The 144,179-nt window shown below is 47.2% G+C and overlaps 1 protein-coding gene across 4 annotated transcripts; it reads right to left on the bottom strand.

The window, feature by feature from the left end:
- Nucleotides 1–68,720: 68,720 nt before the first annotated feature.
- LOC119953405 (polypyrimidine tract-binding protein 1-like) lies at nucleotides 68,721–122,563 on the bottom strand. Of its 4 annotated transcripts, none has more exons than XM_038777658.1 (16): nucleotides 122,458–122,563; nucleotides 120,433–120,463; nucleotides 98,894–98,978; nucleotides 98,443–98,618; nucleotides 97,798–97,944; nucleotides 92,955–93,122; nucleotides 92,075–92,185; nucleotides 89,635–89,830; nucleotides 87,930–88,004; nucleotides 87,486–87,512; nucleotides 86,719–86,867; nucleotides 83,584–83,617; nucleotides 83,062–83,154; nucleotides 72,741–72,957; nucleotides 72,316–72,393; nucleotides 68,721–72,202 (listed from the first exon to the last, which is right to left on the bottom strand). In XM_038777658.1, exons 1-16 carry the CDS (start codon nucleotides 122,463–122,465, stop codon nucleotides 72,070–72,072), a joined length of 1,728 nt encoding a protein of 575 aa, XP_038633586.1. In that variant the 5' UTR covers nucleotides 122,466–122,563; the 3' UTR covers nucleotides 68,721–72,069. The 4 variants fall into 4 exon arrangements, with proteins under 4 accessions (XP_038633586.1, XP_038633587.1, XP_038633588.1 ...); XM_038777659.1 differs by having other exon boundaries at nucleotides 89,656–89,830; XM_038777660.1 differs by lacking the exon at nucleotides 87,486–87,512.
- Nucleotides 122,564–144,179: the final 21,616 nt, after the last annotated feature.

The following is a 144,179-nucleotide window of genomic DNA, read 5'->3' as shown; positions in this document are numbered from 1 at the left end:
TATGTTTGGAGTTTGGTAAGTGGGGGAGTTCAGTGAAGAGAGTGAGGGGAGGAGGTGTTTGTTTCCCTTTGTGTTTTCTACCTTTCTCACGCTTTGGGATTGGTTCTTACTCTGTGATAGGAACAGGAGAGAGTCTGGGTAAATGGGTAAGTTCTACTCCATCCTCAAGGTGTAAAATAGTGCTCAACTTGGTGGTGAAGTTAATAAAATTTTAAAAAGCACCATAGATAAGTAAATAATTTAACTAAGTAATTATTTAAAACACATTAAGGGTGGCAGGACAGGTGACATGGCTGCAGCATGTGGGAGCTCATGGATAATGTTGTGATCCAGCGTAAACATGTCTACTGTGAAGTGTTTGTGGCTCGAGAATCTTCAGCTCAGAATCATTGAGCTGGAGGCTGAGCTGCAGACACTGCGATACAGCAGGGGGGAAGGAGAGAGTTACCTGGATGCTTTGTACAGGAGGCAGTCACACCTCTTAGGATAAGGTCTTCTGATTTGGTCAAGCAAAGGAGGGCGTGACTATGAGCGAGGCAGGTAAGGGAGACCCAAAGGTCAGCCTCTGCAATTGTCCAATAGGTTTGAGGTTCTCTCAGCTTGTTTGGATGAGAGTGAGGGCTGCAGGGTGAATGGACAAACTGACCATGGCACCGTGGTACAGGAAGTCATTCAAGTGTGAGGAGAACATAAGAATGTAGAGATAGTGGGAGTCAGTATAATGAGGGAGATAGACACTGTTCTCTGTCACAAGTAGTGAGAGACCAGACGGCTGTGTTGTCTGCCCAGTGCCGGGGTTTGTGACATCTACTCCGGGATGGAGAAGAACGTGCAGTTAGAGGGGGAGGATCCAGTGGCCGTGGTTCATGTAGGTACCAACAACATAGGCAGGACAAGGAAGGATGTTCTGCATACAGTGTATGAGAAGGGCCCCAAATTAAGAAGCAGAACTTCAAAGGGAACGTAGGGCTGGTTTAGCACACTGGGCTAAATCGCTGGCTTTTAAAGCAGACCACGGCAGGCCAGCAGCACGGTTCAATTCCCAAACCAGCCTCCCCGAACAGGCGCCGGAATGTGGCGACTAGGGGCTTTTCACAGAAACTTCATTGAAGCCTACTCGTGACAATAAGCGATTTTCATTTCATTCATTTTTCATTAGATTGGGACCTGATATTGAGGATTGTGTCATTTAGGAAGGACAGGAACAGGTGGAGGGCAGGCTCCATTAATTAAGCACATCAAAGAGGGATGACTTCAATTCAGGAAACCAGGATGATTTGGGTTGCGATGGGAAATGATAAAGCCAAGAAGTCACTTGTGGGAGTGGTGAATAGGCTCCCTAATTGTAACTACATGGTAGGATAGAATATAAAAGAAGATATAATGGGGTCTTGTCAGAAAGGTACAAAGATAATCATGGGGGATTGGAAAGGTCTGATGTGCAAAGGTAGCGTAGATGAAGAGTTCATTGAATGTTCTTTGGATAGATTCTTAGAACAGCACTTTCTGGAGCCAACCAGAGAACAGGCTACACTAGACCTGGTATTGTGCAATGAGATAGGATTAATCGATAACGTCATAGTGAAGGCACCCCTAGGTATCAGCGATCATAATATGTTTGAATTTGACATTCAGTTTGAGGGAGAGAAGAGTGATAAAGCCAAGACTGGTATTTTAAACTTAAATAATGGTAATTATCAGAACATGAAAGCGGAGCTAGCTAAAGTGAACTGACAAATAAGCTTGATGGCTAGATTAATAGATATTTAGCATCTATCTTGAAATGAAATGAAATGAAATGAAAATCGCTTATTGTCACGAGTAGGCTTCAATGAAGTTACTGTGAAAAGCCCCTAGTCGCCACATTCCGGCGCCTGTCCGGGGAGGCTGGTACGGGAGGCTGGTAGTCTTCACAAGTAACAACCCAGAAATAGCTGTAAATCAGGGAATGGAAGGGAGAGAGGAACTCAGGAAAATTACAATCACCAGGGAATTAAGTGGAATTGAGAAAACTGTTGGGTCTGCAGTTGACAAACCCTGGGGTCCAGATGGACTTCACCCGAAGGTCGTGAAAGATGTGTCTTATGCGATAGTTGATGCATTGGTTTTAATTTTCCAAAATTCCCTAGATTCAGGGAAGGTTCCATTAAATTGGAAAATAACACCATTGCTCAAAAAGGGAAGTAGACAGAAAGCAAGAAACTACAGGCCCGTTAGCCAAACATTTGTCATAGGGAAAGTATTAGAAGCCATTATCAAAGACGTAATCGCAGGGCACTTGGAAAAATTAAAAGCAATCAGGCAGAGTCAACATGGTTTTCTGAAAGGATAATCATGTTCAGCCAATTTACTGGAGTTCTCTGAAGGAGTCACGTGTGCTGTGGATAAAGGGGAACCAGTGAATGTACTGTATTTCGATGTCCAGAAGGCATCTCATAAAGTACCACATCAAAGCCTATTGCAGAAATAAAAGATTATGGTGCAGAGTGTCATGTGAGAGTACCTTTAAGAAATGGATGTTTAAGCAATGTACCTTTAAGAAATAGAGCAGCTCATATTACTGAAGTGATGTCAGAGGGTGGGGTAGCTGAGTTGAGCTCACTTCTGCTTTTAGTTTCAGTTTGAGAGAGCAGCTGAAAAGTGCCTGGCTGGTTTGCTCGGAGCTGCATGAAGAAAAAGAGCTTGGGTGTGTCTGTGTTTGCAGTGAGCTGGATCTGCTGTGATCTCTGCCATGAAAGACTATCTCTGAATCATTTGGGTGATTTAAACTCATAATAGTAATGTCTTTAACTTGATGTGTTTCTGTTTAAAGGTGTTAAGTCTTTTGGAGGTTTGAAGGAACATTTTGAGGGATTATTTAGTGTTGTATTATTTTTGGGGTTATCTTTGAAGTAAGGGGTGTTAAGTGATCCAATGTTTATTTAAAAGGTCAAGTTGAATTCATGGGATAAACATTGTTTTGTGTTTAAAAACCCACATGTCCATAATTGTAATACCACACCTGGGGAACAAGCCGTGTGCTTCAAAAGCAACAATACATTAAAGGGTTGGTTGGTTGAACTCCATGATACATTTTGGGGTTCTGAAAACGCCGCTCCCATAACAAGAGGGTAACATATTGGCATGGATTGAAGATTGATTGGTTGGTAAACAACAGAGTTTGCCTAAATGTGTCTTTTTCTAGTTGGCCGGATGTGATGAGTGGAGTGCCACAGGGAGCAGTGCTGGGATCTCAACTGTTTACAATTTATATAAATGACTTGGATGCAGGGACCGAAGGTGCGGTTGCTAAATTTGCTGATGACACAAAGATAGGTAGGAAAGAAAATAACGAGGCTACAAAGGGACATCAATAGGTTAAGTGAGTGGGTAAAGATCTGGCAAATGGACTATAATGTGGGAAAATGTGAAATTGTCCATTTTGGCAAGAAGAATAAACAATAAGCTTATTATAAAAATGCCGAGAGATTGCAAGTTCTGAGATGCAGAGGGATCTGGGTGCCCCAGCGCATGAATCACACAGATTAGAATGCAAGTACAGCAAATAATTAGTAAATCTAATAGAATGTTATCATTTATTGTCAGGGGAATTGATTACAAAAATAGGGAGGTTATTGTTCAGTTGTACAGAGTATTGGTGAGATCATGGGTGCAATCGAACCAAATGGGAACCAAGTCCCATAGTGAGCGCATTTAGCCCCAGTTTCCTGGCACTGTGAGCATCGAGAAAACAGCGCTATCTATTGTGGCTCCGGTTAGATACAGGGCCTCAGCGGGTAACACATGGCTGAGGCCCCACTTAGTCCCGTTTCCTGCACTGCAGAGCCCCACTTGCCAAATCTCCTCAGTGCAGGGAGAGATCAGGACCAATGGTATTCTGGTCTCTTGAGCCCCCAACATGACCCCCCAAACCACACCCCCAAGAGTGGGCCGTACCGGCGGCGAGGAGTGGCGTGAACCACTCCGACGTTGGGCCGTCTGGAAGGTGCGGAATCCTCCGCACCTTCAGGGGCTAGGCCAGCAGCGGCGGGGTTGGCACCGCGCCAACTGGCACCGAAGGGCCTCTGCCAGCCAGCGCGAGTTGGCGCATGCACAGGAGCGCCTGCATGTGCTGGCGCCAACGCAGCGCATGCGCAGGGGGGGTTCTTCTCCACGTCAGCCATGGCGGACCGTTACAGCGGCCGGCGCAGAGGGAAAGAGTTCCCCCACGGCACAGGCCCGCCGGCAGATCGGTGGGCCCCGATCGCAGGCCTGGCCACTGTGGGGGTGTGCCCCCCCAGGGCCAGATGCCCCCGCACCCCCCTCGATGACTCTGCAGGCTGCCCGCAGAGCCAGGTCCCGCCGGTAAGGACCTTGTTTGATTTACGCCGGCGGGACTGGCTGAAAATGGGCGGCCACTTGGCCCATCGCGGAGCGGAGGATCACCGTGCCAACGGCCCCCGACTGGCGTGACACGATTCCCGTCCCTGCCGAAAAACTGCCGTCGGAAAATCTGGCAGCCGGCGTCGGGGCGGGATTCATGCCAGCACCCGCCGATTCTCCGGCCCGGCGAGGGGTCGGAGAATCTCGCCCCATGTGTCATTGAATAGCGGCGGGAAACTCCCTGAAAAAACCGCCACGATGAATGTAGAAATTTGGGGGGATAATCATGCCCAGAGTTCTTCCGGTTAAATTGCACAGGTTAATCTCAATCTAACTTGGGACAGTTAAATCCAACTCAATATTACTGAATCTTCAAATCAAACTACACAGGAAGAGGCCATTCAGCACAACATGGCAGTGCTAGCTCTCTAAAATCAACACATTAGTCTCACCCTCTACATCTACCAGCCTTTCAGGCTGCACATTCTGATCACAAAAACACACCGTGTTATAAAATACTTATCTGGTATGGAATTTTGCATATAAACTCTTGTACTGGGCAAGTCATATAGAATAGAACTATAGAATTCCTACAGTGCAGAAGGAGGCTATTGAACCCACTGACCCTCTGAAAGAGCACCCTCCCCCCTAACGCATAACCCTACCATACCTGCACTAAGGGACAAGTTAGCATGGCCGATCCACAATAGTTATAAACACTCTTGCTATGATTGACAGCCCCTCACCACATCAAAGTAGCTGAGTGCTTTCTGCTGTTTAAGAAGAGAAATGCAATACAATGAGACACACTGGTACTGGAACCACTTTATTCAAGGCAGCCTGGAACAGCAGACGCACATTAGCCAATTGACCATCGAAGCTAACTCTCACCTGGTCACCACTCATAAAGAAAGACGATTTCCCTCAGTGTGAGAGTGTGGAGGGAAATGATTTCACAGTTTCCACTGAAAGAAGGCAACTTTATAATCTTCCTTTGGAGAATAGTTTTAACCAGTGGAGGATTTGTCAGACTGATTAATGTGACAGGCTGCGACATGCACACTTCCTTCCATGGCTCTAGTCATGGGTAAGATGATGTGAATCATTCACCTGAGGAAGGAGCAGTGCTCCGAAAGCTAGTGTTCGAAACAAACCTGTTGGACTTTAACCTGGTTAAAGTAAGCCTGGTGTTAGAACATAGAACATAGAACAGTACAGCACAGAACAGGCCCTTCGGCCCTCGATGTTGTGCCGAGCCATGATCACCCTGCTCAAACCCACGTATCCACCCTATACCCGTAACCCAACAACCCCCCTCCCTTAACCTTACCTTTTTAGGACACTACGGGCAATTTATCATGGCCAATCCACCTAACCTGCACATCTTTGGACTGTGGGAGGAAGCCGGAGCACCCGGAGGAAACCCACGCACACACGGGGAGGACGTGCAGACTCCGCACAGACAGTGACCCAGCCGGGAATCGAACCTGGGACCTTGGAGCTGTGAAGCATTTATGCTAACCACCATGCTACCGTGTTGTAAGACTTCTCACCATGGGTAAGATGAGCACCGTAACAGTCATGACATTTTCAGTACAAATGGAGAGGGGGGCATCCCTCTGGTGATGGGAACCCCACTGGATTTCAACTCGGTATATGCACAGAATTCCAGCCTCCATTCGCGGATCAGTCTGCAGGGTGGTTTAAACTCGACATGTGCTCACCCAGATCATCCTCAGATGGCCTCCTTTAGTGTGTTGACCACTCGACACTCGTGGACTTCATCAGATGAATTTGACTTGACAATATGCTTTTCTGTTTTCCCACACACCAGCGATACGTGTCACTGCTTGTCTCTGAAGGAACAAGTCTAAGGGATAATTGCGCAAGTGTTCTGGTACTTTTTGCTGCAAAGTTTCCAGTGATTGGTCAGGTCGAATGGCATCTTTGGACAACAGACCTTCTGAAAGGACATCCTCAGTTCAGAGTTCCCAAAGAGTCTATGAAATAAACATGGACCTTCCTCTCGACTCTTCATTAGACCTTCAATGAATTTTTGTTCCATCTAGATAAGAAAAGAAAGTCCCATAAAGATCAATTGTTAAATGTTCTCATTTCAGATTCACAGAGGGTATTTGAAATTCAGAGAGAACACAGATCACTGGCAGGAACTAACACGTCATGATAGGTCCGAGAAACATTTCTTTATCAGAAGACAGCTTGGTACAAATTGTGTTTTTAATTTGATCTTGCTATTTCTCTCTCCTGCATTTTTTGCTGTGGTTAAAGCTGGCTGGAATCTGGCTCCATCCAGTCAGCAGTCTACTCTCAACACCCATCCAGGTGACCAACATTCACACATAGAATTTACAGTGCAGAATGACGCTCCCGCGCATGCGCGGACTCCCGGCGGAGTCCCTTCGGCCCTGGCTGGCGTGGCGCCAAAGGCCTTCCATGCCAGCTGGAAGCTGGGGAGGAGGTCACGCCACTCTATCCCGCCGGGATCCCCCGCCCCGCCGGGTATGGGAGAAACCCGCTTTGAATAAGGGGCCTAAAAGGGGCACATGTGGCTGAGGCTGCACATAGCCCCGTTTTGTACATTGGGGAGCTCCGCTCGCTGGAACTCCCGTCGTAGCAAGAGGTCGGGGTGTCATTTTTAAATCTGTTCCAGTCTTCGAGGACCCAAAAAAAAATTCCCCCCCCCCCCCCCCCCGCCCCCCATCACCCTCACTCCAAGGCAACCCAAAGAACAAAGAAAAGTACAGCACAGGAACAGGTCCTTCAGCCCTCCAAACCTGTCCCGACCATGCTGCCCATCTAAACTAAAACTTTCTGCACTTCCTGGGTCCATATCCCTCTATTCCCATCCTATTCATGTATTTGTCAAGATGTCCCTTAAACGTCACTATCGTCCCTGCTTCCACCACCTCCTCCGGCAGCGAGTTCCAGGCACCCACTACCCTCTGTGTAAAAAACTTGCCTCGTACATCTCCTTAAACCTATGCCCCCTAGTAATTGACCCCTCTACCCTGGGGAAAAGCCTCTGACTATCTACTCTGTCTATGCCCTTCATAATTTTGTAGACCTCTATCAGGTCGCCCCTCAATCTCCGTCGTTCCAGTGAGAACAAACCGAGTTTATTCAACCTCTCCTCATAGCTAATGCCTTCCATACCAGGCAACATCCTGGTAAATCTCTTCTGCACCCTCTCTAAAGTCTCCACATCCATCTGGTAGTATGGCGACCAGAATTGAACACTATACTCCAAGTGTGGCCTAACTAAGGTTCTATACAGCTGCAACATGACTTGCCAATTCTTATACTCAATGCCCCGGCCAATGAAGGCAAGCATGCCGTATGCCTTCTTGACTACCTTCTCCACCTGTGTTGCCCCTTTCAGTGACCTGTGGACCTGTACACCTAGATCTCTCTGACTGTCAATACTGTTTTTTTTTTATAAATGTTTTTATTCAGTTTTCGTATTTTATATTGAACAAATTACAAATTGTTAGGAGAGAGAAACAAAAAAAAAAAACAAAAACAAACACGCAAAAATTAACATACATATTTACAGGTAAGCATCTTCGTAGTAGTGACTGCGCCCCCCCCCCCCCCCCCCCCTCAACATGTTTATTTAGCTTGGTTTTGGGCCTTAGCTAGCCATCGAACCCCCGTAACGAACCTGTAGCCCCCCCCCCCTCCCGCTACCTTCCCCCGACTATTCTTCCTCTTGTACATTGGCCACAAATAGGTCCCGGAACAGTTGCATGAATGGCTCCCACGTTCTGTGGAAGCCGTCGTCCGACCCTCGGATGGCAAATTTGATTTTCTCCATTTGGAGAGATTCCGAGAGGTCGGACAGCCAGTCCGCAGCTCTGGGCGGTGCTGCTGACCGCCAGCCAAACAGGATTCTACGGCGGGCGATCAGGGAGGCAAAGGCAAGGGCGTCCGCCCTCCTCCCCAGGAATAGATCTGGCTGGTCTGAAACCCCGAAGACCGCCACTATCGGGCATGGCTCCACCCTCACCCCCACCACTTTGGACATAGCCTCGAAGAAGGCTGTCCAGTACTCCACAAGTCTGGGGCAAGACCAGAACATGTGGGCGTGGTTGGCCGGGCCTCTTTGGCACCGCTCACATCTGTCTTCCACCTCCGGGAAGAACCTACTCATACGGGTTCTTGTTAGGTGGGCTCTATGTACCACTTTTAGTTGCGTCAGGCTGAGCCTTGCGCACGTGGAGGTGGAGTTGACCCTATGCAGTGCTTCGCTCCAGAGTCCCCACCCTATCTCCATCCCCAGGTCGTCCTCCCATTTCCTCCTTGTTGCGTCCAGTACGGTGTCGTACTGTCAATACTCTTGAGGGTTCTACCATTCACTGTATATTCCATACCTGCATTAGACCTTCCAAAATGCATTATCTCACATTTGTCCAGATTAAACTCCATCTGCCATCGGTCCACCCAAGTCTCTAAACGATCTAAATCCTGCTGTATCCTCTGACAGTCCTCATCGCTATCCGCAATCCTACCAACCTTTGTATCGTCCGAAAACGTACCAATCAGAATAGTTACATTTTCCTCCAAATCATTTATATATACTACAAACAGCAAAGGTCCCAGCACTGATCCCTGCGGAACACCACTAGTCACAGCCCTCCAATCAGAAAAGCACCCTTCCATTGCTACTCTCTGCCTTCTATGACCTAGCCAGTTCTGTATCCACCTTGCCAGCTCACCCCTGATCCCGTGTGACTTCACCTTTTGTACCAGTCTGCCATGAGGGACCTTGTCAAAGGCCTTACTGAAGTCCATATAGACAGCATCCACTGCCCTACCTGCATCAATCATCTTTGTAAACTCCTCGAAAAACTCTCTCAAGTTAGTCAGACATGACCTACCTTTCACAAAACTGTGCTGCCTCTCGCTAATACGTCCATTTGCTTCCAAATGGGAGTAGATCCTGTCTCGAAGAATCCTCTCCAGTAATCTCCCTACCACAGATATAAGGTTCACCGGCCTGTAGTTCCCTGGATTATCCTTGCTACCCTTCTTAAACAGAGGAACAACATTGGCTATTCTCCAGTCCTCCGGGATATCACCCGAAGACAGTGAGGATCCAAAGATTTCTGTCAAGGCCTCAGCAATTTCCTCTCTTGCCTCCATCAGTATTCTGGGGTAGATCCCATCAGGCCCTGGGGATTTAACTGCCTTATTATTTTTCAAGACGGCCAACACCTCGTTTTTTTGGATCTCAATGTGACCCAGGCTATCTTCACACCCTTCTCCAGACTCAACATCCACCAATTCATTCTCTTTGGTGAATACTGATGCAAAATATTCATTTAGTACCTCACCCATTTCCTCCGGCTCCACACATAGATTCTCTTGCCTGTCCTTCAGTGGGCCAACCCTTTCTCCGGCTACCCTCTTGCTTTTTATGTACGTGTAAAAAGCCTTGGGATTTTCCTTAACCCTATTTGCCAATGACTTTTCATGACCCCTTTTAGCCGTCCTGACTCCTTGCTTAAGTTCCTTCCTATTTTCCTTATATTCCACTCAGGCTTTGTCTGTTCCCAGCCTTCTAGCCCTGACAAATGCCTCCTTTTTCTTTTTGACGACGCCTACAATATCTCTCATTATCCAAGGTTCCTGAAATTTGCCGTATTTATCCTTCTTCCTCACAGGAACAATATGACCTCCCTTTCACAAATGTTTCGGACAATGCTCTGCACAACATCGAGGGCCGAAGGGCTTATTCTGTACTGTACTGTTCTATGTTCTATGTCGGTCCTGAATTCCTTTCAACTGACATTTGAAAGCCTCCCACATGTCAGATGTTGTTTTACCCTCAAACATCCGCCCCCAATCTAGGTTCTTCAGTTCCCGCCTAATATTGTTATAATTAGCCTTCCCCCAATTTAGCACATTCAACCTAGGACCACTCTTATCCTTGTCCACCAGCACTTTAAAACTTACTGAATTGTGGTCACTGTTCCCGTAATGCTCCCCTACTGAAACTGGCCGGGCGCATTCCCCAATACCAGGTCCAGTACAGCCCCTTCCCTAGTTGGACTATATACATATTAGAACAGTACAGCACAGAACAGGCCCTACGGCCCTCAATGTTGTGCCGAGCCATGATCACCCTACTCAAACCCACGTATCCACCCTATACCCGTAACCCAACAAGCCTTAACCTTACTTTTATTAGGACACTACGGGCAATTTAGCATGGCCAATCCACCTAACCCGCACATCTTTGGACTGTGGGAGGAAACCGGAGCACCCGGAGGAAACCCACGCACACAGGGGGAGGACGTGCAGACTCCACACAGACAGTGACCCAGCTGGGAATCGAACCTGGGACCCTGGAGCTGTGAAGCATTTATGCTAACCACCATGCTACCCTGCTGCCCCATATTGTTTTGAGAAGCCCTCCTGGATGCTCCTTACAAACTCTGCCCCGTCCAATCCCCTACCACTAAGTGAGTCCCAGTCAATATTGGGGAAATTAAAGTCTCCCATCACAACAACACTGTTGTTTTTACTCCTTTCCAAAATCTGTCTGCCTACCTGCTCCTCTATCTCCCGCTGGCTGTGGGGTGGCCTCGAGTAAACCCCCAACATTGTGACTGCACCCTTCTTATTCCTGATCTCTCCCATATAGCCTCGCTCTCCTCTGAGGTGTCCTCCCGCAGTACAGCTGTGATATTCTCCCTAACCAGTAGCGCAACTCTTCCACCCCTTTTACATCCACCTCTATCCCGCCTGAAACATCTAAATCCTGGAACGTTTAGCTTCCAATCCTGTCCTTCCTTCAACCAGGTCTCTGTAATGGCAACAACATCATAGTTCCAAGTACTAATCCAAGCTCTAAGTTCATCTGCCTTACCTGTTATACTTCTTGCATTAAAACAAATGCACTTCAGGCCATCAGACCCGCTGTTTTCAGCAACATCTCCCTGTCTGCTCTTCCTCAGAGCCATATTGGCCCTATTCCCTAGTTCTCCCTCAATGTTTTCACCTTCTGACCTATTGCTCCGGTACCCACCCCTCTGCCAGACTAGTTTAAACCCTCCCGTGTGACACTAGAAAACCTCGCGGTCAGGATATTTATGTCTCCCGAGTTTCGATGTACCCGTCCTTATACAGGTCACACCTGCCCTGGAAGAGCTCCACAAGGTCCAGATAACGGAAACCCTCCCTCCTACACCAGCTGTTTAGCCATGTGTTTAGTTGCTCTATCTTCCTATTTCTAGCCTCATTGGCACGTGGCACAGGGAGTAATCCCGAGATTACAACCTTAGAGGTTCTGTCTTTTAACTGTCTTCCCAGCTCCCTGAACTCCTGCTACAGGACCTCATCCCCCTTCCTGCCTATGTCAGTAGTACCAATATGTACAACGACCTCTGCCTGTTTGCCCTCCCCCTTCAGGATGCTCGCTATCTGTTCTGAGACATCGTGGACCCTGGCACCAGGGAGGCAACATACCATCCTGGAGTCTCTTTCATGTCCACAGAAGTGCCTATTTGTGCCCCTGACTATAGAGTCCCCTATGACTATTGCACTTCTGTGCTTTCACCCTCCCTGCTGAACATCAGAGCCAGCCGTGATGCCACTGCTCTGGCTGCTGCTGTTTTCCCCAATAGGCTATTCCCTCCCAACAGTATCCAAAATGGTATACCTGTTAGAGAAGGGGACAACCACAGGGGATTCCTGCACAGACTGCCTGCCCTTTCTCGTGGTCACCCATCTCTCTGCCTGCACCTTGGGTGTGACCACATCTCTATAACTCCTATCTATGATGCTTTCCGCTACCTGCATGCTCCTAAGTACACCCAATTGCTGCTCCAACCGAACCACACGGTATGTGAGGAGCTGCCATTGGTTACACTTGCTGCAGATGTAGTCGACCAGAACATTGGAAGCATCACAGATCTGCCACATCTCACAGTTGGAGATGCCCAATCACATGTGCGGAAAAATGTCAGCATGGCCTCTTGGCAGTGCCAGGCTAGCACCCAGGTGGTCGTGTCAGGGCTGCCACTGCCAGGGTACACAGGTCACACCAGCAATGCCAGGGAATCACCCTGCCCAAAGGGCTTGCAGCTGGGTGCCTCCAATCTCCTTGGAGACCCCCACAAGTGCCATTCTGTCTGGACCCCATTTGTGGGGACCAGTCCCAACAGCATTCACCCAAGGGCCCTGAGACAAAGTTTTGAATCCCAGCCTTAGGTATCTTGGGGATCTGCACATCAGAGTGAGGCTTACTGCGTCGCTCTAATATACAATGATCCCGCCCATTGTGGGCAGGATTCCCCTTGCAAAGTCTCATGAGATTGAGTTGACTCTGGCCAGGTGTTGCGAGCCAGGTAGATCCCGGGACCGGGGTCTCCCGGCTTTCACTGGCCATGCTGCGCTGCTTTTCTGGTGCAGCATGGATGGAAGATTGCACCCATAGTGAGAGACAAAGAGCGAGAGTTGGAACGAGAGTTACGGAGAGGGATACGGAGAGAGATAGAGTGAGAGATAAAATGAGAGATGGAGCAAGAGATAGAGTGAGAAATACAAGAGAGATAGAGTGAGAGATACGCGAGTGATAGAGTGAGGGATAGAGTGAGATAGAGCAAGAGATAGAGAGAGAAATAGAGTGAGAGTTAGAGCGAGAGATAGAGCGAGAGATAGGACGAGAGATAGACCGAGAAATGGAGAGAAAGGTGGAGCGAGAGATAGCACGAGTGATTGAGTGAGAGATAGGTGGGAGATACAGAGAAAAATAGAGCTAGTGGAAAAGTGAGAGATAGAGGGAGAAATAGAGGGATAGATCGAGGGAGAGATAGAGAGAGAGAGGGCACAAACTAACGGAAAAGTTTCTAAGTGTCATTCCAGGTGGGTTTTGCTGGAAGTTTATCCCCGGCTCTGTCAGCAGGTTTCCCATGGTTATTAACCACACTGAGTCACTTTTTCAGGCACTGGGGACTTTCCTTCCAGGTTAGCCCACATTTAGAATTATTTTCATCATTGGGGAACTGAACTCACTCTGGCCAGCCTGGCTCCTCAGAGATCGGGCCAACAATTTGAAAAGGTGTCCAAATCTGTAAGTGAGCTTGTGGTCCTCCACATGCCCCATCTTGGGCAAGTGATGACACCCCATTATGGGGTTGCTGAGGGCCCCCCCCAATTTGAGGCCTTCTCATCCCTCCTTGGAATCTCATCCTCCTTAAAAGGGCAGCACAGTGGCACAGTGGTTAGCACTGCTGCCTGATGGCTATGAGTGCCCAGGTTCGATCCCGGCCCCAGGTAGAGTTTGCATACCCTCCCTGTGTCTGTGTGGGTTTCACCCCCACAACCCAAAAAGATGCACAGGGTAGGTGAATTGGCCACGCTCAATTGCCCCTTAATTGGAAAAAAACAAATTGGGTACTCTAAATTTAGTTTTTAAAACTTTTAAAAAGAGTTTGGGGTCTATGCCTCCACCACCAACTCAGGCAGTGAATTCCAGACTCCCATTACCCTCTGCATAAAAAAAGTTCTTCCTCAGGTCCCCTCTATACCTTCTGCTGCTTATCATGAATCTATGTCTCCTGGTTCTAGAATTCTCTACCAAGAGAAATAATTTTATCCTGTCTACTCTATCACTTCCCCCATAATTTTGTATACCTCAATTAAGTCACCCCTCAACCTTCTTTGTTCCAAGTAAAATAACCCCAATCTCTCCTTGTAGCTACACTTTTGTAGCCCTGGCAACATTCTTGTAAACCTCCTCTGCACTCTCTCCAGAGCAATTACATCCTTCCTGTAATGTGGTGACCAGAACTGCACACAATACTCCAGCTGTGGCCTCACCAGCGTTTATACAATTTGAAGAGTAGGTTTTTAAAAATAAGTTTAGAGTACCCAATTATTTTTCCCAATTAAGGGGCAATTTAGCGTGGCCAATCCACCTATCCTGCAGATCTTTTGGGTTGTGGGGGTGAAACCCACGCAGACACGGGGAGAATGTGCAAACTCCACACGGACAGTGACCCAGAGCCGGGATTCGAACCCGGTTCCTCAGCGCCGTAGGCAGCAATGCTAACCACTGTGCCATCGTGCTGCCCTCATTTGAAGAGTAGGTTAGTGATGCCCTGGCAAATATTCGTCCCTCAATCAGTATCATAAAAACAAGTTACTGTGTACATCAAGTTAGTGTCACTGCTGTTGTGGGAGCTCACTGTGCGCAAATTGGCTGCTGAGTTACTTGAAGGAAGCATCAGTAAAACGTGGAAAATAACTGGTGTGAAGTGGTTTTATATACTTCTGAATGGAATTCCAGTTGGGGCCAGTCATTTCCAAGTTTTACCGTTTCTTCTTTTCTGGATTTCCTACAATGCAAAGGGACCACACTTCGCAAAAACCCTTCATTGGCTGTGAAGCCCTTGAGATATTCATTGGCTGGAAAAGCGAATGTGTCTGCCCAGCCCGAGTAACTACTACGCTCATCTGGTGCCCATATCGCCAGCCACCTCCCCCCATGCAGCAAAGAGTTGCCAATCAGCATGGGAGACGCCAATAATGTTGCTCTTTTTAACTGGAGACTGATATGACAGTTATTAATGCTGATATTGCTTTTCAGAGTCGGCAGGTATTAAATGATACCACCACAAAGTTTTACCGGATATCGATCAAAGACTAAACAACCAGTTAGTTAGTTCAAGTTCTATGATAAATTATTTACACACAAGAATTACTTCGACATGCAACATAAAACACTACAAGCTAAATTACACCTAACACTACAACAACCTGTACTTAACTTCAGGCACCCGCTTTATGCAGAGGAACAAGGCCTTTGTTCGGATCTTACGTGGCTGGACCTGGAGAAGTGACTTTGGTTCTGCTGGGCTCATCCGTCTGGCAGCGATCATTGGTCTTGAACTTGCTTCTGGTCAAAATGCTACACTTTGTTTTAGGTGTAGGTCAGGGCCAAGAGAGACGGAGCGCTAGGGCCAAGAGAGACTGGACACATGGCAGTGTCTCTCTTTATCCTTCTGGGGTTTTGCGCTCTTTGGGCGGTCCTTAGCTTTGGACCCAATAATTCGACAGGCTTCGATTACTGCCTTTGATTTTGGCCAATAAAGGGGCGGGTGCCTTGATGGCGGGGGGTGTCTTGAGCGCTCATTGACCTTGGCTGTTTGGGCTTCCTGAGCAAAGGGAGTGGCACCGATGAGTCTGTTTCTGTATCTGTTACCTGAGTACAGGTCTTTTGTTCTGAGGAAATGGGCCATTAGAATGCAAAGTAGTTGGGGGTTTCGATAGCGTCTAGTTGTCTGAGTTGCCAATGTACATAAACTCTGAGCATCTGAGTCCTGGGTTGACCATATTTCCTATGGTCCTTTGTAGGTGGCCATATTCCCAGGATCCTTTGTAAGTGGCCATCCAAGATGGCTACAGTTGGGGGACAGAGGAATGATATGACCCAGGAAGCAGAGCATTGTAAAACATGGGCCAGGTGCCCAGTACTTGGAAATGTCAAAACCCTTTCAAAGTGGTCAGCTCGGACTGGTCCCAGACTACTCGGCAACTTGCTTGGCACTGTGGCTATAAGAATGGCATTTGCAAGCAAGTTCAATGAGATGGCACAGTAGCACAGTGGGTAGCACGGTTGCTTCACAGCGGCAGGGATCCGGGCTCGATTCCCAGCTTGGGTCTGTCTGTGCAGAGTCTGCACATTCTCCCCATGTCTGCGTGGGTTTCCTCCGGGTGCTCCGGTTTCCTCCCAAAAGTCCCAAAAGACGTGCTTGTTAGGTATGTTGGACATTGTGAATTTTCCCTTCATGTACACGAACAGGCGCCGGAGTGTGGCGACTAGGCGATTTTCACAGTAACTTCATTGCAGTGTTAATGTAAGCATACTTGTGACAATAATTATTATTATTATTAGGAGAGAATCAGATTGATGAGACACTCACCTTTGTTCACTAATACCAGCACCGTCCCTGTCGTGATGTTATTCATTTCCAGTGTCTCATTTTCCCCAAGTTTTTGGCCTTTATGGGTGAAATCCATCTTCCAGGATGTGATTCCTTGTCTCACGAGGTAGAGGCGGAGATGTTTGATAGTGTCATTTGGCCTCGCCCTAATTGTGACAATCTGCTGACTGTCAGGGAGCTGGACACTGAGCTCACATCCTATCCACTGAGACAGCAGTTTGTTTACCGCGTGCATTGTTGTTCAGTCAGGTCCTGGTGAACTGACACCTCCTGAGCAGACTGACAGACCGAGGCACTGACAACTGACTCAGTTATAACTCTGATAAACAAGGAGCCACCCTGCCCTCTCATTTTACATCTGACAAGCCCAAGCAAAGGCTAGGATCTGGTTCGCCAACATTCCCCCTCCAACCTACTTAATTTTAGTTAGCAAAACAATTACTGGCAGTACATGCGTTACATACAAACCTACTGGAGCCAGTAATCATCCCAACACAAGGGCTTTCATTAACTTTACTGAGAAACAAAGAATTCCAGCTCTGTGGCCTCCCAATCTTCACATATAAGACCAGTCCCAGAGTTTTGCTAAATGTCCCACTGTCCGCAAGATTTCTCCAAATTGCTCAAAAATCCCCATTTGCAGTTCACCTTAACTTGTCCCTCATATTCCATTTACCGTCATCTAACAGCCCCACCCCAAAACATCACTTCTGAACTTCGAATGTCACCCCTCCCCCACTGAAATGTAACTGCTTGCACAGGAAACTTCCAGGGTGCACAGAAATCCTTAACATCCGGATGGTACGTCCGCTGACATGAAGAGATAGTTGAACAGTGCTCATCAGTAAACCACCAATCAGAGCTGAGGAAAGTGGCAGGCAAGTTTGGTTGAGCTTTTTTTAAACGCATTTTATTCAAACTAGGGCGGGATTCACCCCTCCCCGGCGGGGTGGGGATTCCCGGCGGGCCGGAGTGGCGTGAACCACTCTGGCGTCGGGCCAGCCCAAAGGTGCGGAATCCTGCATTCCTTCAGGGGCTAGGCCCGCCCAAGAGTGGTTGGCGCCACGCCAACCGGCGCCAAAGGGCCTCCGCCGGCCGACGGAAGTCGGCACATGTGCAGGAGCGCCAGCACGTGCTGGCGTCATCCCCGCGCATGCACAGAGGGATACGCTTCCTCACCGGGAATGATGGAGGACCACGGCCTCCGGTGCGGAACAATACAGTGCCCCCACGGCACAGGCCCGCACGCGGAACGGTGGGCCCCGACCGGGGGCCAGGCCACCGTGGGGGCACCTCCTAGGGCCAGATCCCCCCACGCCCCCCCAAGAACCCCGGAGACCGCCTGCGCCGCCAGGTCCCGTCGGTAAGGGACCTACTCCAATTTACACCGGCGGGACAGGCAACAGACAGGTGGGACTTAGACCCATCGCGGCCGAAGATTTCGGGCAGCCCCAACGCCCATTAAGTCGCGCCGGACCCGGCCATTCTCCGAGGCGGGCAGTGCAACTCACGCCGGGCCGGTTTTTGGGGGGGCAGGAGTATTAGGAGGATGGCGGGGGCGGGATTCACGCCGACCTCCGGCGATTCTCCCACCCGGCAGAGGCTCAGAGAACCCCGCCCCTTGTATCAAAGTAGTCACAGCAAATAAACACCCCGGGAAACATTCTTCTCAACAATCAACTATACAGTTTGTAGAGTTTCCTCCTTTTTCACCCCCCTCCCCATCATCCTCCCACTCCCTGTGACGAACAGCTCCTCAAACACGGTCACAAACATCCCCCACCTTTTCTCAAACTCTCCCGCTGAGCCCCTTAACCCATACTTTATCTTCTCTAACCGCAGGAAATCGTACACCAGGTCACCCAACCATACTGTTACCCCCGGTGGCGATGCCGACCGCCACTCCAGCAAAATTCGTCGCCGTGCAATCAGAGAGGCGAAGGCCAAGACATCGGCCTTCCTCCTCTCCATGAGCTCCGGCTTCTCTGAAACCCCAAATATCGCCACCAAAGGGTCCGGGTCCACCTCCTCCTCCACTATCCTGGCTAAGACCGCGAACACTCCCACCCAGAATCGTCCCAATTTTTCACAACCCCAAAACATGTGCGCATGATTTGCTGGCCCCCGCCCACACCTCTCACACTCATCTGCTACCCCCTGAAAGAACCCACTCATTCTCGCCTGTGTCATATGCACCTTGTACACCACCTTAAACTGTATCAGGCTCATCCTTGCACAAGAAGAGGTCCCATTTACCCTTTGCAGTGCCTCACTCCATACTCCAGCCTCCCCGAACAGGTGCTGGAATGTGGCGACTAGGGGCTTTTCACAGTAACTTCATTTGAAGCCTACTTGTGACAATAAGCGATTTTCATTTTTCATTTTCATTATTGTTGCACTGTTTATCTGGTTCTAAATATGGTCGCCTTCCTTAATCCTAATTATGTTTTGCTCTAGAGTCGCCAGGTATCTTTCGATACCGCCACAAGGTTCAAACCCGAATACTGATCAAAGAACCAATGCACCAGTTAGTTAGTTCAAAGGCAATACTATTTATTGACACACACAGTAATATCTATTCATGCACAAATACCATAAACTAAACTATTTCTAACGCTAACGCCTATACTTAACTTCGGGTGTCCACTCAGTCAGAGGAACAATGGCCGTTGTTCGGGTCTGAGGCTGTTGGGTGCGAATGTGTAACAGGAGAATAGCTAAGGTCGTCCGTCTGGTAGTGAGCGTTGACCTTGGACTTACTTGCTTCTGGTGTAGCTGCTGGACGGGTCTCTCTGCTTCGAGAGCCGAGCCCAAGAGAGCGATTCTCTCTCGGGGGCTTCTTCTTATACCCAAAGGGGGCTTCACGCACTTTTGGGTGGGCTTTGAACTTGGCCCCAATTAATTGGACCGCATCTTGATCATCGGTATTGATCTCGACCAATAAAGGGGTGGGTGCCCTGATGGCTGGGCGTGTCTTAGGTGGCCGTTGGCCTTGCTTTGTTTGTGTCTTGCTGCCGCCGGGGTGTCTGCCTTAGTATCGGTTACTTGAATGTTATTCCTTTGTTCCCGGAGATGGGCCATCAATATGCTAATTGACCTACAGTTTCAGTCTCGTCTGGGAGTTGCCTTCTCAATACGCATCCAGGCTCTGTGCCTGCCTGCTTTCTTAGCATTGTCCATGTTTCCCTATAGCCTTTGCAAACATCCATTTTGTAAACCGAAAGTGGCCATCCCAGATGGCTACACTCTCTCCTTCTGATCCTCAATACGAAGCGTGAAGGATCAAATAACTGCATCTTCTTTGTTCTCCTCTGAAGTCGGGCACCCAAAAGTAAGGACAGGGCCTACACTACTCTGTCCTATGAATTGAAACTTTTACCTAAATTACTTTATGCACATACATGATTATAAAATTCTACGGGGCGCTATGACATTCAGGCATACATTACAAAATAAAAAAACTGGAACCTCTAACTATCCTTAACTAAGCTATCCCTACTCAAACAATCAAAAGAATTTACAACATTTTAAACTGTACAAATAGCAGCAACACAGGTCTCTCTGGCTTGGCAGTCAAGCACAGAGTTTTACATTTCTTTTCATTGGAACGAACAAAACACACACAAAAACGGATGGACTTTAATTCACTTCAAGGGGTTAGGGGGTTTGTTGAAGTCCGAAAATGGGGGATCTCAATGTGTATACCGGAGTGCAGGAGCGGGAGGCTTTCCTCCGCCATTTCCTCAGTCTTAGGGTTTGAACGACACTGCAGAGTATCGCAAGTACTAATAGTGATTCCACAACGTAGGATAGGGAATACCATGTGATGAACCGGTCACACCAGATCGGTATACTGGTTACTGTCTCGGGGTACAGTGTATGGCAGGGGTGTGTAACATTCACGGCCTGCGTGGTAGGGGTCAGGGGGGGTAGCGTCCATGCACAACTGGAGGGATCCCGCTAAGATCCAAATGTAGAGCATGATGGCTGTCTTCATCTTTCCTTCTTTCTGTCTTCTTCTTTTCTTCTTCTGAGGTTCCTGAGCTTCCCGAGTTCTATGGACGCAAGTATAATATCTGTTATTATCTTGCTTAAGATCTCGTATGTCAAGGGCAGAACGGTGGCACAGTGGTTAGCATTGTTGCCTACGGCGCTGAGGACCCGGGTTCGAATCCCGGCCCTGGGTCACTGTCTGTGTGGAGTTTGCTCATTCTCCCCGTGTCTGCGTGGGTTTCGCCCCCACAACCCAAAAGATGTGCAGGCTAGGTGGATTGGCCACACTAAATTGGCCCTTAATTGGAAAAAATAATTGGGTACGCTAAATTTATTTTTAAAAACCTACTCTTCAAATTGTATAAACGCTGGTGAGGCCACAATTGGAATTTTTAAAAAGATCTTGTATGTCTGTCTATCTGTCCCCTTATTGTCAATTCCCATTATAATTGGTCACCATCTGTGACTCCCTCATTTTTAAAAAAACAAAATCTTTGGGACAAGACATCCGAGAAACAATGACAAAGTGCGAGTCGTCTCGCAGCCTGTGCGATCTACCATCCCAGTGTTCGAAGATGTAAATAGCATCGGGAAGCAACCTAAGGGTCGCCAGAAACAAACATAAGCATTTGAAAAATGAAATGAAAATCGCTTATTGTCACGAGTAGGCTTCAATGAAGTTACTGTGAAAAGCCCCTAGTCGCCACATTCCGGCGCCTGTCCGGGGAGGCTGGTACGGGAATCGAACCGTGCTGCTGGCCTGCTTGGTTTGCTTTAAAAGCCAGCGATTTAGCCGAGTGAGCTAAACCAGAACTAAAAGTGCCAAAATGGGGAGCGTTTGGGCCGCGGCGGGTAAGAATGGGTGGAATCCCCGGGTAGGACGGTGACCAGTGCCTTATGTGCTCTACCCGAGCGTAGCTGACCAGGGGTCCTCAGGCAGGGCGGGGACCAGTGCCGTTACTCCATTGCCTGAGTGACCGGACCAGAACGGGTAAGAGTGTGGTCTTCGTGGTGGTTGCAGTTATGCATCTCCTGCCTCGAAGCAGAAGAGCAGTTATGAACTGTTGTCTACGGACAAAATTGTTCCTTTAACTGCCAGCGGGTGTCAAAGGAGTGGTGGCGTGGGGCCATGAAAACATTTAGCGAACAAACAACATTCAACATTGACAGTACAAACATTTAAACAACAAACTAACATAACAAAATCGTGCAGGTTCCATCAGAAAGGACACCGTAAATCCCCATCGGTTCCTTTTTACCATCATGTGGACACCTCATTGTTCTGTAGCGAACAGAGTCGCAAAGGGATTCGTTTGGTGGGAGTCAGACTCTAGGTCATCATCTTCTCCCGGTTGCCATACTCTTGACTGGAGTAATCGTGCTAAAGCGGCTTGGGGTGAATCGGGGTCCATCTCATCGTTCCGGATGAGGCTGAACGAAGTGTCTCGGTGCCAGTATTTCGTATCGAGGTTGGAGCTGCTGGGGGTCAATCCATAATCGGCGGGTGGTGGGTCTAGATCAGGGGCTTTAATGTACGTTATCTCGAAGGGGTCGCTAGAATCATGTTCGGAATCGCTGGGAGTGGGGCCTGGTGCAGGGGTGAAATCGTAGCGTGGTGTGCTGGGGCTGTTGCTGTCGCTATCGCTGTCGGTTGGAGGAAGGGGGAAGCGGAACCCTGCCTCTGAGGGTGGAGTCGAAGTTGTGTCTGATGATGGGCTGGACAGGTTGGGGGTGGGTAGGAAAAGGTCGTTCGTGGGCGGGGCGTGCTCATCTGCTGCTGTAAGCGAGATGTGGTGTGAATGGTTGTTCAGCGAGCCATAAGCCTTCAGCTGGTTTATGTGGAACCACGCAGACTTGCCATTGGGATATGTGATCTTGTACACCGAGGCGCTGACTTTGTCAGAGATAGAGTACGGTCCGGCAAATTTGGGGGAGAGGAAGGAACTGGGGTTGTATTGGGCGAGCATGACTTGCTGCTCCACTACAAACTCCGTGGCGTGCACTGTCTTATCAAAGCAAACTTTGCTGTGCTTCTTGCGGATCCCAAGTCTGACAGCTGCTGCGAGCTGGGCTGCCTTTACATTTTCTATAATCTGTTGTACAGCTTTTTCATGCGTGAGGGCGCTGACTGCGGGGCTGGCCAAATTCAGTCCTAATAAATACTCTGTCCCTTTCATGGGGCGTCTGGTCATGAGGGTGTGGGGGGTGTGACATTATGGGGGAGGGGCAATTTGACGATCAAGTCAATTCTCTTTTGCTCAATTTCGCGTTTGCTGTGTGTGATTACTGTTCCCAAGTAAATCACCTTTTCCTGTAAAGTCTGGGCCTTCTTGGGGTTCACTTTACAGCCAATTTGTTGTAGGAGTCCCAATAGTTCTTCAAGAAGCAAAATGTGCTCTTTCTTTGTGTCCGTCTGCAGAAGCAAGTCATCTACATATTGGACCAGACAATAAGGTCGGGAAAATTTCGCTAAACCATTTGCCAGCTGTCGGTGGAAAATGGAGGGGAAGTTGTGGAAGCCTTGTGGAAGGCACGTCCACGTATATTGCTGTCCCTGGAATGTGGAAGCAAATTTGTATTGGAACGCTTTATCCAATGGAATGGACCAAAAGCCGTTGCTAATGTCCTGAACTGAAATTTTTTTTGACTGTAGTCCCTGTTTGAGCATGGTCTCAGGACTCATGGCTACAGTGGGGCTGCTGCTGGGGTTACTTTGTTTAGTGCCCGATAATTAATGGTCAATCGGGTTTCCTGACAGGTCAAATTGGGGCGTTGGAGGCTACTGAAGGGAGTACGCTTTGATCAAGCAGACTCTGTATCACTTTTGAGATTTCTGCCTCTGCTTCTTGGGGAAAACCGTACTGCTTTTGGGGTCTGGGGTCAGGACCTGTAATATTCACTGAGCCAGCGATCTTGCCACAGTCGTGCTTGTGCTGTGCAAATGCTGCTTTGTGTCGCTGCAGGACTCCCAAACTTGTTTGTCCTGACTACTGGCTCAAGGGTCGAACCAGAAGTCTCCTACTGAGCTAATCCTATTTTCATAATCGCCAACTGTGAGCATGGTGGGGGCTCGTGCTTCCTTTGACATTTTCCACACACATCTATTTACGGGGTCGAATGATAGATTGTGGGAGCTCATAAAGTCAATTCCTAAAATGTGTTCGGCTGCCTGGGGTAGGCCGACCAGAACTACGGGTGTTTTGTCTCCCTATCTGTATCGCTACAGGGGCTGTGATGTGTCCCTGCTGTAAGTGCCCTGTCAAACCGCTGAGAGTAATGGTGTCCATGGTGGGCCATGTGTCTCGCTGAAACATTGTGGAGGAATTTATCGTGGTACGGGACCCTCCTGTGTCCCCAGACTATGCCTGCCACTACCGGTCTACCGGACTTGTCCCAAAGGGTGTTGCAGACCCAAGTTGGGGAGTCCGAACACCGTCAATTGGTGCTGTTCATATCTGGGGTGTCTGAATGGGCGCTAACACTGTGAATTGGCTTTGCCCTATTCCTATTTAGGTTGCCTGTCTGCTGGTTTCTCTGCTGCTTCTGGGGCGCATTGCACTCTCGTGTGAAGTGTCCTAATTGGCCACAATAATAACACTCCTGGGATTTGGTCTGCTGTGGGCCGTTCCTGCCTTCATTTACCCATGCGGGGTTCTGGTGCATCCTAACTGGATGCATGTCTGCCTGCTCTTCCTCTGCTTTACCATATGCTGTTTTTCCCTGCATGGACTGTTCCCAAGCGTGGGGCAATCTTTTCAGAACCCATTTCTCGTTGTGGGCCTTGTCTGAGGGGTCGTAATTTGCGCAAGCTCTCTGTCCTGCCTCTGTTGCATGAGAGACAAGGATTCGAGTCCATTTGGCCATATTATCTGGGGACAAATGGGCACGTGCTAAATCTCCGAACACCGCAGTAAAATGTATCCACAAGCGTCCATCAAACGCTGTGGGGTGCTCTGTCTTCTTTTGCCTACACTTGTTTAGGCCTTCTATGGGAGCTCGTTTGTTATTGCCGATCGCGTCCAGGATCGCTGTGTGCATTTCTTGGAGTGTGCCTCCTCCTACATTTTGTGGGTCAGGAAGGGCTGCCACGACTGACAGGTCGAGGCTCAAAACGGTGAGCTTCACTTGCTCCTTCTCGTCCAGGCCGTACATGGTCACCTGCTATTTTACTCTTGCAAAGAACTGGTGGGGGTACGATGTGGGTAGGAACGGTGTAATCTTCTCACACGCGTCCCTTAATTGAGTGATGGTTAATGGGGTGGTGTATAGGAAATCTGGGTCTCCGTCTGTTGTGGCCCTGCGCTGTGTGGTTACAGGGTTCATAGGGGTGTGTTCTGCCTGTGCAGTCGGGGGTTGCCTTTCGCTTCTGGGGTTTTTCCTGTGTACATGTGCCATGTACATATCTATGGGCAGTCTCACTTAACTCCTGCCAGTCGGGGCCATTTTCTTGGTCTAACTGGGGTCCAAACGTGCTCTGGAACCCATTCTGAACAGAAAGCAGGGATTGCAGTTCTGCAATTTGCTTCCGGCACTTTGCGTGGTCTACCGAGCTCTGCCTTTGTTCCGTCGTGGCAGTGTGGAGTGCTCATAGGGCTGCTTTTAAATCGTTACACTGCTTCTGAAACTGTTCAACCTGTTATTTGGTTTCCTCTGTTACCAGGACAGTCAGAGCTCGTGAGCATAGCCAGTGCAAACACCATAAGGGGCTGGTTTAGCTCACACGGCTAAATTGCTGGCTTTTAAAGCAGACCAAGGCAGGCCAGCAGCACGGTTCGATTCCCGTACCAGTCTCCCCGAACAGGCGCCGGAATGTGGCAACTAGGGGCTTTTCACAGTAACTTCATTGAAGCCTACTCGTGACAATAAGCGATTTTCATTTTCATTTCATTTCATTTTTTTCATGTGGTAGTCAGTTAGTCTGGTCAGACTAGCCTGAGGTCTCCAGTCAAGTCAGCATAGTGTCAACCCACAGTTGAACATGTAAAATAGTTTAGATGTTAAATAAAATCGTGTTGCATCTCATCAAGTGTTGGAAGTCTGTCTCTCGCTACACTGCATCAAACGCAGTCCACATAGACCCAGCCTACCCAACACATCAGTGTCTACATCACCACTTTATCACCTCCTGTTCCAAATTCAGTAGAGACCCCAGAGATAGAGAGAAAATGGCAATGAAGGCAATGGAACGCCTTATGAACCCCCAGGAATTGAAGGTCACAGCGATAAGTAGAGTAGGACAGTGTCCCGTATGGGAAGAGGAAATCAGAAAGTACCTCAAAGGGAAAGGATGGCCCCTTTGGAGCGAATTCTGCACGAATGATGAAACAGGTCCCGGAGGTATAGGGCATACTTGGTGGGAGAACCTGTCAGAGATTCACAAGAAGAGCTTAGGGAAAGTTCGCAAGCCGATGGCAATTGTGTCCTGCTTGGCACAATTGCGAGGCACAGAGGAGGTCGTTAGGACGCTCCGTAGAGAGATTGAAGAGAGAGATAAGAATAATGAAGGAAGGGCAGCACGGTGGCCTAGTGGTTAGCACAGCTGCCTCACGGCGCTGAGGTCCCAGGTTCGATCCCGGCTCTGGTTCACTGTCTGTGTGGAGTTTGCACATTCTCCCCGTGTCTGCGTGGGTTTCGCCCCCACAACCCAAAAATGTGCAGAGTAGGTGGATTGGTCACACTAAATTGCCCCTTAATTGGAAAAAATAATTGGGTACTCTAAAATTAAAAAAAAAAGAATAATGAAGGAGATGTGAGTGAATTTGAGAAGGAGAACAGGGAATTGAGAGAGCAGTTAGCAACGAGGGACAAAGAGGTGGCTGATCCCGAGAGAGTGGGAAAACTGGTGCCCTCTGGCTTCATAGTGGTCGTATCCTGTCTGGTGATTGGCTGCTGTGTTCTGTGCGCTTCCTAGTCATCCTGTGTGTCAATCACTGCCTGTCCGCACTCCATTATATACATGGATGTATATTGTGACATCTCCCCCCCCTTTATTTTGTGAAGTTTGTGTTCAGGTAATAAATATTGAGCTGCGTGTGCGTGAAGATGTGTCTATGTACGTGACTATATACAGAATATGCTGAAATGGACTTATATACATAGGAAGGTGTCGCTGGTGCAGATATAGGGCAGATGAAGCAGTTAAAAAAAAGGTATTTACAGGTGTCAAAACGATGAGGTAACAAAGTTATGCAACATTCAGTCTGTAGGTTTAGTCTCTCTGGTTGACCGCCTCAAGGGTGGATCAGGGGCCGCCTGCACTTGGATGGGTGGGACTGCCGCCAATGCGGCAGGCGCAGAGGTTGGCAGGATTGCTGGTAGGTCGGTGGCCTCGTGGCAGGGCGCGTCCGGAGGAAGCAGTGTGTGAGGTGGGACATCACGGTCGGGTAGCGGGCTTGGAAGTCTGCGCAGTGCCCGCCTGTTGCGTCGTAGGAAAGAGCCATCAGGCATGCGAACGAGGAACGATCTCGGGGCCCCTTGCTTGACCACCACAGCTGTGGCAGACCAGCTACCGTCAGGCAGCTGTACACAAACTCGATCGGCAGGGACCAGCGCGGGGAGATCCGTGGCATGAGTGTCGTGCTGATTTATGTTGGGCCCGAGACTGCTGCATCTTCTGTATGACCGGGAAGTTGTCAAGGTCTGGAATGTGGATGGCAGGAACTGTTGTTCGCAGCGTGCGGTTCATGAGAAGCTGGAGACAGCCCAGTGGACAGCGGGGTTGCTCTGTATGCCAACAGCGCCAGGTTGAAATCGGAGCCTGAATCTGCAGCCTTACATAATAATCTTTTGACGATGTGGACCCTTTTTCAGCCTTCCCATTTGACTGTGGGTAGTGGGGGCTGGATCTGATGTGCCGAAAGTTGTATAGCCGGGTAAAATCAGACCACTCCTGGCTGTACAAACAGGGGCCGTTGTCACTCATCACCGTGAGTGGTATCCCATGTCTGGCAAAAGTTTCCTTGCATGCCTTGATCACCGCCGTTGACGTGAGGTCAGACTGTCTGACCACTTCGGGGTAATTGGAAAAGTAGTCGACCAGGAGGACATAATCACACCCCTTGGCATGGAACAGGTCGACACTGACTTTGGACCATGGGGAGGTCACTATCTCATGTTGCTGCAGAGTTTCTTTAGGTTGAGCTGGCTGGAATATCGCCAATACTGTGGGTGTTTCTATTTCTCTCACTGAACCACGAGGCTTTCCTGTTTATCGGTCAAATGACCACACAACCAGTTAGTCAGTTCAAGTTCAAAGATGGTTTATTTACACACAAGGGTTACTTCGACATGCAAGCACAATATACTACAAGTTAAACTACGCCTAATAACTACAATAACCTATACTTAACTTCGGGTGACCGGCACTGTGCTGATCACATGGCTGGTTTGAAGAAGTGGCTCTGTCTCTGTTGGGCTCATCCGTCAGGAAGCGATCATTGGTCTGAACTTGGCTGTCTTGTCGTTATGCTGCAGTTGGGCTGGCACAGGCCGGATTCAGAGGAGGCTGGCACAGGCCGGATTCAGAGGAGGCTGGCACAGGCCGGATTCAGAGGAGGCTGGCACAGGCCAGATTCAGAGGAGGCTGGCACAGGCCGGATTCAGAGGAGGCTGAACACATGGCTGTATCCCTTTTCATCCTTCTGAGTTTTGCGCTCTTTGGGGCGGTCCTTAATCTTGGACCCAATAATTCGACAGGCTTCGATCACTGCCTTTGATTTTGGCCAATAAAGGGGCGGGTGCCTTGGTGGCTGGGCAGATCCTTAGCGGTCATTGACCTTGGTAGTTGGGCTGTCTGAGTAAAGGGAGTGGCGCCGATCAGTCTGTGTCTGTATCGGTTTCTTGAGTGCAGTCCTATTGTTCTGGGGAAATGGGCCATCAAAATGCAAATGAGCAGGGGTTTCGATCAGGTCTAACTCTCTGCATTTCAATACACAGAAGCTCTGTATCTGTATGAGTCCTGGGTTGGCCATAACTCCCATGGTCCTTTGCAGGTGGCCATCTCAGATGGCTACACCTCCCTTTGACAAAGTCTCGATCGGTTTTCCTGATCCTCATCACCAAGAAACAAGGCCCCCTAGATCGGCCCCTGCATCGGACTGGCCCGATTGCTGCCCTGGGCTTGTGGAGTACCGGGCCAGTGAGAACGGCAGGTGCCCCTAAACTTATGCCCCTACACGATGCCGCCTCCATCCGCTCTCACACTCACCCGTCCCCCCACTACCCACTTTCTGATCATTGCTATGTTCATCGCCCAATAGTAGTTCCTCAAATTCAGTCGGGCCAGCTCCCTCATCCCGCTCAGCCCCGCTCCAGCAGCACATTCTTTACCCGCAAGGTTTTACCCGCCCACACAAGGCCTGGAGATCACCGCATTCACCCTCTTAAAAAAATCTTTTGGAATAAAAATAGGCAGGCACTGGAATATGAACAACAATCTGGGGAGAACCGTCACCTTCATCGTCTGCACCCTCCCCGCCAGTGACAGCGGGAGCATATCCCTCCTCCAAAAGTCTCCCTTCTGCTCCACCAACCAAGCCAAATTCAGTTTATGCCGCTGCTCCCACTCCCGCGCCACCTGGATACACAAATACCGGAAACATCCCCCTATCACCCGGAATGGCATCTCCCCCAACCTCCTCTCCTGCCCCCTCGCCTGAATAACAAAGATCTCGCTTTTGCCCATATTCAATTTATATCCCGAAAACCAGTCAAATTCCCCTCGGCTCCTCATAATGTCTCCAATTCCACCCCCCCCCAGCGGGTCAGAAATATACAAGAGCAGGTCGTCCGCGTATAATGAGACCCTGTGCTTCCCCCCCCCCCCCCCCCCCCCCCCCCCCCGCACTACCCCCGGCCTGTCGTTTGACGCTCTTTTGGGTGAAAGAGCCTATTTTCGGGTCTTCATGCCCACCCTTGGGCGCCCGCCATCATTGACCCCGCCCTGTCACCTTTCATCAGTCCCTCCCCTGATTTCTACCCCCCCTCTCCCCCACCCATAACAAAATAACAATCCCAACCCCCATCAACAAACTTATCACCTGCTCGCCCCCCACTGCGCTTCCATGAACTAGCCCACCCAGCTAGCCTGGTGGCCCCCACCCATGCCACCAAGCATCCTACCCCCACCCCCCACTGATTCCCCTCCCCACCGCTCGACAATCTTCTCTATGCAAGCATTACAATCAACAGCAAACACAGAAGAAAAAGCAACCAACCATTCCCCATGGTTCAGTTCAGTGGGCTAGACAGCTGGTTTGTGATGCAGAACAAGGCCAGCTGCGCAGGGTTCAATTCCCATACCAGCTGAGAATTCTGAATTCTTCCTCTGTGTACCCGAACAGGCGCTGGAATGTGGCGACTAGGGGCTTTCCACAGTAACTTCATTGCAGTGTTAATGTGAGCCTACTTGTGACAATAAAGATTATTTATATTTTATTTATTTATTAAGAACAAAACAGACCCCGAAACAGAACAGAGCAACAGCCCCAAACACAGTGCAAACACAGTGCAAACATGGTTCATACAAACCAGAAGTAAATTAAAAGTTTCAAAATATAAACACTCGCTCCAAAGTTCAAAGTCCTCCTTCTCCTGCCAGTCCCTTGTCTCTGATAAAGTTCATCGCCTCTTCTGCCGATCCAAAGTATAGTTCCTGGACCTCATACATTACCCACAGATGCGCTGGGTATAACATGCCGAATTTCACCCCCTTCTTAAAGAGGGTCGACTTCACCTTATTGAGGCTGGCCCTCCTTTTGGCCAGCTCTGCACCCAAGTCCTGATGGACACTCAGCTCGCTGCCTTCTCATTTGCAGTGCCTTGTCTGCCTGGCCCACCTCAGAATCTGTCCCTTATCCAGGAACCGATGCATTCACACCACCATCGACCTCAGCGGCTCGTTCCTCTACGGCTTCCTCATAAGCGCCCTGTCCACCTCTGAGCAAACACTCCTTCACCCAGCAGCTTCTCAAACATTCGTGCCACATATGCACCGGCGTCCCTCTGGCAGGCCGACGATCCTCAAATGCTACCTGCCTGATCTATTCTCCAGGTCCTCCACTTTGTCCTGCAGCCTCTTCTGATGATCTTTCATCAGCCCCATCTCCACTGCCATCGCGGCGAGCTGCTCACTGTGCTCTCCCACTGTCTCCTCCACCTTCTGGATCGCCTGGCCCTGGGCCTCTGAGTTCCATGCGGTCATCCCCGCCTTTATAGGATCCTTCAAGTGCTCCTTCCTCTGCTGGGCAAACCTCTCATGCAGAAAGGTCAATAGTTGATCCGTCAATCACTGGGCCGGCAAACCCAGACCTTGACCCTCCGGTGCCGCAGGCTCCAAGTCAGCTTTCAGCGAACGTACTCTCTTTTTTAGACCACTTCTGGTCCACAAATCCATAAACCGGTGGGATACTCTCTACTTCCACCTCACCAGCACCGTATACCATCACTCAGCTCTGCTGTTAGTCGGGGGAAAGGTCCAAAAAGTCCACCACGAGCGGGAGCCATCAAATATGCGATCACTCACACCATGGTTGCTACTGGACGTGCATCGCGACCAACCTTGATATTTCCTTTTCCATTGTGGCAACCTGCTCACCCTAGTCTGCTGAGGCTTTCTCTAGCTCCATCACGGTGCTCTCCTGGGCTTCCAATCACCTCTCTGCCTTTAGGGCCACCTGCATGTCTACCAGGACCTGGGTGCAGATCTTCCATAACTGTCATCCTGACCTTAGCCTGGATATCGGTTTTCATCTCCTCACTATGTTCTGTCAGTTCCCTTGAGAGAAACATCCTCCACCCACCCCCTGGTGTGTGTGGGGGGGGGGGGGGGGGGGGGGTCCTCTTGCGGCGGGCCATCCGCCTTGTTCTGCTGAGGTCCGCGTTTCATCGCCTCGTGCGGCTGCCGGCTCAGCCATTTGCTTCTGGCTTTTTCCACTTCTTATATCCATGCAGCCTCTGGAGTGGCTGTTGTTCGGCATCTCCCTTCACGTTGCAGATGGTTGAAGTGCGAGGATACTTTTTTCCTTCGTATTAGCAGGCTATTTCAGGTGAAAGAGCCCATTTTCGGGTTCGTAAGAGGAGAGCCACCTGACTTCTCAGCACATCCCTGTCACCAGAACTCCTATTAATGCAATAAATTATTCACCTGAGGAAGGAGCAGTGCTCCAAAAGCTAGTGTTTGAAACAAACATGTTGGACTTTAACCTGGTGTTGTAAGACTTCTTACTGTGCTCACCCCCAGTCCAACGCCGGCGTCTCCACATCATGGCAATAAATGATGGCCAAGCCTTCCTTTTCTATCAGTGAATATCCACATTCCGCATCAGATAACATTCTTGATACATATCCGAGGGGTCTTTCAGACCCGTCTTCCACTACATGGGATAATACAGCCCTAACTCCAAATGCTGACACATCACATGTAAACAATTCTTGGAATGAAAATGTACTAATGAACTTGAAGATTGAAGAGCTTGCTTTATTTGATTGAAAGCTTCTTTTTGTGTATTCTTCCAGTGTCATTTTAGTTGCTTCTTGAAGAACATGGAGCCAGCAGCGTTGCTAGGTGAAGGAGTAACCACTCATCATAGTTCGGCGCAACATCGTGGGCCGAAGGGCCTGTTCTGTGCTGTATTTCTCTATAATCAATGCTTCACAGCTCCAGGGTCCCAGGTTCGATTCCCGGCTGGGTCACTGTCTGTGTGGAGTCTGCACATCCTCCCTGTGTGTGCGTGGGTTTCCTCCGGGTGCTCCGGTTTCCTCCCACAGTCCAAAGATGTGCGGGTTAGGTGGATTGGCCATGCTAAATTGCCCATAGTGTAAGGTTAATGGGGGGACTGTTGGGTTACGGGTATACGGGTTACGTGGGTTTAAAGTAGGGTGATCATTGTTCGGCACAACATCGAGGGCCGAAGGGCCTGTTCTGTGCTGTACTGTTCTATGTTCTATAGTTAACCATTCCCAGAAAAGACTTGCAGCAGGATTCTCTGTTTCTGAGACTAAGTGTTGACGCTGGCGCAGGATTCGTGGACTTCCACAACAACAAAACTGGCACCGCACGTGGTGCAGCGATCATTGAGGGGCTAGCACCGGTGCCATGTGGAACATGATCGATTCCAATGGGAAACGATGCGGGACTCGTCGGGTCCATGATTGACACTCGGGAGGCTGACAAGCTGCAGTCGCATGTATACACTTCACTCCCCAAACCACCATCCCAGCCAATAAGATGGCACTGGTTGCGCTGGAGCAAGTCCATCCCGCTGATGGTCAGCTGGGGCCAGAGGGCACCTAGGCGGGATACCTGGGGGGCACCCATATGACCTGTGGCCCTAAGTTCAGAGTGGGCAGTGAGCAGCATATGCAGCTGCATGGCGGCCTGGCAGACTCTGGCAATAGTGTTCTGTGCCCATCCACGCCACTCCACAGTGAAGTGCCTGGTCCCTGTCTTGTTATGCTCTTGACGTAGCATAAGCTGCTTCCTTGATGTGCACTCTGACAAAGGAAGGTTCAGACTTGGAGATATCTTTAACACATTTATTAAACTGTTAACGATTCTCCTACTTGGATTCGATTCTCCTGTTGATCCTGCTATAGCTACTCAGACTGACGAACCAGTCTGCTACAATCCACATGGTGGGTGTGATGTTCAATCAACCCTGTGTCTATACTCACTGAGTGTCTCCACTGGAAAGAGGAAGATCATGTGTGCTGTGTCCTTTTATATGGGTTGGTGTAATGCCCTCCTGTGGTGGTGTCATCTCTGTGTGTATCGTGAATGCCCATTGGTCATGTCCTATCTAACTGACCTATTGGTTGAATGTCTGTGTGTCATGTCTCTGGTGCTCCCTCTCGTGTCTAGCTAGTCTACGTGTATTTACATTAACCCTTTGTGTATCTACAGTGATGCATATAACCACAGTCCCCCACCCCTCCCCCCCCACCCCAGGCCCTGGCAGAAGATCTCGGCCAGTGACACAACTGTCAGCAAACAATGGCGATGTTGGACACTTTCCGTACCCTCTCTCTCTCCCTCAGCAACCATGCCGCCTGTTTCACGAATTTTAAAAGCACAAGTGTAGAAGGGAATTCAGTGCGGATTAGTTGCCCACTTAAGGGTATTCATTTTATGAGCGGCGCCATTACCGCCCGGCCGGCCGGAGCTCCCTTCACCAGAGAAATGGCACAAAATGGCAGCCGGCAGCTCAGGAACCCCCCCCCCCCCTCCCACCCCGGGCCCGGCCCGTCCTGGCCTCCATCCAGCGGCCCCGCACCCCTCCCCCGCAACCCACACACCCCCCCCCAACCCGCACATCCCCCCTCCTCCCCTCCCCCACACCCTCTCCCCCTCCCCTCCGCAGCCCCTCCCCTTCCTCTCTCCTCCGCAACATGCACCTCCCCCCCGCAATCCGCACATCCCCCTCCCCCCTCCGCTCGCACACACCCTCTCCCCCTCCCCTCCGCAGCCCCTCCCCCTTCCTCTCTCCTCCGCAACATGCACCTCCCCCCCACAATCCGCACATCCCCCTCCCCCTCCGCTCGCACACACCCTCTCCCCCTCCCCTCCGCACCCCCCTCCCCTCTTCCCCCTCCCCTCCGCAACATTCACCTCCCCACCCCCCCGCAACCCGCACCCCCCCACCCCTCCCCTCGCACAGACCCTCTTCCCCTCCCCTCCCCTCCAAACCCCCCTCCCCCTCCCCCCCGCACACCTCCCGTTCCGCAACATGCACCTCCCCCCCCCCCCCCCCCCCCCCCGCAATCCGCACATCCCCTCTCCCCCCCTCCCCAAAATAAAAAAGAGTATTCATTTCACCTAGTTGCTTGGCTATATTATATAAGAATAGGCACTTGGCAACACATGACGGGATATTTCGCCATATTTTACTTTATTCTGTATAAACTTTTTGGAAAGTCATATAATGTAAACAATGTGCAGCTGTGCAGCTGTTTTGCTGACAGTATGTTTTAAATTTTGTTTTAGATAAGAGACAGAGAACATACCAAGATGTGTTTTGCAAAACATGGCCGCGGCAGCTTGTTTTTTTGTCCTTGAGGTTGTTTACTTCATGGTATAAATATGTGCTCTTAATACTGTAATACAGGGAATTTTGCAATGGCCTTTTAACCATCTCAACCCCTCCACAATTCGTGTCCAAAATAAATGACCTTTGGTGAAACTCAAAGTATCTGGCTTGTTATTTCCACAACAAGTGAACCTTGCCGTCAGGAATTCTCCACAGTTGGGGGAGAGAATCATGGAGGCCCCAGATAATAAGGCCCGCAAATGATATGCCAATAGTGTTTACTGTACATGCGCTCTGGAATGCATTGATGCCGCTATCAAGGCAACGGAGAATTGCGATTTGGCGTGAAACTGGCACCGACGACGATTTCCCGCTTCCAGTATCGGCCGACAGAGAATCCCGCTCCTGAGCTCTGAGATGTTCTTCGAGGCTGCTGCTTCTCTAATGGCTCTCACTTTCTATTCCATTGGGCGTAGCCCTGAACCATCCACCCTGTGTCCAAGATAAGTCACCTCATTCACCTGAAAGATGCACAATCCTCTCTTCTTGCGCACTCCTGCTTCCTGGAACCTCTAAAACTATATCAGATTTTTCAGATTCTTCCTCAGTCGATCGTGTAATCAGCACATCATCCAAGTAACCAACAACTTTGGGTAACCCTTGCAGTAAGCTCACCATAATCCACTGGAAGATGGCACTAGCTGATGAAACCCGAACGAGTAAATGTGTATATTGATACAGTCCTTTCTGGATATTTATAGTGACATAAGTTCTCGTTGTTTCACCTTCTTCCAATTGTTGGTAGGTGTGGCACATATCCAACTTGGTATATGTCAGGCCCCCAGCCAACTTTGCAAACAGGTCCTCTATTTAGGGTATGAGGTAACTGTCCAACTTCACAGCTTGATTCACCGTTAATTTATAATGCCCACGAATTTTGATTGTCTGGTCAGGTTTAATTACCGGTACGATGGGTGCAGCCCACTCAGAAAATTCTATGGGTTTGATGATGTCCAAATCTTCCAATCACCGCTATTCTGTTTCAACTTTTTCTACTAACACATGCTGTAAAAAACTTTGGTGATGCTTCTGGATCCTAGTTTGCAATCCTTTAATCTTGCCAAGTTCTTCTTGGAATACTTCCTGATATTTCATTAAGACCTTATTCAGGCCCCCTCCTTTAATCTTAAAGATCTCCAGCCAGTTTAATTTTGTCTCCCGGGGCCAATCATGTCCCATCAAGTTCGGTTCCTGGCCTGACATCACCATCAGTGGAAGCTGTGCGGACTGCTGTCCGTACCTCACAGGGGCTATAGTTGCTCCTACTATCTTTATAACCTCTCCGGTATGCGTGGCTAATTTTGCCGCAGTGTTCATCAACTTTAGGGGTTGAACTGCTTCCTTCAGATCCCGGTAGGTACATTCATTTAGAGTACCCAATTCATTTTTTCCAATTAAGGGGCAATTTAGCATGGCCAATCCACCTACCCTGCACGTCTTTGGGTTGTGGGGGTGAAACCCACACAAACACGGGGAGAATGTGCAAACTCCACACAGACAGTGACCCAGAGCCAGGATTGAATCTGGGACCTCAGTGCCGTGAGGCAGCAGGGCTAACCCACTGCGCCACTGTGCTGCCCCGAGGTGCATTCATTTTTAACAGTAGCTGACACCCCCATGTCCATCTCCATTTTTAGTAGCCGGCCGTTTTCTATCAGTACGACTGTGATAGGGTTACCTGAGCCTCTTCCACATTGTTTAAGGACATGACGTTATGCTCTCCCACTGACAATCCCCCATGTTATTTACCGATGTTTGATTACTTGTTCTGTTTGTACTGGGCTGGCCCTGCTTGCTTCTGCATTTCAGCCTTTTCCTGCACCTATAGAACCTGGCTCCTTTAAATTTACACAGCCCTGAGGTGTGGCCTCCCCCACATCAAAAGCACTCTGCATTACTCCTAGGCTGCTTCAATCTTCGGAATTTAGTGTTTCTTCTGCTTCTGTGCTCGATTCACTGCCCGAGTCCGATCCCGCACCCTCGCTTCTGCTGCCAATACTACTCACGGTTTCCTGCCTAGCTGGTGGACTTTGCTCACCGTGTAACCCCTGGGAACCCTTTTCCGTGCTCTCGATTGCTGTCGCCAGTTCTAACACCTTCTTGAAAGCCAACTCTGACTTGGCCAACAGTTTCTTTCATATGGCTACGCTATTCACACTGCATACTACATTGAAACATACATAGTAAATAGAAGCAGGAGTAGGCCATTCAGCCCTTCAAGCCTGCTCCGCTATTCATCAAAACTCTACAGTGCAGAAGGATTCCATTCGACCCATCAAGTCTGCACCGACCCTCTGAAAGAGCACCGTATATAGGCCCAGCCCTCTACAACCTGTAACCCCACCTATCCTGCACATCTTTGGACAGTAAGGGGCAATTTAGCACAGCCAATCCACCTATCCTGCACATCCTTGGACTGTGGAAGAAAACGAAGTACCCGGAGGAAATCGGCGCAGGCACAGGGAGAATGTGGAAACTCCACACAGACCCAAGGTCGGAATTGAACCCAGGTCCCTGGCGCTGTGATGTAGCAGTGTAAACACAGTGCCACCATGCCACCCTTTCATTATGATCATGGCTGATGATCAAATTCAATACCCTGATCCTGCCTTCTCCGCATATCTCTTGATCACTTCATCCATATATCTAACTCCTTCATGAAATTACACAACGTTTTGGCCTCAACTACTTGCTGCGGCAGCGAATTCTACAGATTCACCACTTTCTGGGTGAAGAAATTTCTCCTCACCTCAGTCCTAAAAGGTTTACCCCTCATCCTCAAACTATGACCCCTGGTTCTGGACTCTTGCGCCATCGGAAACATTCTATCTGAATCTACCCTGTCTAATCCTGTTAGAATTTTATAAGTTTCTATGACACCCCCCTCTCACTCTTCTAAACTCCAATGTATATAATCCTAACCGACTTAGTCTCTCCACATATGACAGTCACGCCATCCCAGGAATCAGCTTGGGATGCACTCCCTCCACAGCAAGAACATCCTTCCTCAGATAAGGACACCAAAACTGCACACAATACTGCAGGTGTGGCCTCACCACAGCCCTATACGATTGCAGTACAACATCTCTATTCCTAAACTCAAATGCTCTCAATGTGAAGGTCAACATACCATTTGTCTACTTTACTGCCTACTGTACCTGCGCGCTTACTTTCAGCGACTGATGCATGAGGACGCCAAGGTCTCGCTGAGTATCCACTACACTCAAATTATACCCATTAAAATAATATGCTGCCTTCCTATTTTTGCTGCCAAAGTGGATGACCTCACATTTATCCACATTATACTGCACCTGCCATGCTTCTGCCCACTCACTCAGCCTGTCCAGATCCTGCTGAAGCTTCTCTGCATCCCCCTTACAGCTCATCCTCCCACCCAACTTTGTACCATCTGCAAATTTAGAAATACTACATTTAGTTCCCTTGTCCAAATCATTAATATATAGTGTAAACAATTGGGGTCCTAGCACAGATCCCTGTGGTAACCCACCAGTCACTGCCTGCCAATTGGAAAAAGGCCCATTTATTCGAACTTTCTGCTTCTTGTCTGCTAACCAGCTTTCTATCCATCGCAAAGCAATACTGTACTCGCAATCCCATGTGCTTAAACCTTAGCTAATAATCTGCTATATGAATGTCAAAAGCATTCTGAAAGTCTAAATAAACCACATCTGCCGGGTCTCCCTGGTCAACTCTACTAGTCACACCTTCAAAGAATTCCAGTAGATTTGTCAAGCATGATTTCCCTTTCATAAATCCATGCTGACGTTGTGTGATTATACCACTGCTTTCCAAATGCTGTTCTATGAAATCCTTGATAATGGACTCCAGCAACTTCCCTATTACCGACGCTGGGCTCACTGGACTATAGTTACCTGTTTTCTCTCTACTTACCTTTTGGAATAGTGGGCCAATCTCGCCGATCTCTTGGCATATCATTTAAAGCTGATCCAATGTTGCAGTACTCTGCAATCTGCTTTAGCCTGGCTATGAATGCTATGATGGTCTCCCCTGGGCTCTCCTCATTGAGTTAAACTTATATCTTTGCAGTGTCACTGAGGTTTCAGGTGATAATGCCCCTTCACTACTTTCACTAACTCTCAAACAACCCATTATCAGGAACCTCCGAATGTGTTAAACTAGACTCAGATTATAAATCTGGGTCCCACACTCTTAGCTCCAGGATCTAATCTGGCTGCAAAAACCAATGCTTCCCCCCGCGACCCCCCCCCCCCCCCCTCCATCCACTCATTCCCCACCCACTCTCTTCTAAACCGCTCCCTTATCACTAGCCCCCACCCATCCCCTTATAATAATAATCTTTATTGTCGCAAGTAGGCTTACATTAATACTGCAATTAAGTTACTGTGAAAAGCCCCTAGTTGCCACATTCCAGCGCCTGTTCAGGTACACTGAGGGGGAATTCAGAATGTCCATTCGACTAACAACACATCTTTCGGGATTTGTGGGAGGAAACCGGAGCACCCGGAGGAAACCCACGCAGGCACGGGGAGAACGTGCAGACTCCGCACAGAGGCCGGGAATCGAACCTGGGACCCTAGTGCTGTGAAGCAACAGTGCTACCCACTGTGCTATTGTCCATCCCCCGCCACACCCCCAGCCCTTCACCATCTTCTCCGTCCCAAATTGGATTTCAGGAGTTGCCAAATGCCGATGCACACAGTCCACTGCAGTGCAGATTTACAATGTGCTTGGGGTAGGGTGGCGGCGGTGGGGGGGGGGGGTATGGAATATGAAATCTCTCTGGAAGTTGGATTTTGGACTTTAAGAAGATTCTGACCAAGGACGGGCTGGGTTTGAGACTGAAATGAGGAGCCGCTGAGACTGGGAGTGTCGGCATTCATCTAATCAGCAGCTCAATGAGCAAAAGTCCAATAATTAAACACAGGCAGATGGATGGGTGCCAGACATTCCACAGCAATGGTTGCCATGGAGACACGTTCTCATAGATCAGACGTGAGCTGTGATTGTTGGGTAGAGCGAGCTGGGAGCAGGACTCCCAATTCTGAGCCAAGGCCATGAGAGTTACATTGTGGAAGCAGAGCTCATTTGTTGGGTCAGTTCTGAGGGTCAAATTCTGACCAGCACCTCTCCTTCTGAGAGTAAAGAATCCCACAGTGTGTGGTTAAGATCTGGAATGTGCTGCCAGAGAATGTGGTGAAGCTAGCTTCAGTCAAGGATTTCAAAGCCAACTGGATAATTAGTTAAATAAAAAGGCTTTCCAGGATTACAGGAAAGGACAGGGATTATGATTAGCCAATTACCTCTTACAGAGTGTGATGTATTGAAAGAGCTGAGCATTTAGTTATCCTGCCCTCTCTGTTGGGGAGGTGTAATCTGAGGTGTGTTAATCTTGTTCAGTGCGACACACAACAGGAAAATCAATGAGGTTAGGATGGAATCGTTTTTATATTTCATTTGAGAAATTAAGGATAAAGATCATTCCAATACACTTCTCGGTACTCCTAAATAAAGAGGTTAACCGAGGGGACATGTTCATGTGCAATGTTTCTTTTTTAAATGCATTTTATTCAAAGTTGTATCAAAGTAGGTTACAGCAAATAAACACCCCGGGAAACATTCTTCCCAACAATCAACTATACAGTTTGTACAGATTTTTCTCTTTTTCAAACCCCTCCCCATCACCCCCCCCCCCCCCCCCCCCCCCCCCCCAACGATGAACAGCTCCTCAAACACGGTCACAAACATCCCCCACCTTTTCTCAAACTCTCCTGCTGAGCCCCCTTAACTCATACTTTATCTTCTCTAACCGCAGGAAGTCACACAGGCCACCCAACCATGCTGCTACCCCCGGTGGCGATGCCGACCGCCACTCCAACAAAGTTCGTCCCCGTGCAATCAGAGGGGCGAAGGCCAAGACATCGGCCTTCCTCCTCTCCATGAGCTCCGGCTTCTCTGAAACCCCAAATATCACCACTAAAGGGTCTGGGTCCATTCCCTCCTCCACTATCCTGGCTAAGACCACGAACACCCCCGCCCAGAATCTTCCCAATTTTTCACAACCCCAAAACGTGTGCCTGATTCGCTGGCCCCCGCCCACACCTCTCACACTCATCTGCTACCCCCTGAAAGAACCCACTCATTCGCGCCCGAGTCATATCCACCCTGTGCACCACCTTGAACTGTATCAGGCTCATCCTTGCACAAGAAGAGGTCCGTTTGCCCTTCGCAGTGCATCACTCCATACTCCCCAATTGATCTCCATTCCCAACTCCGCTTCCCATTTCTCCTTGATCTTCACCACCCGCTCGCCTCCCTGCTTCCCCAGCCACTTATATATATCCCCAATTCTTCCCTTCCTTCCACATCCGGAAGCAGCAGTCGCTCCAGCAGGGTGTATCCCGGCAATCTAGGAAACACCTTCCAGACCTTTCGTGCAAAGTCCCTAACCTGTAAATACCTGAACTCACTACCCCTCGGCAGCTGTACTCTCTCCCTTAGCTCCTCCAGACTGGCAGACCCTTCCTCCAAAGACAGATCTCTCAGCCCCACTTCCCTCCACCTCCTGTATACACTATCCATCCCCCCCGCCCCCGGCTCAAACCCATGATTCTCGCACAGCGGCGTTAGCACTGACATCCCTTCCACCCTAAAATGCCTCCTCAGCTGATTCCATATCTTCACCGTGGACTGCACCACTGGGTTCCCTGAATACCGACTCGGAGCCATTGGCAATGCTGCCGTCACCATTGCCCTCAAACTAGACCCCTTACAAGATTCCTCCTCCATCCTAACCCACTCTACCCCTTTCCCTTCCCACCACTGCCGCACCTTGTCCACATTCGCCGCCCAATAATAATGAAGCAGGTTTGGCAACGCCAACCCCCCCCTGCTGCCTCTGCGTCGCTAGCAGGGTCCTCCCCACCCTCGGCACCTTCCCCACCCATACAAAGTCAGAGATGATTGTGTCCACTTTCCGAAAAAAGGCCTTTGGTATAAAGATCGGGAGAGCCTGAAAGATAAACAAGAACTTCGACAGAATATTCATTTTCACCACTTGGACCCACCCAGCCAACGTTAAGTGCAGTGTATCCCACTCTTATCCTCCATGGCCTCCTCCACCAGCTTTGTTAAGTTCCACTTATGGAGCCCTGTCCATTCCCTTGCTACCTGAATCCCCAAGTACCTAAACTCGCTACCGTAAATGGCATTCCCCCTAAACTAGCCCGCAATGCCAGCTCTTTCACCGGGAATACCTCACTTTTCCCTACATTCAGCTTGTATCCCAAGAACCCTCCAAACCTCCCAAGAAGCCCATAATCTTTCCCATACTCTCCGGCGAATCCGAAACATACAGCAAGAGGTCATCGGCATAGAGCGACACCCTCTGTCTCCTCATTGTCCCCTGCCACTCTGCCGACCCCCTGAGAGCCATCGCCAACGGCTCTATGGCCAGCGCAAACAGCAGCAGCGACAGCGGGCACCCCTGCCTCGTACCCATGTGTAAGTCAAAGCTTCGTGAGCTCATATCATTCGTCCTCACCCTCGCTCTTGGCGCCACATACAGCAACTGCACCTACGCCACAAATCTAGGCCCAAACCCAAACCTTCCCAAAACTTTGAACAAGTACCGCCACTCCACCCGATCAAATACTTTCTCCGCTTCCATGGACATCACCACATCCGGTTCCAAAGCTCTCGACGGATTCATCACCACATTCAACAGCCGTCTCATATTACTCACGAGCTCAAAGAAGAAGGCCTCCTGCTGGCCTTACCCTCCCCCACCCAAACAAGGTCTTCTCCTGAACTCCAGGTAGCCTTCTCCAAAAGCAAACATACAGATGTTAAACACAAACAGTCCCATAAAACAGAAGGGGGGATGGGAACATCCATCCCCACATAAACCTTTCACCCCTACAACTCCTTACAATCTCAACATAGAACAGAAACCGCTCCCCACAAAAAAAGGTGCCAGCACCCCGGTTCCCAAGCATTGTCCACTCAGTTCTTCCCCAGTTTATGCTTCTTAATTAAGTCTTTGGCCGCTTCTGGGGTTTCAAAATAATACTCCCGGCCTCCGAACGTCACCCATAATTTCGCCGGGTAGAGCACCCCAAACCTGGTCCTTCACACGGAGGTGTATCCCCTGCAAAAAGACAACCCCCGCTTTCAAGCTTCTGAGGTGCTCGAACACCCACAACCTTTTAACCGGCCCATTCAGTCCCCGCCTCCAATCCCCTCTACCGTCCGTCATCTTCCCCACTTAACTCCTGCCCCTTTAATTCCACTCTGTACCTAGCCCATCCCAGACGGCCCCTTTCTTCGCTCTTTACAGCACTGCCTTGGCCTTGTTGAAACCTGCCTGCCATTTTGCCAACTCGGCTCCAATGTCCTGATAAATCCGGATGTTATTTCCCTCCCAGTCGCAGCTACGCTTCTCCCTGGCCCACCATAGAATTTTCTCTTTCTCCACAAATTTATGGAGTCTCACAATCACCGCCCACAGCGGCTCCCCAGCTCTGGGGTTTGCCTCAGAGACCTATGCGCTCGGTCGACTTCAGTCCTTATCTAACACCCCTTCTGCCATCTGTACCAGCCTCCCCGAACAGGCGCCGGAATGTGGCGACTAGGGGCTTTTCACAGTAACTTCATTTGAAGCCTACTCGTGACAATAAGCGATTTTCATTTTCGTTTCAGTCCCGCCAGCATCCTCGAGACGTACCTCGTGGCACTCACACCTTCAGGCAGGCCCACTATTCACAGGTTCTGTCTTCTCGAGGTATTCTCCTGCTCAACCTTTGCCCTCAGCATTTTACAAAGGTCTCCTAGGAGCCCCACCTCCACCTCCAGAGTCACCACACGATCGCTGTGGTCCGAGATCACTCCTTCAATCTCCCGAATCTGTGACCCCTGCACCTCTCCATCTGCTCCAAAGTACTCTGCAGGGGTGCCACAGCTTCTGCAGTGGCCGTTGCTTGATCCTCATGCATTTCTTACCTCTGTTTATGGAATTCCTCCTTGATAAAAGTCATCAGTTCCTGTATCTGGGGCCTTACAGCTTGCCCCTCCCCCGCCTGCATGCTGGAACAGACTGTCTGTGAAGCACAAGACTGTTTCAACTTTCCAGCCAAACCTCTCACTGTTTTCTGTCGGGTCCGGTGATCAGAAGACGTACCATTCCAGGGGTAAACTCGAGCATTCATCTACGCCTTTTCATCAAAATTCCACCCGGATCTGGGTAAAAAGAGCCCTTTTCTGTGACTTTGAACAGGAACAGCCCTTTATGTGACCAATCACTCCATGGTCACAAGCGGAAAAGTGCCATGTGTGATGTAGATGTACCATTGAAACTAGTCAGTCATGTGTTAGACTTGAGTCTAGGAGCTATATGCCTAAACTGTCATCTGTTTAGATGTAGTGCAAATAAAAAATCTTACTCAACACCAGAATATGTCAGCAGGGGTAAACTATGAGGGTGAGCTGTGAGGAGGATACAGAGATGCTTCAGCAGGATTTGGACAGGCTGAGTGAGTGGGCATATGCATGGCAGATGCAGTATAATGTGGATAAATGTGAGGTTACCCACTTCGGTAGCAAAAATAGGAAGGCAGATTATTCGTTTAGAAGAGTGAGAGGGGATCTCATAGAAACGTATAAAATTCTCACAGGATTAGACAGTATAGATTCAGAAAGAATGTTTGCGATGGTGGGGGCAAGAACTAGGGGTCCTAGTTTGAGGATAAGGGGTAAACCTTTTAAGACTGAGGTGAGGAAAAGTTTCTTCACCCAGAGTGTGGTGAATCTGTGGAATTTGATACCACAGAAAGTAGTTGAGGCCAAATGTTGTGTAATTTCATGAAGGAATTAGATATGGCTCTTAGGGATGAAAGGATCAAGGGATATGGGAGAAGGTGGGATCAGGGTATTGAACTTGATTATCAGCCATGGTCATAATGAAGGTGGCATGGTAGCACCATGGTTAACACAGCTACATCACAGCGCCAGGGTCCTGAGTTGAATTTTCACCTTGGGTGACTGTGTGGAGTTTCCCCATTCTCCCCGTGTCGGCGCCAAAACGTTGCGTGATCACCAGATTCTTTTGTTGCAGTTTTTCACTAGCATTGCCTGTGATATCCAAGTATTTTGGACAATTCTGAAACTAACAAGATTCTGGATTTATATTCTTGCACAATGAAGGATGCAATTATATTGAGGTTGAGATTCTCTGGCTTCTCTGCTCCGTGTTTCTCAGCGACGGGAGCTATCCCGCTGTTAGCCAATGGCAGGATCTTCTGGTCCCACTGCTGTCAATGTGACTTCCCATCGAATCCACCCCACGCTGTCTGGAAACCCGTGGTGGGGGTGCGCCTTCCATGGGGGCATACTATCCCACCAGCGTGAACAACCAGAAGATCTCGCCCTGAGAGTTTCATTCCGTGAATGGAAGCACTTGCCAAGTGAGATTGTTGCGGGTTACATTCTCGAATTAAAGAAACTCTCTCGTTACTCTGGGTAGGCATGAACTTAGAAATCGACTTCCGGTGACGGGGATGCGCTGTGTAGACTCACACCGGGTGCCTTTCCTCCTATGAACCCGAAATTAGGTACTTTCACCCATAATAGCCCGCTAAAACAGGAGAAAATGTCTCCCCCTCACCCAAACTAATAATAGTATAAAGAAGGATGCCGAACAACAGCAACTCCAGAGGCCGCAATGAGACGAGAAATTGGAAAAGCCAATAGAAACAAGTGGCCGGATTGGCAGACACATGAGGCAATGTAACGCTGGCCATACCAGAGTGAGAAGGGCCATCAAAGCGCACGCAGAGTTCCCCCTCACCGGAGGGTGGGTGGAGGATGTTCTTCTCCAGGGAACTAAGAGAACATCGATAGGAGACAAAGACCCATATCCAGGCTGTGGTCAGGGTTGCGGTCACAGAGGCTCTGGCTACAATGGGGGGTGGGGGAGTGGGTGGGGTGGGGTGGGGGGGGGGACAGCTAAACCTAAGAGAAAAGAAAGGCGAACGACAGCTTCAGTTTTTCAGCGGTAGCAGCGAGAGCAGTAACTAGGGGTCTGTCGGGAAGGTACGTTTCCCGCTTTAAAAACTGACTTTACAGGAGAAGCAGCCTTTGTTTTTTAACTAACTTTTCTTTTCAGAGTTGTTTTTTTGTTTCAGAGCAGCAGGAAACTGGAAGTTGGGCGTGTGGATTTCTGGGAAGGTGTGTAGTACCTGTATATAAGTTGGGTGGTTGCTAAACCTGAGACACTAGACTTGTAGTGTCCCCCACCCTTCCACCTCCTCTAACCTAAGGCGTTGAGTGAATATTAGGTAAGCTCTTCCTTTCTTTTTCTTGTTTTATCTAAAGGGGATGGCAGGGAAGGCAGTGCGATGTTCCTCCTGCAGAATGTTTGAGGTGAGGGACGCCATCAGTGTCCCTGCTGATTTCACCTGTGGGAAGTGCACCCATCTCCAGCTCCTCAGAAACCGTGTTAGAGAACTGGAGCTGGAGCTGGATGAACTTCAGATCATTCGGGAGGCAGAGGTGGTCATAGATAGAAGCTTCAGGGATGTAGTTACTCCGAAGAATGAAGATAGATGGGTGACGGTGAGAGGGGCTGGGAGGAAGCAGTCAGTACAGCGATCCCCGGTGGTCGTTCCCCTTAGAGAAAAAAGGAAAACAGAAAGAATAGCCCGAGCAGAACAAAAAGAAAGAGAAAGGGAGATACAGATCAGGGAAAAAGATAAAGAGAGAGAGTTTGAACTTCAGAAAATGGCTATGAAACATGACAGTCAGTTAAAATTGGCAGACGTAAAGGGAAATGTACAGTTGGATGATACTGATGAGGATAGTGAGAAAGAGCGTCAAAGTTGAAGGCTTGGTGGGGATCTATTTAAATATGTCCAAGCATTGCCAAGGTTTGACGAGAAGGAGGTGGAAGCCTTTTTCATTTCATCTAAGAAGGTAGCTAAACAAACAAAATGGCCACAGGACATGTGGGTATTACTGATTCAAACAAAGCTAATAGATAGGACTAGTGAAGTGTTTGCATCACTACCAGAGGAGGTATCTGGGTCGTACGAGGAGGTGAAAAAAAATCAATTTTAGAACTAGTGCTTGAAGCCTACAGACAAAGATTTAGAAATTTAAGGAAAGGAAATAATTTGGTCAAATATACATGGAGTTTGAAAGGATCAAACAGAGTAATTTTGATAGGTGGATAAGGGCTTTGAAAATAGACCAAACATATGAAGCTCTCAGAGAAATTATAATTTTGGAGGAGTTTAAAAATTCAATTCCTGATGTAGTGAGAACTCATGTGGAAGAGCCGAGGGTTGAAACTGCGAGGTTAGCAGCAGAAATAGCAGATGATTATCAATTAGTTCATAAATCAAAGCTTGGTTTCCGACAAGAGCTTCAGCCTGTGAGGGACAGAATCAGGGGGCATGAGAAATACTCAAGTGGTAAAGGTAAAGGTGATCTGATGGGAGATAATAAGGAGAGTGTACCTCAGATTAAAAAAGAAATCCAGGAGGGTGGGAAAGAAATGCAAAGTTTCAAATGTTTTCACTGTAATAAACTAGGCCATGTAAAGTCACAATGTTGGTGGTTGACGAAAAGCACTGGGAAGGCTGATGTGGTAAAATAGGATAAGACAGTGGGGTTTGTTAAAGTGGGAAAGGAAAGCCCAAGTGAAGAGAAGGAGGTGCAAAAGATTGTACAGCCTGATCAAGAGCTGATTGATAAGAAGGTGCCAGATCTCTTCAAAGAATTTACTTGTGTGGGTAAAGTTTACTCATGTGTATCAGGAGGAGCAGGTAAAGAAGTTACAATTTTAAGAGATATGGGAGCTAGTCAATCTTTAATAGTGAGCGATGAGGAGTTATGTGGTTTGGGGAGAATGTTGCCAGAAAAGGTGGTAATATGTGGAATTTAGGGTGAGAGGAGTAGTGTTCCATTATATAAGGAAAAGTTGGAAAGTCCAGTGAAGAGTGGTAAAGTGGTAGTAGGAGTAATAGAGATACTATCTTGTCCAGGAATGCAGTTTATCTTGAGCAATGATATAGCTGGATCGCAGGTGGGAGTGATGCCTACTGTGGTTGATAAGCCAGTGGAAAATCAGACAACTAAAGTGTTGAAGGACCAATATCCTGGGATTTTTCCAGATTGTGTAGTAAAAAGGTCGCAAAGTCACAGGTTATGACAGGAGGAGCAATCAAAGAGTGAAGATGAAGTTGAAGTGCCATTGTCAGAAACGATTTTTGATCAGATGGTTGAAAAAGAACAAAAACAGGTGGAGGATGAGGTGGATATTTTTAGTTCAGGAAAATTGTCAGAGTTACAACAGAAAGATATAGAAATAAAACGGATGTATCAGAAAGCATATACGGAAGAGGAATCTGAGTGTATACCAGAGTGTTATTACCATAAAAGTGATGTCTTGATAAGAAAATAGAGACCTCTACATATGCAAGCGGATGAAAAGTGGGCAGCAGTTCATCAAGTAGTACTGCTGGTAGGGTATAGATAGGAGGTGTTGCAAGTTGCATTTGAGGTACCAATGGGAGGTCATTTGGGAATAAGGAAAACTCAAGCTAAAATACAAAAACATTTTTATTAGCCTGGACTACATAAAGATTTTGTCAATCATGCCACACATGTCAAGTGCTAGGTAAACTCAAGTAGGAAGTTCAAAAGCATGTCTGACAGCCACCAGAACTTCGATTGTACTGTGACTTATTGATGCATCAAGTTCAGACAATACAAGAGTCTGTCAAACAAGACATCCTCTGTCTCATCCTCTGCTGAGAACTCGAATGAACCCTCATCCTTGCTCAGTGCCAATTGCAATACCTTCATAACAACTCCAGATGAGTGTATGAAAATAGCCAATGCCAAGTTTAATCCAGAAATGTTCCAACTGTGATAAAACAGTTATAAAACCAGTGATAAAACCAGTGCCCTTACTACCCATTCCAGCATTTCAGGAACCTTTTACAAGGGACCTAATTGATTGCGTAGGATCGCTTCCTAAAACGAAAAGTGGGAATCAATATCTTTTGACTATAATGGATGTGTCTACTAGGTTTCCAGAGGCCATTCCAGTATGTAATATTACAGCTAAAAAGATTGTGGAGGAGTTACTTAAATTCTTTACTAGATATGGACTACTCACAGAAATACAATCGGATCAAGGATTAAATTTTACCGCAAGGTTATTCAAAGAACGTATTGATAACTTAGGGATAAAACAATTGAAATCAACTGCTTACCATCCAGAATCGCAGGGAGCATTAGAAAGGTGGCATCAGACATTAAAGACAATGTTGAGGGCTTATTGTCATGATTATCCAGAGGATTAAGATAAAGGAATTCCATTCGTACTGTTTGCAATTAGGGATGCACCTAATTAATCAACCAAATTCAGTCCTTTTGAACTAATTTTTGGTCATGAGGTAAGAGGACCACCTAAATTGATTAAGGAAAAATTGGTGAGTGAGATATCGGAAATTACATTACTGTATTAAGTGTCAAATTTTAGGGAACGATTAAATAGAGCAGGTGAATTGGCGAGACAACTTTCAAAAGGGGCATGACTATGTCCTCCTGGTCGACTACTTTTCTAATTTCCCCGAAGTGGTCAGACTGTCTGACCTCACGTCGGCGGCGGTGATCAAGGCCTGCAAAGAAACATTTGCCAGACATGGGATACCACTCACGGTGATGAGTGACAACGGCCCCTGTTTTTACAGCCAGGAGTGGTCTGATTTTGCCCGGCTATACAACTTTCGGCACGTCACATCCAGCCCCACTACCCACAGTCAAACGGGAAGGCTGAAAAAGGGGTCCACATCGTCAAAAGATTACTATATAAGGCTGCAGATTCAGGCTCCGACTTCAACCTGGCGCTGTTGGCATACAGAGCGACCCCGCTGTCCACTGGGTTGTCTCCAGCACAGATGCTCATGAACCACACTCTGCGAACAATGGTTCCAGCCATCCGCATTCCAGACCTTGACAACTTCCCGGTCATACAGAAGATGCAGCAGTCTCGGACCCAACATAAATCATCATGACGCTCATGCCATGGATCTCCCCGAGCTGGTCCCAGCTGATCGAGTTCGTGTGTAGCTGCCTGACGGTAGCTGGTCTGCCACAGCTGTGGTGGTCAAGCAAGGGGCCCCGAGATCGTTCCTCGTCCGCATGGCTGATGGCTCTTTCCTACGACGCAACAGGCGGGCGCTGCGCAGACTTCCACGCCGCCACCTGACCGTGATGTCCCACCTCACACACTGCTTCCTCCGGACGCGCCCTGCCACGAGGCCACCGGTCTACCAGCAATCCTGCCAACCTCTGCGCCTGCCGCATTGGCAGCGGTCCCACCCATCCAAGTGCAGGCGGCCCCTGATCCTCCTTTGAGGCGGTCAACCAGAATTTGTCACCCGCCACAGAGACTAAACTTATAGACTGAATGTTGCATAACTTTGTTACCTCATCGTTTTGGCATCTGTAAATATTGATTTTTTTTTACCGTTTCATCTGCCCTATATCTGCACTAGCGACACCTTCCTATGTATATAAGTCCATTTTAGCATATTCGGTATATAGTCACGTACATATACACATCTTCACGCACATGCACCTTAATATTTATTATCTGAACACAAACTTCAAAAAAAAGGGGGGGAGATGTCATAATATACATCCATGCATATAATGGAGTGCAGACAGGCAGTGATTGACACACAGGATGACCAGTGAGCACATGGAGCACAGCAGCCAATCACCAGACAGGACACGACCACTACAAAGCCAGAGGGCACCAGGTTTCCCGCTCTCTCGGGATCCAGCCTCTGAGACAGTCAGAGCTCGTGAGCAGCAATTAGAACAAACACCATGTGGTAGTCAGTTAGTCTGGTCAGGTTAGCCTCAGGTCTCCAGTCAAGTCAGCATAGTGTCAACCCACAGTTGAACATGTAAAATAGTTAGATGTTAAATAAAATCGTGTTGCATCTCATCAAGTGTTGGAAGCCTGTCTCTCGCTACACTGCATCAAACGCAGTCCACATAGACCCAGCCTGCCCAACACATCAGCGAGAAAGCGGGAGTGGGATACTGAGTTTGCATGATCAGCCATGACCATATTGAATGGTGGTGCAGGCTCAAAGGGCCGAATGACCTACTGCACCTATTTTCTATGTTTCCAAGATTCGGGTTTGCCTACTGGACGCGATGCAGTCACAACAGGAAATCCAGCCCCCCTCCTCCTTCTGGTGAGCATCACACCGTTGCTGATGCACATCAGGTGGAGGCAGGAACTCCCAGGCGAGACAGCAGTCGGAGGTCTGCTGGATCCCAGGACCCAGCTGGGTTCCAGTCAAATACTGAATCTCGGGACCAGGTTTAGGGTGGGGACGGGAGATTCAGATGGGGATGTCAGTGACACTCCAGCAGGTCCACAGATGATTGGAGGAGTCCCCAAAGCAGGAGATAGCATCGGCAATGCGTGACACTGAGGTCAACACTGCTCGGGTGGCGAGCGAAATGGAGAGCCTGGAGCACAACAGCAGCACCATGAGTGGTGGTGTCCAAGGTGTGACTCAGGCAGTGAAGGCCATGGCTGAACGCCTTGACTGCATGTCCTAGTTGCTGAGGAACGTGTCCCAGTCTCAGGTGGATCTTGTTGGGGCGCTGGAGAGAACATCCCAGTCTCAGGTGGACATTGTTGAGGCACTCCAGAGCATGTCCCAGTCGCTGAGGACCATGCCCCTGACAACTGCGGATCTCTGAGTTAGCACCTGGAACAAGGTGGCATGGCAGGCATGTTCCTCCAGTGAGTGGGCCGGGGCCCTACGGCCCCAGGGCCCCTGGAGGACACCTGACAGGGCATCCAAAGGCTACGGGATGAGGTAAGCATCAGGCTGCCTCCATCTCTGATGTGCATCCTGGGGAAACATCAAGACGTAGTGGCAGAGCACGAAGGGCTAAGCAGATAGAGGATCACTGAGAGGGGTGGCACCATCGGGGCTAGTGCAGTTGGGGTCACTATTGTACAACAATAAAACACGTTGCACCCAAGACATGTGGAGCCTCTGGCACGTTATTCCGCAATGCGGGTTGACATCCAACACCCTGCCCCAGCTCCCCCCCCGGGCACGGAGGTCCTGGATCTGCCCACCCTCCACCATCAAAGACATACCACGTGTAGGTGATTGGCTCGAGCAGGCACTAGGCAGACAGACAGGAGTCAGACTATGACATAGTGGGGAGCACCAGTGCGCAGCTCACAGAGGGTTATCATCACCCTCCTGCCCTTGACATGGACCCGCTGACAATGCTGGCACAGATCCTGGGAGGGTGGAACAGGGCGATTGGGGGGTGGAAGAGATGGAAGGTGAGGCAGTTGTGCGGGAGATGCAGGAACAGGTGTGGTGGGACAATGGTTGGGAAGTGGCAAGGTGGTTGGGATGACAAGACTTAGCCACGTCCTATGTGAATTGGGTAAGGATGAGGGCCTCCTAGGCCCTCTGGGCATGCTGGACCTTCACCGCTGCCGCCTGCTGTCCATCCTCCGGCTGGTCCTGCTGTTCCTCTCTGGGCTCGTCCTCCAGACCCTCCTGGTCCGGTGCCTCCTCTACATCCTCTTCGGAGGTGGCCACATGTTCCTCCTCCTCCTCCTGCATGTTGCTCCCCTGCTGTATCAGGTTGTGGTTGTGCACCGGAGATGCCAATAATGTTGCTCTTTTAATGAGTGCAATACTATTCCACTAGCGTCACCAATAATGTTGCCACGTCTGGGGTATCTACTTTAGTCAGATATTAGTCTGACCGTTATTAATGAGGGTATTGCTTTCAGAGTCGCCAGGTATCAAATGATACCACCACAAGGTATTGATCGAAGTCTCAACAACCAGTCAGTCAGTTCAAGTTCAATATAGTTTATTTACAGACAAGATTAACTCACACATGCAACATAAAAAACACTACAAGCTAAATTATACCTAACACTACAACAACCTGTACTTAACTACAGGCACCCGGCTTTATGCAGAGGAACAAGGCCTTTATTTGGATCTGGAGTGGCTGGGTCTGGAGAAGAATCTTCGGTTCTGCTGGGCTCATTCGTCTGGTAGCGGTCGTTGATCTTGAACTTGCTGCTGGTCGTGGTGCTGCAGTTGGCTTCAGGTATAGGCCGGGCCAAAGAGTGCCGGTGTGCCAGAGCCAATAGAGATCGAACACGTGGCAGTGTCTCTCTTTATCCTTTGGGGGCTTCACGCTCTTTTGGGCGGTCCTTAGCTTTGGACCCAGTAATTTGACAGGCTTTGATTACTGCCTTTGATTTTGGCCAATAAATGGGCGGGTGCGTTGATGGCTGGGCATGTCCTGAGCGGTCATTGATCTTGGTTGTTTGGGCTTCCTGGGTGAAGGGAGAGGCGTCGATGTGTCTGGATCTGTATCTGATACCTGAGTACCAGTCCTTTATCCTGGGGAAATGGGCCATTAGAATACAAATCGGCTCGGGGTTTCGATACTGTCTGATTCTCTATTAGCAAATGTACATTTTGGCTCTGAGTTTGCCTGAATCCTGTACTGGCTATATTTCCCTTGAGTCTTTGCAAGTGTCCATGTTTCCTTAGTAAGTGGCCATCCCAGATGGCTACAGAGGGCACAGCAAACCACCATAAAGTGACCGACCCTCTGGGGGTGTACTGCAGTGCACCAGCAGAGCAGTTGAGGCATCAGATCCATATTTTCAGTCCAGTTTCCTCGTGGGCCTTGTTATATCGGGTCTCCACATCAGTCATGGCATCCGAACTGGCGCCATTAGCCAGGTCCTCAGCCGGCACCACTTATTCCCCAAGAGCCATGCGTTCACGCTGGCTTGTCCCTCAAAGATGCCAGGGATCAGACTTCCGGTGGCGGCGATGCAGAGCTAAGCCGCACGTTCGGCAGCTCCCGCTTTTTTTGGACTTCCGGGCTCTTATAAGAGCCCGCAACGGCGCTGTTTCGACTTTTCCCCCGGGGGGAAGCACAGCCAGTGTGCCCAGCGGCCGGTGGATGGACTGGACTCGCAGTGGAGCGATCCAGAAGTCGGTATTACCACAGAGAGAGGCGAGAGGCAGAAAAAGCAAGATGCGGCAGGCGGGGAAGTAGCAGCAACTTGGCAGCTGTGGGCGCGGGAGCAGCAGGAGCTGCTTCAGCGCTCCTTCAACGAGCTCAAAACCGAGATTTTGGAGCCGTTTAAGGCCTCGCTGGACAAGCTGGTGGCGACTCAGACGGCTCAGGCCGGGGAGATTCAGGAGCTGCGGCACAAGGCTTCGGAGAATGAGGATGAGCTTTTGGGCCTGGCAGTGAAAGTGGAGTCGCACGAGGCACTGCACAAGAAATGGCAGGCGAGGATGGAGGAGATGGAGAGCCGCTCCTGCCGGAAGAATCTACGGATTTTGGACATCTTGGAGGGGCTGGAAGGTTTGGATTTGGCGGCCTACGTGGTCCTAATGTTGAACTCGCTGATGGGTGCGGGGTCGTTTTGCGGTCCCCTGGAGCTGGAGGGCGCCCATCGAGTGCTGCAGCGGAAGCCCAGGGCGAACGAACCACCCAGGGTGGTGCTGGTCCGTTTTCACCGCTTGATTGACCGGGAGTGCGTGTTGATGTGGGCGAAGGAGAGGAGCAGCAGGTGGGAGAACACGGACGTTCGGATTTTTCAGGACTGGAGCGCGGAGGTGGCGAAGAGAAGGGCTGGCTTCAACCGAGCGAAGGGAGTGCTTCATAGGAAGGGGGTGAAGTTTGGTCTTCTGCAGCCGGCTCGCCTCTGGGTCACGTACAAGGACCACCAGCTCTATTTTGATGCTCCGGAGGAGGCCTGGGCTTTTGTCCAGGCTGAGAACTTGGATTCGGACTGAGGACTGGGGGGAAATGTACTTTGCTTGGAGGCTTTGCCCTCTTAGGTATCCTTTCGCCTATAGTGGCTGTGTTTGCTGATGGTTGTTTCCTGATTGTTTTCGTTGTTTACGCCAGTTTAGTTATGGTTATTTGGGTTCTTTCGGGGTTTCTTTGGGGCTGTTGGTTATTTATTGTGGTGCTTTTTTTTGTTTTTTCCACTGGTGGGTTGGGGAGTAGGCTGGGGCCCCGATGGGTCATGTGTCCGTCTTTTTCCCACGTGTTGGGTCGAGGCTCGCGGCTTTCCTCCCGCGCCGGACGAATTGGGGGTGGGGCCGGCTCTGGGAGGGAGGGATTGATGGCTGTGATGCATCGGGGGGGGGGGAGGGTCATGGTTATGGCGGGAGTAGCCGGGGTCAGCAGAAGTCAGCTGACTCACGGAATCATAATGTTGGGGGTAACGCAGCTAGGGGGGCCCTAGCTTGGGGGGGGGGGAAGAGGGGGGGTGCCGGGTTTATTGCTGCAGGGACTGTGAGGGAATGGATGGTGAAGGGGGGTGGGGTTGGGAGGGGGGTTTGCCACCGTGGGGAGCGGGCTTGGGGGGTTCCCTGGGCACGTGGTGGGTTGAGGAAGGGCTATGGCTGATCGGCGTAGAGGGAAGGGGACGGCCCCCCAGGTTCGGTTAGTCACATGGAACGTGAGGGGGCTGAATGGTCCGGTGAAGCGATCCCAGGTCTTCGCTCACTTAAATGGGCTGGGAGCGGATGAGGCTATGCTCCAAGAGACGCATCTCAGGGTTACGGATCAGGTGAGGCTAAGAAAAAGTTGGGTGGGACAGGTGTTTCACTCGGGGCTTGATGCAAAGAACCGTGGGGTGGCAATTATGGTGGGTAAGAGCCTGTCGTTCGTTGCGTCCAAAGTGGTGGCAGATAGTGCAGGTAGATATGTGATGGTCAGTGGGAGACTTCAGGGGGAGCGGGTGGTCTTGGTCAATGTGTACACCCCCAACTGGGATGATGCGGGCTTCATGCGGCGTATGCTGGGCCTGATCCCGGAACTGGAGACAGTGGGATTGATTATGGGTGGGGACTTTAACACGGTGCTGGATCCGGCTCTGGATCGCTCGAAGTCTAGGACGGGCAGGAGAACGGCAGCGGCCTCGGTGCTGAGGGGGTTTATGGACCAGATTGGGGGGGGGGGGGGGGGGGGGGGGGACCCTTGGAGGTTTTTGAAGCCTGGGGGTAGGGAGTTCTCCTTTTTCTCCCATGTTCATAAGGCGTACTCCCGGATTGAAGTGTGCGGGCGGATCCGTAGGGGTATAGAGGGGTATCTGGAAACCAATGACAACGGGGAGGTGCAGGTTGGGATGGTTTGGGAAGCGCTAAAGGCAGTAGTTAGAGGGGAGCTGATATCTATTCGGGTGCACAGGGAGAGGGGGGAGAGGGTCGAGAGGGAGAGACTGGTGGCAGAGATGGTCAGGGTGGATAGGAGATATGCAGACAACCCGGAGGAGGGGCTTCTGAGGGAGTGGCACAGTCTCCAGGCGGAGTTTGACATTTTAACCACCCATAAGGCAGAGGCGCAGTGGAGGAGGGCACAGGGGGCGGTGTATGAGTACGGGGAGAAGGCAAGTCGGATGTTGGCCCACCAGCTCCGGAAGCGGGAGGCAGCTAGAGAAATTGGGATAGCCACGGATGCAGGTGGGAACTTAGTGCGGGGTGGAAAGGACATCAATGGGGTGTTCAGATTCTTTTATGAGGGGCTGTATCGGGCGGTACCCCTCCCCCCCCCCCCCCCCCCCCCGGGGAAGCAGGCAGGATGGACCGCTTTTTGGATAGGCTGGAGTTCCCAAGAGTAGGGGACGAGCGGGTGGAGGGTTTGGGGGCCCCAATCGAGTTGGAGAAGCTGGTGGAGGTGTTGGGAAGTATGCAGACAGGGAAAGCGCCGGGGCCTGACGGGTTCCCGGTGGAATTTTATAAGAAATTTTCAGATTTGCTGGGCCCGCTGCTGGTGAGGACCCTGAATGAGGCCAGGGAGGGAGGGGCTCTGCCCCGACGATGTCCAGGGCAATTATCTCTTTGCTCCTGAAGCGGGACAAGGACCCCCTTCAGTGTGGGTCTTACGGGCCGATCTCGCTCCTTAACGTAGATGTCAAGTTGTTGGCAAAGGTGCTGTCCAGGAGGGTGGAGGATGTGGTCCCGACGGTGATTCATGAGGATCAAACGGGGTTTGTAAAGGGGAGGCAACTGAATGCCAACGGCGGAGGCTCCTTAATGTTATGATGATGGCACCGGTGGCTGGGGAGTCAGAAATAGTGGCGTCCATGGATGCGGAGAAAGCTTTTGATAGGGTGGAGTGGAGTTACCCGTGGGAGGTGTTGCGGATGTTTGGGTTTGGTGAGGGGTTCATTAGCTGGGTGAGGTTGCTGTTCAGCTCCCCGGTGGCGAGTGTGGTGACGAATGGGAGGTCGGCGGACCTTCGGCTTTCCAGGGGGACGAGGCAGGGGTGCCCCTTGTCTCCCCTGCTCTTCGCATTAGCAATTGAGCCCCTGGCCATGGCGCTGAGGGACTCAAAGGGTTGGAGGGGGATTGTGCGGTTGAGGGGGGGGGGGGGGGGGGAGCACCGGATGTCGCTGTACACAGATTATCTGCTGTTGTACGTCGTGGATCCGGCTGAGGAGATGCCAGAGGTGCTGAGGTTTTGTTTCTTTTCCAGTGCCTCCCCATGTTGATCCCGAAGGATGAATAAGTCGATTCTGGGGTTTGTGTGGGTGCGGAAGGCCCCGAGAGTAAGGAGGGTATTTTTGGAGCGAAGAAGGGAGGTAGGGGGCCTGGCGCTGCCCAACCTGTGTGGATATTATTGGGCGGCGAACGTGACTATGATTCGCAGGTGGGTGACGGAAGGGGAGGGTGACGCATGGAAGAGACTGGAAGTAGCGTCCTGTGTGGGTACAAGTCTGGAGGCCTTGGTGACGGCCCCACTTCCACTCCCCCCGGCAAAGTATTCCACGAGTCCGGTGGTGGTTGCGTCTCTCAAAATTTGGGGACAGTGGAGGCGGCATAGGGGGGAAGTGAAGGCCTCAGTTTCGGCCCCGATACGGGGCAATCACCGTTTTACGCCGGGAGAACGGGTGGGGGATTTGGGAACTGGCACAGGGCAGGCATCAGTTTGGGGACCTCTTCTTGGATGGGAAGTTCGCGACTCTGGAGGAGCTGGTGGGGAAGTGGAACCTCCCCCCCGGGAACACATTTAGGTATATGCAGGTCAGGGACTTTGTTAAGAGGCAGGTGGAGGAGTTTCCGCGGCTGCCGCCGAGGGGGGTGCAGGATAGGGTGCTTTCGGGGACGTGGGTCGGGGAAGGGAAGATCTCGGCTATCTACCAACTGATGCAGGAGGAGGAGGAGGCCTCAGTAGATGAGCTCAAAGCGAAATGGGAGGAAGAGCTAGGGGAAGAGATTGAGGATGGGACGTGGTCGGACGCCCTGGAGAGGGTGAACTCGTCCTCTTCCAGTGCACGGCTCAGCCTAATTCAGCTGAAGGTGCTGCATAGGGTGCACATGACAGGGGCAAGGATGAGCCGGTTTTTCGGAGGCGAAGACAGGTGTGGGAGGTGTTCAGGTGGCCCGGCAAACCACACCCATATGTTTTGGGCAGTCCGGCCCTGGAGGGGTTTTGGAAGGGGGTGGTGGGATTTTGTCGGAAGTGGTTGGGTCTAGGGTCAGACTGGGCTGGGGGCTCACGATCTTTGGGGTAGCTTCGGAGCCGGGAGTGCAGGAGGCAAGAGAGGCCAGCATTCTGGCCTTTGCGTCTCTCGTAGCCCGGCGCAGGATTCTGTTACAATGGAGGGATACGCGGTCCCCGAGTTCGGAGGCCTGGGTCAACGACATGGCTGGGTTCATCAAGTTGGAGAGGATGAAATTTGCCCTGAGGGGGTCGGTACAGGGGTTCTTTCGGCGGTGGCAGCCCTTTCTCGATTTCCTGGCAAAGGGGTAGAGAGTGGTCGGTCTCGGCAGCAACTGGGGGGGGGGGGGGGGGTTTGGCGATGGTTGGGGGGTTTGTTTTTGTGGCGGTGGGTTTGTTATGTTATTTTCGTCTTTCTTGCATTGCTATTTGTTATTATTTATTGGGGGGGGGGGGGAAAAGAGTTCTTTTCTTGTTTTGGTGTGGAAACATGCCTTGTTTGTTTTAAATTGCGGGGAGAAAATTTGTTATTGTTATTAAAAAACTGGAATAAAAATTATTATTTTTTTTAAATGATGCCAGGGATCTCTGAGTATCTCAGCATGTAGCTGTCATGCACACTCCCTGGGAAGCATGCACACATGTGCATGATCTTCCGGTGTGGTCGCACACAAGTTGAACATTCAGGGAGTGAAAGCCCTTCCTGATGTAGGGCGCTCCCTGACACCCCGGTGCGCGCAAGGCAACATGTATGCCATCTATTAGCACCCTGGACCTGGGGCATCCCGGTGATGACGGAGAATCCCGCTGCTCAGGTATCCTCTTGGGTTTGGCCCAGGTCAAAGTTTATATAGTTAGCTGCCCAGGCAAACAGGGCATCCATGACATCACAGATGCACCCGTGCATTGTAGGTTGTGAGATACTGCACAAGTCCCCGCTCGAGCCCTGGATAACCCCGAGGCGTGAAGGTTCAGGGCTTCAGAGACCTTGCTGAGACCTCCTCCACGCGGTGTCAAGTTCTCAAATACATGGCACATGTGCTGCAGCATCCCCTTGTTGAGGCGGAGCCTCCTGGGCACATGCTGTCAGTCATCTGTTCGACTGACCAGTGATGCCTGTACACCTTGGGCCATCATCGGCCTTCCCCTCTGGGTTACTCCCTTGCCTGATGGGCAGTCAGGTCCTCAGGTTGTGGGGCAGGGCCCTGCACATGGGCCGCTGCCTCAAGTCTCTGTCACACTGCTGCCATTGCCTTCTCTGGCATCTAGCCTCCTGGTTTGCCAGTAGCATTGCAAGGTCAGCCTTCGCAGGGTCCAAGTTATCATCCATCCCATGTAATATGTCAAGAATTGCCAAATGTCAGGGACAGTCAATCAGCGATGGCTTCCAGCCCAGTACCCTCTGGTCCTCCATGGCTCGCTCTCCCCCATGGTGCCATGCACCATGTCACAGTAGGAATACCCAGCAACCAGAGCCTGTACCCCAGCCACCTCCTGGTACTGTTACCTGGACCAGACACTAGTGTCCCCTCCCACACATGTCTGGTTGCAGGGATGTCTCCAAAGCTGACGCCCAGCTCTGGGGTGTTTGGATGCCTTCTGCCTCTGTGGTGTTGAAACCTTCTGTGTTCAGGCAGAGTGTCCAGGCCTCACAGTCTGGTTGGGATGTGAGGCAGTAACTCACACCTGTGACATGGCAAATGTACCCACAGGAATCCACTTGGAGGCTGTAAAGTGTGCATATTACTACAATTGCCAATTCCCTATCAGCAATGGCCTTCATCTGCACAGTGTATAGTGAAGAGGGTAGCTGTGAACTACAGAATAGTATCGCTGATTTGGTTAAGTGGGCAGAGAAGTGGCAAGTGGAATTAAATCTGGAAGAGTGCGAGTAATACCTTTGAGGAGGGCAAACAAAAGCAAGGGAATACCCAATAACCAGGAAGATATTGAGAGGGGTTAAGGAAGTGACATAGATAGTCTTACTGGGGATAAATCCCCAGGTCCTGACAAGATGAATCCCAGGCTGCTACGAGAGGCCAGGGAGCAGATTGCTGGGGCTCTGACGGAAATGTACTGGCCACAGATGACTGGAGGCTAGCTAATGTGGTACCTTCATTCAAGAAGGGCAGCAGGGATAAGCCAGGGAGTTACAGGCCAGTTAGTCTAACGCTAGGGGCAGGGAAATTATTGGAAAACATTGAGCAACAGGAGTAATCAACACTTGGAAAGACAGTGATCAATCAGGGATAGTCAGCACAGATTTATTGGTGGGAGATCCTGTCTAACTAATTTAATGGAGATTTTTGAAAAGGTAACTAAATATATTGATGAAGATAATGCAGTTGATGTGTTTTACATGGACTTCAGCAAGGCCTTTGACAAGGTCGCACATGGAAGGCTGGGTGGGCTGGTCCAAATGTTTAGAGTCCATGAGGTCCAAGGCAAGTTGGCAAATTGGATTCAAAACTGGCTTGTTAATAGGAGGCAAAGGGTGATGGTTGCTATTGTGATTGGAAGTCCAGTGGAACACCAGTGGTGTTCGAACATAGAATCCCTACAGTGCAGCACGAGGCCATTCGGCTCATCAAGTCTGCACCAACTGGCTGGGCAACAGGAGACAGAGAGTAGTGTTGGAAGGGAGTGTCTCAAAATGGAGAAGGGTGACTAGTGGTGTTCCACAGGGATTCGTGCTCGGACCACTGTTGTTTGTGACATACATAAATGATCTGGAGGAAGGTATAGGTGGTCTGATTAGCAAGTTTGCAGATGATACTAAGATTGGTAGAGTTGCAGATAGCGAGGAGGACCGTCAAGAGAATACAGCAAAATATAGATAGATTGGAGAGTTGGGCATAGAAATGGCAGATGGAGTTCAATCAGGCAAATGCGAGGTGATGCATTTTGGAAGATCTAATTCAAGAGCGGACTATATGGTCAATGGAAGAATCCTGGGGAAAATTGATGTACAGAGAGATCTGGGAGTTCAGGTCCATTGTACCCTGAAGGTGGCAACGCAGGTTGATAGAGTGTTCAAGAAGCATGCTTGCCTTCATCGGACGGGGTATTGAGTACAAGAGTCGGCAGGTCATGTTACAGTTGTACAGGACTTTGGTTAGGCCACATTTGGAATACTGCGTGCAGTTCTGGTCGCCACATTACCAGTAGGACGTGGATGCTTTAGGGAGGGTGCAGAGGATGTTCACCAGGATGTTGCTTGGTATGGAGGGTGCTAGCTATGAAGAAAGGTTGAGTAGATTAGGATTGTTTTCGTTGGAAAGACGGAGGTTGAGGGGGGACCTGATTGAGGTCTACAAATTATGAGAGGTATGGACAGGGTGGATAGCAACAAGCTTTTTCCAAGATTGGGGGTGTCAATTACAAGGGGTCACGATTTCAAGGTGAGAGGGGGAAAGTTTAAGGGAGAACTGCGTGGAAAGTGTTTTAGGCAGAGGGTGGTGGGTGCCTGGAACGCTTTGCCAGCGGAGGTGGTAGAGGCAGGCACAATAGCATCATTTAAGATGCATCTAGACAGATATATGAACTGGCGGGGAACAGAGGGAAGTAGACCTTGGAAAATAGGGGACAGGTTTAGATAAAGGATCTGGATCAGCGCAGGTTGGGAGGGCCGACGGGCCTGTTCCTGTGCTGTAATTCTCTTTGTTCTTCTTTGTTCTAACCCTTCGAATGAGCACTCAATCCATTTACAATCCTGTCCACCCCACCCTATCACCACAACCCAAAGGAACCAGTGCTGGGACCCTTGTTGTTTGTTATATACACTAACGGCTTTGATGTGAATGTAGGAGGTATAATTAGTATGTTTGCAGATGACACAGAAATTGATGGCATTGATCGAGGGGACAGTCTTAGGCTACAAGTTGATATTGATCAGCTGGTAACTTAGGCAGAGCAATGGAAACAGCGAGCGATCACTGCCCTCGTTGGTTCCTCGACATATTAGACCAAAAAACATTTCATACACAATCCAGGAATTATTCTACCACAGTATTGTTGCTAATTTTGTTTGCCCAATCTATATGTTTTTTTTCATATTTGTTCAATCTATGTTTTTGTTTATTTGGGATGTGGACATCGCTGGCTGGGCCTGTATTTGATGCCCATCCATGAGGGTATTTAAGAGTAAACCACATTGCTGTGGGTCTGGAGTCACATGTAGGCCAGGCAAGGCAAGGATGAGATTCTCAGGCAGAACGGTGGCACAGTGGGTTAGCACTGCGGCCTTACGGCGCTGAGGTCCCAGGTTCGGTCCCGGCTCTGGGTCGCTGTCCTTGTGGAGTTTGCATTCTCCCCGTGTATGCGTGGGTTTCGCCCCCACAACCCATAAATGTGCCAGCTGGGTGGATTGGATATGCTAAATTGCCCCTTAATTGGAAAAAATGAATTGGGTACTCTAAATTTTAAAAAGGATGCGATTCTCTTCACTAAAGGACATTAATGAACCAGATGGGTTTTTACAACAAATTGGCAATGGTTCCATGGTTAAGACTAAATTCCAGATTTTATTGAATTCAAATTCCAGCGTCTGCCTGGGTGATTAAAGTTACCCATGATTACCGTAGCACCTGTGTTACATGCATCTCTAATTTCCTGTTTAATGTCATCCCCGACCGTACTACTACTACTAACTCCCACTAATGTTTTCCACCTTTGCTGCTTCTTGGGACCACCCAGACTGATTCTACATTTAGAATGTCGAAGAACATCCTCTCTCACTATTGCACTGATTTCATCCTCAACTAACAAATCCCCATATTCTTTTACTTTTTATCTGTCCTTCCTAAATTATCAAGTACTCTTGGATATTCAGTTCTCAGCTTTGGTCACCCTGCAGCTATGCCCCAGTTATCACAATCATATTGGACTCATTTACATCAATTGAAGCTCCTACCTTATTGCAAATGTGTTGTGCATTCAGATACAGTGCCTAGTCTTTTTAACATTGGCCCTATTTGCTGCTAACCCTAGTTTCCTCTGCCTTTCACTTTGCTTTCTACTTTTCACTTCCATTTCTATCTTTGTTTCTCTCTCTTGTCGCTAAGATCCCCCAGTCCCTGTCACACAGCATAAGCAAATATCCTGCAAGGATATCGCTCCCAATGCTGCTGGGATGCAACCCACCCCGCTACAGATCCCACCTTCCCCAGAATCAGACCAATGCCTCAGTAATCCAAATCCCTCCCTCCTACACCATCTCTTCAATCACAGTGCCAGGAACCCAGGTTCGATTCCAGCCTTGGGTGATTGTGTGGAATTTGCATGCTCTCCCCAATTGTGCGTGGGTTGCCTCCAGGTACCTCACAGTCAAGATAGGCAGGTTAGGTGGATTGGCAATGTTAAATTGCCCCTTAAGTGTTCAAAGATGCACAAGTTAGGGCAGTTTTTCAAACTTTTCTTCCTAGGACCTACTTTACCAACCGGCCAGCCTTCACGACCCACACCACATTCACTTACCTCCTCCCGACTGCACTTGAATCAGGTTCAAATGAGAGAATAATGTGCAGACTTCCGCCAGTTCCTTTGTGCTGTCTTCATCTTCGCACTTAGGTCGTTGTGAAGGGCAACAACAAAATGCTTACTTTATTCAACACTGGATTCTTCAGGGTGAGGCTACTCCAGAATGTGACAGCCCACAGGCTTTTGGAATGTTTTTAATGTGGTGTCACAGGTCAGCTACAGCAGCATAGTCTTTTAATTTGGAGTCAGCTCCATTAATAATGGACTCTGGGGTCTCAACCTCAAAAGGATTTTTTCACCCCACTTCTTTCAAAATCTGAAACTTCTCTCATTTACCAATACTTCCCTGCATGTAATATATGGGCTTTGCACAATTGACAAAAGCATACCTCAAGAAATTGCTTTGTCCCAGAGTGAGTTTTCTTCTTTGTAGGTTTTATCTAGAGGCCCTGGAGCTCTGTAGAGCTAATACTACTCTCTCCTGCCCTGCTCAGCTCTCTCCAGCAGATTCTGTTGTGAGATTCTGTCCAATAGGAAACTGCCGAGTCTCAAGAAAACCATTCATCTTCAGTCCAAAGATGAACAGTTTAGTGGACAAAGATATGGTTAGGTTACAGAGATGGAGAGTAGGACTGCCAGGTGTTCTTTCAGCGGGTCGGTGCAATCAATGGGCCAAATAGGACTGTAGGAATTCTATGCGTCACTTGCCTTGCTTGCCAGCAGTTGGGAAATGGAAGCATCTCAGCTGTGATTTTGTACCAAAAGGGTACATTTGGACGGTGTTTGACATCAAGTACACATGCAGGACTCGAGACCTGCTCTCTGCTGCTGCTTCTGGCATGAAGACTCCACACAGCCTCATTTATTTCTATTTAAAAGGCAGCCATTCACACTGTAAAAGACTGTAGAGGCTGTGGGCATTTCACCTGCGATCTGGACCACAGGAACGGCATGATCTATTGCTCCATGACCCTCTCAACACACTCACCACAAGTGGCAAACCACACTTTGAAAAACCCTTGCGGGCATAGGGTGGGGTCCAATAGATTGAATTCCATTTGTTCATTGTCATGTGTAAAGAGGTACAGGGAAACATTTTTCTGTGAGCAGCTCAACAGATCATTAAGTACAAGAAAATATACAACAGAGCAATACAAGGTACACAATGTAACTACATAAACACTAGCATCATGTAAAGCATACAGGGGTGTAGTGTTAATCAGGTCAGTCCATCTGATAACAGCAGGAAAGCTGTTTTTTGAGTCGGTTCGTGTATTGTCACACTTGTTGCTCCTGCACAATGGAAAATGTTGGATAAGCCAGGTGGGAGGGGTCTTTGATTATGCTGCCCGCTTTCCCCAGGCAGTGCGAGGTGTCGATGGAGTCAATGGATGGGAGGCAGGTTTGTGTGATGGACTGGGCTGTGTTCATGACTCTGAAGTTTCTTGCGGTCTTGGGTCGAGCAGTTGCCACACTAGGCCATCATCTCACACAGAATTTACTGTGCAGAATGAGGTAATTTGACCCATCAAGTCTGCAAGAGCACCCCACCCACGCCAAGCCCACACCTTCACCCTAATCCAGCAACCCCAGCTAATCTTTTTGGATACCAAGGGCAATTTATCATGGCCAATCCACCTAATCTGCACATCTTTGGATTGTGGAAAGAAACCCGGAGAAAACCCATCAGACACAGGGAGAACGTGCAGACTCTGCAGACAGTGAACCAAGTCAGGAATCGAACTTGGGACCCAGCTGTGAAGTAGCCGTGCTAACCACTATGCTACCGTGCAGCCCCAGATAGGAATTGAGTGTTGGTGCTGACTCGTTGGGCCAAATGGCCTCTTCTGCGCTCAAGAGATTCTACGTAGCGTCGACAAATTAATCTGGTCTATTCTCCTATTCCTGCTCTCACTAGTATGTGGCACTGGGAGTAATCCAGAGATTACCTTGAGGTTTATTTTGTGGTTTTCTATATTCTGCTTTCAGGACCTCACCCCTCTTGCCTACATCAGTGATGCTGGTATCGATCACCTCTGGCTGTTTACCCTCCCCCTTCAGAATGTTTCTGGGTCCGGAGGGAGATGGACCCAGGGGATTCCTGCACCACCTGCCCAGTGCTTTGCTCTGGTAGCCAGGCATTCCATTTCTGCCAGTGTCTCTACCTGCAGTGTGACTACCTCACTTGACATATCCACAAGATCTCATCATTGCAGATGCTCCAGCGACTCATCAGTCATAGAGCCAGCTCTGAAATGAGATAGAGTAGCTGGAGACGTGCTGTACATGCAACCACCCTGGACACTTGGAAGTGTCCCTGATTTCCCACATAGCATGGGCCCGGGGGGGTGGGGGGGGGGGGGGGGGGGGGAAGAGAACAGGGACATTCCATGCGTCCAAGCTGCCCTGCCACACTTACCATGACTCCATTTACTCTTACTTCCTCCAGTTCAGGGTGCACACAGGACAGTAGAAATATTAATCAGGTCTTCTTTACCACAGTCACCACTCCTTTGAGGAAAGATCACCCAAGATTCCACTCTCACCAAACTCCTTTTAGCACTCTACTGCAGTGCAAAGCCACACTCAGACAAGGCAGGACTTTCAAGTAGCCTACTTTTATACTCCACTGAATTTGGCCTGAAAACCTGCCAGTTAACTAGTTGCAGCTGCTAGCAGAGCCTTTATTTGTCCTGATTTAGTTGGACCAAAACTCATCTCCCAACCCAAACAGCAACATTTAATTAATTCCTAAATTAAAGACTAGACTTTAGATAGCGAGTCACTAAACTCCAACTTTACAACTATTCTTGCTCACAGATGTATGGTACTGTATGGTTAACTGTTAGAATTAAGGGGTGGCATGGTGGCAGTGTGTTTAGGACTGCTGTCTCACAGCACAGAGGACTTGATCAGGTTCAATCCCGGCCCCATGTCAATCAGCATGGAGTTTGCACATTCTCCCCGTGTCTGCATAGGTCTCACCTCCACAACCAAAATATGTGCAGGGTAGGTGGATTGGCCACACTAAATTGCCCCTTAATTTAAAAAAAAAAATTTAAAACTTAGCACGGAAAAAGATCCTTTGGTCAATCACATCTGCACCGACCATCAAGCACCTAACTATTCTACTTCCATTTTCCAGCACTTGGTCCATAGCCTTGTTTGCTATGGTATTTGAAGCGCTCATTTAAATGCTTCAGAAAGGTTGAGGGTTCCTGCCTCTATCACCCTTTCAGGCAAAATTCTGGGCGAAGGTTTTGCCTCACATTGCCTCCTAACCGCCTCCCCATTACGTTAAATCTGTGCCCCATGGTTATTGACCCCTCTGCTAAGGGGAAAGTACCTTCTGTCCACCCTACTCGGGGAAACCAACCCCAGCCTATCCAGTCTCTTGATAGCTGAAAACTATCCAGCCCAGGCAACATCCTGGTGAATTTCCTATGCATCCTCTCGGGTGCAATCACTTCCTTGCTACTGAGACCCCAGAAATGCACTGTACTCCAGCTGGGGCCTAACCAACGCTTAATACAGCTCCAAAATAACCTCCCTGCTCTTATATTCAATGGCTTGGTTAATAAAGGCTGGAATCCCATAAGCCTTCTTAAACCACCTTATCTACCTGTCCTGCTGAGTTCAGAGAGCTGTGAACTTGCACACCAAGGTCCCTTTGATACTCTGTACTGTCTGACCATTCATTGCCTTGTCTCATTAGCCCTCCCAAATTGCATTTCACTCACTTTTCATGGTCAAATTCCATTTGTCACACTTCTGTCCATCTAACCAGCCCAACTATATCGTCCTACAATCAAAGGCCTTGCTCCTCACTAATACACCAATTTGTGTCATCTGCGAACTTATTTCCTACATTCACATCCAGATCATTAACGTATACTTCAAACAACAACGGTCTCAGCACCAATGCCTGTGAAACACCACTGGACAGAGGCCTCCAGTCACCAAAACAACCTTCAACCATCGCCCTCTGCCTCCTACCAATAAGCTAGTTTTAGATCTACTTTGCAGATGGTCTTGGATCTTATATTACATAGAACAGTACAGCACAGAACAGGCCCTTCGGCCCTCGATGTTGTGCTGAGCAATGATCACCCTACCTAAACCCACGTAACCCATATACCCGTAACCCAACAATCCCCCCATTAACCTTACACTATGGGCAATTTAACATGGCCAATCCACCTAACCCGCACATCTTTGGACTGTGGGAGGAAACCGGAGCACCCGGAGGAAACCCACGCACACACGGAGAGGACGTGCAGACTCCACACAGACAGTGACCCAGCCGGGAATCGAACCTGGGACCCTGGAGCTGTGAAGCATTGATGCTAACCACCATGCTACCGTGAGGCCCCAATTCTTCATCAGTCTCCAATGTGGGAGCTACCAGCTTATGCACAATTGGTTCACCTGCTTTGAATAAAACTACAGAATAATCAAAATGGAGTCAACCAACAAGGCAAGTTCACTTGTGCAGACAATATCCTTAGCAGCATTGCAGGCAGAATGATCCATGAAGTGGATTACTGGTGTTTTACAGTGGGGGTAAGGATGCAGCTACTTAGTTGCTTGGTTAATTTGTCAGCTTTGCTTAACTGGCTGCTTGCTCCTCAGTAATAGCGAAGTTCACTGCACAGCCCCCCCCCCCCCCCCCCTCCCAGGGCTTGTTTTGAGATGTGAAGCAAAATGGAAAGCAAGGCAAATGAGGATGGGGGAAGAACTATACTTGGGCCCTAATTTCCAACTAAATTATAAACTAGGTCACCAAATGGTAGATGATGCAAAATTAACTTTCATAAACAGCAGAGATAGACAAGACTAGTTTGACACACTCCCATTATCAGATGATTAAAACTGGTATCCATTTTGTAATTAGGCTGACGCTACTGAGCAAGCAACCAGGAACACTCACACTGAACTGACTTCAAAATAGCCAGCAAGATGAGCATATGTTGAATGAATACAGTGAACATGTGATACAAATGATGGGTAGGAGGAGGAGGAGATAGGTCAAGGGTTTAATTATAAAAAAGAACATTTTTTTAGGTCAAGTAAGACTGGAGTTAAAATGTAAGAATAGCAATCGAGTGAAAACAGGAAACTGTATAAACAGAAACAGCAATGTGATTTCTTCCAACATGGAACAGTTAAAATAAGCCCTTAGTAGCTGTGATGATAGTTATAAATAGTAGACAAGCTGAAACTTTTAGATAAAAGGAACAGCAATCAGACACAAAAGGTCAGAAAATAAAGAATGAAGCAGTTTATTGAAGGTGCAAGTACTACATTGGCCAGAGCTGTTAATGGTTGTAAAAGAAAATTGCATAATCTGAAATGGTGGTACACTGGTGAATGTATTCATACAGCTACAAATTCATTAGAAAATTATTTTAATCATCTCTTTGCATTACAAACATTCTTCTCAATAAAAGAGGAATTGTTTTCTGAAAAACCCTTTTACATATGAAACCTGACAGCTGTTTTTTTTAATCAAAATATACAAGACAATGCTTCCATATAAAAACCGGTTTTGTTCCCCTTAGCCTCTCTAGGTAAAAAAGTTATGAATATTTACACCTTTTTTTCAAACATTCTTTACAGCTGAAAAGAGGGAATGTTTCTTTTAAGAAACCAAGGACAAAAATAGAGGTGGAGTTGTGTTCTTGCTTGCAAACTGCGTACATTATGTAGGCAGCACTTCAAACAGTTTTAAAGGAACACAGATGGAATCCAGCAGGAATCCCCTAAACATACAACTACCAATCACTCTAGGTGCATAATGCATTACAATCACCACGTTTGAGGGCTTGAAGAGGAATAGCAAAATGTGAAGAACTAAGACTTCAGAAGGCACAACAACTTTGGTCCATGAAACCCTGAAAAAAAACTTTAAAAATCCATTAAGCAGTTGACTTGCGTCAATCTGAACATTCTGTTCTTAGAAGTAAACTATTGCTCATTAATTAGTTTAGGCACAAGACCACGAACATAAGTCATTAATGAGCACTCATACACAAGTCAAAAGTGTACAAATATTCATTTATGACTCCAGCATTTAGCCCAAACTATGGAATGTTTGGGAAGTGGATCTGAAGTATATTCTTTTCGCTATTTAAGAGGATGTGTTACACTTGGACAGTAGGGAAACCATGAATTGCCAGCAAATAAGATTTGGTTTAATCCAAGTGCCAACTGCCTTTAGAGTGAGCATCAAGAGAATTAGATTGTTTCAGAAGGGTGTCTGGACTCGGCAGTCTACAAGGACTTGAAAAGCAACAAAGCCCATTCTCCCCATGTCAATTTGCTAAGCTACGTAAAGTGTTTTTATCTATCAAAAAGAAAATTATAATAAGGCGACTACCAAGTTACTAGGACTACTACGGCAATATCGACAAATTAATCCCTACAGGCTTGTTACACAGATCAGACTGAAAGCCAAATCTGTAAATAAAAATAACTGTCTCCAAAGTAACAAAAATCATCATACAGGTAGCTTGAGAATCCTTTCATTAGACCACTCGACTACCCAGGTATTTGAGTCAGCAAATGGAACACTTTCACATCACCGTGCACATTGCCACCTTCCAGGAAAGGCACCATTTTCTTCCTGTGCTCCTGCTAGCTAATCTGCTGAATCATACGCAAAGGAAAACTCTGATAACAGGTTAAGAGTTTGATTGTACTCAACTAATGTCTTAACAGTATTAAGTGCATCAATAGAGTACCTGCACATGACCCTTATCCAATGCTTAACAAAGGGGCACAAGTAAATCATAGCCACCTTGTACATGGACAGAAGCTTAATCAAATACTATACTGAGCGCTTAATAGTGTAGGAACCTCTTCGTCAATGCTGTACTCATGCATAAGGGAACAAGGCAGGATAAAAATGGAATGAAATACTAGGTGGCAAAAAGACAGATCAATAGGACAAATCTGTTCTCATTTAAACCTAGGAGGAATATACAAATCAAAAAGCTAAAATAAAATGAAAGCAAATTACCAAGACAGCATAAAAACATAAAAACTGCACACCATGCCAGAATTTCAGCTGATACATTTAAAATTAATAAAGGTGACAGAGCGTACGGCAGGACATTGACATCATGTCAATCTCACTTAAGGTGTACAGCAGAAATTTCAGCTCAAAAAAATAAAAATCAAAAATCATACTAAACAAAATACAGGTAGAAAATGCACGTTCTATGGACTCTAGGATAATAAAAACACACCCACTATAAAATACATACAAGATATTGAATATAGAGGCAACAAGCCGAGGCCATTTAAAATTGGGGCCGTTCCTGGTTACCGGATAACTTCCTCCTTTATAAAGGCAGGATAAAATAGCTTCCTCCTGAGGATATTCCAAGTCACTAACCAGAGCCCTTCTGGGGCAGAGGCTGAACAGATTAATTTTTCATTACGACACCTGTAGACTAGACCTGGACATACAAGTGGAGTGGACAAAATAACTGCCCAGTTCTGCAAAAAAACAATGCATTTATTATCCATGCAATTAATTGGCTGTGCGCCTTATACTAGTTTGATTGTGGTGTCCAACAGAGCTGGCATAGCTATGAAAAAAGTACAACCCTACAAAAGTGACAACTAGCCAACTGAAATTAAATACTGGTACACCACAAATATTATACCAGCTCTTAAGCTGCAGCAACCTTCACATCTACACTGCTTCAATTAGCTAAATTAATATTCAACAGCATAGTTCTGCACTGGTTGAAAAAATTAGAGTAAAGGCAAAGCCATCAGGCAGTTGATGGTCAACAGTTATTTAGCCCCCAAATGGTGAGAGGTGGTGGGAAATGAGAAAAAAGGCAAAAGGAATGGGATGTCAACCAAAAAAAAAACTATCCAGAAAGCTTGCTGCCCAAAAGCGGTGGTACAATATTCAAAACACAAGATTAGATGGTTAGAGCTGCAAATCAGCATCTTGGGTAAAATTGTTATGGCTACTGCATGCCAATTATTTGTCTCTTCCCTGCCTCCACTAACACCCTCCTGCAATTTGGGTAAGCAACAACATTAATGAGCAAACTAGCAGCAAAACATTGCTTGAAACAGTGGAAAGCACATAACCAGAAACAGACTTACAATTTAGAAAATGGCCCTTGTTTCATTATAAAGACATAAGGCACAGGATAATCATTTAAATGAAAGTAGAGCATATGCTTAAATTATCCACACTTCTGTATTATAGTGGTATGGATACCCAAAGGGAAAAAAGACTCAAAGGTTTATTAATACACAACCTGATAATAGATGCACAGGCTTGGGTGATCCAAGAGAAATATTTGCAACCTGTAAACTTTAAGAATTTCAAATGCTGAATTAAGAGTAGAGCAACACCAGCACAAACCGACCTGTAATAAACAGATTGAAACTGACAGTATTGCTACCATAAAACAGGATGTCATTGCAAGAAACTTCAAAAAGTTTGCTTAAGAAACTGTGGTCACTTTTGGGTAATTTCAGCTATGCAGCTGTTTTGAGGTCTAGTGGTGTCTCTAGAATAAGATAATCATTGTGCCCATCGGCTAGACAGGACTCCAGAGAATAGCTGGGAATCCATGTCAGCTTTAAATGGTTGATTTAGAGAAGGAAACCCTGAGGTGATGGTTTTCTCCAAGGCTATGATTATGAAGGTCAATGAGAGCCTGGATTGCTTCTTCCACTGAGCTCATCTGGATGAGAGCCATTTTGCGATCCTTCCTAAAATTACAAGGAGATATCAATATTAAAAACTGAGCTGAACTCTCTCACTATCCAAAAGGAGTACGGTCAGTGGCTTGGGTTAGAAATTGGATCAGGAAAATGAAACTTACTGAAAGAATTTGAATGCTTTGACCATGCCAGTTGTGCTCGAGAACAGTAACTTCAGATCTTCTTCAGTAATAGAAGGTCTGGAATAAAACAGGTAATCAGGTAACTCTGCAGTGACCAAGATGATCAGTTCAATACTCATCCTATTCAATCTAGCATGTTTGCCAATTACTAGCCCAATCTGTGCATTGCAGCTCTCCTTCCAAAACTACATGGCATTAAAGCTAAAGAACTCAACTGGACTGACACATTTATATGGTGGTGGTGGTGGGGACAGAAAAGAGCTGAAACAGTCAACCATCTTCTAGTGAGAATTAAACAAGAGGCAGTCTACCCATCCAGCACTTGAGCAAGACACCAATACAATCCATAAATCCAAGTTACATACTATTATTCAGTATCAAATTACAAAATTGTCACCACTTACGGAATATTGGAGAGATGAAGGGTGGCAGAAGGAGGAAAGATATTCTGGAAATTTTTTGATCCAGGTTTCTTGAAGCGATGCAGAGGCGAGCTACTATAATCCTTGGTCAGGCCCTGGTCCTCCTGGCCCTCACGTGGCAACTGCACTGTCTGGTGCTTGGACATGGTCACACGCATTGCCTTCCCATGAAGCCTCTGACCATTCAGATGGCTCATAGCTAGGAAAAACCAGGAGTTAAGAGGTAACATGGGTGCAACTGGCAGTATATGTATGTCAAGTAAAGGAGCTGGGATGTGCTGTTGCAATTATACAGGGCCTTGGTGAGCCCGCACCTAGAATGTTGTGTGTAGTTCTGGTCTCCTTTTGTGAGAAAGAATGTTCTTGCTCTCAAGGGAGTGCAGCAAAAGTTTACCAGACTGATTCCAGGGATGGCGGGACTGTCATACGAGGAGAGATCGACTAGGTTGGGCCTGTTCTCGCTAGGGGCAGCACAGTGGTTAGCACTGCTGCCTCAGGGCACCGAGGTCCAGGTTTGATCCCGGCTCTGGGTCATTGTCTGTGTGGAGTTTGCACATTCTCCCCGTGTCTACGTGGGTTTCACCCCCACAACCCAAAAGATGTGCAGGGTAGGTGGATTGGCCACACCAAATTGTCCCTTAATTGGAAAAAATGAATTGTGCCCTCTAGCTGGAGTTCAGAAGAATGTGGGAGATCTGAGAGACTTGTAAAATTCTAACAGGACTAGACAGAGTAGATGTTACCAATGGTGGGTGTGTCCAGAACTAGGGGTCACAGTCTGACGTTTCAGGGTAAACCATTTCGTCAGAGATGGAGACATTTCTTCACCCAGAGTGAAGAGCCTGTGGAATTCAGTACCACAGGAAGTAGTTGATGCAAAAACATTGATTATATTCAAGAGGCTGCGAGATATAGCACTTGGGGCGAATGGGATCAAAAGTTCTGGGGAGAAAGCAGGATTAGACTATCAAGTTGGATGAACAGCCATGATAAATGGCAAATCATGATAAATGGTGGAGCAGGCTCAAAGGACCAAAAAGCCTTCTCCTGCTCCTATCTTCTATGTATCTACGTTAAGAGGATAAAACACGACGGCACGGTGGCACAGTGGTTAGCATTGCTGCCTACGGCGCTGAGGACCCGGGTTCGAATCCCGGCCCTGGGTCACTGTCCGTGAGGAGTTTGCACATTCTCCCCGTGTCTGCGTGGGTTTCACCCCCACAACCCAAAGATGTGCAGGATAGGTGGATTGGCTACGCTAAATTGCCCCCTTAATTGGAAAAAATAATTGGGTACTCTAAATTTATAAAAAAAAAAAAAAAAAAGAGGATAAAACACAGATCCTCAAGTTAATTGGCAAATAGTTCCTTTACATAAAACACATCCCAAGTACTGCACAGGAACATCATATATATATGACATCAGACCACACAATGAGATATTAGGTCGGATGACCAAAGCTTGGGTCAAAAAGGTAGGCCTTAAAGTGGGAAAGCAAACATACAGACATGTAGGAAAGAAATTCTAGAGCTTAGTGCCTACGCAGCTGACAGCACAGCCGTCAGTGATAGACTGTTATAATCAGGGATGCTCAAGTCTAGAATTAGGTGAGCACTGGAGGGTTGAGGGGCCAAAGGCAACCAAGAGCGTGGGCCTAGTTTCGGGAGCCGTTCAGAGGAGCAGCAGTCTCTGGGTGAGTATAAAAACTCACTTTAACCCGGGGATCGAGGCCTAGTTTCGGGAGCCGTTCAGAGGAGGAGGAGCAGTCTCTGGGCGAGTATAAAAACTCACTTTAACCCGGGGATCGAGGCCTAGTTTCGGGAGCCGTTCAGAGGAGGAGGAGCAGTCTCTGGGTGAGTATAAAAACTCACTTTAACCCGGGGATCGAGGCCTAGTTTCGGGAGCCGTTCAGAGGAGGAGCAGCAGTCTCTGGGTGAGTATACAGACCTAACGGTAACTTCCTGGTTTCCACTTTTTTTTCAAAAGTGACGTCAGAGGGAAGCTGTGATCTGATTGGTTGATAACCAATCTGCCCCAAATTTAAAACTCGTAAACTTAAATTAAACAAATTAATTAATTAGAGATGGCTGGTCAGGTGATGTGCTTAAGCGGCTTGATGTGGGAGCTGGCAGATCCCATTGCGAGCTGCAGCGACCACATCTGCAGTAAGTGTTGGCTGCTCGAAGAACTCCGGCTCAGAGTTGATGAGCTGGAGTCTGAGCTTCACACACTGAGGCACATCCGGGAGGGGGAGGCTTACCTGGACACTTTGTTTCAGGAGGCAGTCACACCTGTCAGAGTAAATAGTTTAAATCCTGCCAGTGGCCAGGGACAGCAGGGTGTGACTGCAAGTCAGGCAGGTAAAGGGAACCAGCAGTCAGGAACTCAGGAGCCTCAGCCCTTGACCCTGTCCAACAGGTACGAGGCACTTGCTCCCTGTGTGGATGGCGAACAGGGCTGCAGGAAGGATGAGTCAGCTGACCAAGGCACCATGGTTCAGCAGGCCATTCAAGGGGAGGAAGTAAATAGGCAAGTTGTAGTTGTAGGGGATTCTATTATCAGAGGGATAGATAGTATCCTTTGTGAGCAGGATAGAGGGTCCCGCATGGTATGTTGCCTGCCCGGTGCTAGGGTGCGGGACATCTCTGACCGGCTTGAAAGGATATTGGAGAGGGAGGGGGAGGATCCAGTTGTTGTGGTCCATGTCGGTACCAACAACATAGGCAAGTCTAGGAAAGAGGACCTGTTTAGAGATTATAAAGAGCTAGGATTCAAATTAAAAAACAGGTCCTCAAGGGTCATAATCTCCGGATTACTGCCCGAGCCATGTGCAAATTGGCATAGGGAGGCAAGAATAAGGGAAGTTAACACGTGGCTGAAAGAGTGGTGTGGGAAAGAGGGGTTCCTTTTCATGGGACACTGGCATCAGTTTTGGGACAGGGGGGACCTATACCGTTGGGATGGTCTCCACCTCCGCTGGGACCAGTGTTCTGGCGAAGAGTAAATAGGGTGGTCAATAGGACTTTAAACTAGAGATTGGGGGGGAAGGGAAAGTCAGGGAACCAAGAGGTGAAGGAATCAGTGGGAAGCGTAGCTGCTTAGGATTACAAAAAATCACGAAAAGACAGAGCTCAGGAGAGGTTACGATAGTCCCCATCTCACAAAATATGACAGTGTATGGAAAGGCTCAGTAAACCAAGGTCCAACACACTAAGAAAACAAAAAGGGACAGTCAATAGGGAATTAAAGGTGCTATATTTAAATGCCCGCAGTGTACGGAACAAGGTAGATGAGCTTGTGGCCCAGATTGTGACTAGCAGGTATGATGTGGTAGGCATCACAGAGACGTGGTTGCAGGGGGTTCAGGACTGGCAGTTAAACATCCAGGGATTTACAACCTATCGAAAAGACAGAGGTGGGTAGAGGGGGCGGGGTTGCCTTGTTAATTAGAAATGAAATTAAATCAATAGCACTAAACGACATAGGGTCAGACGATGTGGAGTCTGTGTGGATAGAGTTAAGGAACCACAAAGGCAAAAAAACCATAATGGGAGTTATGTACAGGCCTCCTGACAGTGGTCAGGACCAGGGGCACAAAATGCACCACGAAATAGAAAGGGCATGTCAGAAAGGCAAGGTCACAGTGATCATGGGGGACTTCAATATGCAGGTGGACTGGGTAAATAATGTTGCCAGTGGACCCAAAGAAAGGGAATTCATTGAATGTTTCCAGGATGGCTTTTTGGAACAGCTTGTGATGGAGCCCACGAGGGAACAGGCTATTCTGGACTTAGTGTTATGTAATGAGCCAGAATTGATAAAAGATCTTAAAGTAAGGGAACACTTAGGAAGCAGTGATCATAATATGGTAGAATTCAGTCTGCAATTTGAAAGAAGGAAGGTAGAATCAGATGTAAAGGTTTTACAGTTAAATAAAGGTAATTACAGGCGCATGAGGGAGGAACTGACGAAAATCGACTGGAAGCAGAGCCTAGTGGGAAAGACAGTAGAACAGCAATGGCAGGAGTTTCTGGGAGTAATTGAGGACACAGTGCAGAGGTTCATCCCAAAGAAAAGAAAGGTTATCAGAGGGAGGATTAGGCAGCCATGGCTGACAAAGGAAGTCAGGGAATGCATCAAGGCAAAAGAGAGAGCCTATAATGTGGCAAAGAGTAGTGGGAAGTCAGAAGATTGGGAAGGCTACAAAAACAAACAGAGGATAACAGAGAGAAATAAGGAAGGAGAGGATCAAATATGAAGGTAGGCTAGCCAGTAACATTAGGAATGATAGTAAAAGTTTCTTTAAATACATTAAAAACAAACGGGAGGCAAAAGTAGACATTGGGCCGCTCCAAAATCACGCTGGTAATCTAGTGATGGGGGACAAGGAAATAGCTGGGGAACTTAATAAGTACTTTGCGTCAGTCTTCACAGTAGAAGACATGAGTAATATCCCAACAATTCAGGAAAGTCAGGGGGCAGAGTTGAATATGGTTGCCATCACAAAGGAGAAAGTGCTAGAGAAACTAAAAGGTCTGAAAATTGATAAATCTCCGGGCCCAGATGGGCTACATCCTAGAGTTCTAAAGGAGATAGCTGAAGAAATAGTGGAGGCGTTAGTTATGATCTTTCAAAAGTCACTGGAATCACGGAAAGTCCCAGAGGATTGGAAAATCGCTGTTGTAACCCCCCTGTTCCAAGAAGGGAACAAAAAAAAAGATGGAAAATTATAGGCCAATTAGCCTAACCTCGGTTGTTGGCAAAATTCTAGAATCCATCGTTAAGGATGAGATTTCTAAATTCTTGGAAGTGCAGGGTCGGATTAGGACAAGTCAGCATGGATTTAGTAAGGGGAGGTCGTGCCTGACAAACCTGTTAGAGTTCTTTGAAGAGATAACAAATAGGTTAGACGAAGGAGAGCCAATGGATGTTATCTATCTTGACTTCCAAAAGGCCTTTGACAAGGTGCCTCACGGGAGACTGCTGAGTAAAATAAGGGCCCATGGTATTCGAGGCAAGGTACTAACATGGATTGACGATTGGCTGTCAGACAGAAGGCAGAGAGTTGGGATAAAAGGTTCTTTTTCGGAATGGCAACAGGTGACAAGTGGTGTCCCGCAGGGTTCAGTGTTGGGGCCACAGCTGTTCTCTTTATATATTAACGATCTAGATGACGGGACTGGGGGCATTCTGGCCAAGTTTGCCGATGATACAAAGATAGGTGGAGGGGCAGGTAGTATTAAGGAGGTGGGGAGGCTGCAGAAAGATTTAGACAGTTTAGGAGAATGGTCCAAGAAGTGGCTGATGAAATTCAACGTGGGCAAGTGCGAGGTCTTGCACTTTGGAAAAAAGAATAGAGGCATGGACTATTTTCTAAACGGTGACAAAATTCATAATGCTAAAGTGCAAAGGGACTTGGGAGTCCTAGTCCAGGATTCTCTAAAGGTAAACTTGCAGGTTGAGTCCGTAATTAAGAAAGCAAATGTAATGTTGTCATTTATCTCAAGAGGCTTGGAATATAAAAGCAGGGATGTACTTGAGGCTTTATAAAGCACTAGTTAGGCTCCATTTAGAATACTGTGAGCAATTTTGGGCCCCACACCTCAGGAAGGACATACTGGCACTGGAGCGGGTCCAGCGGAGATTCACACGGATGATCAAAGGAATGGTAGGCCTAACATACGATGAACGTCTGAGGATCGTGGGATTATATTCACTGGAGTTTAGGAGGTTGAGGGGAGATCTAATAGAAACTTACAAGATAATGAATGGCTTGGATAGGATGGACGTAGGGAAGTTGTTTCCATTAGCTGGGGAGACTAGGACGCGGGGGCACAGCCTTAGAATAAAAGGGAGTCACTTTAGAACAGAGATGAGGAGAAATTTCTTCAGCCAGAGAGTGGTAGGTCTGTGGAATTCATTGCCACAGAGGGCGGTGGAGGCCGGGACGTTGAGTGTCTTTAAGACAGAAATTGATAAATTCTTGATTTCGAGGAATTAAGGGCTATGGGGAGAGAGCGGGTAAATGGAGTTGAAATCAACCATGATTGAATGGTGGAGTGGACTCGATGGGCCGAATGGCCTTACTTCCGCTCCTAGGTCTTATGGTCTTTACAACGAGAGAATACAAAATCATGTAGTCATAGAATCTCTGCAGTGCAGGAGGCCATTTAGCCCATCAAGTCATCTCCGACCTTCGGAAAGAGTACCCTATCCCCGCAACCCAACATTATGCTTTGGATACTAAGGGGCCAATCCACCTAGCCTGCACATCTTTGGACTGTGGGTGGGAAACTGGTGCCACCCCAGTCATGAAGAACATTTATAAAACACTGGCTTGGTCTCAACTCATGGGACACTTTAGGAGAGATGTGAAGCATTGGAGACAACGCAGAAAAGATTAACGAGAATGGATGGTGCCAGCGATAAGGGACAGCAGATATGTGGAGAGAAGCTGGGATTGTTCTCCTTAAAGAAAATGCAGAGATAAGATTTGATAGAAATTCTCAAAATGAGGAGTCTGGACAAAAAAAGAAACTTCACACTGGCAGAACATTTGAGAAGCACATGAAATGGTCCTTCAGGGCAGCAAGGTGGCAGTGGTTAGCACTGCTGCCTCAGCAGCAGGGAACCAGATTAAATTCCAGCCTTGGGTGACTTGTGTGGAGTTTGCACATTCTCCCAGTGTCTGCATGGGAAACCCTCTGGATTCCTCCTACAGTCCAGAGATGTCACGGTTAGGTAGCTTGGCTGTGTTATGTTGCCCCTTAGTGTACAAAATAGGTTAGGTGGGGTTATTTGAGCGAGAATGGGCCTAGGTAGAGGCTCTTTCAGAGGGTCGGTGTAGATCTGATGGGCCCAATGGCCTCCTTCACTGCAGAAATTCCATGGTTCTATGGGACACAGACTTGATTCACAAAAGAACCAATAACGACAAGGAAAAATTATTTTAAACAACGTACGGTTAAGATTTGCAATATACAGGGTGGCACGGCAGCCTCACAGCACGAGGACCCATGTGGAGTTTGCACATTCTAGGGTAGGTGGATTGGCCACGTTAAATTGCTCATTTAGAACATAGAACGATACAGCGCAGTACAGGCCCTTCGGCCCACGATGTTGCACCGACATGGGAAGTCAAAAACTAAAGGCCATCTAACCTACACTATGCCATTATCATCCATATGCTTATCTAATAAACTTTTAAATGCCCTCAATGTTGGCGAGTTCACTACTGTTGCAGGTAGGGCATTCCACGGCCTCACCACTCTTTGCGTAAAAAACCTACCTCTGACCTCTGTCCTATATCTATTACCCCTCAATTTAAGGCTATGTCCCCTCGTGCTAGCCACCTCCATCCGCGGGAGAAGACTCTCACTGTCCATCCTATCTAACCCTCTGATCATTTTGTATGCCTCTATTAAGTCACCTCTTAACCTTCTTCTCTCTAACGAAAACAACCTCAAGTCCATCAGCCTTTCCTCATAAGATTTTCCCTCCATACCAGGCAACATCCTGGTAAAACTCCTCTGCACCCGTTCCAAAGCTTCCACGTCCTTCCTAGAATGAGGCGACCAGAACTGTACGCAATACTCCAAATGCGGCCGTACCAGAGTTTTGTACAGCTGCAACATGACCTCATGGCTCCGGAACTCAATCCCTCTACCAATAAAGGCCAACACACCATAGGCAGTCTTCACAACCTTATCAACCTGGGTGGCAACTTTCAGGGATCTATGTACATGGACACAGAGATCCCTCTGCTCATCCACACTGCCGAATTTTACCATTAGCCAAATATTCCGCATTCCTGTTATTCTTTCCAAAGTGAATCACCTCACACTTCTCTATATTAAACTCCATTTGCCACCTCTCAGCCCAGCTCTGCAGCTTATCTATGTCCCTCTGTAACCTGCAACATCCTTCCACACTGTCTACAACTCCACCGACTTTAGTGTCGTCTGCAAATTTACTCACCCAACCTTCTGTGCCCTCCTCTAGGTCATTTATAAAAATGACAAACAGCAACGGCCCCAGAACAGATCCTTGTGGTACGCCACTCGTAACTGAACTCCATTCTGAACATTTGCCATCAACCACCACTCTCTGTCTTCTTTCAACTAGCCAATTTCTGATCCACATCTCTAAATCACCCTCAATCCCCAGCCTCCGTATTTTCTGCAATAGACGACCGTGGGGAACCTTATCAAACGCTTTACTGAAATCTATATACACATCAACTGCTCTACCCTCGTCTACCTGTTCAGTCACCTTCTCAAAGAACTCGATAAGGTTTGTGAGGCATGACCCACCCTTCACAAAACCATGCTGACTATCCCTAATCATATTATTCCTATCTAGATTATTATAAATCGTATCTCTCATAATCCTCTCCAAGACTTTACCCACAACAGACGTGAGGCTCACCGGCCTATAGTTACCGGGGTTATCTCTACTCCCCTTCTTGAACAAAGGGACCACATTTGCTATCCTCCAGTCCTCAGGCACTATTCCTGTAGCCAATGATGACATAAAAATCAAAGCCAAAGGCTCAACAATCTCTTCCCTGGCTTCCCAGAGAATCCTAGGATAAATCCCATCCGGCCCCGGGGACTTATCTATTTTCACCTTGTCCAGAATTGCCAACACTTCTTCCCTACGCACCTCAATGCCATCTATTCTAATAGCCTGGGTCTCAGCATTCTCCTCCACAACATTATCTTTTTCCTGAGTGAATACTGACGAAAAGTATTCATTTAGTATCTCGCTTATCTCCTCAGCCTCCCCACACAACTTCCCACCACTGTCCTTGACTGGCCCTACTCTTACCCTAGTCATTCTTTTATTCCTGACATACCTATAGAAAGCTTTTGGGTTTTCCTTGATCCTACCTGCCAAAGACTTCTCATGTCCCCTCCTTGCTCGTCTTAGCTCTCTCTTTAGATCCTTCCTCGCTTCCTTGTAACTATCAAGCGCCCCAACTGAAACTTCACGCCTCATCTTCACAAAGGCCTCCTTCTTCCTCTTAACAAGAGATTCCACTTCTTTGGTAAACCACGGTTCCCTCGCTCGACCCCTTCCTCCCTGCCTGACTGGTACGTACTTATCAAGAACATGCAATAGCTGTTCCTTGAACAAGCTCCACATATCCAGTGTGCCCAACCCTTGCAGCCTACTCCTCCAACCTACACATCCTAAGTCATGTCTAATGGCATCATAATTGCCCTTCCCCCAGATTTAACTCTTGCCCTGCGGGGTATACTGATCCCTTTCCATCACTAACGTAAAGGTCACCGAATTGTGGTCACTGTTTCCAAAGTGCTCACCTACCTCCAGATCTAACACCTGGCCTGGTTCATTACCCAAACCCAAATCCAATGTGGCCTCGCCTCTTGTTGGCCTGTCAACATATTGTGTCAGGAAACCCTCATGCACACATTGTACAAAGAACGACCCATCTAATGTACTCGAACTATATATTTTCCAGTCAATATTTGGAAAGTTAAAGTCTCCCATAACAACTACCCTGTTACTTTCGCTCTTTTCCAGAATCATCTTCACCATCCTTTCCTCTACATCCCTAGAACTATTAGGTGGCCAATAGAAAACTCCCAACAGGGTGACCTCTCCTTTCCTGTTTCTAACCTCAGCCCATACTATTTATTGGAAAATAAATTAATTTGAGTACTCTAAATTTATATTTTTAAAAAAGGATTTACGATATACTATCCAAATCAGGTGGCCTTCAATGCAGAATTGGATGAGCATTTGAAGAAAAAAAATAGTTGCAAGGCTACAGGACAGGGGAGTTGAACTAGTCGAGTTGCTCTTGCAGGAAGCTGCACAGACACAACAAAGTTAAATAGCCTCCTCCTGCATTGTAACCATTCTAGGATTTACAAATAGTCCCGGTACTTTTAAACAATTGGGAAAGGAACAAAAAAGCAGAGCATTGGACAATGGTTGACAACACTAACAGAACTGCTTATACAATCTCTTTTGAACCAGTTAGTTTTAAATACAAGCAAGGCAATGATTAACAACGGGGCTGGTTTAGCACAATGGGCTAAATAGCTGGCTTGTAAAGCAGACCAGGGCCAGCAGCGTGGATTCAATTCCCGTACCAGCCTCCCCAAAAAGGCACCAGAATGTGGCGACTAGGGGCGTTACACAGTAACTTCATTTGAGGCCTACTTGTGACAAAATGCGATTTTCATTTCATTTAACATCACCAATTTTAATAGAAAACACCTTTAAGAACTAAGTGAGAGAGCTTTCTTGGTTGATCTGATTGGAGACCTACCCAGTTGAGCTTGGGTACAGTCAAACATTTGTACCAAGGCATTTTCTTTCTTGTTGAAAAGTATCTTCACACGCTGCACATCACCATACACTCCTTAATAGAAGATACAGGAAGTTGAAGTTAACAGGTGCTGTCCCATCTATTCAATACCATTAACCAATATGCAATCCAATCACAACCAAAGTTTCAAAATTCATGTATCCATTTTCTCCTAGTTAGCAAAATTCAGAATTAGGATGCTATGAAAATCATAGCACTCAGGAGAATGAAATTCAGTGTCAGACTAAATTAAAAGCCAAAGAAATTACTGAGGTCATCTATACAAGTTTAAAGATTTACAAAGGCATGCAAAGCACCCAAACATGCATTACTGAGCTATGTATGCAAATCAAAGCATCAAACTAATGCCAAATTATAGTTGAACTGAAATTATGCATTGAAATAGCAAACTGCAAACTTCAAATATAAAGTTTTCAACAAGAAATAATAAAAACAGATAATAAAGTGCTAACGATAACATACCGAAAAGAATAAAGAGGCATTGGGGCGTAACTCTCTTTAGAAGGACAGCAGAGCAAGGCAGCGGAAGACAGGAAGAGGAAAGGAATCGAGGGAGAACGAAGATGGAACGAATCATCCACAACGAAGGGTGGTTCCCACAGAATGGTGAATTGGTTCATGGATCATGGTTCAAGATGGTTAATTGAGGGGCAGGTTGGTCCGAAGAGCATTGTTGAAGCACAGGAAGCATGGGGACCGTGCAGTCAGTTCACAAAGGAATCCGCATCAGGTTTGGGAAGGGAGAAAGGGATGGGGAAGGGTAGGAAAGAAAAAAGTAGCATAAAACAGGTCAGTATACATGAGAAATATGTAGTGTTTCATCTGGTTGATCAATGCATTCTCTTCCATTACTTCACAAAATAAAAAGCTGTATGACTTCACCTAGGGAACACATGCTAAAGGAAAGGGAGTAAAATAAAGAGAGATTAAAGAGACTATCTTTTTGCTGCTCAAAGGCTGCAGATTAAAACCATCTCAAATTTGAAGTGTGCACAAGGTCAGCATCCCTTTTTTTAAATGATATGTTACCCAAACCATATTCAAATCCAGCAACTACTTTATATAAAGCCAAAGCCGTTTCAAGGGTTGCCATTTTAATACTGGATTCATTGAAACATTTGAGATTCTTTTATTTCTGCAGTTTCAATTTCAAATATTTAGAGACTTCCAAACACAGGACAATCCATGTCAGACTCTAGCAGAATTTAACTCCAGCTCCATAGACTTCAACCCACAAAATATTTTCCCCTCCCTCAGCCAATGTCCATAAATTAACATTCCCCTGAGCATTCAACAGGGACATCTTGCAGATTATAGTTGAACCGCTGTTTTTAAAAAAAACATCAACCTTGGAGTTGGCAAGTGATGAAAGTGTCAAAGTATAAAAACATGAAACAGATCACATAGACATGCATAATAGTGAAACTAAGTTAGTTAGAACACAGCACTCTAATCTTCAAAGTAAACTGGATAGGAAAGCTACCGCAGAATATTGGGCATACTGAGAAGCAAGAAAGTTGTGGGAGTAGCACATGAATTTACTTCAGTGTGAAAATGCAATGCCCAAAAACATTGGCCCACAAGGGGCACAAGATGGCCACTTGCACACAATTCATAAGTGAGCTAAATTACTAATCCTGAAAACATAACCCCCCCCTCCCAAAATCTTATTCTGACCAAAGTTGCCACAATTTCCCACTGATGAAAAGTGGTAGAGTTAAATGCTCAACTTAATCTCATCAGTGCCAATCAAATTTGTTTATCTTGGAGCAGGGTTCAATTAACATGGCTAAACCAAGTTTAGGAATTTCAAGTTTAGGAGTGAGTTTAATTGCATTGTACCAAGTTTAGGAATTTCAAGTTTAGGAGTGAGTTTAATTGCATTGTCAGGGTTTCTTGAAATTCTCAAGCCCTCAGCACCAAATAGATTGAACACTCAAAGAGAAGCCAGTTACAAAGAGAAACAATGTTTTTGCAGCCGGAAACAGTTCACTTTGCCCCTATCTTCAAAAAAAGAACACAGTGTATGGCAAAACAGTGAAAGCTACAATTAAATAAGCAAAATTGATGGCTAACTGGAGATAACTAGATTTAGCAGGAAACCCTTCAGCAACCTTGAAAAAGAAGCATCGAGGAAGTCAGCACAGGATGAAGACCAGTTGCCAGGTTTACTGAAGTATAATGGGAGATATTTACATGTTAAAACATCACAGGGCTCTGAGCCAACTTGAATATAAACAGATGCATAAAATTGTAACTTTTGGGAATAGTTGTGACTGCACTGGTTGGCTGTATCGAGTTAATTAAATCACAATTGCAGGGGTAACTTGGGTTGGTAATGAAACACTAGCTAGGCATATCATAACAGACATCAAAGGGAAAGGAAATTAGTGAGAAAGTGCCAAATAATAACCGCACTTTGAACTTTTCTGGTCTGGCAAGAGTGATGTAAATGAACATAGAACAGACCGTGCAGAAGGAGGCCATTCGGCCCATCGAGTCTGCATCGACCCACTTAAGCCATCTCTTCCACTCAATCCCCGTAACCCAGTAACCCCTCCTTTGGTCATGAAGGGTAATTTATCATGGCCAATCCACCTAACCTGCACGTCTTTGGACTGTGGGAGGAAACCCATGCAGGCACGGAAGAACATGCAGACTCCACACAGTCACCCAAGCTGGGAATCGAACCTGGGACCCTGGCGCTGTGAAGCCACAGTGCTAATCACAGCTACCGTGCTGCCCAAATGAGTTACAGGATTCTGCAGAAGTCTTAGCACAGTTTGCAGATCCTAAAGCAAGTGCTGCATCCTCTTTAAAAGGGTCTGTGACAGGTTAGATTTACTCAAAGCCACCCAAGCATTGGAAATTAAGCCAAAACTGAAGGGTTACATTAATACACATGCAGTACATAAGTGCAGCAAAGTGAGTAAATAACCCAAACTGTAGCTTTGTTTCATTCTGTTACACCTACAATTTCTTCCAAACTTAACATGTAGTTAGAAATGATGGCATGCAAAGTCACTCCATCAAAGTGCCTAGCTGAAGAGCTACCTGTCCAGAGTACACTACGATCATATTACTGTAATGTCAAACTCTGTGCAGCTGACATCACATTCCAGACTGGCCAAGCATAGATGCACCTGCAAACCATAAAAACCACTGGAAACCTGGAGTGTGCGGTCTTTTTCAGGTCTATGTGTTAAAGAAGAAGAGAATCAGACATTTCTACTGAATATTAATTCAGTGTATCTCTGGCAAGGCCAAAGGCTTGTTGTGGGGATAAAGGAGAAGGGTTAGCGACTTTCAGAATACACATTTCCTTATTAAAACCCCACGTGAGAAATTGAAAATAGTTATAGTAAAGTTGAACGTGGGAAACCAAGGTAGATTGGGGTAAAACACAATTCATGTAACATTGTGCAGGAGGATATATTTTCATAGCAACTTCAATTGAAGAAGAGGTAGCCAGAGAAACAAATGTCTAGTTGAACTTTTCATCTCGACCCCTCAAGCATGAGAACTGGAGTAGTTTCAGTTAACAGATTTAGGAAAGGGTGACACGTAGCACACAAAACTCAGTCACACCACACTAACCTCAGGGTTCAGATTGCTAATCAACAGGACAGCGTTGGCTGAAGAGGCAAATCCCGGAATGCCAATACGACTGGCTGCTGCTGCAGCTGCTGCAGCTGACTGCATACCGAGTGGAGCCAAGGCCCCATGAACCCCTGGGACGGACAAACCTACAGATAGGAAACTAAAGCCATTAGACAAAACATACAGTTGACTAGGTTTAACAATGCACAATACATTCAAACATTTAGTGCTCCCACATCTACCCCTTAAGGTTAAAAAGTATCAACAGCAGGTAGACTGAAACCTGACTGCAACAGCCCAAACAATCCTGTCCACTGAAGTGGAAACAGGGACAATGCCTCAAACAAGGCTACTCACTATAGTAGGTTACATGAAACCGATCAATGAGATGGTTCAGCCATTTTCAAATAAATAGTACCATTCCTGTTCGATACCAATGATCAAACAAAGCCAACCACCAGCATAGTAAAACCGCATCACTATTCCACACTTGGTCTTTACTTGCCAGACAAATGGATTTCTCAGAACCACATTTTAAAGTTTTTTTTCTAAACAGTTGCAACTAGAAGTACTAAAAGTACTTATTGTAAATTTGTTAGTTAAAACCTGAGCAGCACAAATGCCACTGTAAACAAAGCTGTTAGTATAAAATGTTCCCATCAAGTCACAGAATACCATTGGCAGAAGGGCACACGGTAATAGATCAGGCTTAGAGTCTGAGCAATGTACATACAGTAATCTGAGTCTATGAGCAGTGTACATACAGAAATCTGATGGATGTTGGAGGAAGTCTGTAGAGACACAAGTTTTCAAAATATAAGCAACTTCGAATTACAAAAGAGAGGCCTTGGCTGTTGAAGTTTATACTCTAAAATGACCTTCCTGAGATAACTGCAAAATACTAGGAAAATGGAAACTTCACGCATAGTTTCCCCAAGCATTAGATCTCCGCTTGCTCAAACATAACAGGTGGATGCAACCAGCCATTTATTATGGATAGGACAGAAGTAAATAACTTTCAACAAGCAGCTAAACACACCTTAGTCCCAAGAAATAAATCTCCAAAACACCAAACCCAAAGCACCCATGATTATTCGTAGCTCACCAGTTCCACTTCAGACTATTCAAAAAAACAAATAGGCCTAAATCCGGAAGACGTAGAATACACAAAACCGTTTAAAAATGAAATTCCCGCATTAGCAACTCACCAGCTTGCTGGAAGGCAATACCAGGAGGGAAACCAGTTCCCCCTCCGTAAGGCGAGGAGATGATACCTGGTGCACCTGACAAGAGAACAGGTCGTCAGTAAGCACTTACAGTAACAAGAACAGCTTTCACAATCAATCAATCTCTGCCTGCGCTACCACTGGCCAAAGTGTTAACAAGCTACAAGAATGTTATAGAATTCCACGGATGGATCTTAGCTGCTAACAAGCTGACTTCCAATGCCTCAAGCCAGGGTGTGAAGCAAGCATCCCAAACACCCCAATGTTATGTACAGCAAATGTTCCAACATAGTGAAATCCTGGTTAAGAATGTTACTGAGTTTTGACTTTTCACAAAACAGGGATGAATGCCACTGTTATACATTTAAAGGTGTGGAAAATTAAACTCAGCTGGGAAAGCCACCATTCAATATTGTATTTTGGCCACAATCAAAATCACCAGTAGAATTTACACAGCCAACAATTGTGCACACACAAAGTTATATTAAACTCTTGTGGATTTAATATATTACTGGCTAGCACTGATATTACTGGCTAGCACTGGACCAAAACCAATATTGGGAAAGTACCATGATGTAAAAGAGATGAACAGAAAGACAGACAGCTAACCAAACAGGTGAAATGTTAACAATCGCAGCTGCTAACACCAATCACCGTATGTAAGGTAACATTGATTTTGCCAGCAACTGCTATGCAGTCCATCACCTTAACCAATGCACTCTGTTTCTCAGAGTCCACTGAACTCTTTCATATTGGGCATTAAATACAATAACAAAAGCAATTTCTACTAGAACTGGGAATAATATGATACAGCCATTTCTTAATTTGTTTTTATCCCCCATAAAAATTGATTCCACGACACTTAGTCTAAGCACTGAGGCAAGCTTAGCTATTGGCCTTTGACAGTTAGTCAATCTCATGTTGAACATTTAGGACAACAGTGCAATACTACAATGGAACGCCATGAAAGATGAAGGTGGAAAAACAACAACCCTAGTCAGGAACCCCTGCAATACCTGCTCTTCAGGCTCATTGGCGAATGAAACCGGAACCTGGCATAATTTTTTTTTTTTATTGACACGGCCTTCAAATTGTTGCTATGTGTTCTCCAGCTTAAGCTAATAGCGGTTTAGCTGTAAGGTAAAACTCAGCAACATCAAATCAGGCTATGACTGACAGTGGAATGACTCACAAATACACAACTTTCAGCAATTAGCCAAGGGCCTTAATAGAACTTTTAGCTGCAATAACCATTGGCACAAGTCGTTGAAATGTCAGACTGACAACTTGGTTTACTGCATACACTTCCTCCCTCATTAGGAACAGAGAATGATCCAGTCGACTGAAGGCATCTCAGTCAGAACTATCCTTCTCAACAAAGCAGCTAAAAACTACTCTATACTCGTGTAGCATCAAGAAAGCAGTAGAATATGTGTTCACCTCTTCCCTACACATGAACATTATAACCCATGCATCTAATGCTTGGGTGAATTTAAAAATCTTTTTTTAACCACATCAAGCCATGCAGAACTAATGCATTCAATTCCAAGAAACGGAGTTAGAGATTCTAGTTTTAAACAGCACTGCAAAAGTTGCTGATTGCATTTTAACTCATTGTTGTAATGTTTATTCTTCCCCCCCCCCCCCCCCCACATACAGCAAAACTCTCAGGAGAATGTGTATTTACCTAGTAGGGAGGCTTCCTTACCAAAAGCGGCTGCCATGGTTTGGTCTAAGGTTGGCTGGTTGTCACCAGATGGTAGATCAGGACGTGTGTAGTCTCTGCTTTTGTCATTATTGTATTTAACATTAAGGCTAGTCAATTTGGAGAAGTCAATACGCAGAGTGCAGCAGGCATTATAGATGTTCTGTCCATCCAGAGCCTAGAGGAGGTATAAGTGGAGGTTAAAACAATTATTCATTCAAAAGTCCAAGCTTCCATGAAAAGTTGCATGAATAAAATAAGGATCTCAATATGACATGTGTTGACTTGACCAAGTTTTTAAAACACAGTAAACCAGGAAATGAAATGAAAATGAAAATTGTTTATTGTCGCGAGTAGGCTTCAATGAAGTTACTGTGAAAAGCCCCTAGTCGCCACATTCCGGCGCCTGTCCGGGGAAGGCCAGTGAAGATCCTGTAAAGAAGATCGGTGTCATTCACTCCTTTCACAATGGCCAGCTTGATGTAAAGGGGTACACCATCAGATTACTTTCCAGTCACCAATGGCAAGGGTGTATTGGTCCAGCCCCATTTGTCAAATACTTCTTGGCCATGTTCCAGTATGGACTCAAACGGCTTGAAACATTCAATTCAACAGAAGGCATCCTCTTCAAATAGCAACTGTTCAAGGCTTGGACAAAGGCTACTGAGTGAACTCTTGTTCATGGACGACTGTGCTCTCAGAGCTCATACTTCAGCAGCTTGTCGGTTGCTTTTTCCTAACCTCAGAACACTTTGGCCTGACAAGAAGTCCAGAGAAGACAGATCTTGCATCATCCCACCCTGGCCACGTCTGCAGAGACCCCACAGTCACCAACAGTAATACACCTGGCATACAGTCTTGCTATTTTGGGAATATCATAGAAATTAAGAGTGGGCCCTTCCCTGTTCCATCATTCATAAGATATAGGAGCAGAAATAGGCCATTAGGCCCATTGAGCCCTCTCCACCATTTAATCATGGCTGATTTCATTCTGGCCTTAAACTCCACAGTCCTGCCCATTATCCATAACCCTTCAACCCATTACCAACTAAAAATCTGTTTAACTTCTCCTTAAAGCTACTCACTGTCCCAGCATCCACCGCACTCTGGGGTAGCAAATTCACAACCCTTTGAGAGAAGTAGTTTCTCCTCAACTCAAGTGTTAAATTTGGTACCTCTTATTCCAGAATGCCCTGCAAAAGGAAGCATCTGCGGAACGTCTACTTTATCCATACCTTTTAGCATCTTGTATACCTCGATTTGATCTTCCTCATTCTTCTACTAGGCCTAAACTGTTCAATCTCTACAACAAACTCATCTCTGCAATCACCCTCAAACCTCCTGCAACTATCCCCAATGTCACTACATCTTTCCTCAAATAAGGGGCCAAAATTCTGCACAATACTCTAGGTGCAGTCTCACCAATGCCTTGAGTAGTTACAACACTTCTTTATTTTTATACTTTACTCCTTTAGCTATAAATACCAACATTCTATCCTTTTCCCCTATTATCTGCTGTACCTGCATGTTAGTTTTCTGTGACTCATGAACAAGGACCCCTAGATCCCTCTGCAACAGAGCAGCCTAAACTCTCTTCCAATTTAGAAAGGTTGCCGTCCCATTTTATCCAACCAAAATGCATTATCTCACACATATCGACTTTAAATTCCATCTGCCACCTTTTGACCCACTCTCCTAACTTTTCTATATCCATTTGCAAAGTTCAATATCATAACATTGTGACTTGGCCGCCACGGCCTTCTGTAGTAGAGAATTCCACAGGTTTAGTATCGTTTTGAATGAAGAAATTCTTCCCAGTCATTCCTAAATGGGCTACCTCGTATCCGGAGACTGTCCCCTAGTTCTGGATTCTCTAACCAGGAAAAATATCCTCCCTCCATCTAGTCTGTCCAGCTAGAATTTTATGTTTCATGCAGATCTAATAATAATCTTTATTAGTATCACATGTAGACTTACAGTAACACTGCAATTAAGTTACTGTGAAAATTCCTTAGTCGCCACACTCAGGCGCTTGTTCGGATATATGGAGGGAGAATTCAGAATGTCCAATTCACCCAACAGCACGTCTTTCGGGACTTGTGGGAGGAAGCGGCATCCGGGTCCACATTCTCTGGGTGAAGAAATTTCTCCTAATCTCAGAGTCAAAGGCTGGTTCTTGACTCTCTCACCATCAGATGGTGTCAGAAGTCCAGAAGTGGATGAAGGAGAAACAAAGGCAAGACACTGAATTAAAAGCTTGCCTAGTGTAACTGGTGTAGATCCACAATATTTCAGCCAATAACCAGCTGTTTCATTGGGTAGTGTCTGAAGATCATAAGATATTCCCATTACAATCTCAAGATATGCCTACATCCAGAGGATGACATCACTACGACTGCCCACTCAATTGACGTCAACATACCAGTTTTGCATGTTGTGCACTGGAGCCATCGGCATATTGGAGCAACGCCTGGAACTGGTTATTCTTTGTGAAAGTAATGATCTTCATTACAGTGCCAAACTTGGAAAAAATCTGCAATCCAAGATTAGAAAAATGAAAAATTAGTTTTCTGCAAAACAATTTTTACATCAAATGAGCCACTATACTACATGGATTCAAACATGTCCTATTCTTAGTACTCACTATAGACAATGGTTAGCTCTGGTCTAAATTACATTTGCTACATCTTAGTACAGCACAGGCCACTCAAGTGCTTGCTTCATGGGGAACTAGAAACTTCTTGATTTAGAGGCCTTATAAAGCATGGCTAAGGTTGTTAGGTTGCTTCACAGAGCTCAGTGAAAACACCATGAATGCTATTTAATTTGCATACAGGTCAAATTACAGATCCTGGTGTTCTTCTATAAAACATATCCAACATTGCAGCACCATCAGTAACAGCTCTTGCCAAATCTCCTGCCCGTGGAGTTGGAGGATGAACTTTTGACTATCTGCAGTAATCCTATCCCCCCTCTACATATTGAGATGGAATCTTCGTTTCTTATAGTGGATCTTTTCTAGTTTCAAAAATAGACTCCAATGTGTGAACCTGCCTTTCAGCAAATAAACTTTTACCAGATGGTCCCAACCCATACCCCAGGATTTCCAGGCCAACTGTTCTCAAATGCCTTCAACAACCCAGCATACCCACCCCTCGCCATTGCGCCCATTCCCTGCCCCTAAATCCCACTACTATTTTCACTGGTACAATTCTCAGATGGGGCATCCCACCCATAAGTTCATACAACTCACCCCTTCCAAGGGAACAATTTGTCACTGTCAAATTAAAGACGAGACTCACCTGGTGCAATACATCAAGTGTAACAGGATAGAAAAGGTTTTCCACAATAATGCGAAGAACAGGGCTCTGGCCAGCAAGGCCACCTGCACTCTCTGAGACACCAGTGCCAGCTATAGCCATGTTGGCAGTCTGCACGGCATTTACTGCCTGAAGAGCTGCTTGTGCTCTCTGAAAAAGAATCAAACAGTAAATCAAGTTATTAACGTCTACAGTAGTATGCACATTGATGCCCAGGGTATAATAGTCTTATAAACATGAACAAAGCCCTCCAGGATATAACTGCCTCTAATACATGAACACAGCCCTCCAGTCAGTCTGTACATTGGGCCTTCTACTGACCAGACTTCAATTTAAAAAGCCCTGCTTTCAGGAGAATTTGGGTGCTCTGGATCCCCACATCTTCAAAAGGAAATCAAATAAAGTGGGTTGGGGTGGGTGCAAAATACTCTAGGAATGGGGAAACAGCAAAAAAACAACAAAAGTACAAGTCTCCACTCAACTCTATAGAAGAGCGCTCAGGGGATCTAAAATCCACTCATCATGTTGGAGCCGTTACTCCTATTCATGTCCGGTTAAACCAAAAGCCTTGGAACATTGCACATGTAAGAAATCATGGTTTAATCTTGTATAATATCAAGAAAGAAATTTAATGAATAATACAAAATTAAGAAAACCTCCACATCTTGTTATAACTGAAAAACACAGGACAGGCCTACTGTCTCGGTGGACATGTCCCTAGCATATTCCTGATACCGTTGGATCGCTCCATACGTAAACCAACTGCGTAAAACGATTAGAAACAAACTCAAAGGAGAAAGCCAATCACTTCAGACAGGTAGGTTTTTCTAAATAATCCATGCTGGCTTGAGCCTTTTGTCACGTACCGCTCACCCTCAGCTCTGAATCAGCAGTCCCATGTTGAAACACCACTTGGGAGGAATCAGAGGGTGACATGTGTGCAAAATATGCTCTGGGTGGGGGCTTTATGTCCATCAAGAGTGGCTCGGTAGCACCACCACAGATCAAGCTGGCTGGGTCATAAAGGACATAGCTGTTATACCTGGGTGGCGGTTGGTGATGAGGGAACCAAGGGGGTAAAACACACTTGATCAACATGCTTCCCTCAGACATAGAACAGGCCCTTCGGCCCACGAAGTTGAGCTGACCATTTATCCTAATCTAAGGTCACCCTAACCGACACCCCTTCAATTTACTGCTGTCCATGTGCATGTCCAAGAGTCGCTTAAATGTCCCCAATGACTGACTCCACCACCTCTGCTGGCAGTGCAGTCCACGGTCCCACCACTGTAAAAAACCTACTTCCCCTTCTCCCCTATACCTTCTTCCAATCATAAAATTATGTCCCCTCATGACGGCCATTTCCACCCTGGGGAAAAGTCTCTGGTTATCCACTCTATCCATGCCTCTCATCACTTTGTACATCTCTATTACGTCACCTCTCTTCCTGCTTCACTTCAGTGAGAAAAGCCAGCGCTCCCTCAACCTGTCTTCAGTGAGAAAAGCCCAAGCTCCCACAACCTTTCTTCATAAGGTACAAGACATCTATCCAGACAGCACGGTAGCAGTGGGTAGCGCTGTTGCTTCACAGCTCCAGGGTCCCAGATTAGATTCCCGGCTTGGGCCACTGTGCAGAGTCTGCATGTTCTCCCAGTGCGTGCATTGGTATCCTCCCACAAGTCCTGAAAGATGTGCTGTTAGGTAATTTGGACATTCTGAATTCTCCCTCTATGTACCTGAACAGGCGCCGGAATGTGGCAACTAGGGGATTTTCACTAACTTAATTGCAGTGTTATTGTAAGCCTACTTATGACAATAAAGATCATCCATGACTATCACCCAGTCCTTGCGGAGGTGAAGTCCCATATTCACACTGAGGATACTCTCCATCGTGTTGTGTGGCACTACCACGGTGCTCAATGGTAAAGGCTTCAAACAGATCTAGCAACTCAAATGGGCACCCATGAGGCAGCAGCAGCATAGTACTCAACCGCAATATGTAATTCCGACTCAATTTCTAAGTTTGCAGACGATACGACTGTGGTGGGCCGTATCTCAAACAACCGCTCTCTAAATGTCGGAAAGACCAAGGAACTGATCATCGACTTCAGGAAGTGTAGCACGACACACTCCCATCTGCATCAATGGCTCCAAAATAGAGATGGTCGATAAAGCTTTAAGTTCCTGGGAGTCATCATCAGTCTGCCCTGGTCCAGAAAGCCCAACAACATCTCTGCTTCCTATGGAAGCTAAAGAAATTCGGCATGCCTGCATCGACTCTCGTAAACTTCAACAAATGTGCAAGAGAGAACATCCTATCTAGCTGCATCACAGCTTGGTATGGGAACTGCTCAGTCCAAGATCGCAAGAAACTATAGAGTGTGGTGAACTCAGCCCAAAGCATCAGACAAGCTTGCTACCTGGGTCACTGTCAGTGTCGAGTTTGCACACACTCCCCATGTTTGCGTGGGTTGCCTCCCCATAACCAAAGATGTGCAGGATAGGTGGATTGGCCACACAAAAATTAGTTGGTTACTCTAAAACGTTTTTAATGCATTTGTTTTGACCCCTTGTTCTGCACTGTAACCAATCACTGTTTGTCGATGTATCATCTGTCAATGTACTCTTGATTATTCTTTTTTGTCTTTCCCTCAGCTGCATAAAAATACTTTTCACTGTACTTCAGTACATGTGACAATAAATCAAATCAAAACCTCATGGCCTGGCATATACCCCGACTCTGCCATTTCTGCCAAGTTAGGGAATAAAGCCTGGATCAAAGAAGAGTGCAGGAGTACATGCCAGTTCCAGCAGACATACTTAAAAATTAGGTGCCAGACTTGAGCCACAAATGACCATTGCATGACAAACAGCATAAGCAACAAGACAGCTATGCGATCCCACAACCAATGGATCAGATCTAAGCTCTGCAGTCCTGCCACTTCCAGGTGGACAATTAAACTCACTGGAGGAGGTTCCACAAATATCCATCCTCAAACGATGGAGGAGCCCAGTGCATCAGTGCAAAAGGTTTGCAGCGATCTTCAGCCAGAAATGCCAAGTGGACGATACATCTGGTCTCCTCACGAGGTCGCCAGCATCACAGATGTTCAGTCAATTAGATTCACTCCACATGAAACAAGAAATGGCTAATGGCACCAGATACTGTAAGGCCCTGACAATATTTCAGCAATAGTACTGAAGATTTGCACTCTAGAACTTACTGTGCCAGTACAGAGATATAAGATAGTCAGAGGGTTAGATAGGGTGGACAGTGAGTGTCTTTTTCCTCGGATGGTGATGACCAACACGAGGGGACATAGCTTTAAATTGAGGGGAGAGAGATATAGGACAGATGTCAGAGGCAGTTTCTTTACTCAGAGAGTAGTAGGGGTGTGGAACGCCCTGCCTACAATAGTAGTAGACTCGCCAACTTTAAGGGTATTTAAGTGGTCACTGGATAGACATATGGATGAAAATGGAATAGTGTAGGTCAGATAGGCTTCAGATGGTTTCACAGGTCGGCGCAACATCGAGGGCCGAAGGGCCCGTACTGCGCTGTAGTGTTCTATGTTCTATGTTCTACAGCTGGTACACTGACATCTACCCATAAATGTGGAAGATTGCCCAGCTATGTTCTCTGCACAAGAAACGGGACCAATCCAACCAACACTGAGCTTTGACAAAGTTATCCAGATTCAAAATGTACGCTCCCGTCTCTCTCCACAGATAATAATCATCTTTTATTGTCACAAGTATGAAGTTACTGTGAAAAGCACCTACTCGCCACATTCCGGCGCCTGTTCGCTGTCAGACCGGAGATTGTCCAATATTTTGTTTTAGGTTCCAGCATCCGTAGCAATTTACTATTAACCAATCCAACGCTGCCAATTATCACCCCAGTCTACTCTTGATCAGTAAAGCGATGGAAGGGTTCATCAACATCTCTATTATGCAGCACTTACCTGGCAACAGCCTGCTCGCAGACACTAGTTCCACGAGGGCCACACAGCTCCTGACCTCATTGCAGCATTGTTTTCAGACATGGACAAGAGCTGAATGCCAGAGTGACTGCCCTTGATGTCAAGGCAGCATCTGATCAACAATGGCATCAAGGGAAAGGCAGCACGATGGCCTAGTGGTTAGCACAGCTGCCTCACGGCGCTGAGGTCCCAGGTTCGATCCCGGCTCTGGGTCACTGTCCGTGTGGAGTTTGCACATTCTCCCCATGTCTGCGTGGGTTTCGCCCCCACAACCCAAAAATGTGCAGAGTAGGTGGATTGGCCATGCTAAATTGCCCCTTAATTGGAAAAAATAATTGGGTAATCTAAATTTATTTTTAAAAAAGGAGCCCGGAAAACTGGAGTCAGTTAGGAATCAGGGGAAACTCTCCACTGGTTGAAATCAAAGAAAGATGGTTCTGGTGATTGGAGGTCAATCATCTGAGCTCCAGGGCATCAATAAGAGTTCCCCAGGGATTAGGGATGGATAACAAATGCTGGTCTAGCCAGCAATGCGCACATCCCATAAATTAACAGGAAGTTAGAAAGCAAGGTAAGCAGTCACCACTAGCAATGGTAGTCAACACTTGCTCTGCATTGGTCTATTTGTTCTCAGAGCCAGTAAACCACTCAACTGTCACAGGCTGTATGTTTTTTCTTCTGACTATTAACTTATGCACATATTTGAACTGATTTATGTCATTGAGCTAGACACCCCTCTTTGGGTAATCTGTGATAACTGAACAAGGATCCAAGCCTAACTTACCCAGAACTCAGAAGAAACAGAGTCTGTTTATGCTAGGTACAAACTACCAAGTACTCACAGCCTGATTGGGAGAGTTGTCAGTTTTCAGCTCCTTGTGGTTTGAATATTGAATGTAGATAGGATGGTTTCTTAGGCATGGAGTGACAGTGCTGTAGTAGCTCACCATCGTGTTAGCAGCTTCTTCAGAGTTCATTTCTATAAAAGCCTGCAAATTGGAGATGCACGTGCTGTTCAAATGAAGTCTTGCTCAGAGTAATAAATGCTCAATTTTCATCAAAGATCTGGTTTATATGGTTACATGAATTTTGCCACGTCAGAAGTTGCAGTTGTCTTGGGAAGTGTCCCAACAGCATTGCAAACATGCTTTTAAACAGTACGACTATATAATAGCTATGAATTAGCTGTAGTCTGTGTTACTATTTTGCAGGGTACAGCAAAGTATTTGTTTTATAAAGTGATATGTCTAGAATTGAATCATACACAAGTAAAATTGACATCACTGCTTGGAAACAGTGCTGAGTTTAAAAGCTGGTTTTCCAGACACCAACAAACATAGTAGAAAAGATTACAGACTCTCTTCATACTAAACATTTCTCATAAGGATTTGTTGCTCCTTAATCTGAATGCCATGACGGAACAGCAAGCTCCCTGGGTTGTGAATCAGACAAATGCCAGACTCTTATTTAGGGAACAAGTTACACACCTGGTTTTTGCCTTTTAACATGAGAAGATTGGTTACTTTGCCAAAAGGCAAACCCAAGGAAATGACCTCTGCCTCAGTGACGTCGTTGGGAAGTTTGCGGATATGAATGACTCTGGAAGGTAATATTCCTGAACTCCTGTTCTCTCCTTTGAACTTTTTGCTGTCGTTGCCATTGGCTAGAAAAGTTTAACACAATGTGAAGGTATTCTCCAAGCAAGATATATTAATTTTTAAATGAAAACAGTGCACAAATAGCAGGGAAAAACAACATTGTTTTATTGATTTAAAATAAAGTCCAAGAGTTAACCATCATTAAATGAACGACAGAAACTTTCATTCAAATACTTCAGCTGATGAGAATTCAAAGATAGAGCTCAGTCACGTCAGTGCCAATTCTGGTCATCACTGTAGTACAGTAGTTCATACAAGTATATAAAATGGAGATACTTACTGTATTCACCAGCAGAGGGAGCAGAGTTGCTCATGATAAAGGGACCGTTAGTAGCACAAGCAGATAGAAGCTCGTCAGACCCCCGCTGCAGAGGAAAGATAAATAAATCTAATTTTCCAATCCATTCAGGTTTTCATATACAAAATAAAAACAGAAAATGGAAACTCAGGTCAGTCTGCATTAGCAGAGAAGGAAACATGGGAGGGCAATGTTCCAGCCTAATGACCTACCTGCCTTGCAAACCTACCTCGTTTCTCCCCATAGATGTTTCACAGGCTGCTTATTATTTCTAGTATCTGCAGAGTTTTGTTTCTAATATTTCACACTATAGCATCCTTTGTCATAAAACATCAGAAAGCTCATTTTAGCTCACGTGATCAGCACCACAAATGGCTGATATGCTCCTGCAACCACCGAGCTCAGATCCACACAAGGTGCAGATCAATTGTCCTCATTCCCCATCACTTGAGCAGGCCTTGCCCTGATGTCTGAGGGAGGTAATGAGACATGGAGCTGGCACACAAGGAAACACTTTTGTTGGGGGGGGGGGGGAAGGAATATCCATTATTCTCCAACTGACTGAGGTCACATCACCACACCAAAAGTCACATTCTATGCTAAAGCCCGGAAATCCTCAACCAATCAGAACTTGATATTTATTACAGACCATGCAATATAATGATTAAACACTGCTGTGCTATCAGAAACAAACAGAAACAGAGTAGGCCATTTGTCCCATTATTCAAATCCAAGCACAGGTGAGCTGCATCTCAACTCCATAAGCTCCAATAGACTCGTCAGCAGTCAATTGATCTCAAATTTAAGATTAAGCTAGCATCTCTGGGAGTGTTACATACTTCTACTGTACTACACGAGTGGTATGGCATTTTAAACTTAGTGGAAGTGGAAACAATCATTGATTTCAAAAGGAAATTGAACGGACGCTTAATAAAACTTGCAGTGCTAAACAGATCCGAGTGGGGGAATGGAAAAGACTAGACTGTTCCAGGGAAGACAGCATAGACCTGCCAGGCAGAATGGCCACCTTAAGTGCCATCAATGACAATGACCCCAGCAGTAACATATTCTCTAACTACCTGCTCAAAATCCTAGACAGAACCAAAGTCCCCATAACCGTCTTTACTCTGAGTACAAGTTTAGTTTCTCATGACTGAGTTCAGCAGCACTTTCTCCAGATTGGTGCTCGAGACTCATTGGGTAATAGTTCAGATGGTTCTACCATCTCCCTATTTGTACAAGTGATCTTCAAGTGCAGCAGGAAGAAACATAGCCGTTGGCTTTTCCAGTTCTGAACAGAATATCCAAGAATTTAAGTGGAAACAGATTTAAGAGTACATAAGCTCAAAAGAAAGAGTTTAGTAATGTACCCCAATCTCAATGCTCTCACTGCAGTGGAATGCTTGGATTTCTTTGTATAAGCAGAGTTGCACAGGGATCAGTGTGCCTGCCCTCAGGAAATGACCCAGCTGAAGATAAACATTTAAATTACACCAGGTTACAGCACAGTAGGTGCAGTCAGCTCTGGTATGAATTCACACCATGGACACAAAGATATCACCAAGCCGCCTCCCCTCAATCCACATGAGAATAAAACGAGTGGAGCTAAATGCTTTTAAGAGTTGATAGCTTCAACAATAGTAAATGCACTAGTAATTGGGAGTTCTCTGGGGGGGAAAGTGAAGCAATCTAAAAGAGCATCACTATCCTACACGTCAGCCCTATACGTTTCATCTATAAAGAAAATGATAGTTTCCAACTAAGCCAGCCACCAGACTACCAGGAATGCCACTGCTGACTCCATTATATAGGCCAGTAACTCAATTCCAGTGCTGCCAGCATGAACCATCATGGGTTAGTGCCAGGTTGGCTGATCCAATGCAAGGTGGTAATTTGAACCACTACAATTCATGCTTTCTGGGATAGAGGCCAACATTTGTCACAGTACATGGCAAATAGAAAACTACCCCGGTATTCAATAGCTGGTGCAGTGGGTTAGTGGAAATCATTCAGGAAAGTAGGACAGCGCTTAATGGAATTGATCCTATGGGAGTGCGTTCACTAAAGGTAGACAAGGATCTGGTCACAACTCTGTTTTTCTATTACACCGCATCCTACAGAAAATATGGCACAAAAGTGCAGCTGAATAATTTATACATCAATAAGCACTGCCAGTGTGAACCATAACCCTTTTGATTCCTTCGTGGAAAAAAACCCCTAAATAATAGAGCTGACTACAATAGTTAGCAAGATCACATAACAGGGCAACATTGTCAGCATTTATTATTTAAAATGGCCTCCATCATAATCAGATACTGAAGATGTCAACCACACTATACGTATTGTATTCTCCAATCAAGACTCAAATGACCCATCCGAGTTCACCCTGATCACCTCCACATAATTCAGCTGAAACTCAGGACTAATCATATATTGATTTCCAAACTAGTTTGGACAGTTTGCGCTGCAATGAACACATCCTTTGCTTAAACTGCTCAACTCTCCAGGCACCGGATGAAATATTAACCGTGACACAAACATGCTTGGAAATACAAGGAGAATCAACGATATGTGTCCATAGAACATTCAATCCAGGAACAAAGGAAGAGATAGTGTAAACTAATCCATGTGAAATGAGAACCAGTCATCATTCCATCCCAAATGTCTGTGCCTGTTGAACATGGGTTGGAGGGCGCATGGTGATCTATTACTGCTTTCCAGATGGAATGCTACACTAACATAATCTGAAGAAAACTTATGCCCCTTTGTGACAGCCACAAGTTTGTTAACAGCCTTTATGTTGATGCTATATAATGTATCCAATAAACGCAAGTAGATCAGTTCACAGCACATGTATAATCACTTAGCAATCTGACAGGATTATTTGCAGTTTCCTTCTGGCATGATCAGGTATTAGTAGCATGACTGTTTTAAGAAAATCCACCTCATTTTGGGTGGCTTAAAATGAAGCATCTTATGACCATAATAAGGAGTTAATACGATGCAGAATTTCTCAAAGGTGAGTCGATTTGTGGTTTTACAGAGGGTTTAGAATCATTACATTTTAGGTATACTGAGCTAGACATTAGAGCTGACAGACATAATTCTATGACCACGGTGCAAGGGTACATCAAAAATAGAAACCTTAAATACAGAACAGTAACATTCCATTCTCATAGCTCAAACCAAGAGGGTCAACTAATTTTAATCAGAAGAACAGCCACCACCTTTCAGTGGATCAGATTTTACAATGTCGGGAGCAGCACTGTGGCTAGTATTGCTGCCTCACGGCGCCGAGGTCCCGGCTCTGGGTCAGTGTGTGGAGTTTGCACATTCTCTCCGTGTTTGCGTGGGTTCCACCCCCACAACCCAAAGATGTGCAGGGCAGGTGGAATTGCCACGCTAAATTGCCCCTTAATTGGAAAAAAATGAGTTGGGTAGACTAAATTTATTTTTTTTAAACAAAGATTTTACAATGTCCTTTACCTATAACAGAAAGCATCAGTTTCCAACGCAACAAGGTACAGCACAGAAAAAAAATTCATTTCAGCAGCTAGCCACTGGCTATCTCAAAATCTTGCAATACCACTTAAAATCAGCGCTTCCTGAACTTTTCCCCCTACTGCAGTTTGAAATTTGCTGTGACATTGATGTGGAAACATTTTGTAATGTACGTTTGGAAAATAATTCTCCAGATGCTGCCAAACCTTTTGCATTTTTCCAGCATTCTAGTTTTATCCCATAAAGCTATTTCCGTACACAGCCAGGAATAGCAACAAAAAAAGGCGGGGGGAGAAGAGAGCATTGGGAGGGGAAGGTGCAGCTAACTGCAAAGTCTTTGACCTACATTTTCATTGTGTTTCTTTGGGGAAGGAATCAAGCCTCAATTTCAACTAGCCCATGACCACCACTTTTTTTAAAAAGAGGATTTTTAAGGGGCCTCACAACAGTTAACATTCAGTCCAAGCTCCATGGCAGCCACTGACATCTTGGAATTCATGACTCCAAAAAAAAAATCTTGTTTCACTACCTAGTGGGGGCGGAGAGTTGCAGACTGGCAGCACATTCCATGGTTCAGGACTACATGCTGAGAAATACACTAAAGCCTGGGGCAGTCATCCCAGAGGGGCAATAGAGAACGGTCACTGGCCATACTGCAGCGAGGTGGTGGAAAATTTGTAGAGCCCTTTGAGCTATGCCTAACATTGAATGCGAATATAAAAGTATTGAAATTACATCAAGGCACGCGAGGGAATACCTACAAAGGGAAGTTGAAATTTAATTTTCAATTTAAAATCTGGTGTCCCCAGACTGTGCCAGACATGGAATGTATACTGAAAATAGCAAAACCAGACAACTGCACACTGCAATACACTGTATGGAGAAAAGTAAATTTTATGGCTCTTTCTGCAAATTTCATGTTGAAACATTTTGTAACGTATTTTTGGAAAATAATTCTCCAGAGATGCTGCCAGACCTGTTGTTTTTCAGCATTTTCTGGTTTTATCCCCTAAAGCTATTTCAGTGCTCAGCCACAAATAGCAACAAACAGAATCGGCACACAAAAGGAATTGCTATGACGATTGTGACTTTGAGCCTTTTGTTTACTGAAATTTTACCCTAAAGGAGGGTTCAATTACAGGAAGAGCTATTGAGGGAGTTTAAGCTCATTATAAACACTTCTCTATCGCGGCTAGGAGGGGTCCTAGCCTGGGGGGGGGGGGGGGGGGGGGGGTTAGGGAGGGACACCGGGTTGCTGCTGCAAAGACCAGAAACGGGAAGTGGAGGACTGGAGAGGTGGGGGGAGGGGGACATCGCCATGGAGAGCGGGTCAGAAGGGGAGGGTCGACCCGGGGCGAGCAGGGAACAGGACATGGCTAATCGGCAGGGGAAGGGGGCGGGTCGTCCCGCGACCCGGCTGATCACTTGGAACGTGAGGGGGCTGAATGGGCCGGTCAAGAGATCAAGGGTATTCTCACACCTGAAGGGACTGAAGGCTGATGTAGCAATGTTACAGGAGACCCATTTGAAGGTAGTGGACCAGGTTCGCCTGAGAAGGGGGTGGGTGGGACAGGTGTTCCACTCTGGATTGGACGCAAAGAACCGGGGGGTGGCGATTCTGGTGGGAAAGAGGGTGTCGTTCGTGGCGGAGGAGGTGGTGGCGGATAAGGAGGGCAGGTATGTGATGGTGAAGGGTAAGCTGCAGGGGGAGAAAGTGGTGATGGTCAACGTATATGCCCCGAACTGGGATGACGCGGGTTTTATGAGGCGCCTATTGGGCCTCATTCCGGGACTGGAGGCAGGGGGCTTGATCATGGGGGGGGACTTTAACACAGTGCTGGACCCCGGGCTAGACAGATCGAGCTCAAGGACCAATAGGAGGCCGGCAGCGGCAGAAGTGCTGAGGGGGTACATGGAGCAGATGGGAGGAGTAGACCCATGGAGGTTTGGTAGGCCGAGGGCGAGGGAGTATTCCTTTTTCTCCCACGTCCATAGAGTGTACTCCAGAATCGATTTCTTCGTGTTGAGCAGGGGGCTGATCCCGAGGGTACGGGAAGCTGAGTACTCGGCCATTGCGATCTCTGATCATGCACCACATTGGGTGGATGTGGAAATGGGGGAGGCGCGAGACCAGCGCCCGGTGGCGGCTGGATGTGGGGCTGTTAGCGGACGACGAGGTGTGTAAAAGGGTCCGGAAGAGCATTGAGAGCTATCTGGACTTGAACGACACGGGTGAGGTGCAGGTGGGGATGGTCTGGGAGGCCCTGAAGGCAGTGATCAGGGGAGAGCTGATCTCCATAAGGGCACACAGAGAAAGAAAGGAGAGGCAGGAGAGGGAGAGGCTGGTGGGGGAGCTATTGGAAGTGGATAGGAGATATGCGGAGGCACCAGGAGGGGCTGCTGGGAGAACGGCGCAGCCTGCAGGTCAAGTTCGATCTGCTGACCACCAGGAAGGCAGAGACGCAGTGGAGAAGGGCACAGGGCGCGGTCTATGAGTATGGGGAAAAGGCGAGCAGGATGCTGGCACACCAGCTTCGCAAACGAGATGCGGCTAGGGAGATTGGGGGAGTGAAGGAGAGGGGCGGGAAGGTAGTGCAGAAAGGGCAAGAAGTGAATGGGGTCTTCAGGGATTTTTACAAGGAGTTGTATCGGTCTGAGCCGCCGACGAGGAGAGGGGGAATGGAGGACTTCCTAAACAAATTGAGGTTCCCAAGGGTCCAGGAGGGGCTGGTAGAAGGGCTGGGGGCGCCAATAGGGCTAGAGGAGCTAGTCAAGGGAATAGGTCAGATGCAAGCGGGGAAGGCGCCGGGGCCAGATGGGTTCCCGGTGGAATTCTACAAGAAAAATGTGGACTTGGTGGGACCGGTACTGGTACGAGCCTTTAATGAGGCGCGAGAGGGGGGGGGTTCTGCCCCCGACAATGTTGCAGGCTCTGATCTCCCTGATATTGAAGCGGGATAAAAACCCCGTGCAGTGCGGGTCCTACAGGCCTATCTCGCTTCTGAACGTGGATGCCAAGTTGCTGGCAAAGATCCTGGCAGCTAGAATAGAGGATTGTGCGCCAGGGGTAATCCATGAGGACCAGACAGGGTTCGTGAAGGGGCGGCAGCTCAACACGAACGTGCGGAGATTGCTGAATGTAATTATGATGCCGGCAGTGGAGGGGGAGGCTGAGATAGTGGTAGCGCTGGACGCGGAGAAGGCATTCGATAGGGTGGAGTGGGAGTACCTGTGGGAGACGTTGGAACGGTTTGGGTTTGGGGAAGGGTTTATTAAGTGGGTGAAGTTGCTCTACTCGGCCCCGACGGCGAGTGTAGTGACAAACGGGAGGAGGTCGGAGTATTTCGGGCTCCACCGAGGGACCAGGCAGGGATGTCCCCTATCCCCCCTACTTTTCGCACTGGCGATTGAACCGTTGGCGATGGCACTGAGGGGTTCAGGGGGGTGGAGAGGACTGACATGGGATGGGGAGGAACATCGAGTATCGCTGTATGCGGATGATCTACTGCTGTACGTGGCAGACCCAGAAGGGGGAATGCCGGAGATAATGGAACTATTAGCAGAGTTTGGGGACTTTTCGGGGTACAAACTAAATTTGGGCAAAAGCGAGGTTTTTGTGATACACCCGGGGGATCAGGGAGAGGGTATTGGGAGACTCCCCTTCAAGCGAGCAGGAAAGAGCTTTAGGTACTTAGGGGTGCAGGTGGCAAGGAACTGGGGGACCCTCCACAAGTTGAACTTTTCCAGGCTGGTGGAACAGATGGAGGAGGAATTTAAGAGGTGGGACATGGTACCGTTGTCGCTGGCGGGGAGGGTGCAGTCAATCAAAATGACGGTCCTCCCAAGGTTCTTGTTTTTATTTCAGTGCTTGCCCATCTTCCTCCCTAGGGCCTTCTTCAAAAAGGTGACGAGTAGCATCATGAGCTACGTGTGGGCGCATGGCACCCCAAGGGTGAGGAGGGTCTTTTTGGAGCGGAGTAGGGACAGTGGTGGGCTGGCACTACCCAATCTCTCGGGGTATTACTGGGCGGCAAATGTGTCAATGGTGCGCAAGTGGATGATGGAAGGGGAGGGGGCAGCTTGGAAACGAATGGAGAGGGCGTCCTGTGGCAACACAAGCCTGGGGGCCCTAGTAACGGCACCATGGCCGCTCCCCCCCACGAGGTACACCACGAGCCCGGTGGTGGCGGCCACCCTCAAGATATGGGGGCAGTGGAGGCGACACAGGGGGGAAATGGGAGGTCTGTTGGCGGCGCCAATAAGAGGGAACCATAGATTCATCCCGGGGAACATCGACGGGGGATTTCAGAGCTGGTACAGGGTGGGCATACGGCAGCTGAAGGACCTGTTTATAGAGGGGAGGTTTGCGAGCCTGGGAGGGCTGGAGGAGAAGTTTGAGCTCCCCCCGGGAAACATGTTCAGATATTTACAAGTGAAGGCATTTGCTAGGCGGCAGGTGGAGGGGTTCCCCCTGCTCCCCAGTAAGGGGGCGAGTGATAGGGTGCTCTCGGGGGTCTGGGTCGGAGGGGGGAAGATATCAGACATCTACAAGATAATGCAGGAGGCGGAAGAAGCATCAGGGGAGGAGCTGAAAGCCAAGTGGGAAGGGGAGCTGGGAGAGCAGATAGAAGACGGGACGTGGGCGGATGCACTGGAGAAGGTCAATTCTTCCTCCTCGTGTGCGAGGCTGAGCCTCATTCAATTTAAGGTGCTGCATAGAGCTCACATGACGGGGACAAGGATGAGCCGGTTCTTTGGGGGTGAGGACAGGTGTGTCAGATGTCTGGGAAGCCCAGCGAACCATGTGCATATGTTCTGGGCATGTCCGGTGCTGGAAGGGGGTGGCAAGGACGGTGTCGAAGGTGGTGGGGTCCAGGGTCAAACCAGGATGGGGGCTTGCGATCTTTGGGGTCGGGGTAGAACCGGGGGTACAGGAGGCCAGGGAGGCCGGAATACTGGCCTTTGCGTCCCTAGTGGCTCGACGAAGGATATTAATTCAATGGAAGGACGCGAGGCCTCCAAGCGTTGAAACTTGGATTAACGATATGGCTAGCTATATTCAGCTAGAAAGGATCAAATTTGCCCTGAGAGGGTCGGTACAGGGATTCTCCAGGCGGTGGCAACCTTTCCTTGACTTTTTAGATCAGAGATAGGCGTACGGGGTCGTGGCAGCAGCAACCCGGGGGGGGGGGGGGGGGGGGGGGCAGCAATGGTCGTGGGGGGACAAGCACGACTGTAACGCGGGCAAGTCTGCTCGCTGCTCATGTCTGAAACTGTAGGCTGCCTTGTTTGTTAAGTTGTTGCTTGGGGGGGGGGGGGGGGCTGGGGCGCGCGAAGAGGACGGGCGAGGGAGGGATATTTGCCTAGAGGGATTGTGTTGTAAATAATCTAAAAATTAGTAGGGGTAAATGTCTGTATGGAAAAACTCTTTCAATAAAAATTATTAAAAAAAAAAATAAACACTTCTCTAAACCAATTTGAACTGACAAATTCCCAATGTTACTGCTGAACAGTCAATATCATTAATTTAAAAATAAAAAAATATGATTCATGTCAGGAAGACAATATTCACCCAGCTAAATTTTTAAAAATAAATTTAGAACGCCCGATTATTTGTTTTCAATGAAAGGGCAATTTAGAATCCTCAAATTTACAATGCAGGAGGCCATATAGTTCATCGAGTCTGCACCAGCCTTGGAAAGAGCACCCTACTTAAAGCACATACCTAACCTTTTTGGACACAAACGGACAATTTAGCATGGTCAATCCACCTAACCTGCACATCTTTGGACTGTGGGAGGAAACTGGAGCACCCGGAGGAAATCCATGCAGACATGGGGGAAAGTGCAAACTCCACATGGACAGTGACCCGGGTCCAGGATCAAACCCGGGTCCTGAGCGCCATGAGGTAGCAGTGCTAACCACTGCACCACCATGCCACCCTAGCCAAGTTAAATAAGGTCATCCAAATTGCGTACTTGAACAGCATCACTTTAACACTATGAATACACGATTTCCTAGCTTTAGTCTGTGTAGGAAAGCCACTACCATGTTTACCAAGTACCTCATTTACACTCTTCAAAGACTCACTTCACACAACTGGTGCCTATTTAAGATAAGAGTGCACAGGAGGGAAGAAAAGCAAAAATTCCTGGTAATCAGTTTCAACAGACATTCCTGTTCTTTGCTCAACATTTCCTCAGCGGAAACCTGCACAGCAATAGAATAATCAAGGGAAATGCCTAAAAAATTACTCAGCAGCAAAAACAGGATACAACATCAGTGCCCCAAAATGCATCTAACGAGGCATTTAGATTTCTCAACATAACTGATCAGCTTGAATTTGCACATGCACATGACCACGTTTTGTTAAATACACACTGGTGGTCTGGCAGATTGATCTTCAACATTCCAAGTCCTTTGGACCATAACCCAAAATACTTCATCCCATTAAACAGATATAGAAGCGTACCAATGACAGGCCTCACATAAGAACACCAATTATAACAGTCTCAAATTTATCAGTGTATTCCATCAGTGTCCAAGGCCCAAACATCTTCAGTTGCTTGATCAATGACTTTTTCTCCACAAGGTCAGAAGTGGGGATGCCCACTGATAATTTTGTTCAGCACCATTCGTTATACTTCAATACTGAAGCAGCACATGTCCATATCCTGGATAATATTCATGCTTACAGACCAGTTAACCCAACATTAGTAAGGAAAGTGCTAGTCACCATAAATGATGTGATTACAGGACACTTTAGTCAGCGTGGATTTGAGTGGGAAATCATGTTTGACAACCTACTGGAGTCTTTTTTTTTTTAAATTTAGATTACCCAATAATTTTTTCCAATTAAGGGGCAATTTAGCATGGCCAATCCACCTACTCTGTACATTTTTTGGGTTGTGGGGGCGAAACCCACGCAGACACGGGGAGAATGTGCAAACTCCACACGGACAGTGACCCAGAGCCGGGATCGAACCTGGGACCTCAGCGCCGTGAGGCGGTTGTGCTAACCACTAGGCCACCGTGCTGCCCTACTGGAGTCTTTTTTAGGACTTGACTAGAGTGAATAAGGGAGAACCAGTGGATATGGTGTTTTTGGGTTTTCAGAATGCTCTTGATAAAGTCCCATAAAAGAGGGTAGTGTGCGAAGTTAAAGCTCATGGGATTGAAGACAGTAGGAATAACTGGCCTTTTTCCAAAGTGGCAGGCAGTGACTAGATCCTGCAGGGATCAGTGCTTGGACACCAATTAGTCACAATATACATCAATGAGACAAGGGAGGCAAATATTTCCAAGTTTGTCAAAACCTGGTGGAAATGAGTGGTGAGGAGTATGAATCTTCATGGGTTTCCTCCAGGTGCTCCAGTTTCCTACCACAGTCCAAAGATATAGATATAGAGAAATACAGCACAGAACAGGCCCTTCGGCCCACGATGTTGCGCCGAACTTTTGTCCTAGGTTAATCATAGAATTATGGACAATTTGTCATGGCCAATCCACCCAACCTGCACATCTTTGGACTGTGGGAGGAAACCGGAGTACCCGGAGGAAACCCACGCAGTCACGGGGAGGATGTGCAGACTCCACACAGACAGTGACCCAAGTCGAAATCGAACTTGGGACCCTGGAGCTGTGAAGCAATTGTGCTATCCACAATGCTACCGTGCTGCCCTTAAGAAGTTAACCTACACTCCCTTATTCTACCCTAATCCAAGTACCTATCCAATAGCCGCTTGAAGGTCCATAAATTTTCCGACTCAACTACTACCACAGGCAGTGCATTCCATGCCCCCACTACTCTCTGGGTAAAGAACCTACCTCTGACATCCCCTCTATATCTTCCACCATTTATCTTAAATTTATGTCCCCTTGTAATGGTGTGTTCCACCCGGGGAAAAAGTCTCTGACTGTCTACTCTATCTATTCCCCTGATCATCTTATAAACCTCTATCAAGTCGCCCCTCATCCTTCTCCGTTCTAATGAGAAAAGGCCTAGCACCCTCAATCTTTCCTCGTATGACCTACTCTCCATTCCAGGCAACATCCTGGTAAATCTCCTTTGCACCTTTTCCAAAGCTTCCACATCCTTCCTAAAATGAGGTGACCAGAACTGCACACAGTACTCCAAATGTGGCCTGACCAAGGTTTTGTACAGCTGCATCATCACCTCACGGCTCTTAAATTCAATCCCTCTGCTAATGAACGCTAGCACACCATAGGCCTTCTTCACAGCTCTATCCACTTGAGTGGCAACTTTCAAAGAACTATGAACATAGACCCCAAGATCTCTCTGCTCCTCCACATTGCCAAGAACCCTACCATTAACCCTGTATTCCGCATTCAGATTTGTCCTTCCAAAATGGACAACCTCACACTTGTCAGGGTTAAACTCCATCTGCCACTTCTCAGCCCAGCTCTGCATTCTATCTATGTCTCTTTGAAGCCGACAACAGCCCTCCTCACTATCCACAACTCCACCAATCTTCGTATCATCTGCAAATTTACTGACCCACCCTTCAACTCCCTCATCCAAGTCGTTAATGAAAATCACAAACAGCAGAGGACCCAGAACTGATCCCTGCGGTACGCCACTGATAACTGGGCTCCAGGCTGAATATTTGCCATCCACCACAACTCTGTCTTCTATCGGTTAGCCAGTTTGTTATCCAACTGGCCAAATTTCCCACTATCCCATGCCTCCTTACTTTCTGCATAAGCCTACCATGGGGAACCTTATCAAATGCCTTACTAAAATCCATGTACACTACATCTAATCAATACTATCCCTAATCAAGCAATGCCTTTCCAGATGCTCAGAAATCCTATCCCTCAGTACCCTTTCCATTACTTTGCCTACCACCGAAGTAAGACTAACTGGCCTGTAATTCCCAGGGTTATCCCTATTCCCTTTTTTGAACAGGGGCACGACATTCGCCACTCTCCAATCCTCTGGTACCACCCCTGTTGACAGCGAGGACGAAAAGATCATTGCCAACGGCTCTGCAATTTCATTTCTTGCTTCCCATAGAATCCTTGGATATATCCCGTCAGGCCCGGGGGACTTGTCTATCCTCAAGTTTTTCAAAACGCGCAACACATCTTCCTTCCTGACAAGTATCTCCTCAAGCTTATCAGTCTGCTTCACGCTGTCCTCTCCAACAATATGGCCCCTCTCATTTGTAAATACTGAAGAAAAATACTTGTTCAAGACCTCTCCTATCTCTTCAGACTCAATACACAATCTCCCAAAGATGTGCAGGCTAGTTGGATTGGCCATGCAAAATTGCCCCTCAGTGTCCCAACGGTTAGATGGGCTTACAGGGTTATGGGGATAGGGCAGGAGAGTGGGCCTAGGTTGGGTGCTCTTTCAGAGGATCAGTGCAGAAACGATGGGCCAAATGGCCTTCATCGGCACTGTAGGCATTCTACCATTCAATGTAAAGAAGCTTCACGGTGATTTAGACAAGTTGATAGATAGATAGAACAGTACAGCACAGAATAGGCCCTTCGGCCCTCGATGTTGTGCCGAACAATGATCACCCTACTCAACCCCACGTTTCCACCCTATACCCGTAACCCAACAACCCCCCCCCCCCCCCCCCCCCCTTAACCTTACTTTTAAGGACACTACGGGCAATTTAGCATGGCCAATTCACCTAACCCGCACATCTTTGGACTGTGGGAGGAAACCGGAGCACCCGGAGGAAACCCACGCACACACGGGGAGGACATGCAGACTCCGCACAGACAGTGACCCAGCCGGGAATCGAACCTGGGACCCTGGAGCTGTGAAGCATTTATGCTAACCACCATGCTACCGTGCTGCCCATACATGGTAGATGGAATAAATCATTGATAAATGAGAGTTACGCACTTTGGAAGAAAAAGCAGAATGGCTGAGTATAATTTAAACGTGATGAATTGGGAAATGTTGACAGAGGGACCAGAATGCCCCAAGCATGCAGGTACAGCAAACAAGACCAAGTCACTGAATATACTTAAGGGAACAGATTTCCAGATTCTATTGCCGTCAGGGGTTTGGGGAGAACAGGGCATCGAGGCAGAGGGAGTATGGCACCTGAATAGGCTTCAAGGGCCAAATGGCCTACACTCCTGTCTTCCATGTTTCTATCACCTATAAGAAAGAATCCACCCAATGCCCCATGACATTCAAAAGCATCGTCACTGAATCCCCCACTATCAACAGCCCAGGACATACCACCAACCGGAAACTGAATCGAAGCGGCCATATAAATATTGTGGCTACAGGGGCACGTCAGAGGCTGGAAATTCTGCGGTGTGTAACTCGCCTCTCCCACTCCCCAAAGCCTGCCCACCATTTAACGGCACTGATTGAATATACCGACACCACATGAACTGCAACTGTTCAAGGCAGCAGCTCACCACCATCTTTAAGGGCAATTAGGTATGGACTATAAATGATGACCTAGCCAGTAACATCCACATCCTATGAGCGATTTAATAAAATGCAATTAGGGCATCCTGCCAAAAGTCCAGTATTCCCCAAAAAGGAGAGAAAACCAATTCTGAATCGTGCTTAAATCCAGATCCGCCTGCCCAATATTCTAAATATACTATGGCATTATAATTTACCTGGTGACTTAATTGACACATTTTAGAGGTTTGCACACTGGGTTCATTGATAGTAACAAGGTCAGGATGGAAAAAAAAAACAAGAAAATCAACTTTGAAGATTTTTGATCAAAACCAGCCATTGGCACAAGATTCTACAGATACCAGAGCAACTGATAGCTCTCCCACTTGAGTAATGTAGTTGCATGTGGTTATTACTAACAAAAAGCCATCTAAACGGAACTTAATTTTGTTATTTAGCAGAAAATTATGACAGCAGCACCCAGGAATATAGAACAATATAGTTGCCATTTAAGAAAATGCTCTGCAGAGCACAAGGGAGAACAGAGGAACACAGATTATAGAAGAGCTCAAAACTTCAAACAAATGCCTTATTCCAAAAGAGGAAACAGATGCTGGGCTGATTATCTGCAGTGTTAAAATATGCTCCAGAGGCTAATAACTTGAGTGTTTGACCATAGGATAGGAGAAGAATTAGGCAAATCGACCCAATGGATCTGCTCCGCCATTCAATCATGACTGATGTTTCCCATCCCCATTCACCTGTTTTCTCCCCGTTAACCCCTGACCCCCCTCATCATGAACCAGGCCATCTCAGTCTTAAAGACACTGACTTAGCCTCCACAGCCTTTTGCGGCAATGAGTTCCACAGATTTATCACCCTCTGGCTGAAGACATTCTTCATCTCAGTTTTAAAGGACCTTTCCTTCAGTCAGAGGCTGTGCCCTCTAGTCTCTCCTAATAGTGGAAACATCTTCTCTACGTCCACTCCATCTAGGTAGCAAAAGTGGATATCACTATGACTTCACAGCGCCAGGGTCCCAGGTTCAATTCCCCGCTGTGTCACTGCCTGTGCGGAGTCTGCACATTCTCCCTGTGTCTGCGTGGGTTTCCTCCAGGTGCTCCGGTTTCCTCCCAAAGTCCAAAGATGTACAAGTTAGGTGGATTGGCCATGATAAATTGCCCTTAGTGACCAAAAAGGTTAAGAGGGGTTATTGGGTTATGGGGATAGGGTGGAAGTGAGGGCTTAAGTAGGTCAGTGCAGACTCGATGGGACGAATGGCCTCCTTCGGCACTGTATGTTCTATGTTGGAATCCAGTAAGGAATTTGGGAAGAACTTTTAGGGCAGCACAGTAGCACAAGTAGATAGCACTGTGGCTTCACTGCGCCAGGGTCCAAGGTTCGGTTCCCCACTGGTTCACTGTCTGTGCAGAGTCTGCACGAAAGAATAGGAATTGTACCAATTAAAATATCAGGGATTCAAAGAATCTACTGTGTTACAAGTGTTTCAAAAAGTAATACTACTGTTAAAAAAAAAAGTTTCCCCATTTTAGTCTTAAATCTTCCCTAAAGATAGAAAAGAAAACATTGACCATCTCTTCAACCTTTTGGCACTTTAATGATACAATAAATCCCATAACGTTCCTGGACTGATCTTTGGTCTGGTTGCGACGTTAATGTCAGTGGATCATTGGAGCTGTTTGTAAAATGATGAGGCCAGGTGCAATTACTTGACCTCTTTACATTAAAGATCGATGGTTCTGAACCCAAGAATGGGCAACATCAGAGTTGGAGCTGCATCCAGCCAAGCAAGGTATAATTTTGATCCATCTCTCCAAGAAGAATGTCTTCAGATCACTTGCTAATTTAAGTGATAACTGCTCTCAGCAGAGAATTTAAACCTGGTGTCTTTGTTAAAGAGGGTATTTGCCTCATGAATGTTGCAAGGAAAGGTTAAGGGTTACTTATATAGAGTACTGTATTTTTGGGGATAGTATTGGAGATGATAGTGCTAAGATGTTTACTATGTGTTTACAAAATGTTAACTGGATTTATAAATAAACATTGATTTGTTTTTAAAAGTACTTTAGATCTCTGTTGCATCACACCTGTAGTGGGCCCTTGCGCTCCTATAACCAAAATCTATTAAAAGTTGTGGGTCAGGTGGACTCCATGATATACTTTGGGGTTCTTGAAACCCTGGCCCGTAATATATTTCCTCAAAGCTTCATTCACCATTTTCTAACCAAGGTGTCACAAAAAAAAAACCCACCCAAAATGGGCTCTCTTCCAGTTTATGGTTTTCACCCTTCTATTTTTTTTAAAAAAGATGATCTTTATCCGGATGTTCACACTGAAACACACTCCATTTACTTTACTTTATTTCAAATAGCTTGACCCAATACTGCTTTCTTCATTAGGCAAGAAACAGATTAAGTTTACATTTTAGAAATTCTCTACCCACCTTACCCTTTACTGTTGTGACATTTGCCTAAAATATTCTGTGATTATTGGAGAGTATATAGTAAAAATCTAACTTCTGATATTAAAACAGCTATATCATCTTGACAACGACAGCAGAAAACCAGGCTGAAGCCCATAGCTTCTAATGCATGGATGGGCAAACTTTTCCGTGCAAGGGCCACATTCAGAAATTCACAATTTTAAAGGGCCGCATAGTATATTAAGTAAAATAATTAATATTTGAAATAGCAAAAATAAAAGGTCTTTAAAGAAAAAAAAGCACATTTATTTGAAAAACAAAGTAACTCAGTAAGTAACAGAAAAATGTCAATGAGAATGATGCATCTGACTGCAGTCATTTACCAGTTTGTTGAAATCAGGTGTCAAGTTGCTTGTGCTGATTCTTAACACTGACAGAAGCACAGCCTGGCCGAGTCAACGATGAAAACGTGCGTAGTGGGGTGGATGAGTGGGGCTGCCTTATTGGTCGGTTTAGTTGGGTGTGCGACCAATAGGAGTCCAGGTTACAAACAATAATAAGGCTTATTGTTTGTAACCTGGACTCCTATTGGTCGCACAACCAACTAAACCGACCAATGAGACAGCCCCACTCATCCACCCCACTACGCGCGTTTTTATGCGGCCCGCCAATGAGGTGCCCGGAATCATAACCGGCATTTTTGAAAAGCTGCCGGGGAAAAGCCGCTGAAGTAAATGCGCTTATTGAATAAGCGCATTTACTTCAGCGGCTTTTCAAAAATGCCGGTTATGATTCTGGGCAACTCATTGGCGGGCCGCATAAAAACCTTTGTTGGGCCGCATGCGGGCCGTAGTTTGCCCACCCCTGTTCTAATGCATCTCAAATAATTTCCACTTTTGTTCTATCCCCACAAAAATGTCAACTGAATACGCAAGCATCAAAAAATGATCAACAGGCGCCAGAAAGCTGGGAGAAAAAAAAGCTTACATACAAAACATACTGGTTAGGAAACTAAACATTAGGGCCAGTAGGCAGGTGAATTTTAGAAGGTGGGAACTTTGCTTTAAAAAAAAAAAAAAAAAAAAAAAATTTTTTTTAAGAGTACTCAATTATTTTTTCCAATTAAGGGCAATTTAGTCTGGCCAATCCACCTATCCTGCACATCTTTGGGTTGTGGGGGTGAAACCCACGCAGGCACGGGGAAAACGTGCCAACTTCACACAGACAGTGACCCAGGGCCGGGATTCGAACCCAGGTCCTCAGCGCCTTAGGCAGCAATGCTAACCACTCTGCCACCGTGCTGCCCCCAGGGAACTTTGCTTAAAGAATCATTGATTGGATTGCTCTTCACCTCGCCTAAGGGGTAGAAAGAACAAGTCAGACATGAATAAATGACAAGTTGAAAAATAGTTTTAGAGAATTTCAATTGGTGTACTTGCACCAAATCATTACTCACCACACCCTCAATGCAGACATACATGGTTGAGCCTGAAACGGTCATTGTGCAAATGATTTAAGGTGGGGCAAAAATCAGACAGCATGAGATTTTGCTCACAGCCCAGAAACCTTGAGCCAGTCCATGTCAACATGCTAGGGAACAGTTCTGAGACCACATTTAACAACCAAAATGATACAGCAGTTTACTATCAGCAGAGGTGGAACAACCTACATGCTCATTGCTATCAATTGGATGCAAGTGGATAGGTTCAAATAATGCATTTGACTGCAGGCCTACAGAGTTATATCAAATATGATACTAATGAACCGGCTCTACAGTCAAAGATCAGTAACCACCTATTTGCAGCCAGGAGGAAGCATGACGTGAGGAAGAGTAGACTGTACTGTCACTGTGCCATGCTCACTTAAAATCCTAAATTTTAACCAAAGCATTAATCTCCATTTGGGAATTAGCAAGCACTGATGGTAATTTGAGTTCCAGAAACAGCAGCTGAAATGAAAGCTGATGCCTATCTCAGCATTGGTCTGCTGAGTAATTTGATACCATGAGCTCAATATTTAATATGAATGGATCCAAATTTACAGCTCAGCTCATCCATTTCTCAAAAAGGTCACTTTCTGGCCCAGGCTTCCATTCAAAGATTACACTACTATGCGACTAACACAGGCATCACAAACAAAACTAGATTACAATTTGATTATAGCAACCACAGGAGATAATTTCACATCAGCAGTCCATTAGATGACTCGGAAAAACTCAGTACTCCTCAAAAAGGTTACATCGAAGCATAGATAAAAGGGTCCCAATCAGGTGCCCTCTAGCTGATGACGAGCTTTCTTCAAACCTGTCACTCTACAATTGTTTAATACATGAAAGGGAATCCTGCATCAGCATTGCAAATCTAAGTAGCTTGTTGTATTATAACTCGCATATTAGACCAAAACACCACATCCCTGTTATTTAATTATCGTTAGCTGTACTGTTCTATGTTCTAATCTTAAAATTTTGTGTCTACCGTAAAAAGGCACAAGAGCACAATCAAATGGATTCCATTCAAGGTTGCATGCTTCCATGTTCTTACCTAGAACACTGAAAGGTTTCAAATTGTAAACCAGAAACTAGATGGGCAAGTCATTTATGAAACTGCTCAAGGAGGAAAAAAATTCAAACATTCAACAGGAAAATAAAAATGGGGTAGGATTTGAAACGATGGTATGTAAACCAGATTCTAGAACTGCATGCATACGGGCTGGAAATTTAATGAGTTGACAAGCACAGACAATACCAGGAATATTTCTTCTATGTATTTCTACAAAGTAAGCTCACTAGATTGGGCCCCCCTCTAAATAAACACCAATCAAAAATCATATCTGCAAACTTGCACTAGACAGATCTTATACATCCAGTTAGAGGCAATTTGAGACAAGGACTTGCTGAAAAAGCCAAAATCTCGGTCCCTACACGCATGGTAGCAGACTCCATATCCTAATCCAGGTGGTGCTTCCCTTGCACCTCTTTAGGAAATAAGCAGACTATACACAACACGCCCAGTGTTCCTGTATTCACAGCCTGCAGACATACACAAGATAAATGCAGTGATTTTAGCAATGGGTAATTGTACTGAATGCCACTTCACCAGATATTAAGAGAGTCTTGTTGCACAGCAGAACCATAAACCAACTTTGGATAGGTAGAAAATAGAGTTTAGATCTAGACACTTCATAGACTTTACAGTGCAGGAGGCCATTCGGCCGATCCAGTATGCACCGGCACTTGGAAAGAGCACCATACTTAATCCCACGCTCCCACCCTATCCCCGTAACCCCACCTAACCTTTTGGACACCAAGGTACAAATTAGCATGGCCTGCATATCTTTGTACTGTGGGTGGACACCCACGTAGTCACGGGAGGTGCAAACTCCAGTCACCCAAGGCTGGAATTGAACACAGGTCCCTGGAGCTGTGAAGCAGCAGTGCTAACCACTGTGCCACCGCCATTTTCTTCAGCGGAATTCCCACTTTCCTTTTATTAAATTTAGAATACCCAATTCATTTTGTCCAACTAAGGGGAAATTTAGCGTTGCCAATTCACCTGTGTGGGGGTGAAACCCACGCAAACACAGAGAGAATGTGCAAACTTTACGTGCTGCCCAATTCCCGCTTTCTTTGGAGCAGAGACTTGGGGGGCGGGTAGATGTATAAAATTTATAAGAGTAGACAGGAAGAAACGTCCCCTTAGTTGCCAAATCAATGACCAGACAACATAGATTTAAGGTAAAGGCCAGGAGGTTTAGAGGGGGTGTGAGGAAAAACTCACCAGAAGGTGGTGGGAGTTTGGAACTCAGTCTGAAAGGGTGGCGGAGGCAGAGACCCTCAAGATTATTTTTGACTGGCACAGACAAGGTGGGCCTAAGGGCTTTTTCTCTGCTCTAAGCCTCTATGGCAAGGAAATATACAATGAATGGTAGGACTCTAGGAAGTAAAGTTAGCAGGATAGGTAGATAAATTTGTTAGAAGGCGTGTGGGATACTTGGCTTTTTTAACCAAGGCACAGAATATAAGAGCCGAGACATTATGAAGGAGCTGTATAAAAAACTGGTTAGGCCACAGCTGGTGTACTGTGTGTAGTTCTGGTTGCCACACTATAAGGAGTGATTGCAGTAGAAAGGGTGCAGAGAAGATTCACCAGTTATGTTGCCTGGGCTGGAGTGTTTCAGCTATCGGAGATCGAATAGACTGGGTAAATTAATCTTGGAGCAGAAACGTGTATAAAATTATGAGGGGCATCGATAGGGTGGATAAGGAGGAACTTTTCCCTAAGCAGAGCAGTCAGTAACTGGGGGCGGCACTCTAAATTGTTGTTATTAACAGTCGTCAATAACCAAGGGGTTTAGATTCAAGGTTAGGGGCAAGAGATTAAGAGGGATGCAGGGAAAAGTATTTCACGAGAGTGTGGTGGGAATCTGGAACTCACTTGCATGAAAAGGGTGGCAGAGGTGGGAACCCTCAATTTGAGCACCTGAAAGGCCATACAAGGCTACAGGCCAAGCGCTGGAAAATGGGATTATGGTAAATAGGTGCTTGATGTCAGCACAACACGAAGGACCATAGAGCCTCTTCCAGTGCTGTAAAACACTTACTCTAACTCAAGTAAACTACATCCTTCTAAGATTACCTCTCCAATGCATCATTATCTGTAACATTAGATTTAATTAAAGTTGAAAATTGAATTATCAGCAATAAGAATGCCACTCCTGTGGAGCTTAAGTAACGTCGCCTCAGGCCCTCCTAATATTTCCCCGGACAGAGACTTTTCACATGTCCAAGACTTGGATAAATTGAACAGGAATACCACACCCAATGTTTCCCATCCTTTTACAGACCCTCTCCCAGCTGGCAAGGGGAGTGAGATCAAGAGGAAAGCTAATTTTCTCCTCCGATCAATGAGCGGAATTAGAACACCTCTATTTTGGTCTAACTGGCAAATCCAGGGAGCAAATCAGCAAGCTGCTTTCCATGTCAGCTACTCACTTTCAGCTTAGAAAGTCATGACTTGGAGAGAAAAAAACCAAGTTAAGTTAACTATTGGACAGTTTTAAAACTTAACCCAAAAGATGGAAACTGAAGTTGACTTACATCAATGGAAGTAAGGCCCAGTTACAATAGTGCAACTGGACAGACCCATTTATGAAAGTTATAGTAATGAAGCCTACCTTTGTACCGACTGTTATATCTTGGACAATGCTGTAAATGCAACAGAAAGAAAAAAGTTAGAACAAGTTCACACGTAACAAATCAACGAAGAGAACATTCCAAGTGCATATGCAGTTTTATGGGAAGGGTCAGAGTTTGAGCCTACACAAAAATTTACTTCATCTCCAGTGTCAAGCTCCCAACAGGAACATGTTACGCCTCTGCAAAAATATTGAATCCAATAAGCAAAGATTTAGAAGGCAACAGAAAAAGGCAAAGAAAGAAATCAGATTCTCAAAGCACCAAAATGAGCAACTAAGAGGAGGAAACATCTGGCCTCGGAATACTAAAAATTTTATTTTCCTCTTAAAACTGCACTCAAAATTAGATGATGCTACTTATTGTACTAGGAGCATTGTACAAAGTGTCTGCATTTGTCTAACTCACTACACATCCTTCTGTGCCACTTTAACCAGGTTTCTGAACATTCCATTCTTTAGGACCATAATAGAGGACAATAACTAGATACCATGTGAAAAAACATGCGGTTATGCTGAGGCCAGAGCGTCATACAGGATCAGCACATATCCAGACCTAGTAAAATAGGAAAATGCTATCCGTAAAACTAATTTTCTAAAAAAATAGATTTTGTGAAATGTGACCTAGCAAGGAACATTTGAATTCTACAGAACAAAATTTGTTTCCTTGAATTACAAAAGAGAAAATAACCACCCTCTGCTGAAGACTGCAAACACGTGGACATTAGTTGACTGTAATTCCAAACCTTTGAGATTTGGGATGCTAGCATTATGCTTGTATTCACATGTTAACCACAGACTAAACCAGGGAGCAGTTATATCCTTTTCCTGCACTCCACAGAACTCAGGGACAAAATCCCAACGTATGTGGATACACAAGAACGCTCGAGGGTTATGCAACTGGTCTCAAAACAAGCACTTGCATATCAGGAGGGTGGAGTCATTTTAAGCGCTCATTTCCTCATTCATAAAGTCTCATGACCACAGACAAACTTCAAAAGAAACCAAATGGCTGATTCACCAAAGGCCCAAATCTAGACCGTTTGGAGCTGGAACATGGTCCTTCTACAGGATTGGGTGCGCATCACGTCGATTAAAATTAAAGCAACACCAAGTGAAACCAGGAATGCAGTTTACCGAACAGATAGTGCATTTAAAAAATAATTTGCGACGGAAATGGCCGCAAACGATGTAGTCTTTAGTGTTTCCTCGCAGTTCCGTATGTCTATAGGCAATGTCCTAATCAAGTACAGCGGCACCAAGCTGGATTCTCGGATCCAGTTCAAATCCGTTTTAAACCCGGGGCCAGAATCTAAACCCGCACAAAGGAAACCAGGTTAAAAGGTGAAGCCGGTCTCCATGGCCATGTGGCCGGGACAGCGAGCCACAGGCCCCGAGCCGCCATTTCGCGGAGAGCCCGGGGCCCGAATTCAACCACACCCCACCTCCCCCCCCCCCCCCCCCCCCCAACCAACCGCCACCTGAGCGTGACACAGCCCGCGAGCTGACCCCCTCAACTCAAACCCCCCCCCCCCCTCCCTGATAGACCGGCCCCCCGGGACTCCCTCAACCCCTCCCCCCCCCATCCGAGGGACCCTCCCCACCCCACGGACTGACCCTCCCCCAACGGGACCTCCTCACCCCAAGGATTGCTATGCCATTACCCGAGAATTCTCTCCTCCCCCCCCCCCCCTCGTGTCACGAGGGACCCAACACCCCCCATGACACGAACTTCGCCCCCCACCCCCACTCCCTCAAAGGAACCCATCCCCACCGCAGGGCCCCGGGCCCCTCGACAGTCCGCGTGCGCAGGCCGTTTCCCCTCCCCCCCCCGCCGGAGTTCGCCGCTCAATCGCAACTTTCCCGACACTTCGACGCCGCCCACGACGGCGCGGCCCAGCCTCGGTTACTTCTTCACGTGTAATCTTGTCCCTCCCGTTTCCCCAGCCTCGGAGACCGGTGAAATGGCCGAGGAAGGGGGTTGGGAGTGAGGGGTGGACTCCTTACCCGTCCATTGCAGACCCGAGAGCGCAGAAAGAAAAACCGCGGCTCTGGCAGCCGACCCCCTAACATATACTCGGACAAAATGGCGCCACGTCAATCACAAGCCAACGCCGCCTCCTATTGGCTGCAGCAAGGAAGGGGGCGGCTCCACTCCGCTTCTCATTGGATGGCCCAAAAAGTAAACGTGGAGCTTCCTATCAATCAAATACGTGACGTCACACCGGAGGTGCAACCCTCCACCTGTCAATCAAATATCTGACGTCACACCGAAGCACAACCCTCCGTCTGTCCATCAAACACACTCCGCACGGCTGATTGGACAATTACCAACAGGAACGCCAATATCAACAGATTAAGGGTCAGTGATTAGACAGAGTATACCTGAGCACCCGCCTCCAACGGGGGGATGGGATGGGATGGTATTTTGGGAGGGCGGCAAGGATTTGGGAAAAGTGTGAGGTTGTGCACTTTAAAAGGAGGAATTTAGGCATATACTATTTTCTAAATGGGGAAATGTTTAGGACATCAGAAGCACAAATGAACTTTGGAGTTCTTGTTCACGATTATCTTAAAGTTAACATGCAGGTTCCATCAGCAGTTAAGAAGGCAGACGCAAGGTTAGCATTCATGTCGAATGGGCTAGAATACAAGACCAGGGATGTTCTTCTGAGGCTGCAAAAGTCTCTGGTCAGACCCCATTTGGAGCATTGTGAGCAGTTTTGGGTTCCATATCGAAGGAAGGATGTTGCTGGTCTTGGAAAGGGTCCAGAGGAGGTTCACAAGAATGATTCCTGGAATGAAGAATTTGTTGTATGGGGAACGGTTGAGGACTCTGGGGCTGTACTCGGAGTTTAGAAGGATGAGGGAGGATCTTATTGAAACTTGCAGGATACTGCGAGGCCTGAATAGAATGGATGTGGAGAGGATGTTTCCACTTGTCGGAAAAACTAGAACCAGAGGACACCATCTCAGACTAAAGGGACGATCCTTTAAAACAGAGATGAGGAGAAATTTCATCAGGGTGGTGAATCTGTGGAACTCTGCCGCAGAAGGCTGTGGAGGCCAAATCACTGAGTGTATTTAAGACAGAGATAGGTAGATGATTAATAAGGGGATCAGGATTTATGTGGAGAAGGCAGGAGAATGGGGATGAGAAAATATCCGCCATGGTTGAATGGCGGAGCAGACTCGATGGGCCGAGTGGCCTAATTCTGCTCCTATGTCTTATGGTCTTATGGGAAAGTGTAAAGGAGAGTTCGAATAGGGTTGAGGAGGGGGAAGTGAGACGGGAGGGTGAGAATGGAGAGTAGGGTGAGATAAGGGGTAGGTTGGTATGTCTATGTGGTTTAAAACAGCTATTTAAAAACATGAATCAGTCAGGGGATCCCCCCAGAGGGTGCACCCTAGAACTTACTAAAGAGCTGTAAAGGAAGATCTGTAGCCGGGGTTCATGGAAAGGAGAGAGACAGATGTCGTGGCCTTCGCCTCTCTGGTTGCACGGCACCAAATTTTACTGGAGTGGTGGCTGGTATCGCCACCGGGGGTAAGAGCTTGGTTGGGTAACCTGTATGACTTGCTCTGGGGGGCTCTGCAGGGGAGTTTGTGAAAAGGTGGGGGATGTTTGTGACCGTGTTTGAGGAGCTGTTTGTCGCAGGACGGGGGGGGGGGGGGGGGGTTTGAAAAAGGGAAAAACATTTGTACAGACTGTACAGTTGATTGCTGGAAGTATGTTTCCCTGGGTGTTTGTGTTGTAACCTGTTTTGATATGTTTGTATTAAAATACATTTTTTTAAAAAGGAAGTTGTGTGTATGTTTAGAGACATTGAAAACCCACTTGAAACTTCTGACAATGTTAGTATGACTGCTATATGTTAACATTAGTGCTCAGAGAGAGAGAGAGAAAACATTGATCTGTACCTGACTGCAGTGAGACATCTAGCTAAATCTTGTTAGTTCGGCCACCTGAAGGGTGATTGATCCGAAGTAGAATTGTCTTAGAAACAAGCAATCCTGCAGTGAGGGCATGTCTTCTGAGAGAAGAGAAACTTACTTTCAATAAAGCTATTGACCATGTGCAGAAGTTCGAGATGGCTAATCATCAACTGAAGATAATTGATGGGAGAACCAAATAGGCTTTGCACTATGCTGACAGGCAGTCAATGCCTCCCAAACACAAGTCAATAATTAATAGGAAGGGCAAGTTACAGAAGGGACAGCACAAATATCAAGGCCTGGGTAGTACTCTGAAAGAGTGTTATTTGGTTCCCTAATTATAACGTCACCAGCTTGCAATAAATTCCCATGTGACCTGAGGGCATCATCACAGTGAACAGCTAAGAAGCAAAGAGTAAACAGAAAGCTAATTGCAGTGGGGTTGGGTCAGCCTGTGTTTTCTATTTGGCAGCTCAGTTCTGAGAATTCATGCGAAAGAAAACCAAGCAAGTTTCTCTGCAAGTGGAACAGTTTTATCTTTGACGGTTTTTGACCAGATCCTTCTGGAGAAGCAGGTCTCTGAGAATAGAGCAGAGATTCTATTATTGTATGTGTTATACAACTGGAAAAGATGGAATACCGAAGACTGGAAAGCCGAGGGACTATGGATTGGAAAAGATACATTGCTGCTGTTTCAGTGTTGTCCGACCCCAAACACATTGTTTAAAGGCATGGGAGAAGGGAGTCTCCGGCAATTATGCACCATGAGGACTGTCATGACCTGGGTAAGGGAGCATTTGTAGATGTGTATCCCGTCAGTGCTAACTGTGGCCGGGGCTTTGGATGGAATATGACTGCTCAAGGATTCAACTCAAGGGCTAAAATGATTAAGGGAGAGGTGAGAGTGAGAGGGGCAGCACGGCAGTGTTAAGGGCCAGGATTTAGAGAACCCCCAAACTGTATCATGGAGTTCACCTGACCCACGACTTTTACTAGATTGTGGTATGGGAAGCATACAGCCCACTCTACAGGTGTAGTTCAGCAGACATCTAACAGTCATTTTTAAAGCAAAACAATGTTTATTCTATGAACTCAAGTTAACCTTTTAAAACATACAGTGAACATCTTCGCAACCATCAATTCAAATACAACCCTCAAAGAATACAACACTAAGTAATCCTTAAACTTTCCTTTTAACATCCATAAGACATTTTTAAAATCCTTTTAACAGAAGCACATCAGGTTTAAATTTACTACTGAGAACAGTTATCAATCTGCATTCACCAAATGATCAAGAGATAGTTGGCAGACAGAAACAACAGTACACCTTCTTTGGCTGGCTGCAGCTCCAACACTAAAACAAAACCAAAAAACACAGACACACCCAAGCTTTTCTCAAAGTGAAATTAGAAAGCAGAGCCAGTGCTCAGCTCCACCCACACTCTGACATCACTGCAGTGACTTGAGCAGACAAACATTTCTTAAAGTGACATTCTCATGACAGTAGCACAGTGGTTAGCACGGTTGCTTCACAGCCCCAGGTTCGATTCCCGGCTTGGGTCACTGTCTGTGAGGAGTCTGCACGTTCTCCCCGTGTTTGCGTGGGTTTCCTCCAGGTGCTCCGGTTTTCTCCCACAGTCCAAAACAGTGTTCTTCAAAGTCGGGGGCGTGATCTGCGGGTGGGTCACGGGCGGGTGTCGGGAGGGTCGTGGAGCCATTATCCACGGTGCTCCCGATCGCGCAAATCCCCGTGCAGCAGCCGGCTTTTCATAACACCGGCTGCAAGCGGCCGCGAACATGTTAAAAAAAAATTTGGCCGCATTGTGCATGCGTGCACGATGATCGGGCACGCATGCGCAGTGCAGCCGCTATTTTATTTAACGGTTGCAGTTTTTTTTTACAAGTTCTGTCATGGTTTTTATTCATTTATTCATTTATTTTACTCATTTAATTTTCATTTTTTTCTTTTTTTTATAAGTTTGGTGGGGTTTTATTCATTTTTTCATTTATTTTACTCATTTTTTTTACAAGTACGGGTGGGGGGGTGTTTATTTGATACAATTTTACAGGAAAAAAATTCAGAACTTTGGACAGATGGATACTCCATACTTTCCGACACAGGAAGGCTTCACCTTCATCCAACAGGTTCCATTGGAGGAGCGTGTACGAGGGCCAAAGAGACCCAAAACCATTTCCTCTGTTTTTGGTAGCAGGAAACAAAGTAAGAGAAAATGGTGGGTCGCGCAGGTCGGCCGGCGTGGGTCGCGAAGATCGGCCGGTTGGTAAAAATGGAAAAAAAGTTTGAAGAACACTGGACTATCTGACCTTGCAAAAGTGAGTCTAGGAGAATCGAAAAATTACATGTCTGCGCTTTAAGTCTCAGATCCGTTATGAAGCAGTCAAGCGTTTCCCCTGCTTTTTGCACTCTTTGACTGAACACATACTGTTCAAATGTTTTGTTGCAACTGGCAGTGCTTGTCAAACTTTTCAATAACTTTGTTGTATTTTTTTTATCCGCCTCATCCTCAAACTGGAATGAGTGAAAGATTTCAATGGCTTGTGAGCCACCCACTGTTAAAAACAGGGCTATTTTGCGTTGGTCACTGGCCGCTTCTAGGTAATGGGCAGAGATATACAATTCAAACTACTGCTTCAAATTTGCCAATTAACATCTACTTTATCCGAAGTATAAAATTGTTATGGAGATTGCAGACCTTCCATCTCGCTTCGACTGGGATTTGCTTCGATGTCGCCGTTGAAGTCATTCTCTGGTTAGATGTTTTTTTCAAGTTTTGTTTCACAGAAACCTTTTTTGCAAAATTCTCGTTTTTTACTGAACCTTTCTACTTATCTTTAGCATGCACACCTGATACCTTACGATTTCCACTCCTGGTATCAAGTGACGTTCTTTGCTTTCAGAATGAGGATGGCTTTGAAGTGCAATGTCTCACAAAGATCATCAAGGTATGTTTTGAACAAAGCTAATTTATTGACACTACGACTAAATAGATTTGATCTTGTTTGCTAAGATATAAAAGATTACAGATTCTCTAAAACTATGATTCTAATTACTGAGCTTCTGATAACAAGACTCTACCTCGCCTAACAACCTTCTCCCCGAATCAAGAGTATCACGGGATCCACGTGTATGCGCTTGATCGCCATATAGTGGTCAGTAAATTGTTAACCTTTCATTATTCTTCCAATATACATACTGTCACACTCTCCCGCCTGGGTTATTACCTCTTCCATCGGGCAGGAGATACAAAAGTCTGAGAACACGCACTAACAGATTCAAAAAAATATTCTACCCCGCTGTTACCCAGTCTCCTAAATGGCCCTCTAATGGACTGAACTGACCTCTCCAAGCATTTTCGCTATGTAGCACTACACTCCGTATGCTTCACCCAATGTCTATGCCTATCTGTTTACGTTGTGTATTTATCAGATGTCCTATGTTTTTCATGTATGGAACAACCTCTCTGGACTGTACAGAGACCAGATACTTTTCACTGTACCTTGGGACACATGACAATACATCCAAATCCAATGCAAGTGTTTTGCTGCAAATAAAAAAAACAGGCCTGACAAAGGTGTACCAGGAAGGAGTGATTGTGGATGATTTCCTGGTCTATGGAGACAATGGAAGGCGCCAAAGCAGATCATGCAAGGAATCTAATGAGATTACAGAATCAAATTTTGCCCAATTTGTTACTATGTGTAAACTTTTAGGGCAGCACGGTGGCGCAGTGGTAGCACTGCAGTCTCACGGCGCCAAGGTCCCAGGTTCGATCCCGGCTCTGGATCACTGTCCGTGTGGAGTTTGCATGTTCTCCCCGTGTTTGTGTGGGTTTCGCCCCCACAACCCAAAGATGTGCAGGTAGATGGATTGGTCACACTAAATTGCCCCTTAATTGGAAAAAATGAATTGTGAACTTTGTAAAAAAAAGGCACTGCTGCCTCACGGCACCGAGGTCCAGGTTCGATCTTGGCTCTGGGTCACTGTCCATGTAGTTTGCACATTCTCCCCGTGTTTGCGTAGGTTTCCTCCTCACACCTCCACAACCCAAAGATTTGGGGGCAGCAGGGTAGCATGGTGGTTAGCATAAATGCTTCACAGCTCCAGGGTCCCAGGTTCGATTCCCGGCTGGGTCACTGTCTGTGTGGAGTCTGCACGTCCTCCCCCTGTGTGCGTGGGTTTCCTCCGGGTGCTCTGGTTTCCTCCCACAGTCCAAAGATGTGCGGGTTAGGTGGATTGGCCATGCTAAATTGCCCGTAGTGTCCTAATAAAAGTAAGGTTAAGGGGGGGGTTGTTGGGTTACGGGTATAGGGTGGATACGTGGGTTGAGTAGGGTGATCATGGCTCGGCACAACATTGAGGGTCGAAGGGCCTGTTCTGTGCTGTACTGTTCTATGTTCTATGTGCATGGTAGGTGAATTGGTAGCTAACCGTGCCGCCCTTTAAACAAAGATGAAGCCCATGGAATCAAATGAACAGTGGCAGGATGGATACAGGTCGGTCAAGGCAACCTTGAGGAGGAGTTTATAGAATGTATCCGCGATAGTTTCCTAGAACAGTATGTAATGGAACCTACGAGGGAACAAGCGGTCCTAGATTTTGTCCTGTTTAATGAGACAGGATTGATTCATGATCTCATAGTTAGGGATCCTCTCGGAAGGAGCGATCACAATATGGTGGAATTTAAAATACAGCACGGTAGCATGCTGGTTAGCATAAATGCTTCACAGCTCCAGGGTCCCAGGTTCAATTCCCGGATGGGTCACTGTCTGTGTGGAGTCTGCACGTCCTCCCCGTGTGTGCGTGGGTTTCCTCCGGGTGCTCCGGTTTCCTCCCACAGTCCAAAGATGTGCGGGTTAGGTGGATTGGCCATGCTAAATTGCCCGTAGTGTCCTTAAAAGTAAGGTTAAGGGGGGGTTGTTGGGTTACGGGTATAGGGTGGATACGTGGGTTTGAGTAGGGTGATCATTGCTCGGCACAACATTGAGGGCCGAAGGGCATGTTCTGTGCTGTACTGTTCTATGTTCTAGATGGAGGGTGAGGAAGTAAAATCAAATACTAGTGTTTTGTGTTTAAACAAAGGAGATTACAAGGGGATGAGAGAAGAACTAGCTAAGGTAGACTGGGAGCTAAGACTTTATGGTGGAACAGTTGAGGAACAGTGGAGAACCTTCCAAGCGATTTTTCACAGTGCTCAGCAAAGGTTTATACCAACAAAAAGGAAGGACGGTAGAAAGAGGGAAAATCGACCGTGGATATCTAAGGAAATAAGGGAGAGTATCAAATTGAAGGAAAAAGCATATAAAGTGGCAAAGATTGCTGGGAGATTAGAGGACTGGGAAATCTTTAGGGGGCAACAGAAAGCTACTAAAAAAGCTATAAAGAAGAGTAAGATAGAGTATGAGAGTAAACTTGCTCAGAATATAAAAACAGACAGTAAAAGTTTTTACAAATATATAAAACAAAAAAGAGTGGCTAAGGTAAATATTGGTCCTTTAGAGGATGAGAAGGGAGTTTTAATAATGGGAAATTAGGAAATGGCTGAGAAACTGAACAGGTTTTTTGGGTCGGTCTTCACAGTGGAAGACACAAATAACATGCCAGCGACTGATAGAAACAAGGCTATGACAGGTGAGGACCTTGAGAGGTTTGTTATCACTAAGGAGGTAGTGATGGGCAAGCTAATGGGGCTAAAGGTAGACAAGTCTCCTGGCCCTGATGGAATGCATCCCAGAGTGCTAAAAGAGATGGCTAGGGAAATTGCAGATGCACTAGTGATAATTTACCGAAATTCACTAGACTCTGGGGTGGTCCCGGTGGATTGGAAATTAGCAAACGTGACACCACTGTTTAAAAAAGGAGGTAGGCAGAAAGCAGGAAATTATAGGCCAGTGAGCTTAACTTTGGTAGTAGGGAAGATGCTGGAATCTATCATCAAGGAAGAAATAGCGAGGCATCTGGATAGAAATTGTCCCATTGTGCAGACGCAGCATGGGTTCATAAAGGGCAGGTCATGCCTAACTAATTTAGTGGAATTTTTTGAGGACATTACCAGTGCAGTAGATAACGGGGAGCCGATGGATGTGGTATATCTGGATTTCCAGAAAGCCTTTGACAAGGTGCCACACAAAAGGTTGCTGCATAAGATAAAGATGCATGGCATTAAGGGTAAAGTAGTAGCATGGATAGAGGATTGGTTAGAAAGCAAAGAGTGGGGATTAATGGGTGTTTCTCTGGTTGGCAATCAGTAGCTAGTGGTGTCCCTCAGGGATCCGTGTTGGGCCCACAATTGTTCACAATTTACATAGATGATTTGGAGTTGGGGATCAAGGACAATGTGTCCAAGTTTGCAGATGACACTAAGATGAGTGGTAAAGCGAAAAGTGCAGAGGATACTGGAAGTCTGCAGAGGGATTTGGATAGGTTAAGTGAATGGGCTAGGGTCTGGCAGATGGAATACAATGTTGACAAATGTGAGGTTATCCATTTTGGTAGGAATAACAGCAAACGGGATTATTATTTAAACGATAAAATATTAAAGCATGCCGCTGTGCAGAGAGACTTGGGTGTGCTAGTGCATGAGTCACAGAAGGTTGGTTTACAGGTGCAACAGGTGATTAAGAAGGCAAATGGAATTTTGTCCTTCATTGCTAGAGGGATGGAGTTTAAGACTAGGGAGGTTATATTGCAATTGTATACGGTGTTAGTGAGGCCACACCTGGAGTATTGTGTTCAGTTTTGGTCTCCTTACTTGAGAAAGGACGTACTGGCACTGGAGGGTGTGCAGAGGAGATTCACTAGGTTAATCCCAGAGCTGAAGGGGTTGGATTATGAGGAGAGGTTGAGTGGACTGGGACTGTACTCGTTGGAATTTAGAAGGATGAGGGGGGATCTTATAGAAACATTTAAAATTATGAAGGGAATAGATAGGATAGATGCGGGCAGGTTGTTTCTACTGGCGGGTGAAAGCAGAACTAGGGGACATAGCCTCAAAATAAGGGGAAGTAGATTTAGGACTGAGTTTAGGAGGAACTTCTTCACCCAAAGGGATGTGAATCTATGGAATTCCTTGCCCAGTGAAGCAGTTGAGGCTCCTTCATTACATGTTTTTAAGGTAAAGATAGATAGTTTTTTGAAGAATAAAGGGATTAAGGGTTATGGTGTTCGGGCCGGAAAGTGGAGCTGAGTCCACAAAAGATCAGCCATGATCTCATTGAATGGCGGAGCATGCTTGAGGGGCCAGATGGCCTACTCCTACTCCTAGTTCTTATGTTCTTATGTAAAACTATCTGAGTGACGGGAAACAGATTAGTGATAAACAGTTTAGAATGTATACATGCACAAATCATTGAAAGTGGCCGGACAAATTGAGAAATAGATTTAAAAGGCCCTGAGCTGGAGAACAGACACAGAGCAAGTAAGTTATGTTCAATATTTATGAAACATTGATTTGACCTCACCTAGAATATTATGTCCAGTTCTAGGCAACACATTTTAACGAGGATGTGAAGAGAGGCTGCAGAAAATATTGATAGAATGGTTCCAAGAATGAGAGGTTGCAGTTACATAGATAGATTGGTGAAGCTGGTGCTGTTCTCCTTAAAAAAAAAAGAAGGTTGAGAGGAGATTTGATAGAGCAGTCCAAAATCATGAGGGGTCTGGACAAAGCAGATGGGAAGAAACTTGCCATTGAGTGAAGGGTGGCACAGTAGTTAGCACTGCTGCCTCACAGCTCCGGGGTCGGGGTTCCATTCCAGCCTTGGGTGACTGTGTGCAGTTTTCACGTTCTCCCCATATTTGCGTGGATTTCCTCTGGGTGCTCCGGTTACCTGCCACAATCCAAAGATATGCAGGTTAGGTGGATTGGCCATTATCAATACACAGTGGTTAGCACTGGGACTGCGGTGCTGAAGATCCGGGTTCGAATCTCGGCCCTGGGTCACTGTCCATGTGGAGGTTGCACATTCTCCCCATGTCTGCGTGGGTACTCTAAATTTTTTTAAAAATCAATGCACAGGGTTATGGAGATAGGGTGGGGATGGGGGGTTGGTTCAGGTAGAGTTCTCTTTCAGAAGGTCGGTGCAGACTCAATGGGCCGAATGGCCTTCTTCTGCACTGTAGGGATTCTATAGAGAACCAGAAGGCACAGATTTAAGACCAGGTAATAAGGCATGAAATGACCTCCCACTATTCAACCTTCTTGATTGACCATGTTGTCTGTAAATTATCAGACACTTTGACTAGTTTATTATTATAATGTTTTATCCGGGTGCCCTTATTTACAAGATGAACTAAGGACAAAAACAGGTTTGCGATTCAACCAAAATTTGTTCACAAGTTCAATGAATGTTCACAAACAGTTACTATGCCCAAATCATCTCAATCCTGTTTGCGCCAGATCCTAATACTGCCCGTGCCGATGATCTCGATTGAGCAACGGGCCCAATTCTTGCAGTCTCTGCCATCTCAGGGTCCTCGTCTGCGAAGGTGATTTTTCTGTGCCCTCGTCCCTCTTCCCCTGGGTTGCTGCCGAGTTTTGCCTGTAGTCTCCTTACCTGTGGGTCACGCCGAGTCTTCGCTGGGGGTGGTCTATAGGTGTCCCTTCTGATTCCCCTCTTCGTGCTCTTCCAGAAAATTCTCTGACCTTTCCAGGTAGCAAGAAGGGGAGTAGAATCAGGAGGGAAGGGATAGTTGGGAGCAGAAGGCCTAGTCAAAACTAGGCACTTGGGGGTGGGGGAGGGAGCGGCACCATCAGGAGGGTGGGGAATTGTAAACCACAATAAACACCCTTGTGCACAACGAGTATGATGACTCTGTCACTTTCCTCTGCAATGCGGGCCGACCTCTGAACCCTTGGACAATCTTTCCAGGCATCACCCCTCCCTGTGGCACTCACCCTCCCTCTGGCTATGGACATGTCCCCGGAGATGTGTCCCATTCCCTGGGTGTTCGAATGTTGGCTGCTGCATGTGTGGCAGCGTTCAGGCACAGTGTCCATGCATCAAGGTGTGATTGGGATGTGAGGCAATGACTCCCACATGCTACATGGCCTGCCCTGCCACGGGGATCCACTTGGGTTGTTTGAAGTGCTCACTTAATCACGATCACCAATTCCCTATTAGCAATAGCCTTCCGCAACGCAGCCAGAGGTTGGCATAGTGGTGCTGCGAAGAGAACAAAGGACAACACAAGTATTAAATCAAATCAATTTTATTTAACAACAAATAAAGTTAACCCTTAATAAACCTAAACAAAATACTAGAGATACCCAAGATTCGTTTATACTACCCGTAAAGATGGCTTTGCTTGAACCGGGGTCTGATTCACTGAGTCTCTCTGGTTCATCATCACGAAGATGGGTCTTGATGACGGCTTCCTTCCTTCCTTCTCTGATCAGTCGTACAGATGGTCAAGGTCACCTCCCACACCGAGTCTTCGCTGCTGATGTGTCTTGGGCATCTACCTTTATCGCCTTTCCAGAAGCTTCTCTGGCTTTCTGCCAATGAGGCCTTGGGAGGGAGTCCCTACACCCAATTAATTAGGTGATGACCTCTTGATAAGACACCAGGGGCCTGCCCCTGGGGTCCATCTCTGTGGTGAGATTTGCATGTACATTGTTGCCATATAAGCAGGAACTCTGGGTCCCTGAGATTCTGGTTCGGTCTGGGCTAAGCATAACAAATCGATGCTTATCAATAGGGTGCAATGATCTCCTGTTGGGTAATTGACGGGGAAGAGCCAGACATGTTCTGGCAGTCTGTCTGTGGGTTGTTTATTTGACTTTGGCCAAGTCCGAATTCCCATTCTGCCTGAGGTTTGACTGTAGTTTGATTAACGTGTCCAATTCTTTAATTTAAAATATCCAATTTATTTGGGCGTAAAACTAGCCATGTTGGGTCACCACAGTCCATCCAGCGAGTGTCAACGAACCAGATCTCACAACCCCAACCAAGCTGTAACAGGCAAGTATCTGATTCTTGGGCTAACAATACTATTTCCCTAACTCATATACACATAGCACCAAAAATTTGAGTCAAATAAAATAATAATAAACTACATTAAACCAAATGAACACATGAGAAATAATAATAATAAACAAACAAATAAATGCATCAGATCAATAAAATAAATGGTACCCAAAAAGCAATATATAAACGAGGTAGTATGTACATCAAAGCTCTTTGTGGATCCTTTTGCTGCGTAGAATCGCATTTTCTGATTCCAGGCACTACACTAATTCTTTCTTCCAATGGGAGAATTTCAGTGTGAGGATAGTTAGGTACACAGCATAAGTAGAATGCCTTTACGGTCAGGTGTGACAGGAGGGGGACCATGGGCGAATCTTGATGTTTGAACCCCCCACCATGTAGTGGCTTTAATTTCACTCCCGTTTGTTGCACTATTTTGACAAAGGTCTTGTGCGCAGTAGCCCAAATTTGTTGAACTTTTTTGGGAAGAAACGTTATCCCAATATCAAATTTTTCGAAGTATTTCCCCAAAGTCTGCCTAAATACGTTGCGAGCGTTTATTAGTATTGTCTCTCTCCTGTGTATGTCCCCCATCTCAAATAATCCTAACCTAGCAGGAATGTGTGACCTAATGCAAAAGGTGGTGTTAATATCACATGTTGCTGTCCCATACTGGTACTTTCCTAGCGAGATTGTAACACAAGATTCTCCCATCCCCTTATAAATGCCCGGCTGGAATCCCTTTCCAAATTGCCAATATCAAGGGTACAATTTAGATCAGTATTCGCCCTGAATCCACACAGGGCATGTTCGTTTAGATATACCAGGGATGGACACACAACTGTTTGTCCACCTTTGTCTCGACTGGTCCCTATGAGTCTCTCTCCTTTCTTGACACCTGCAGTAGGGTCCGACCACACTCCATCCACATTCTTCCTGGGATGATTGCTATGCTTTCTGCTTCAAAGAATTAACCTGCCCTTGTCTTTTAAGATTATGAGGATTCCTAACACCATCCTTAGTGTGATCCCCAGGGTTCCTCTACAACTATTATCAGACCAGATGATGGTCAGTTGCTGCAATTAGCAGTTAGTGACACCGGGGTGTCTTTTTCTCCGGTACAGGTGTTCAATTTGTTCATCACTGATCCAGGATGGAACCTTCCCCTTGCTGATCTGGTCAAGGTTCTCTCTCAACTGTTCCACCATCCATCGCGCATAGATATCCACAAGGTTCGGTTCTGTTGTCTGGCATCATCTTCCACTCTCCCTCGGGCAATCTAATTAATGTTTGGGCGTGTCTTTCTAGTGCAGCAACCATAAAGCCTGTTCCCAGCCAAATCCCGCTCGAGCATTTTCATTTAAGCTGCCCAAGGCCTGTTTATGAAATGAAATGAAATGAAAATCGCTTATTGTCACGAGTACATAGAACATAGAACATTACAGCGCAGTACGGGCCCTTAGGCTTCAATGAAGTTACTGTGAAAAGTCCCTAGTCTCTACATTCCGGCGCCTGTCCGGGCAGGCTGGTACGGGAATTGAACCAAGCTGGCCTGCTTGGTCTGCTCTAAAAGCCAGCGATTTAGCCCAGTGAGCTAAACCAGCCCTTGTCGGGTTAGCACCCTGAGCTTCTTGTCCAAATCAGCCAAATCAAGTGCGTTAATGGTGGATACCCCTGTTCCATACGTGGTGGCCAGATCATTCAGGATTTCCCTCCTCTAATGCCCCTTTGAGCTAGGCATCTCTTCCCCCTCGTGTGTCCCAGTCTTTCGGCTCAGCACCTTTCGGGTCAAGTGGAGGTATAGCTTCCTAAGTGGGGCGGGACATCAGTCTGTTAAGTGCGATCCGGCTAGATCCACCACTACTGGTATCAATTCACAGTGGGTGTTGTCAAATGCTACCATCCCCATATGTTTTAATATTAACTCGATTTGGGGTCCTGGGGTAACTTCAGGACAAGTGGGGAGGGGTGGGTTAGCAGTTGGCCTTAATCCATTTCTAATTACAAAGTGGATGTATTTTTGTTGTATAACCTCACCGGGGCACCTCTGCCCTAATTCCAGCCCTTTCTCCGGGCCATGGGCTAGACAGGCTAGCTCCATGCACCATGGTTTGTCTATGCCCACCAATCACCAGTGAGGGTTGTCCTTAGGGAGCAATATTCGGAGCTCCCATTATCCTTCCTGTACACCACCCTCAGGTTGTTGCACCCATAGGTGACACTCTTACCGGAGTGTACCCATTGGATACCATCCTCACACTCATCCTCATCTAGTGGAGTTAACCACATATAGCCAGGCTGATCTTCTGGTCTTCTGTTGATATGGCATCTGTAGCCCAGGGTTTCTGTGACCATTCTGGGGCAAGGAGTCCAATATAACACCGGAATATGTCATTCATTCTGTAGAGATCAGGGTATTATTATTGTTATTATTCAACAATACCTGATTCCCTTTTTCCCTTTCTCTCCCCACCAGAATGTCTTGTGATCTTCCAAATGACTTCCTCCCGCTTTCAAAAAAAAAATTGTTTTGGGGAGGTGGTTGGGGTCAGTAGTAGGATTTGTTTAGTAATCTGTGTTTAATGCGGTTGTGTGTTCCGGGTTCAGGATGAGTCGCATACCATTGTATGCAGGATACAATAGGTTCAGGATGATTTGCATACCATTGTATGCAGGATACAATAGGTTCAGGATGGTCGCATACCATTGTATGCAGGATACAATAGGTTCAGGATGATTCGCATACCATTGTATGCAGGATACAATGGGTTCAGGATGATTTGCATACCATTGTATGCAGGATACAATAGGTTCAGGATGGTCGCATACCATTGTATGCAGGATACAATAGGTTCAGGATGATTCGCATACCATTGTATGCAGGATACAATAGGTTCAGGATGATTCGCATACCATTGTATGCAGGATACAATAGGTTCAGGATGATTCGCATACCATTGTATGCAGGATACAATAGGTTCAGGATGATCCGCATACCATTGTATGCAGGATACAATAGGTTCAGGATGATTCGCATACCATTGTATGCAGGGGACCCTGGTATTTTTGAAGTGGAAGGATATACATGAAGTGGAAGGCTTAAGTGGGTCGGTGCAGACTCAATGGGCCAAATGGCCTCCTTCTGCACTGTATGTTCTATGTCTATGTCTATTTGGTTCCACCTGAAATGTGAGAAGACGATGATCACAGGAAGAGTCCCATGTCATCTGGCATGCGGAATATGACGAGGTTTTGGGACAGTGTGGACCGGGAAGGTTTTCACCCTGTCGCAAAAAAGGTGAGTGCTAGCCAACAGCTCCTACACCTGAGAACACAACCGAACTCCGTTACTTCCTCGGGTTAGTAAAATACGATGGAAAGTTCATCCCTGGTCTCATGAATATGTTGCCCCCCCCCCCCCCCCCCCCCTCCCCCACACCTTTTATTTTTAAACAATCAGGCTTCCTCACGCATTACAACCCGCCAAACCGCTCATAGTCACATGTTATGCCTCGCCATATGGCATTAGAGCTGTTTGGTCCCATCACATGGACGATGTCGGCGAGCGGCCAAACATGTTTGCCTCCAGGGCGTTGGCCATGGTGGAGCGCAACTATGCGCAGATCGAGAAAAAGGAGCTGGCCATTGTGTTTGCGATACAAAAAGTTCCACCAGCCACATTGTGGGAGGCACTCAAGGCTGTCGTTAGAGGGGAGTTTATTTTGATTCTGGGACACAGGGAGAGGGTGGAGCAGGAGGAGAGGGCAAGGCTGGCTGATGAGATCTTGAGGGTGGACAGGAGGTATTAAGTGGCTCCGGAGGAGGAGTTGCTGAAGGAGAGGCAGAGGCTCCAGATGGTTGGGTTAGTTTCCACGGGGAAGGCCATGGGGCAGTTGCGGAGGGCCAGAGGGGCAGTGTATGAGTACGGGGAGGTGAGTAGGATGCTGGCACATCAGTTCAGAAAGCAAAAGGAGGCAAGGTTGAGTGAGGGACGAGACGAGGAACCAGAGGGCGGTGATGGACCCGGAGGGGATGAATGGGGCATTTGAGGCCTTTGATAAGAGGGTCTATGAGTCAGAGTCCCCGGTGGGGCACGGTTCCTGGATGTGTTGAAGTTTCCGAAGGTGGAGGAGGGGTGGGTTCAGGACCTGGGGGCCCCAATTGGGCTGAGGGATGTGTGGCTGGCATGCAGGCGGGAAAGGCCCTGGGGCCGGATAGATTCCCAGTAGAGTTTTACAAGAAATTTGGGGTGAAGCTGGAGGCACTGCTGGTGAGGGTGTATAAAGAGTCAAGGGAGAGGGGGGAATTCCCCCTACATTGTCGCAGTCTTCCATCTCCCTGATTTAAAAGAAGGATAAGAACCTGGAGCAGTGTGGGTTGTACCGCCTGATATCGTTATTGAATGTCGATGCCAAGCTGTTGGCGAAGGTGCCTGCATCACGGATTGAGGACTGTGTGCCGGGGGTGAAAGGGGGGAATAAAACGGGTTTAGTGTGGAGGTGTGGCGGTTACGTAATGTGATTATGATGGCCTCGGAGGGGCAGGAGGTTGAGATAGTGGTGGCAGATCTTCCCGGTACACCCACAGCTCGGTAGCATGGTGGTTAGCATAAATGCTTCACAGCTCCAGGGTCCCAGGTTCGATTCCCGGCTGGGTCACTGTCTGTGTGGAGTCTGCACGTCCTCCCCGTGTGTGCGTGGGTTTCCTCCGGGTGCTCCGGTTCCTTCCACAGTCCAAAGATGTGCGGGTTAGGTGGATTGGCCATGCTAAATTGCCCGTAGTGTCCTAAAATGTAAGGTTAAGGGGGGGGGGGGTTTGGGTTACGGGTATAGGGTGGATACGTGGGTTTGAGTAGGGTGATCATGGCTCGGCACAACATCGAGGGCCGAAGGGCCTGTTCTGTGCTGTACTGTTCTATGTTCTATGTTCTAATGAGGGGGGGCAGCACTAAAGGGGCTGCCGTTTAAACAAGCCCGACACAAATTCCGCTACCTGGGGATCCAAATAGCCCATGACTGGAAAGGGATCCACAAATGGAATCTCACCAGACTGACAGAGGAAGTAAAAAAGGACCTGCAAAGATGGAGCACACTCCCGAGAGTCCAGACGATCAAAATTAACGTGCTGCCCAGGTACCTCTTCCTATTCAGAGCCATCCCGATCTACATCCCCAAGACTTTTTTCAAAGCACTAGACAAACTAATCATGGCGTTCGTATTGGGGGGAAGAATGCTAGGATCCCAAAGAAGGTCCTACAAAAAATCTGGGGGGGGGGGGGGGGAGCTAGCCCTCCTGAACCTACAATTCTACCACTGGATGGTGACAGCCAAGTGAATAAGGGGATGGATCAAGGACCCAGAGGTCGAGTGGGTGCGCGCAGATGAGGCCTCCTGCAAGGGGACCTCCCTCCGGGCCCTCGCCATGGCAGCACTCCCATCCCCACCCAAAAAATACTCCAGCAGCCCAGTGGTGACAGCCACCTTCCAATCCTGGAACCAACTACGGCAGCAATTTGGCCTGACCAAAATGTCGGACAAAGCTCCCATCTGCAACAACCATAGGTTCACACCAGCACTGACTGACACCACCTTTTTAAAAAAAAGTATTTTTGTTAAGGTTTTGCAGAATTTTTCATAATAAAACAATAGTAACCATAATAACAAAACAAACTAGAGTGAACATTAACATAGTGTAAAAAGAGAATATACAATAACAATTAAATAGACATTACCGCACACGACCCAGTCTTCCCACACCATCCCAATGAAGCACTCACGCCCCCCCCCCCCCCCCCCCCCCCCCCGCGACTGACACTGACAGTCAGGGACCTATACACCGACGACAGGATCGCAACACTAGACAAACTGACAGAGAAATTCCAGCTAGCCGGGGGATCGAGCTAAGATACCTGCAACTCAAAAACTTCCTACGAAAGGAGACAAGGACGTATCCACAACCGCTACGACAGACATTACTAGAAGAGTTACTGGACACAAACATCCTAGATAAAGGGAACTGTAGCGACATGTATGACCGACTGCTAGAAAGGGCCGACACCATACTGGACGCAAAAAAGAAAGAAATGGGAGGACGACCTGGGGATGGAGATAGGGTGGGGACTCTGGAGCAAAGCACTGCATAGGGTCAACTCCACCTCCACGTGCGCAAAGCTCAGCCTGACGCAACTAAAAGTGGTACATGGAGCCCACTTAACAAGAACTCGTATGAGTAGGTTCTTCCTGGAAGTGGAGGATAGATGTGAACGGTGCCAAGGAGGCCCGGCCAACCACGCCCACATGTTCTGGTCTTGCCCCAGACTTGTGGAGTACAGGACTGCCTTCTTCGAGGCAATGTCCAAAGTGGTGGGGGTGAGGGTGGAGCCATGTCCGAACGTGGCGGTCTTCGGGGTTTCAGACCAGCCAGATCTATTCCTGGGGAGGAGGGCGGACGCCCTTGCCTTTGCCTCCCTGATCGCCCGCCGTAGAATCCTGTTCGGCTGGCAGTCAGCAGCACCACCCAAAGCTGCAGACTGGCTGTCCGACCTCTCAGAATCTCTCCAAATGGAGAAAATCAAATTCGCCATCCGAGGGTCAGACGACGGCTTCCACAGAACGTAGGAGCCATTCACCCAATTGTTCCGGGACCTGTTTGTGGCCAACAAACAAGCAGAAGAATAGCCAAGAATCAGGGGAAAGTAGCGGAGGTGGGGGAGGGAGGGACAGACCGGGGGGGGGGGGGGGACACACAGCTAAACCAAAGAGAAAGAAAGGCGAACCACAGGAGAAGGGGAGGGGGCAGAAGTGGGCAGGGTGGGGAAGAGGAAGGAGACAGGGAACAATAGAGGGGAACCAGTGAGGTGGTGGTGGGGGGGGGGGGGGGGGGATGAGGCACGGGAATGACAGCGGGAAGGAGGGCACGGGAAACTATGGCAAACTTGGCACCTACAGGAGCAGGGAACAAGGAAAATCCAGGCGAAAGACGGAACGAACGGCTGAAGCTGAGGTGATCGCGAGACGACAACGGCAGCGAAAACCGTCCGGGAGATGCAAGCGACAACATCAACACCAGATACATCTGTGTATTGCCCTCTAATTGTTCTGTAATTGTTTCCCCGGCGCTCAAATGTATATGTTCTCCCCCCCACTCTCCCCCACAAACACATGCCTAGTTATGTGCTAAAAACAATATTGCCGATTGTACACAGCTGCTGTTGTGGAGCTAGCACATAATACCTTACTAGTTATTTTATTCTAACTTTTTTTGTTGTTGTTTGTTTTTTTTTGTGCGTGTTCCCTTCTCTTCTATATATATATTTATATATATATATATGTATTTTACTTTGTGTACGTAACGGTAAATATACTTTGTTCAAAAACCCAATAAAAAACATTTATTAAAAAAAGAGATAGTGGTGGCGATGGACGCGGAGAAGACTTTGGACCAGATGGAGTGGGCGTATCCGAGATGCAGGGACGGTTTGGGTTCGGACAAGGGTTTGTGGATTAGGTCCGGATGCTGTACAAGGCAGCGTGGCGAGTGTGTGGATGAACCGAATGAGTTCGGGGTACTTTGGGCTTCACCGCAGGATAAGGCAGGATTTTAAGAGGTGGGTTGATTTGCCGCTGTCGCTGGCTCGGCAGGTGCAGACACTGAAAATGACAGTGCTGTCGAGGTTTCTGTTCGTGTTTCAGAACCTCCCTATCTTTGTCCCTAAGTTTTCTTTTAGGAGAGGCTTGGTGCAAGGTGGAGAGGAACATAGGACTTGATTCTCCGCCCCCCACGACGGGTCGGAGAATAGCGGGAGGGCCTTCCCGACATTTTTCCCGCCCTCCCGCTATTCCCCCCCCCCCCCCCGCCCAACTCCCGACACGGATCGCTGCCGCCGTTTTTTTACGGCCGGCAGCGATTCACAGCTGTTCGATGGGCCGAAGTCCCAGCCCTTTACGCTGTTTTTACGAACGGCAAACACACCTGGTCTGGCCGTTCGTAAAAACGGCGGGAACAACTCGCTTTTTATAACCATGGCACCGATTGGCACGGCAGTACCACGGCCGTGCCAAGGGTGCCATGGGCCCGCGATTGGTGGGCACCGATCGCGGGCCCGATGCCCGCGCACTATTTGTCCTTCCGCCGCCCCGCAGTATCCATTCGCGGGGCGGCTGAGGGGCATCCCGGCCCGCGCATGCGCGGGTTTCGCGCTAATACGCGATGACGTCATCCGCGCATGCGCGGGTTGGAGTCTTCCAATCCGCGCATGTGCGGTGACGTCATATGACACGTCAGCCGGCGCTAACTCCGGCAAGCGGGCTTAACGAAATTCGTTAAGCCCGTGATGCCGGAGCTTGCGGCGTCAGGCTGCTAGCCCCGACCGGGGACCAGAATCGGTTCTCGGTCAGGAAGGGGCGCGCTGGCGTCAAACCCGCCCGGGTTTGACGCCAGCCTTACGATTTCTCCCGTTTTGGGAGAATCGCGCCCATAGGGTGTCGTTGTATGCCGATGACCTGTTGCTGTATGTGGCGGACCCGGTGGGAGGGATGCCGGGGGTGATGGAGTTGCTAGCTGAGTTTGGGACCTTTTCAGATTATAAATTAAATTTAGGCAAGAGTGAGGTGTTTGTGGTGCACCCTGGAGACCAGGAGGAAGGAATTGGTAGGCTCCCGCTTAGGCGGGCAGGGGAGAGCTTTAGGTACCTGGGGGTGCAGGTGGCCAGGGACTGGGGGACTCTTCACAAGCATAATTTCACCAGACTTGTAGATCAGATGGAGGAGGAGTTCAAGAGGTGGGACATGCTGCCATTATCGTTGGCGGGGAGGGTACAGTCCGTCAAAATGGATACTGCGGGGCGGCGGAAGGACAAATAGTGTGCGGGCATCGGGTCCATGGCACCCTCTGCCCATCTTTATCCCCAGGGCCTTCTTTAGGAGAGTGACTAGCAGTATTCTGAGCTTTGTGTGGGCGCATGGGACTCCGAGAGTGAAGAGGGTGTTCCTAACAAGAAGTGATCGTCTCCCTGGACGCAGAAAAGGCCTTCGACAGAGTCGAATGGAAATACCTCATAGAGGTACTGGAGCGATTCGGGCTTGGAACAGGGTTCACCGCGTGGGTAAAACTCCTATACAACGCCCCCATGGCGAGTGTACGGACCAACAATACCAACTCCCAATACTTCCAGCTGCACAGGGGCACCAGACAAGGATGCCCACTGTCCCCACTGCTGTTCGCACTAGCAATCAAACCGCTAGCAATTGCGCTCAGGGCAGCAAAAAATTAGAGGGGGATCCGAAGGGGAGGCAGAGAGCACAGAGTCTCACTCTATGCAGACGATCTGCTCCTCTACATCTCGGACCCACAAAGCAGCATGGACGGAATCATCGTGCTCCTGAAAGAGTTTGGAGCCTTCTCGGGCTACAAACTCAACATGAGCAAAAGCGAGATCTTCCCAGTACACCCGCAAGGGGGGGGGGGGCAGCACTAAAGGGGCTGCCGTTCAAACAAGCCCGACATAAATTCCGCTACCTGGGGATCCAAATAGCCCATGACTGGAAAGGGATCCACAAATGGAACCTCACCAGCCTGGCGGAGGAAGTAAAAAAGGACCTGCAAAGATGGAACACACTCCCACTCTCCCTCGCAGGAAGAGTCCAGACGATCAAAATGAACGTATTGCCCAGGTTCCTCTTCCTGTTTAGATCCATTCCGATCTACATCCCCAAGGCCTTCTTTAAAGTGCTGGACAAACTTATCATGGCGTTCGTATGGGGGGGGTAAAAATGCTAGGATCCCAAAGAATGCCCTACAGAAAACAA

Source organism: Scyliorhinus canicula, chromosome 18 (assembly GCF_902713615.1).
Source record: "Scyliorhinus canicula chromosome 18, sScyCan1.1, whole genome shotgun sequence".
Lineage (NCBI taxonomy): Eukaryota > Metazoa > Chordata > Chondrichthyes > Carcharhiniformes > Scyliorhinidae > Scyliorhinus > Scyliorhinus canicula.
This window is presented reverse-complemented; position numbering and strand designations above follow the sequence as displayed.

What these genes read in the sequence shown, in the direction of transcription:
- LOC119953405 (XM_038777658.1), bottom strand. An exon ending in TATTGCCTTCCAGCAAGCTG is followed by an intron (nt 87,513 to 87,929) that starts GTGAGTTGCTAA and finishes GTGTCTCTACAG; the next exon opens with ACTTCCTCCAACATCCATCA. An exon ending in AAAGCATTCAAATTCTTTCA is followed by an intron (nt 72,203 to 72,315) that starts GTAAGTTTCATT and finishes TTGTAATTTTAG; the next exon opens with GAAGGATCGCAAAATGGCTC.